The 144179-nt window shown below is 38.7% G+C and overlaps 1 protein-coding gene across 1 annotated transcript; it reads right to left on the bottom strand.

Annotated features, from left to right (window-relative positions):
- Positions 1-42691: 42691 nt before the first annotated feature.
- GNAI1 (G protein subunit alpha i1) lies at positions 42692-124702 on the bottom strand. Its single transcript, XM_004439329.3, has 8 exons — positions 124313-124702; positions 75127-75169; positions 74893-75034; positions 63140-63297; positions 59375-59503; positions 53330-53459; positions 51748-51901; positions 42692-44769 (listed from the first exon to the last, which is right to left on the bottom strand). Exons 1-8 carry the CDS (start codon positions 124428-124430, stop codon positions 44579-44581), a joined length of 1065 nt encoding a protein of 354 aa, XP_004439386.1. The 5' UTR covers positions 124431-124702; the 3' UTR covers positions 42692-44578.
- Positions 124703-144179: the final 19477 nt, after the last annotated feature.

Genomic DNA, 144179 nt, shown 5'->3' with positions numbered 1-144179 from the left:
TACAAGGTCAAAGTCAGGTTACATTTCCTGGGTGAAGGTTTATCTTGTGTTGGCAAACACTCTCGTGGACATAAGATTGTGTTATTCTTAAAATGTGTGTGATATTTTATTTCTATCTCACCACACAATTAGAATTTCATTTAGAATAAGGACTAGAAGATTGATAGGCCACCAAGGTGGAATATGGTAAATATTTGATTGACCCATCTGATATGAGCTGGTTGGACATATCTTCTTAAACTAATTTGACTCACGTTTAACAAAATATGAGACTATTCCAGTTTTATGTCAGTTATATACGTGTTGAAGCACTACTGCTAAAAACTATAGCTATTGCAATAACTCAGGAAGTAAAATTGAGAATTTTGAAAATTTATTTTTAGACAATATCAGCCCTTATAATGCACTGCTTCCAAAAGCAGACAGTATTCAATAAAAGAAGTGAGCAAGAGTGCATTCCATCTGTTCAAACACGTTCAGAAAAATCACATAACCCTAATAGGTAATAAGTAGGAAATTCTGCGTGGCTGTATTTGGCAAGATATTGAGCACAAGGAAGGAGAAAGTTCTGATTAGAAAAATATATCATAGATATGTAAGTCCTAATGCAAAGAGGAGCAGGGGCAAATTAAGAAGAGCTGGGAAAAGTGAGCTCTACCATCACTGGTCATTAAATTCAGCTGAACAGGATATAGGTGGACCAAATGACCACTCCAGTGGAGCTCATAGTAGAAATTTGACAATGTTTTCTGTTGTTGTTGTTGCCCAGCATCCAAGTTTCTACTTCTTATTTAGCACCTTATCTCCCAGTTGTCAAAGCCTGTGTTTTGTGTAGCCTTCATGGAAGGTAGTGCTAGCCCCATAGATAGGAAAGGGGTGATGTTTCTCACTCCATACCAGCGTAGCCAGGAGATAACACATAATTTGGGACTGGCCAGTTTGATTTTGGGGCTCCTGAGACTGTGAATTTTGGTGATCTCGTTTACTAGTTAGAGTTTACATTCTCTGAAGTGCAGTCTGGACCAGCCTCTTATGCTGCATGACCCTTGTCACACTGCCATTAACTAGCCTTCTAGAGCGCCCTTGGTCTTCGCCCATTTTCCAAATCAAATCCTCCAGGCTGTCATGAATTCCGTGAGCCTCCAATGTCCTTCCAATAAAATCCCTTTTTTGCTTAGGATAGCCAGAGTTTGGTTCTAACACTTGAAAGCAAGAAATGTGATTAATTCTGACACAGGCAATATTTAATCTTTTTTTCCACAGTGTCAGAACTCCCTCCAAGCCAACCCTGTCCAATCCTGTTTTCCTCTTCAGTGCAAGTCTCTTCCATGTCCCCATAGTGCACTGCTCCCCCAGCCACAGCCCTGAGCACTAAGATACCTTATGCTTCTTTTTCTTCCAACTCAGAACCTACCCTTAGGATACAAAAATTACCCTTAGAAGATTGAAGCCAAAGCCAGAGCAGCTATTCCTAAACTTAGTATCCTTGGAGTCTAAGTGCCTGTTGAAAGTGTATTTCCAGAGACCACACTTACTCAAAAGTAAAGCATGGGAGAGGCCCGGGAATTTGCATTTTTTACAAGGTAAATAGAGTCAAGGAACATACAGTTCTATTTGGTGAATGTGTCTGATCCATTTGTCTTTGAATGAAAAGAGCCACATTTGGATGGTTCATATATTTTATATTTCATTCATATTTACCTCACCAACTGATTTCTTGGGCAATATGTGATTTCCTTGGCCTTCAATGCACAGCTTGCTCTGATTTGTCTGTGCCTCCTTGTGGATTTCTTTTTACCATTTAAAGCTTCTTTATTTATTTTGCTGAAGTGTCTAGCTTCTTATAATCAACTTCAGGACATTTTGCAAAGGTCAGACTAGTCACTGCTGTACTGAGACAACTTAAATTCCGCTCCTCAAAGGAACCTTCCTTTGAGCTTGGGAATGGTAAACATTTGTCATTAGCAGCCACTTGTCGAGGAGCCCTGTCATAAGCTAAAAAATAAACTTTTACTGCCTCAGCATCTCAGAGAACACGTAAATGTGGGTTTCCTTTTACTTATCAAAAATATTGACTACTGAGAATGAAATATTTTCACAAAGAATTGAAATTAAATTAAAACTTCTCTCTTTTGAAAAAAATCATACATTTACTATTCTAAATAGAATTTCTGTGTAGAAGATGAAAAACAAAATGTTTTTTCTAAGATTCACATACTTTTCATTACGGCTGTAAAATGTAATAAAATATAATCCTAGTTGGAGGTTGAATATACAAATTTTAATTCACTTTTTTTAATCTTGTAACTTATATTTTCAATTTTTTCATCTATTAAATGGCTATAATTCCAGCTGGCCTGATTATATGACTACAAGACAGGATTAAGCTTTGTAAACTCTAAAAGCACGCCACAAACAGAAAGCACTTGTAAATACTACATGAATATTGCCACAGAATATGTCATTCAATTTAAATAGTGTTAAGAAATAACAACAACAACAATAGTGTATGTAGTTTCATGTGTTTGGCACTATTCTAAGCAGCGCGCGCGCGTGTGTGTGTGTGTAAGGAGAGAGTGAGAGACTCATTTAAGAGTCTCACTTCAAAGAGTGAAAGACTCATTCTATGAAATTGATATTATTATCCCCATTTTTCAGATGAGAAAGCTGAGGCACAGAGAAGTTAAATAACCTGTCAGAGATCCCATAGAGTTTCACAGGTATTTTGCATAAATGCAGCAAGAACAAAAGATTTTTTAAATGAACATACCAATATCTACAAATATTTTAGAATTGACCCTGGCATCTTGATAGTGCCATGACAGAAATATACATTTTTCTCTGTATGAAGCTCAAAAGAATAAATGCATTTTATTTATGAGGAGTTTGTACTAGTCTCACTTCCCTCCTAGATCCTATGACTCTAAGATGATTGCCTGCCTTTACGCAGATAGTAAAAATAGCCAACTGGAGTGCCATGTAATTGCTGGAATTTTAATTGGCTGGGAAAGAGGAGCATAAAATAGTATTACAGTCAGAGCCAGCCTAGATTTAAAGTCAGTGACTATTTAAGTTTGCAATTTATGAGGTTCCTCTGCAACATGTGCTCCTTCCTTGGAATCCTTCACCACAGAACCACAGACCTACATCTTTTCTTACCTAATCTAAAATTCCCACCACTCTATGTTGTATCATTTTTTATCAAATTTGTTCAGGTAAAAGACATAGAAGTCATTATGCTCATGTGTAGTACTATGAATTATTAATATTAACCATGTAATTGCAACACCAATGATTTTGTGCCAAAGTAGATACCATTGCTCACTAGATTATGACATATACTTAGTAAAGTATTAAGAAAAAGAATTAAAAGTATAAAATTTGATTTACCAGTTTTATTTGCTTCTTATTTATTTATTTATTTATTTATTTATTTATTCTTTGTGAGGAAGATCAGCCCTGAGCTAACATCCATGCTAATCCTCCTATTTTTGCTGAGGAAGACCGGCTCTGAGCTAACATCTATTGCCAATCCTCCTCCTTTTTTTTTCCCCAAAGCCCCAGTAGATAGTTGTATGTCATAGCTGCACATCCTTCTAGTTGCTGTATGTGGGATGGCCTCAGCATTGCCGGAGAAGCGGTGTGTCGGTGCGCACCCGGGATCCCAACCTGGGCCGCCAGTAGCGGAGCGCGCGCACTTAACCACTAAACCACCGGCCGGCCCTATTCGCTTCTTAAGATTAGAAAAAGCCTGCCACTGTTGCATTCATTCCAAGAATACTCAAGTTCAGTGGGAGATCTTTTGAGTTCCACGAGTGGATGTAGGCTATCTGGAATGAGAAGAGGAGAAAGTCCTATTATGTCTCTCTTTACTGGAAGCCCATCTACAGGGATTGCTTTACATATTTTGTAAGTTTACACTTGCAGAAGCATGGAGAATCTGGTCCCAAGATCATGAGATCCAACAGGCCAGTACAACAGGGTAACAGAACAGGAGATGAAGGGAGCTGGGCAGTTACATGAGGGTCTACAAGCAAGAGATGTTAGCCTCAGTTGGGCACCAAAACAAAAACCTCTGGGTCTTGATTCAGTGCAGAGAGGTCAACATGAAGGAGAAGGGCCAGATTCTGGAAAAAGAGCCACACTGCAATGGGATGTGTTAGGAAAGCCCAATAATTGCCACTTTTTGGTAACTATATATAAGACATTTATTTTGTGCCAGATTCTTTGCTAAGGATCTCATTCTCCTGAGCTGTCTTTCAATGTGGAAACATTTTAGATGGAATAGCCCTCCTAATCTCCTTCTACCCATTGAACAAGTATGCCTTGTGTGATTAATGAGTTTGTGATGAGGAAATAATCATGCTCACCCCAAAAGACGTGGGGTCTGTCTTTCAGTTTTGCCTACTTTGGGAGAGAGCTGCTCTCCACTCTCTTCTCAACTGTGTAGTAAGTGGTCTGCCCCTATAAAGGGGGGGCTAAGATCATTCGACTCAGTTGATGACTAAAAGTATGAATTTATTTCCTGAGTGAAGAGTGGGAAAGCCCATAGTGTCCACACGTTGAGATCACACCATCCAATTCAGCCTCTACCAGGAATAACACTAGTATCTCATTTTCCACTTGTCCTTTGTGTCTTGTTGCTCAGTTGAAAGATGAAATTTGAGAGATGAAAGGCATGTGATTTATTGACTCCCTAAAACCCCAATCCACATGTCAATTCCTTTAACTCTTGCAATAATATTAGTATTAGTATTAGTTTTCATTGTTGCTAGAACAAATTATCACAAATGCAGCACCTTTAAATAACACGAATTTATCATCTCAGAGTTTCTGTAGGTCAGAAGCGCAGCCCCGTGTGGCTGGGTTTTCTGCTCAGCTTCTCAGTGGGCTGAAATCAAAGTATTGGCGGGGGCTACGGTTCTCAACTGGGACTCCAGGTCCTCCTCAAAGATAACTGATCATTGCCACAATTCACTCCTTCTCTTGCTTTCCATGTGGTCCCTCCATCTTCAAGCCAGCAGCAGTACATCAAACCCTTCCCATCCCTCTGACTTGCTTCAAATCTCTCTGACTTGCTCTTCTGCATTTGTCTTTTGCTTTTAAGGCTTCATGTGAGGACCTTGGACCAATCTACACAATTCAGGATAATCTCCAAATCTTAAACTTAACATATTAGCAACCTTAATTATACCTACAAAGTCCCTTTTGCCATGTAAAGTAACATATTCATGGGTGTAACACCAGGTAGCAAAAATTATGGAAGCCAAATTTCTGCTTATCACAGATAATAACGTTCCCATTTTCTTATTCTTATTCATATTCGTATTCGTATTCTTATTCTTCTTATTATTTTTGGTGAGGAAGACTGGCCCTGAGCTAACATCTGTGCCAGTCTTCCTCTATCTTGTATGTGGGTCACCACCACTGCATGGCTTGATAAGCAGTGTGTGGGTCCATGCTCAGGATCTGAACCTGCAAACCCTGGGCAGCCAAAGTGGAGCGTGTGAAGTTAAACCACTATGCCACTGAGCTAGCCCCTAACTTTCACATTTTAGAAATAAGAAAGTTGAGATTTAGAAAGGATAAAGAACTTGTAGTGTCACGACAGACAGTACATGGCAATGCTAGAATGAAAGGCCAAGTGTGTTTGAGTTGAGGCTCACGGCTTCCCTTGACCCTGAAGCTCCTCAGTTCCTGCCCACTCTTCACCTTGGTCACATGATGCAGTTTATTTCTAATCAAACACAGCCTGTGGGGACATTTTCCTATTTAACAGGGAAGAGAAAGACATGCTCATCATGCTGCACTACCTTCTCCTTCCTTCATCTTGATTTTCTGTTTTAACTCCCATCTCACAAATGTTCCTCCTTCGTCACAAATGAGAAATGGTTAGGGAGAGAAAAATAAACAGGAGATAAAAAAAACAAGGAGATACAAGAGGCAGAGGTACAACAGAAAAGACAGAGCAGAAAAGTGAGAAGAAAAAGTTGAGAAAAGGAAAGGGAGGAACAGGCAGAAATGACACTGAAGTACTCAGAGTTAAATATACTCACCGTAATCTAGGATAACGGTTTATACACTGAGAGGTTAGTGAAAAATTTTACCCACTATTCTGTTTGTAGTCCTAAGCAAAGCCTGCACATTGCTGACTAGGCCCCAAACAAAGCATACAATCTAGCATTAAATGGCTCAAGAAAGTCTTTAAATGCTTTAATATGGAAAGAACTTGAGGCCAGAATTTCAGCTTGAGGTCACTTCAACCCGCTCTGCTTCTCCTCCTTGTCCTACTTAACAACTGTCTTCAATGCAGATCCCTCTGTCCCTCTCTCTACTCTGTGTTCTTGTTGCAACTTTGCTCCGTCCTTCATCCTCCCCTCCCCAGCCCCTACAGCTTACTTTTCTTATTACATCTTTTCCATTTTGTCTCCTGAAACCCCTATTTCACTAGAAATGTACCCTCAACATTTTTTTTTTTTTTAAAAGAAAATGTTCCCTTCGTAGGCAGGTCTCCCAAAAGATCAGTTCATTTTAGCACTTACTACGAAGAAGACACTGTTCCAGCATTGGGGACACAAAAATATTAAAGGTTGTGGTCATTGTCTTGTAGATTTTACAGCCTGGCTATTAAGTGGGACAGTAAATAAGTAGATAGTGTCAATGTAATATGGTTAAAGGCAATAATAGATGACACTAAGATTTTCTTGCCTTCCATTCCTATTTCAGAACATCATTCTTCCGCTCTCCAACAAAACCTCTTTCTTTAAGATGCATGCTATGCCAATATATTATGTCTACCCTCAATTCTACCCAGATATCATTCTAAATGTCCCCAATCCACTCATTTCTCTTCTCCCTTCAGGGTCTTTTCCAAGTTTTTACCTTCTCCATGAGAACCTTCACTCCGCTGCTGTCCACCTCATTCTCCCAGGTACTTCAACTTCCACTACCGCACATAAAAATAACTTTAATTTAATTCTTACTCTTCCTTCTTTGCTTCCCTCTCATCTTAATGGAAGAAGTGTCTCTCCGCTCCAGTTCAAGGCTAATTCTTCCTCCCTTTCTTCAGATTTTATTGCTTTGTGCTCATCAGAAACTGTGATTCATCATCAATCTCTGGTTTCCTCTTTGTACAACATTCAAACACTGACAAGTCCTGCCCATCTTAAACAAAAAGCTGGCCCTTGATCCTGTGTTACTCCTTGCTTAACCTCTTCTCTCTTTTCCGTATTTTGCCATACACCTTCTTAAAGAAGTAGTAGCCACTATTATCATTACTACCTCAACTTAAATTTAATCTAAAACCCAAGGCAACGTAGCTAATAATACTTCACTGAAACGCTGCAGCAGGTATGACTTCACACCTAGAGACACACACACGGAAAAAAAGGAACATTGCTTATTTTCTCTCAATCAGATTAAATACAATTCTAAGTCTCCATCCAGCCAAGAGTTTGGGAAACCCAATCTTTGCTTTCCAAGGGCCATCTACTTTCCAGGTTCACAGTGAATCAGGGAAGTTTACGGGGCCTGGAAACAAGGGCTCCGCTTGTGTAATCATCTGTTCACTACCAGTCTCCGCCTCATCCCCCACCACTGCCCTGCTCACCCTTTTGTAGCAGTTTCATTAACGACTTGCCATGCTACCGTTTACTGAGTCTGAGCCTTCACGATCCTGTCTTCTCTACAGGGGCTGCCCTTTTCTCCCTTCCTTGCTTGCATCTCTCCTGTTTATTCTTCAGAACTGAGCTCAGGTTTTCCTCCTTCATTCCCTGGACGATCCCTGACCCCTCAGAAAGATTTAGACATCCTCATATCATTGCCATTGCATCCTGTCCAAACTTTGTATAATTATTACTAGATTCTGTGATTAGAACAGAGGGTATATTAGGCTCCCAAGGAACTTATAATCTGGAGAAGAATGTAAGGAAAAAATAAGGGATTGTAATACTGTATGTCAAGTTTAGTAGGAGTAATTATAGAACTTAGGAAATTTTTTAAATCGTTAATATTTATTCAGTATTTTATGTGTCTCATATATTCTAAATATTTTATGTGTGTTATATCACTTAATTCTCACCACAAAGCTATGAAGAAGAAAACTTATACCCATTTTACAGGGGAGGAAACTGAAGTATAGAGAGATTTAGTAACTTGTCCGGGATTCACAGTCAATACACAGTGAAGACTTTCACCTAAGGGAGTCTGACTTCAGAACATACTCTATTAAACAATATCCTATATTATTTCACTATGTTTGATAGCATTTCCTTAACAGTGACTATCAACTAAGATCTCAGAGCTGAGAAGAGATTATTTAGTCAAAGGCCAGGGGCAAATAGAAAAGATAGAATTTGAGAAGTGGTGAGAAAGAGCCTGCAAAGGTAAGGAGCTGTCAGATGACAAAGAGACTGGTAAATTCCATAAGAAGTTTGGATTTCAGCATGATAGCAATGGGCAGCCAATTAGGAGGCTGTTGACATGCCCCAAAGATGAGGCAAATGAGGTAGAGAAAAGTAGATGGATTTGAGGTAAAAGCAACTGCTGTTGGTGACATCGAATATTAAGTGTGAGAAAGAGAGTGAGCAAAGGAGTCTCCCAGGTTCTGATTAAAGTAATTGTTGGAAGGTGATGTCTTTCACTGAGATAGGAAACCCGAGAGGAGAAGCCCATCCTTAAGAAGAGAACGTAGTTTCCATTTTTGACATGTTGAGCTTGGATATGGCCATTCCAAATGTCCAAAAAACAATATTCCTATTTAGGATAAAATCACTATAAAGATGTGAGCTATATACAGGAACCATCACTACATGGACTGGAATTGAATCTGCACAGTTTTGTGACATCAGTTGGGGAAGATAAGGGCCTTGGACGGAACCCTGAGGAAAACTAACATCTAAGAGATAGGCAGAGAAAGAGAAGCTACAGTAGAGACTGAGCAATGGCCAGATAGGGAAACCAAGAGATTCTAGCGTCAAGGGAATAATCTCAAGGAAGCCAGAGAAAGAGTGTTTCAAGAAGACAGTGATGACCAAAGAATCTAACGCTGGGATAAAGTCAAGTAAGATAAAGTCTAAAACGTGTTCACTGGTTTAGACAATAAGACAGGCATAGTTTTCATGGAGCAGTGGAGAGGAGTAAAGTTCTCCACCCAGATCTTTTCTCTGGAGTCCAAACATCCATCCCCTAGCTGCTCCAAATATCTGTGGCTGTTAGTTCCCAGCTGCACTCTCAATGGGAATTGCACCCAGCCGCAGGAACTGCCTTATCCAGAATTACACCCTCCCATCAGGGTGGCCCATGACCAAATCCTTCCTGAGGTGGGAACACAAAGACCTCTTGTCTCAATTTAGGATAGTTCTGAAGGGCCATCTCTCACAATTTTCAATGAGGTCAATAAATTTTCTGCTCACAACTCCTCGTATCAGAGTGCATTTCAGGAAATCCAATCTAAGACAGCTGGTACCAGAAGTGGTCCTAAAAAGTGGATTCTAAACTGGATTTTGGAGATAGATCTCTCACTCGCCAGCTGGCAATGAGGATGCTGTCACTGGTAGTAGTTGGGGTAGGGATAGCCCCCGGCAAGCTGTGATAGTACAATGGTTAAAACTTTCACTGATGTGAACTGGGATGGGACACCAGTGCAAAAGTATGCGCTGACTGATGGAATGTCTCTGTCTTGAGTGGCTATTGCTGATCAACACTGAAAAGAGATAACGATGGTCTCAAAGTAATAAATCACCAATTAAAGACAAAATGTGAGGGTCAGAGAGCCTCCATGGTGTTCTTATGAAAATCCTAACCTCCTGCAGCCAGAAGGCACAGAGACGAGAGGACCAGGTTCACAATTTATTTGTAAGAGTCAGGGAACTTCAAAGATGTTGAATTCTCAGCTCTGAAAGTTCTTCTGTACCACATGGAACCCTAATAGGAAAGGAGTGGGACTCAGAAGGGGTAGATGCTGTTGAGCACCTTGAACACCCAGAGTCTCACAAACCCACTGAGCCTGAAGAAGTGGTCCATTCTCTCTTATTAAGAGATAGTGGCAGGGCCAGCCCAGTGGCATAGTGGTTAGGTTTGCGTGCTCCGCTTCAGCGGCCTGGGGTTCGTAGGTTCGGATCCCAGGCGTTGACCTATGCACCACCCATCAAGCCATGCTCTGGCAGGCATCCCACATATAAAGTAGAGGAAGATGAGCACAGATGTTAGCCCAGGGTCAATCTTCCTCAGCAAAAAGAGGAGGATTGGCAAAGGATGTTAGCTCAGGGCCAAACATCCTTACCAAAAAAAAAAAAAAGAGACAGAGATAGTGGCTGTTCCCTTTGCTTAAAGATCACACAGAGGCCTCGAATGAGGCAAGTGCCTCACTACACAATGTTTGTCCTCTTTAGCCTCTACTCCAACTTCCCCTGTAGGCTACCATCCTAAGGGTCAAATCCAAGCACAGCTCAGTGGGTATGTGCCGGGCCTGCAGAGGGAGGAGAGGAACTATACACTAATGGAACTGCAAGATGGGAATAATGTGCTGGCAAAAGGCAGGACAGTGTATATAGACTGGACCCTGAGGACGCTAGATCAAAGGGGACCAGACATAAAGTTGGATGAAAAAGTTTATTGATATCGTGCAATCTCATATGACACAAGATTTAAATTCTAACAAGTACCCTAGAGATGATGTTACCATGTTACTAAGATGGCTCTTGGAAGCTTGAAGTGAAGTAGAAATGCCAGAACCGTCAGAGGAGGTGGTTGAGAAAGAGATTAATGTGTATAAATGGGATCCTAGGTGGCCAGGTGACAGTGCTTAACTGTCTGAGTAAGGTGGATGCAATTTATCACAGTGAGTGATAAGATCAGAATGAGAGCCAAGGGGTCCCAACCCATGGAAAGCTATGCAAATGGTTAATATAACACCATGTTCCTAGAGGCAACATCCAGGGTATTGCATAATTTATACAATAAAAATAGACAAATCAAGGATTGATGATCAGAAAGATGAGGGTTGTTGCCTCAATAGAAATTCAGTTTTCCAAACCTGAGCCAGTTTTCCAACCTAGAAACCATCGCCTGAAGGAGAAGCCACATCCCAATGAGGAAAGAACCTAGAAAACTGCCATTCTATTCAGTAAAGATTCCCTTAGAACTTCCCTAAAGGGGTCTATAACCATTTCCTTGGGTAACTAAGCATTGTGGAATGAGGATTATCAAGGTTTTTAAAGGTTATTGGACACAGGGTATGAATTGATTTTGAAACCTGGGGACACAAAGTACCAACATTCTCCCCTTCTGCCAGTTAGAGCAGATGTCTATAGGAAGAGAGGTAACAAATGAAGTCCTGGCCAGTTCTGGCTAACAGTCGGTCCACTGGGTCCACGGACCCACCTGGTGGTTATTTCCCTGGTCCCTGCCTTTATATTTTGAATGGATCTACTTGACTTTGGGCAGAATGCTCACATTGCTTCTTGACCTGCGAGTTAAGAACTATCCTGACAGGCTGCTCTGAACTGCCTTCATCCCTTCTCTCCAGACATGACAGTAAACGAAAAACAATATCTTATCTCTGGAGGAATGCAACCCTCAGAGGTTTAAAGAAGGCAGGAGTGGTTGTCCGCATCATATGGCCATTTAATTTTCAAAATTTAGATAGATTGTGGTGGTTGCTAGTGAACTGCCACAAATTTAACAGAATAGTAGTCTCGACTGCAGCTGCTGTGCCTGATATGGTATTTGCTGGGGAAGATTAACACAGCCTCTGGCACATGCTATGCAGCCATTAACCTGGCAAATGCCTTCTTTCCCATTCATGTGAGAAGGTCAGATCAGGAGCCATTTGTATTCACATGTGACGGACAACACTACACATTTATGGTCTTGCCCCAGGGCAATGTTAACTATCCTGCTGTCTGTCACAGTATAATCTGAAGGAATTCGAACTGTCTGGACATTTCAAGAGATGTCATTTTAATCTGATGAGACGCGCAAGCAGTAAACAGTATGTGAGAAGTTTAGTAAACACATGCACACTACAGGGTGGAAGATAAAGCCTACAATCTTTTAGCAAACTGCCATGTCAGAGCAGTGTGTAGGGATCCAGTAATCTTGGGTGTGTCAGGACATCCTTTCCAAAATAAAGGACAACTTCTTGCATCTTGCATCTCCCACAACGTAAAAAAAAATCACACTTGGTAGATCTTTTAGAGCTCTACAATTGGAAATATTGCTTGAACCCAGTTATCAGGTGACATGGAAAATTGCCGTCTTTGAGTGGAGACAAGAACAGGAAAGAGCTTTGCTGGAAAGTGCAAGCCTAGGCTATGGTGCAAGCAGCCCTGTCACTTGGGCCGCACCATCTGGGACTCTCTAGTACAAGCATTATCCCTAGTGAGAATGGACATTGTGGATTTTACAAGCCCAGTAGGAGAAAGCATCTGACCCTGGACCATCCAGAGACTGCGTGGCCAGAGTTTCCCTCAGGAGCTGTAATCACCAAGTCATAAGCAGTGGGGGAAGGCCCAGCTGCATCCATTGTAAGACGGAAGTGGTACGTCTGGAACTGAGCCTGAGCAGAGCCAGAAAGCACCAGCAAACTGCGTGAGCACCTGGCCCAGATCCCCAGTCACCTGCCACTGTTGTCTGGCCCTTCTCCCTCAGCTCACTCCTACTGCCTCACAGAAAGCCCGTAATGGCAGCTACAGAGAAGAAAAAAGGAGGAGCAGGGTTAGTGGGTGGGTCAGCTGGGATGGTAGGTACAAGCCAAAAATGGGTGTTTCTGCACTACAGGTAACTCAGGGCTGGTCCTGAAAGACATCAGTGAGGAGAAATCCTCCCAATGGGCGGAGCTCCCATTGGTGGACCTGCTCAGCCATGTTGTGTGGAAAGAGAAGTGGCCTGAGATAAGTGCCACAAGCCTGAGATGGATGCCTCCTTTCATGTCACACAACCCTGAGATCGATGCCTCCTTTCATGTCGCACCCTAAGTTCCCCACTGTCTTCAACTAGTTCCAGCCCTGCACAAGATCAAGGGATCCAATGGTCCCATCACATTACCATACAACTCATTCCAATCAGCCTGATAGAGATGGACTAGACTCAGGAGGAGGAGGCAGGACAGCTGCCACCCGATGCAGGCAGGGAGGAATGTGTCTGGCCCTCGGGTGATCCACCGGGCTGTCTGCGGGCACTGCCAGGCCCCGCTGCAATGGTGTATAGAGAAGTACGGCAGCCACAGCTTGGGAATGGCACAGTAACCGGGGGCTCCAACCCCTCAGGGATGACGGTGCGCCTCACCCAACCAGGCAAACTGCCTAGACCAGCAGAGGTGTGAGCTGAGGGGAAGGGGACTCTGGAAGGCGTGGCAGGGGAGGGAGAGGGTGAGGATCAGTTGCAGCTCCGAGATCAGGTGCAGCAACAGGGACTGTGGTTCATTCCACCGTCACCCACCCTCCTCTCATAATTTCCCCCAGGAAACCAGACCGACCAGAATCCTAGCAAAGCTTTTCCCTGATGGGGAGAAACTACTTCAAAGTGGTTGTGAGCCCCTCAAAGCATAGATGCAGTGGGTGCTGTCGTGCGCCGCCCGGATCCCCTCTGTGGGCCAAATACTCCATTCCTCAGCGGGGAACCACCACCTGCGGTAGGTTGCCCTCGGTTGCGGGGCGCTGCCACGCACACGGCAGCCCAGGCCCACGACTGTCTGACGTGGGGATTTAAGGGCCGGCCCCCCTGTTTCAACTGGGAGAATTCTGGTGCTCCCACAGGATCAGCGGAGGCCTCGGTAGGAACCACCCTGTGGGCCACCTTCTCCCCCTGCTGAATCCCGCCTTCCTCACTTCCTCACTAGCACATCTCCCGAGAGCATGCTCCCAACCCTGTCGTCCAGAATCCTCTGTGGCAGAATCTGTTTCCAGAGACCCGCTGTGCGGCATGGGCTCAGAAGGCGGCCGCTGTAATTGGAGGCGCAGAAGCAAGACAGCGACGGCGGGCAGCTCCAGAGAAAGCAATATGGTGGCAGCTCGGAGACGCAGCGGGGTTTGAGAGCTTTTCTTTTATTGTTATGAGCTGTTTGTTTCAGGTGGGAAAGACTTAAGCATGCTTAACTGTTGATGGAACAGAGGGGGAGAGGCGGGACGCACAGAGAAAGAGGAGGAAAGTGAATGGAATGAGGTCGTGAAGTGAAAGGAAGGATGGGAATCAAAGGCTCGAGGGGCAAGTTCAGCCTTCACCTGACTTTCCTGCACAGTATGGTTTATAAATCTGACTTAACGTCGTGCGAGTGGTCAGTCCCTCGTTTGAACGCTATTCTTGACGAGTTCATTCTTTTCCCACTTACATAAATTGCTCCTTTCATCACAAACTAAATTCAGATATTCCTAAGCCTGTTTCTAGACTCCTCTATCGCATAACCTTTTTATCTATTCCTCATTCAATATTAAATTGATAAAATTACTATAGTTGCATATAACGTTTTGATAACTGGTAGGACAAAACCTTCCTCATTGTCCCCCTTTTTTAAAATTTCAAAATTATTTCATGTATGTCACGTGCTTTACTTTACTTTTTAGGTTTATTTCCAGGATGTTTTATCTTTTTGTTGCTATTCAGAATTTTTCCATTATATTTTCAAATTTTTGTTGAGATGGGGAGGGCTGTAGATTTTATTGTATTGGTCTTGTATTGATCTGCTTATGGAATTTTTATGAGTTTTTCCATTTGCTCATTTTCTTTAGGGTTTTTTCAGATAATTTTCCTCTTTTCAATATTTTCTTCTTTTCAGTAATTTATATCTAAGTTATTTCTGGTTAACCTTATTAGCTAGACCCTACTGTCCTATCCTCTGCGATGGAGATCTGCATGCAGGCGGATTGGGGGGAGTGCTCCTGGAATGAACACTGTGGAGGGGAGACAGGGGGACGAGATGGGCAGATAGCGAAGCAGAACGTGATGCAATCAGAATCAAGTGCTGAGCAACCCCCGCGGACTCTAAAGCTTAGAGAAGCCTTCCGAGTTTTGGCAGGGGACCCCAGACGTCCAGTCCCTAGATGCTGGCCGCCCCTGAAGGGGGCATGGCCTCAGGCCGAGTGAATCACGTCCAGTGATGCAATTCCTGAGGAGAGCTGAGGGCTGCGGGCTGTTGACCAGGCGGCACCACCCCCCCCACCCCCGCAACCTTCCAGCAATAGGGAAGTGAGTGCGCCGTCTGAAGGGGGGTCTGGGTACCACATTACAGCATTCACTACACTCTTCAGTGGTGGGGGAAAGATGGGGACATTTTTGCATTTAAGTATCCTCCCATCTCTACTTTCTCATTTTGGGGGTACATTGCAGAATTTTTGTTTTGGTCTTTTACAGAGAAATTATTATTTTTCTTGTGCACCTTTTATTTCAAGAATTGCAACTTTTATGTTCTTTTCTGTATCATATTCCACATTATTTTGGCATTAATTCTGTGTTTCAATGGATCACATATTCGCAACTGGTCTTTTACACAGTGACTTCTGATTAATGAATTTATGCTTGTATGCATGGACGTACTTAGGAGTACCTGAATTATATATTTCTTGGGTACTTGTTCATTGGGGGATGTCTTTCTGACCCTCCAACTTAAATTAATATTACGTTTTTGTGACACAAATTTTTCCCTCACAACTCAGCAGATATCATTTCCTTGATTTCTGGAATAAAATGCTGCTGAGAAGATATCCAAGGTGAAGGAGTCATGAAAATGTGCAAATAATCAACTTTCCTAAATCCAGTATTTTAATATTTAAAGAATAAATCTATGTTTATAAAACAAAAGGCTCATTATAATATTTGAGTGGAAGTAAAGCATAGAAAGTAAAAAATATAATCCCTCTTTCTCTCTTTCCTGCCTCACACCACTTTACCAGTTTAATGTCTCTCTCTCCATATTCATTCTTCAGTTTTACGATATATGATTATAAGCACACATATAATGCTACACTTTTCTTAGTTCACCCAATAATCTATCAGAGGCACTCTTTCCTTCCAATATACATTTTTTTACATAAAGAGGTTTTAAATTTTAATTTAAATTAAATTGTGTTTAATTTAATCTGTTTATTATCTTTGTGATTTCTTCTAAGCATTTCTAAATGTTTAAATGGAGCCTAAAATGTGTTAAGATATTGCGGCAACATGGGGCATTTAATTTACTGAGAGCAAAGAATATTACTTTTTTGTCTCCCCAAAATATAACTAAAATAAGGATTCAAGAGAAAATTGAAAAGAACACAGTGTTTGAAAGTCTGGTTCTGTGCTAATGTGATTATCTGATTGTCTTGAGCTACCCAAATCAGTGACAGCTTCGATGTCCCTGTTTAACGTCGTTTTGTAAAACTGAATCTTTTATACCAGGGCTATTCTCTGTTTCAATGCCTAAGTTTCAAACAGTGCCTGTACAAGTGCAGACCTGGCAGAAGTCAGTCAAGCTGACTACAACCTTAATAACTTGCTTCTTTCCATTCACTGAACTCTAATTTTTTGCACAATGCTTCTTGCCTTCCCTGCTGCTTTCCCCTATGGTTAGACCTTTCACATTCATTTATTTCTCTGTCCCTGAAGTTTTTTTTCTTATTTTCATTTTTATCATTGCTTATTAGTGCATTCATTTGCCTGGTGAACGTGAGACTTACCTCTGTATATTTAGAACAGATTTAAGTCCTCTTTTCTTGTATTTTCATTTGAAGCATGCTTTACTCTGTGCAAGCCTCTTTTTTCCTCAGCACAGATTTGTGGCCCTTCTCCTGATCTCTTTGTTTTTGCTTCCAAAGCCTACTCTTTCTATTGATTACTAGCACATATAAGGATAGTTTTCCGACATCCACGTGGGACTCTACATTTGGGTGCATTGCCAAAAGAGCAATGACCTCCTTCATTGCTCACATTACCTTTAGGCCTGGCTAAGCCTCTTGATTGTATCTATAGTATGAGTCACATTGAGCCATCTGGTCTCATTCTGACCACCTCGACCTTCAATTTTTTTCCTCTCTTTTAGGTGTCTTAATTTTTTCTTTTCCTAGACCCTCAGATCCTACTAACCGCTTCATATTTTGAATATGATCAGGGATCAATTGACTTCCATAGTGAGACGCACTACTGCCAACACTTACCTGCACATTTGTGCTACCTTTTGTGTTGGCAATTAAACACAATTTCCCCTTTAAGCTTCTCACCTCTACCATCCCTCCATCCCCCGCCAACCCCGCCCCACGCTGCACCCACCCACTGTAACAGCTAGAAGCCTGGGAACTACATTTGCCAGAATCTCTACCAGGAGGTTCCAGTTTAGGTTCCTCTAATGAGAAGCACCTGCCTAGGGTTTGGAGGCGAGAAAAGCAGCAGAGGCCATTTTATTGTTCCTCGGGCAGCGGTAGGCAGATGCGTGGGTTTCGGCAGAGATATCGCAGCAGCCCCTGGCATCTTCCTGTGCATACTCTGCCTCAGTTTGCACAGCATCATCCAGCCCAGTGGTTTTCAAAGCACCATCAGCATCACCTGGGAACTTGCGACAATGCAAATTCTTGGACCGACTCCAGACCTACGCATCCAGGAGCTCTGGAGGTGAGTGTTTTATTGAGCCCCCTAGTTGACTCTACACGCGAAGCTGAGAACCGCTGACGCCTGCTTTAAAACAACAGATCAGGGCCGAGTTTGCAAACTGGGTAGGTTATCAGAATTAACGGGAGTGACTCTGAGAACTACAGATTCCTGGATCCCACCACCTGCCTTCCATAAACAAGACTCTCCAGGAAAACGGCCTCTGACTCTGTATTCTTACAAGTATCCCCAGGTGATTCTGATTGTTAGTCCAATGTGGGAAGTTGGTCCAGTATTGCTTGGCGGCCTCCCAGTTTCTTGTTGAAACAACATTCCCTTTTCCTTACAGTTACAAAGGAAGAGAAAAACAATTTTATTTTAGTGAAAAGACTGTGACTTGTTTGGAAAAGTGTGGACACTCAGCATAAAATCCCTTTTTAAAACTTTTACATTCTACAGTTCTGTATTTCTGAGCACGAGCCAAGGATGGTTTTCATCACAGTCACTGTTGAAATGGCAGAGACGTGGGCTCCGTTCAGACTTGTTGAACTGGATCTCTGGGCACGGGGCATGTTCAACACATACGTCAACACACAAAAATTCGAGAGCCACCAAGCAGTTTTTCCCTAGTCTATTCTATACCATACTGGAATGTGTCACCAGATGTGCCGTCTATACTACAGGGGCAAGTGATAAAGGGAGACCTACAAAGAGGACTGGAACTAGCTCTGGGCCTCAGTTTCTTCCTGGGTGAGTGAGGGTGTGGAAATAGATTATCTCTAATTTCTCCTCCTGATCTAAAGTGCTGTGATCAGATTGTGCATTTATCAACCTACACACACAGCCACTTCCAGGAACCATAAACAACGTTATATGGTTTTCCTGGGGCCTCCTGTTTGACCCCATCATTTATTGCATTGACTAGAGGCAAATATTTCAATTTTATCACCCTTGTTGGTGCAAAACAAAGGCGAAAGAGATTGGAGTGCTTTAAATATTTTGTTCATACTTTGATCCATTTCTTACAAATTTGTTATTTCTTTTTTACTCAAAATATTCAAAATGATAATCATATTCTTAGACAATATTAGAAGATGACTGAATTAGATTTGACTTCCAAATAAAAATATTAAGTACTTAAAAAGCATCAAAAAGTCAATAATATCCAAAAAATCCCATTTTACCTAAATGTCTAATTTTAGTCATAAATTTTCTTTACTGTAAAAATACAGTCTATATTAATATTCTGTTAATGGCTAACATGACTACATGTTTAACCATTGAGGCTTTTTATTGTTTTCAGTTAAGACGTGTCTTCTTAGCCTATGAATAAGTCATGATAAACCGTTTAGACACTGCAAGGGAAACTAAACCCATGTGGAGAAGCACCTGTCACCATGTCTTGCATTGGTATTCAGTAATGTTTCTTGAATGGTGATTAAGTACTCCACAAATTATTTCTGACACAAATAATGATTTTTAAAAACATCTTTTTCACGATTTGAATAATGAACAGTAACTCTTTTTATGGGCTTACAGAGGCTTCAGTTTTCTTTGTCTATAATTTTAATGTATCTTAAAATAATTTCCCATTGCCCTGAAATGCTTAAATTGCTCTGGATAAATTGAAAGTTCTTAAGAAGATTGCAGAAACCACATTATTTCTCTTGTAATGGAATTTTGGTGCATCTTATTAAAGAAAGGTGTATCAGGAAAAAATTGGGTAAAGATAAAATCCAGCAACCATCCAACATGGATTAAAAGTTTTCATGTTGTTTTGTGACTTAATCTGGAATGATAATTAAATAAAAAGTGTTTGTTTGTTGGCTTTTCTTGTCAGTTTTTAAGATGCTCCCAAAAGCTAATTTAATAGTCACCTTATGTCTGGACTATTCCAGTCTGGTGAAGTGTTATGAATTAATGGCAAGGAAAGGGCAAAGCCATGGCTAATAGTGATGGTCCAATAAAGACAAGTCTACTTGTCTTCAGGGATCAGTTCAGGATCCATCTGTTTAGTCAGAGTTTTTTCCTAATTGAGAAGTCAGCCAGTTCCATAATTTTAAAATTGCATCATTTCATTTTATTTTGATGGTTTTACTTTTATATTCATAATTCTGGTGATGTTGGATATTGGTCCATTGTTAGAAATAAAAGTCTGTAGTGATTATGTTTTTGGCCTTTGAGTAGATTTTGTTACTGCTAAAAATAATACTGGTGCAATAAAATGTACAGTTTGTGCAAAACGCCAAACTTATTTTAAAACGTATTTTTTGTAAATTATTCCATATGAGAATTCGTCGCTATCTGTAAGAATTTATTCATGAATTCGCATTAGAAATGTTAATGTGCTAAGCAGAAAGAGTCATATTAAGACGTTTGACGTTATGGGAGTCAAATTTTTTTTAAAGAACGAAAGTTATTTTATATTTAAAAGGAAAAAACATTAAATTCCTGACCTAAGTTATATTTGATATGATTAAACCATACACAGTTAAAGAAAAAGTAGATTTTATTTTTAGCAAGAACCTTGAAATGATTTGTGTGCATCTGAGAAATACAACAGCCTTGACTACAAAATCAAATGTTCCTTGGTAATATTTTGCTGAAAGAAAAAGGGTCTTTGTAAGCTATCAAGGTTCCTAGAAAATTGAAAGATCAGTGATACCACCTAAAGAATAATGAATTGGCATGATCAGAGTAAGATGTGCTTGATTCTGACGCTGAGTTATGAGACAGACAGACAGCCCCAAGAACTGGGTTTTGTCCTAAGTTTCAGACAGAAACATTGGTCAGACATACCACTCTAATGATTGTGGTGGACAAGCTTTTTCTAAATCAGGGAGAGTGGTGGACCATCAGATTATTGTATATGCCTCATTCTAAAAACATGGGTTTCCTCCATTCTTTGAATCAGAATTAAATTTTTAAAAAGCAGAAGGATCAGCATACAAAGTATTTGGAGGAAATTCTTCAAAGCTCTGTATTTACTTCTCACATCTATAATAAAATAAAAGCATACTGTAGTTTCTTAATCTTTGTTTCTATTTTGGTGTTTTTGCAGTATACAAGTTGTAAAACTAAAAAGACTCCACATATCTAAATTAATAAAAGAATAAAATAAGAAAAGTTAGTTCCTCCACCTAAAAAATAAATCATTTTTAAACATTCTCTTTCCAAAACGATTGCCTTAGACTGGTGGTTCAGAGTCTGGTCGCGGGACCAGCAGCAGCATCACCTTAGTGCTTGTTATAAATACAGATTCTCAGGTCCCACTCAGACCTACTGAATCAGAAACTGTCAGAGCGGAGCCCGTCAGTCTGAGTTGTGACAGGCTCCCATGTAATTCTGATGCCTACTGAAGTTCAAGAACAACTGCCTTAGACTGGGGAACATAAATTAACAGAGCTGAAATAGATAGGCCTGAATTTCCGGGGAGACTCATTGGTTCTCATTGGATCTCAGTCCCGCCTACTGATCCCACCTGGGGATGTTTTCAAGACCTCAACCCAGATCGATTGAATCAGAATCTCTGTCTTAGCGTCAGCATTTTGCAGAGCTCGCTCGTGGTTCTAATGAGCAGCAGGATCTGGAGACGCCGTTATGGGTTTCGAGAACTTGTTCTATAGGTCAGCCGCTTGCTGCGTCTTCAGCATCGACTAACGTGTGGTTATTCCTGTCGCCCTTTTCTGTTGCCCCCGCTTCCCTGCTTTTCCTCGTGACCCCGTTAGCTGAAGCTACAGAGAGCCAAAGACTCCCTTGGATTCCCAGGGACAAGATCAATGACAAATATTCCATAATTCACTGCAAGCAAATGTTGGAAATTTCTAGAAAAGAGAAGTTCTTACAAATACTGGAATTTCTGTAAGCATAGTTGGTGGAGGCTTGTAGCTATTGTAATTTAAGGTACAGTTTTAAGTGTAACCTCAGACTACTTATATCGAGAAAGAAGTGGGGAGAGGTCATTCCACAGAAAGGGAACTATTGACAATGGAACCTTGGCATATTCATAAGGCTTTGAGAAGACTAGACTGACAAGACAAGGTGAAATTTTGGAGGGGGTTGTGAGAAATAAGGCTGGCTAGTTATAAGAAGGCTGGTTAGGGTACAGCTTGTTAGAGAAGTTTAAATTGGGTTTAGTGTGAAACAGGAGGTAAGAGGAGGGTTTTTATATCACCAACTATGTGAATTTAGCATCACCTGTTTAACTTGCTTGCAATATACATACAATTACACTTCTTAATTTCCAGTTAGCTGTTTGAGGTTTCAAGTTTCCTTATGTAGCATAGGATCCTCTATCTCTCTTTTGAAGATGTCCCCCTACACTCCCTCCCCAACCCCACATGGAATTGTCCGAGAACCAAGGGGCTTACTCAATACAAAGGAGATTAGTTCTGCTTCCAAACACCAGACAGGAAGAGAGGACTGTAAACTCGGATTAGTCCACATCTTCCACAGGCATCTCTCACTGTAGAGGCTGTCTCTCCCCTCCTGCAGGCGTGCCCTTACTGGTCCAGACACCTGCACAGGCTGGAGTGGTGACCTTCATTCAGCTTCAGCGATACAGATCTTAGATTAATATTTATTATCTCAGACACTGTTTCCTAAAACAGGACACCATACCACAGTGGCTGGGTCTAAACTCGTGCTGACTCACAAGGAAGCAAGAGCACAGAGATGTTCTTAGAGGGTAAACTCAAAATTCCACAAGCTCTGCCTCCCGGCAGCTGACCACAGAGTAAACTTTACTCCTTTGCTGCAAATTAGCTACAAGTTTCACAAAACCAAGTGTTCTGGAGGATGTAAATAAACTGCAAGTTTTAGGGGCCAGCCCAGTGGCGTAGCAGTTAAGTGCACATGCTCTGCTGCGGCGGTCCGGGGTTTGGATCCCGAGCACGCACCACTGCACCGCTTGTCAAGCCATGCTGTGGCGGTGTCCCATATAAAGTGGAGGAAGATGGGCACGGATGTTAGCCCAGGGCCAGTCTTCCTCAGCAAAAAGAGGAGGATTGGCAGATGTTAGCTCAGGGCTGATCTTCCTCACAAAAAAATAAAAAAATTAAAAAAAAAAATAAACTGCAAGTTTTATAAATTGCTGGTAGGAGTACAAATTGCCACACCCAACTTGAACAACAATTTCACATCCGGCAATGTACAAGATGTGAATATGCTGGTACTCCATAATTCTACTCCCTAAGTATGTGCTCCAGATGAGCATGTTCCTGGTGGTACTGGAAAAAGAAGGTGAAATGACCGAAATGTCCAGCAAAGGAGAATGACTACATAAATTATGCTATGATCATATGATGGATTAAAATTCAGCAGTGAAAATAAGTGAACAAGGGCTACACATGTCAACACGGATAAATCTCACAAACAATATTGAACAACAACAAAAGCAAGTCTTAGAAGATCACGTGCAGTTTGAGGCCATATATTATTCCAAAGGTATAAAAAACTAACCAATATATATTTAAAGGATATGTACATGCGTGGTAAATTAATAAGGAAACAGGAAATGATAAACACACCTTCAGGATCCTGGCTAACTCTGGAGGGGATGCAGAGAGCTGTGACCAGAGACAGGCATATGGGGGCTCCAAAGAACTTTCTGCGTCATAGAGAACACAAGTGTTTGTTTTATTCTTCTTTAAACCACACATATATATATTATATGTTTTGTGCACACCCATCTACATACAAACACATCTGATTTTATAATTAAAATTTTCTAAAGAATCATTGAAGTGGGCCCTACAGTTAACGTAAGTGCAAGCCAGTCAGTAACTCTTCACGGCTCTCCCTTGACTCCCCGGCTTGCAAAACTCCAGGGAGGTGAAGAGCTGTTTGCATAAGAATCTCAGGGGCTTTCTGAGAGAGGAGAGACCAGAAGGCCAACTCCTTCCAGCTGTTCTCTGCGAACTACCACAGACGTTGGTGCGAACGTCGTTAGACACGGGGACAGCTTCCTCACGCGGAAGCCTTCCTGTGGGTGACCACCAGCCGCGTCTACTCCCAGTGGTTTCACCTCCCAGTCTCTCTCCATGGTGACCATGGCTCCAGAGTGTAGCCTCTCGTGTACCCGTCTTCTCTACACCATTGAGCGTGTCTACTCTTCCAACTTCTTTTCTCCTTCTCTCTTCCTTCCTTCGCCTACTTCTCGATTTTTTTACCTTTCTTCTCTACTTGCCAAATTCTGAAAGCTCAAAGTAATAGGGAAGAGATGGAGGGGGAAGAAGAGAAAAGAGAAGGAGGCACTTCCAAAAACTGTTCTAAACGTACTCATTGTGTCCCTCTGGGTGTTTGAGGGGGGTGCAGCCTCCTTTATTAAATAAGTATAGCAAATGTAAACATTGTCCTGTTTTGTAGCAAGATGTATCAGTCTTTAGAACTCTAAGAGGAGGATGTAGTCTGCTGTTTATTTCCAAATTTGTTTGACAAAATAATTTCCCCGTTTTCCAAATGCCTATCTTGGATAATACTATGTTCAGTGGAAAAATTATGGGAAATACTAAGTTTGAAATATGACCTAGAAGGTTCTCATAGTAAAAGGAGAAAGAATTAAATATTATACTTTTTCTACATTAAATATTGGTAATAAAATATTTTAATTGAATTCTCCTACTTTCTACAATGCATCCTTTGTTGATATGGATTTAACAAATTCTCTGTGGTAAACATTGCAGTTTAGTGAATGCTCTCTCAACATAATCACCTTTCAAAAAATTTTATATCATGCTTTCCCTCCCAACACTGAATGAGTCCCTACTCTGTATTAGATACTATCTTAGTGCTAGGGACAATAGTGAACAATACAGATATAATTCCTGCCTTCATGGATCTTATATGTAAGAAAAAAATCATTATAAATTAATCACCTCTCTGTTAAATGCACTTAATATAATAGTAAAATAAGGAATAAAATTTTAAGACAACTTTAATGTGATTTTTAGTTCCAAATATTTTTTTTCCAAATTAGTATAACTCTATTCAAGGAAAAGCCTGAATTGGTTACCTGAATATTCATTATTTGAGTTCCCCATAGTAAAAATATTGCATAAGGAAGAAAAAGTCATCATATGATGAAAATTCATTTAGAGCTTTGGATTCAGTAGCCCCTGCTCAGCCCGCACCACCACCCCCCCCCCCCGTCAGGGGGAGTACATTGTGTCTCCATGACAGAAACATTTTTGCCCATCCAGGCGTTTAATTATTGTATTTGCATGTTATGACCTGATGTTCTGTGCAAATATGACTCAAATCAAGCATGAAGTAAAATTACCGATGTCATTGAGAATATAAGATTTAATGCAATTGATGAAAATAATGTTGGAAAAATACTATAATCAAATCCCATAAAAAAATGAAGATCTGACAAAATAATAACAAATAAAGAAAAATATTTATAAGAATGATAACAAAATACATTATTCAGAGGTGAATCATTAAGAGAGGTGCTTGAGAAATTTTGTCAGCCCTCAAATATAGTTTCAGAAATACCTTCTTTTAAGATCAGTCCATACAAGCTAAATATGAAGGCAGTCATACTCTATCACTTTTTTTTAAATATTGCACCAAAAGAGTCAACTTGCTTTACTCTTTGTTCAACAAATTAGAGCCACAATTGAACTGTAATCTAAATTTTGTTAAACATAACATGTATATTTTTAGAATTTTAAATTTCATCTGTCAAGAAAATATCTAGTCAACCACGTTTATTATTACTTATTATGGATTTTTTCTTCCTATTTTAAAGGGATTCACTTTACAAGCCTTTCCATTGTCAATTATTCTCAGATAATGAAGATTTCCTACACTGGTATTCTCCTAGTTTAAATATATATCTAAAAGTCATACTGAAGTTTGGAGCCCTATTTTCTCAGTAAATGAGTTCGTGATTCTGGTTTGGGGAATCGGAATTAGCTGACTTAGCCGTGTGCCTGAGATTGTTAAAATATTGGAGCTTTCATCTTTAATAGGAGGGTGTTTGGCTCCGAGTACCATGCTCTTGACCCCAGAGCAATGAGAACAGCGAATCTCTGTGGTAGGCGGGCAGCATAACGGCTCCCCAAGGATGTCTGTGTTCCAATCCCTGGACCCAGGGGACACATTACTTTACATGGTAAAAGGAACTTTGCAGATGTGATTACATTAAGCATCTTAAAACGAGGGTGACTATCCTGGATTGTCCAGGTGGGCCCAGTGTAGTCACCAGGGTCCTTATAAGAGGGAGGCAGGAGGGTCAGGACATTTATGGAAAATGTAAGCATGGAAGCTGAGGGCAGAGAGAAGAGGTTAAGCTGCAGGTTCTGAAGATGGAGGAAGGGGTCGTGAGGCGAGGAGTGTAGGCAGCCTCCAGAAGCTGGAAAGGCAAGGAAATAGATTCTCCCCTAGAGCCTCCAGGTGACACACAGTCCTGTGGACCCATTTTGGTCTTCTGACCTCCAGAATTGTAAGGGAATATATCTGTATTGCTTGAAGCCACTAATTTGGTAGTAATTGCCACAGCAGCAAGAGGAAACCAATATAACCTTGTTTGGAATTTTTCTGTTTTCTGCTCTGCTGAAAACTCAAGAAAAACTTAGCCTTCTCCATCCAGTTCCCTTTTGGAAGGAGCTTGGCAAGGAACAGAGAAATGGCTGTCCTTTTCTAACTGTTTTTTCTAACAGTTCCTTTTACGAGTCAGTTCTATATATCACATTTTCTTTATCCATTCATCCATCAATGGACACTTAGATTGCTTCCATGTCTTGGCTATTGTAAATAATGGTGCTATGAACATGGGGGTGCAGATATCTCTTCCACATAGTATTTTCATTTCCTTCAGATATATTCCCAGAAGTAGAATTGCTGGATCATATGGTAGTTCAATTTTTAATTTTTTGAGGAACTTCTATACTGTTTTCCATAGTGGCTGCACCAATTTACATTCTCACCAACCATGCACAGGAGTTCTTTTCTCCACATCCTGGCCAGCATTTACCTCTCATCTTTTTGATGATAGCCATTCTGCCTAGCATGAGGTGATATATCTCATTGTGGTTTTGATTTGCATTTCCCTTATGATTAGTGATACTGAGCACATTTTCATGTACCTGTTGGTCATTCTTATATCTTCTTTGGAAAAATGTCCATTCAGGTCCTTTGCTCATTATTTTAATTGGGTTGTTTGGTTTTTTGCTATTGAGTTGTATGAGTTCTTTATATATTTTGGATATTAACCCATTATCGGTTATATGATTTGCAAATATTTTTTCACATTCTGTAGGTTGTGTTTTCATTTTGTTGATCATTTCTTTTGCTGTACAGAAAGTTTTTAGTTTGTTGTAGTCCCACTTGTTTATTTTTTATTTTGTTGCTTGCATTTTAGATGTCATATCCAAAAAAATTATTGCAAGACCGATGTCAAAGAGCTTACAGCCTATGTTTTCTTCTAGGAGTTTTATGGTTTCTGGTCTTACATTTAAGTCTTTAATCCATTTTGGGTTCATTTTTGTGAGTGGTGTAAGATAGGCAGTTTAGTTTCATTCTTTTACATATAAATATCCAATTTTTCCAGCACTATTTATTGAAAAGACTGTCTTTTCTCTACGAAATATTCTTGGCTCCCTTGTCAAATAACAGTTGACTATATACACCTGGACTTATTTCTGGGTTCTCTGTTCCGCTCCATTGATCTATGTGTCTGTTTTTACGCCAGTGCCATCCTGTTTTGATTACTATAGCTTTATAACATAGCTTGAAATCAGGAAGGGTGATGCTTCTCACTTTGTTCTTCTTTCTCAGCATTGCTTTGGCTATTCAGGGTCTTTTGTGTTCCCACATATATTTTAGGATTGTTTTATCTATTTCAGTAAAAAATAATATTCGAATCCTGATAGGGATTGCATTGAATCCATAGATGGGTTTGGGGAGTACGGACATTTTAACAATATTAATTCTTATTATCTGTGAGCATGGTATATCTTTCCATTTATTTGTGTCTTCTTTGATTTCTTTCATCAGTGTCATGTAGTTTTCAGTGTTGAGATCTTTCACCTCCTTGGTTAAATTTATTCCCAAGTATTTTTATTGTTTTTGATGCTATAATAAGTGGGATCACTTTTTTTTCCCCCCCGGATAATTCGTTGCTAGTGTATAGAAATGCTTCTGATTTTAGTATGTTAATTTTGTATCCTGTAACTCTACTGAATTTGTTGATTAGATCTATCAGTTTATTGGTGTGGTCTTTAGGATTTCTGTATATAAAATTATGTCATCTGAAAATAGAGACAATTTTACTTCTTCCTTTACAATTCTGATGCCTTTTTTTTTCTTGCCTAATTGCTCTCGCTAAAACTTCCAATACTATGTTGAGTAGGAGTGGTGATAGTGGGCAACTTTGTCTTGTTCCTGACCTTAGAGAAAAAGCTTTCAGCCTTTTACCATTGATTATGATGTTAGCTGTGGGCTTTTCATATATGGCCTTTATTGTGTTGAGGCATGTTCCTTCTATACCTAATTTGTTAAAATTTTTATCATGAATGGATATTGAGTTTTTCAAATGCTTTTTCTGCATCTATTGAGATGATCATATGATTTTTTTTTATTCTATTAATGTGATATAGCACATTTATTGATTTGCATATGTTGAACCATCCTTGCAACCCAGGGACAAATCCCAATTGATCTTTGTGAATGATCCTTTTAATGTGCTGCTGAATTCAGTTTGCCAGTATTTTATTGAGAATTTTTGCATCTATATTCATTAGGGATATTGGCCTGTAGTTTTCTTTTCTTATAGTGTCATTTTCTGGCTTTGGTAACAGGATGACACTGGCCTTGTAAAATGAATTTGGGAGTATTAATTCCTCTTCAAACTTTTGGAAAAATTTGAGAAGGATTGGTGTTAATTCTTTAAGTGTTTGGTAAAATTCACCAGTGAAGCCATCTGGTCCTTGGCTTTTCTTGACTGGGAGATTTTAGGTTATTGATTCAATCTTCCTACTAGTCATTTGTCTGTTCTGATTTTTCTATTTCTTCCTGATTCAGTGTTAGTAGAAGTTGTGTTTCTAGGAATTTTTACATTTCTTCTCGGTTGTCCAGTTTTTTGGCATATAGTTGTTCATAGAAGCCTCTTATGATCCTCTGTATTTCTGTGGTGTCATTATAATGTTCCTTGCTTGATTTATAATTTTGTTGATTTGGGTCCTCTCTCTTCTTTCCTTGGTTAGTATGGCTAAAGATTTGTCAGTTTTGTTTATCTTTTCAAAGAACCAACTCTTCATTTTGTTAATATTTTTATTGTTTTCCTGTTCTCTATTTCATTTATTTCTGCTCTAATCTTTATTATTTCCTTCATTCTGCTAACTTTGGGCTCAGTTTGTTCTTCTTTTTCTAGTTCCTTGAGGCATATATTTACATTGTTTATTTGAGATCTTCTTTATTTCTAAATGTAGGCGTTTATTGCTAAGAACTTCTCTCTTAGAACTACTTTCCCAGCATCACATAAGTTTTCTTTCCGTACATAATGATGTGTTTCAATTTTCATTTGTCTCAAGATACTTTTTTATTTCTCCTTTAATTTATTTGATCCATTGGTTGTTCAGGAGAATATTGTTTAATTTCCTTGTATTTGTGAGTTTTCCAGTATTCCTTCTGTTATTGATTTCTAGTTTCATACTATTGTAATCAGAGAAGATACTTGGGATGATTTCAATCTTCTTGAATTTACTAAGAATTATTTTGTGGTCTAACATATTGTCTATCACAGAAAATCTTCCATGTGCACTTGAGAAGGATGTGTTTTCTGCTGTTGTCAGATAGAATGTTCTGTATATGTCTGTTAGGTCCATTTGATCTTAGTTCAAATCCTCTTTTTCGTTATTTGTTCTCTGTCTGGATGATATATCCATTGTTGAGAGTCGGGTAATAAATCCCCAACTATTATTGTATTGCTCTTTATTTCCCCTTAGCTCTGTTTTTGTTTTATATATTTAAGTGCTTTGATATTGGGTGCATGAATATTTATAATTGTTATATCTTCTTGATGGATTGACACTTTTATCATTATATGATGACCTTGTTTGTCTCCGTTTATGATTTTTAGATTAAAGTCTATTTTGTCCGATATAAGTATAGCAACCCCTGCTTTTTTTGGTTGCCATTTCATTGAAACATCTTTTTCCATCCCTTCACTCTGTCTATATTTGTCTTTAAGGCTAAAGTGAGTCTCTTGTAAGCAACATATCATTGGATCTTGTTTTTTATCCATTCAGACATTCTGTGTCTTTTGATTGGAGAATTTAGTCCATTTACATTTAAAGTAATTATTGATAGGTAAGGACTTACTTGTGCCATTTTGTTAATTGTTTTCTGACTGCTTTGTAGATCCATTATTCCTTGCTTCTTATCCTGCTGGGTTTTTTTGTGTGTTTTCATGTCTTTTGGTATCAGTATGCTTTGAACACTTTATCATGTTCTTTTCTGTAGTTGCTATAGGTTTTTCCTTTGGGGTTACCACGAATCTTACATAAAATATCTTAAAATTATAACACCTTATTTTAAACTGATAACAACTTAACTTTGATAGCATTCCTAAACTTTACAATTTGATTTCTCCCCCTCCCCAACATTTTCAATTGTTGATGTTACAGTTTACATATTGTTTTATATTGTGTATCCAGTAATAAATTACTGTAGCTATGGTTATTTTTACTACATTTGTTTTTTAACTTTTAAACTAGAGTTGTAAGTGAATTACGCACCACCATTGCCATATTACAGAATATAACTTCGACTATATGTTTACTAGTACCATTGAATTTACACTACCTTCTTATGTTTTCATGATGTTAATTAATGTCCTTTTACTTCCACTCAAAGAACTCCCTTTAGCATTTCTTATAAGGCAGGTCCAGTGGTGATGAACTCTCTCAGCTTTTGTTTGTTCAAAAGTCTTTATCTCTCCTTCATTTCTGAAGGACATCTTTGCTGGGTATAGAATTCTTGGTTGACAGTTTTTTTCTTTCAGTATTTTGAATATATCATCCCATTCTCTTGTGGCCTAAAAAGTTTCTGCTGAGAAATCTGCCAATAGTCTTATGGAGGCTATCTTACATGTAATTTCTTTCTTTTCTCTTGCTTCTTTCAAAATTCTCTCTTTGACATCGACTTTTGACAATTTTATTATACTGTGTCTGGGTGCAACCCTATTCAGGTTTAATCTATTTGGGGTCCTTTGGACCTCATGAATCTGGATGTCCATTTTTCTCTCTAGGTTTGGAAAGTTTTCAGCAATTATTGCTTTAGATATACTTTCTGTCTCTCTCTCTTTTCCTTCAGGCATTCCCATAATGCAGATGTTGTTTCTTTTGATTGTGTCCTATAAGTCCCATAAGCTTTCTTTGCTCCGTTTCATTCTTTTTTCTTTTTGCTCTTCTGATTAGAGAATTTCAAATTTCCTGTCTTCAAGGTCACTGATTCTTTTTTCTGCATGGTCGTCTGCTTTTGAAGCTCTCACGTCAGTTTTTCAGTTCAGTAATTGTATTTTTCAGCTCTAAGATTTCTGTCTGATTTTTTTTTGATGGTTTCTACTTCTTGTTGAACTTCTCATTTTGTTCATGCATTGTGTTCCTAATTTTGTCTAGTCATCTGTCTGTATGTTCTTGTAGTTGACTAAACTTCTTTGCGAGGATTATTGTGAATTCTTTGTCTGACAGATCGTAGATCTCCATTTCCTTAGGGTTAGTCACTGGAACTTTATTAGTTTTCTTTGGTGGTGTCATGTTTACCTGATTTTTCATGATTCTTAATTCCTTACATTGGTATCAGCACATCTGAGTAATTGAGCTCCTCTTCCAGACTTTACAGGTTCACTTCACCAGTCAGCTCAGTTTGAGCTTCTGGATATGTCCACATGTAATGGCTTTGGGCGGGAGGAGCTTGCTCTCAGAGTCTATTTTTGGGTGAGGCCACTGCCCAAGCTCTGTGGTTGGGGTGGGGCGTGCCACTGAGAACAGTTGGATAGGACCACTGGCATGTTTCCCTGCCCAAGCAAGGCTATAGGATGGCCTCCGCAGTTGCCTATGTTCTCTGGTCAGGCTTATGAGACAGTCAGGACTGGGTACTCTACTCAGTAGTAGATGAGGCTATGAATTAGCTTCCCTGCCCTAGCTGGGCAGCAGAACAGACCCCAGGGCCTGCATGGCTCCCTGTTTGGAGGCCCAGACTAGGCAAGACTATGTACTGAATTCCCTAGTCAGACAGGGCTACTAGTTTTGCTCTGTATATGGGGAAAGCCCCAGGCTGTGCTCACTGTTCAAGAGCCTATGTAAGCAGGGATGTTGGGTGGGCTATGCAGCTTCTCGTGTGTTCTAGTTAGGTTCCCTGGTCCAGCTGGCTGAAGACTATATTTGACAATCAGCAGGGCTACGAATTAGTTTTCCTGCTGGGTGAAGTGGAAGAACTAGCTCCAAGGCCTGAGAGGCTCTTTGTTTGTGGTCTTAACTCAAGCCAAGCCATGCCCTGGCTGAACGGGACCACTGGCTTTGTTCTTCAGGCGATCAGCTCTGCCTGCTGGACTCTCCACTTGAGCAATGCTGGGCTACACAGCTGAATCACGCAGACCTGCACCCTGCCACGTTCTTTGGTCAGATGGCACCACCGTCTTGGCTGTGCAGGTGAGCAAAGATGCTGGTTGGGACTACTACTTGGGTGCTGCAGGTAGGAACTCAGTCTGTCAAGATCCAAGTGCTGGTTGTTGCAAGCCCCACTTCCTTCTCCATCACAATCAGATTCCCAGTGGTCAAGTCCTGCAGATTCCCCTGTAATCCTCATGGGGCGAGACCAGAGTGAGAGCTCCTGAGAAGAACCCATAACGATGGCAGAGCTGGATGTCTACCCATGCTTTCTTTCCCACTGGAAGAAGTGTAAGCTCAGAGGAGATCTCTCCATGTGGTGCTGCACTGGCCTGGGAAAAGGCAGTGCCGTCAGCGCATAGCCCCTCCTCTTACCCTACTAATATGGTCTGTCTCTGTCTCTGTGGTGCAGGGCGGGTGCTTCAGCACCACCCCTATGTCCTAGGATTTTCTTAGTAATGTCTTGTCCATGAATAGCTGTTAGTTGTTCTTTTTGTGAGGGGGAGCAAAGTCAGGAATGACCTATGTTGCCATCTTCGTGATGTCTCCCCTGCATTTTTAAGTTGATTTTTGACTAGAGCTTAGCCATAGTGTCTATAAGTGGAGCTGGCGGCTGTATTTTCCTTAATAGGTCAAATGCTTCCCCACTGTCCTTGACAATAACTAAACAGAAAGGGCATTTTTTTTGCCAAAGTTTCGAGGAAAAGAGGGATAACATTTAATTAGAAAATATGGACATTTATATGGCTTACTAGATGAACTCTTTTGCCAAAATTGAGACAAGTCATGTTGAGAAAGAGCCCTGGGCTGGGACCGCCAGCCAAGTGTGTGAAGTCTTCTGCTGCTTGGTAAACAGAATAACCATTGATTTTGATTTTCCACACATTTGTGCCAAGAAAAATCACAGGCCTAAAAGATAAAGTTGGACTGTAGGAAATTAGGTAGCAGGATTGATGCTGCTTCTTTTCCATGGAAAAGTACTGCTTCCAATGCAAACTATGATGTGTTTAAGTACAGGTAAGTGCATTCTACTGATTTAGTGATATGAGGAGTGGAAACAGGTGGAACTACCAGAATGAAGATAGAACTTGTATGAGTACCGTGATTTGATAAAAAAAATTTTGATTCTTTCTAACACTAGATTATTTGATATAAAAATACAGATAAATTTACTTGAATCTTAATGCTTTTATTGGATACATAATCATTTAATCAAATGATAATTAAGTTGATATAAAACCTAGTCATTTTCTTCTTCATAATTGTTAGAGTGACTTAAATTAGCTTTAATCATTTAGGCTCTTCCAAACTTAAAAAAAATAACTAGACATTTCTAAAATGTGTCTTAATAATTTCAACTAATTACAAATGAAATTATTCACATATTCCAATATAGTTAACTTTTATATGGTGCACATTGTGTCAAGTAGAAAATCATATTTCTCATGGAGTGATTTATTTATGTATACTCTAATGAGAAGTATAGCTAAAATATGCACATATGTATAATAACCTTTCTCAGATTGACACTATTGAACTAATGAACTCAAATCCTGAGGGAAGTTTGAGAATCTAGAAAGCTTCAATTATACAGATAAACAAATGTGATTTTATTGAAACTTAAGAACAGATGTGATTTTATGGCTGTCTTCTGTCTTTATCTAAAACAAAATATGCATCTAAGGCCTTGGAATAGTTGATATCTTATCCTAATTTAAGTCCTGCATAATATGAAATTCCTGTCCTCCTCCATAGCTCTGGGGAGCTACTCTTTCCGAAAAGAGTTCGGAAGCTTTTTTAATGCATGACTGTGCTCAGCCAGGTCCTGTGGGAGGTGTGGAGGAAGAAAGGAATTTGGCTGGGGGAATTGAAATATATTAAAAAACAAAACACAACACAATAACAACATTTTTAAAAACCCTAATCTTATGATTTGGCTAAATAACACTGAAGAGATGGGTTTGTAGACCAGGGCTTAGTAATTTTCCAGTCCCCAGAGGGGTCCTTTCCTACTCCATGTATTAGAACTAAAAATAAAGATACAGCTAATTTAAAAACTCATTTTAGAGTGTGGATTTGAAAATGTGTATTGCTGTCTTTTATCACAGCTGACATATTTGAAGCAGGAATGAGGTACCCCCTCCCCCACAGTAGAGGCCATATTACATCACCCCAAACCCTAGCATTTTAGAACTGAAATAGTCTTGTAATCTTACCTTTTTCTCCATGGTATCTGCTTCTCTAAAACTTGGGAACGTGCAAATAGAGTTGTTGTGGAAGAAAAAAAGAAGTATTTCCCTTTCCAAATGGAAATCTAATGCAAGACGCTTGAGTATTTTATATATTCTAGTAGCCACATTAACAATGTAAGAAGAAACAAGTGGAATTTTAAAGAAATATTTAATTGAACCCAATATATCCAAAATATTGTTTCAATATGTACATTCTTTTTTCATGTAGCTGTGCATTTTACACTCACAGCACATCTGCATTTCGACTAGCTGCATCTCACGTGCTCTGCAGTCACATGTGGGCTGTGGCTGCGGCGTGAGCCCAGCTTCAGTGTCTGTAAAACAGCGGTTAACACACATAGGCTTCTTCATGGCAGGACTTTCCACAGCTGTTCACATGCTACTGTGCACCGTGCATGCTTATTAACATCTTAGGCAACACCGTTTGGGACATGCTGCACTATACTATGTGGTACTCTTAGGAAAAATGTCTTTACGCCTTGGGCTTTGAAGACATGGCTAATAAATGACTTACAGCTCTGGATTTTACTCCCGCCTCTGCCACTTACAAGGTAGTTAACATTACACCAGACACTTAATTTAAGTTTTTTAAATTTGTCTCCTCATCTGAAAAATGGAACCTTTACCAATGACATGCAGGACTGCTCTGATGACTAAATGAGAGCACTAGTAAAGCAGCATGAGAAGTGCCTGGCACACAGTAGGCACACAGCTGATGTATTATGTCTACATATTCTATATGTATTTATGATATTAGAAGGAACGGACTATCTGTAATATATTTGAAACTATGTATGAGTTATGGTATTGAATGAATCCTGTCATATTAGTAAGATTTTTTGAGAGACTCAATTTAGAACTATGTTATTTTAAATCTGCACAGGACTTTTTTCTTTTACATGGCTGAGTAATAATCCATTGTGTGTATGTGTATGTGTGTGTATATAATATGTATACCTTACATATACGTATGTGTACATAACATATATGCATACCTTACATATACGTATGTGTACACATACGTATATGCATACCTTACATATACGTATGTGTACACATACGTATATGCATACCTTACATATACGTATGTGTACACATACGTATATGCATACCTTACATATACGTATGTGTACACATACGTATATGTATACCTTACATATGTGTATATGTACATAACATATACGTAATGTGATATATATATCACATTTTCTTTATTCATTCATCCATCAATGGACACTTAGGTTGCTTCCATATCTTGGCTATTGTAAATAATGCTGCTATGAAAATGGGGGTGCAGATATCTCTTCCACATAGTATTTTTGTTTCCTTCAGATATATTCCCAGAAGTGGAATTGCTGGATCATATGGTAGTTCTATTTTTAATTTTTTGAGGAGCCTCCATACTGTTTTGCAAGGTGGCTGCACCAATTTACATTCCCACCAACAGTGCACAAGGGTTCCCTTTTCTCCACATCCTCGCCAACACTTGTTATTCTTATCTTCTTGATAATAGCTATTCTAACAGGTGTGAGATGATAGCTCATTGTGGTTTTGATTTGCATTTCCTTGATGATTAGTGATGCTAACAACTTTTCACAGACCTGTTGGCCATCTATAGGTTTTCTTCAGCAAAATGTCTGTTCAGATCCTCTGCCCTTTTTTAAATCAGATTGTGTGCTTTTTTGCTATTGAGTTGTTTGAGTTCTTTATATATTTTTGATACATATTTTATATATTAACTCCTTATCAGATATATGGTTTGCAAATATTTTCCCCCATTCTGTACCTTGCCTTTTCATTTTGTTGATGGTTTCCTTTCCTGTGCAGCAACTTTTTAATTAGTAGTCTTACTCATCTATTTTTGCTTTCGTTGCCTTTGCTTTTGGTGTCAAATCCAAAAAACCATTGCCAAGACCAACGTCAAGTTGCTTATTGCCTATGTTTTCTTACAGTTTTATGGATTCAGTCTTATGTTCAAGTCTTTAATTCATTTTGAGTTAATTTTTGTGTATGGTGTAAGACAGTAGTCTAGTTTTATTCTTTTGCATGTGGCTGTCCGGTTTCCCAACACCATTTATTGAAGAGACTGTCCTTTCCCCGTTGTATATTCTTGGCTCCTTTTTTATAAATTAATTGACCATATACGCATGGGTTTATTTCTGGGCTCTGTATTCTGTTCCATTCATCTCTGTACCTGTTTTTATGCGAATACCATCCTGTTTTGATTACTATGGCTTTGTGACATAGTTTGAAATCAGGGAATGTGCTGCCTCCAGCTTTGTTCTTCTTTCTCAAAGTTGCTTTGGCTATTCAGGGTCTTTTGTGATTCCATATACATTTTAGGATTGTTTGTTCTATTTCTGTGAGAAATGCCATTGAAATTTTAGTAGAGATTGCATTGATTCTGTAGATTGCTTTGGGTGTATGGATATTTTAACAACATTAATTCGTCCAATCCATGTGCATGGAATATTTTTCCATTTGTTTCTTCAGTTTCTTTCATCAATGTCTTAGAGTTTTCAGCGTACAGGTCTTTCACCTCCCTGGTTAAATTTATTCCTAGGTATTTTATTCTTTTTGATGCAATTGTAAATGAGATTGTTTTCTTAATTTCTTTTTCTGATAGTGTATTAGCAGATAGAAAAAAAACCAGATTTTTGCATATTGATTTTGTATCCTGAGACTTTACTGAACTCACTTATTAGTTCTAACAGGTAGCAGATTTAAAGTATGACAGTATACATAGTCTTGTGGGACCGCAAGTTTAACTCTCACTGGCCTCCAGAGCCAGTGATCTAGAGTTATCCCTGGGCAGCAGCAGCCACCAAAACTGGGGCACCATATGTGTGCACAAGCCCCTCTCTAGGAGACACCAGACAGCTGGGCCAGGCAGAGGGAGGGGGCAAGATGGTGCCCACTGGCCTCATCCCAGACAGTATTTGAGGAGGCCCCTAGATGTGTGATAAATTAGATGCCTGCCCCTCAGGCCAATGCTTTAACATAAGCAAATGTGCCTCTCTCACAGCAAGTCTGTGTGCCTTTCCATCAGCTCCCTCTGCTCTGGGCTGACGGTGGGGGAGTCCATGTGCCTGAGCCCTTTCAGAGCTGTTTCTCAGTTAGCTATGGTCTTGGGGTCTCATGGGATGCAGGCCCCGTTTGCTTTCAAGCTAGATGTTTTGGGGGGCTCATCTCTTGGGTGCAGGCTTTAAAAGCTGGGGTGCCCAATGTGGGGTTCCAACCCTTTGCTCCTCAGGGAGAAGCTCCGGGTTTTGAGTGTGGGTTGCTGTCCCGGGGTGAGGTTTATGGTGAGATTGTGTCTCCGTCTCTCCTACCTGCCTCACTGTGGGTTTTTCCTCATTCGTCCTGATGTGTAGGAGTCTCTCAGCTAGTTTTTGGGTTATTTTCAGAGGAAACTGTTCCATATGTAGCTGTAAATTCCGTGTGTCTGTGAGAGGAGGTGCGTTCAGGATCTTCCTACATTGCCATATTGAACCAGAACAGTACTATTTAATAAAAATTAAAGACAGAGTTGTCTGGAAGTAGCTTTGACTTCACTCCTTTTTGATTTTCAAAAGTAAGAAAAGGATCAAAGCTGAAATTACTGTGTTTTCACAGAAAATAATTAAAATTCAAGAATGCATAACAAAAAAGTCCAGGTGATATCCAGTAAAATTCCAATAATAGTCATTATTTTTAAGACTAGCTTTTCACTGAAATTGTACAAACATCTGTCAATTCAGTAAGAATTAACCACAAAATTCTTGATCTAAGTTAATACAGAAAATCTTGGTAAGAGAGAACACATACAGAGTGTGTCTGTGCAGGAATAAAATTACTTTTAAGAATCCCTTCACAGAGGCTGCAGTTGGAAAAGGAATTTCTTTGGCCTTGATTCTTAGATTCTCAAGAGTCCTCCTCTGTGTACTTTCTTTTAGGTGAGGCATTATGCAGTTCAGGAGGAAACGGCACCTTCTTTTACTAAAAGTGGCAGTCTATCAGCTGCTAAAATAGTAGCTAAAATTGCATTGGTTGATCTTCTGTACATGCTTTGCCCAACACTATTGTCTCATTTTTAACCAATTATAATGCATTCTTAATTTAAAGAACCATCTTTTGGCAATGGCAGTGTTTCCATTCACTTTGTTGGAATGGAGACCCAGGAAAATGGCCAGTAAATCAAAGAAGCTGGAAATATGTGACCTTAAATACGGTGCTCGAGAGGATTTACTACATGGGAGGACTGTCCCAGTACAGGCCTCCTCAGCCCTGGCCTGTGATCACAGCAGATTCTTGCCTGTGCATATTGGGGTGTTTCTGGAATTGATGAAATGTGTTTCCTAACTTTTAAAGTAACTAAAAAATCCAAGTAAATAACAGAAATCACAACAGACACCAAAGCAAGCAGTTATTGGTTAAGGGAAAAATGACTGGGAAATGAGCCAGTGGAGTTGTGAAACATAAAACTTTTGATATACTGGCATTTTAACTATGAAGATAGGGTTTTGAAAGCAACTGCAACAGAAAATTTCCCAAACTAACTAACTTTAAAATAACATAAATCTCACATATTTTTGGTTACATTTAAATAAGAGAAGTGCCCTGAAATTGATTAGAGATGCATAATTTTCCCCCTTCCCATTTTCCAATACCAATATCAATGTGAGACACTCACCAGTTTTAACTATAAAGATAAATTATGATAGTAATTTTGTTTTTGAGGCATTTCATCCAAAGCTCATATCAACAACTATTGGTTATGCACTGATTATTATTATAAAGCACCCCAAAATTAGTCTTTATAATCAAGTAACAGTAAAACATTATTTACCACGTCAGGCTCACTTCTAAGTGCTTAACATGCATTGTGAACTTTATCATTAAATACAACAACCATTAAGATTAATGATCTGATAATTTAATCCGTATTTTTTCAGATGATAAAAAGGAGGCAGAGCAAGATTAAATAACTTGCCCAAGGTTACCCAGTTAACAAGAGAAAGAGCCAGGATTTGAAGCCGAACTGGACACCAGAGCCTAGGCTGCCACCACCACCAATTTCTACTTCTCTCTGAAATAACACGCTAAGCAATGACAGTATGGACATCTGTAATATTGATTACATTATTAACTTCATTTATTACACAAAGCACTGTGGGTGGTTCTGCAGACAATAAACAATGTAAAAATGTCCATAACTGTTTACCCCCTTAAGTAGCTTCAAATCTAATGGGTGTTAAGAATAACATAAATAGCTTTGATATAAGACATAATAGGTACCACATGTATTTTTTTTAAGTTTTTATTTTATATTTTTATTCAGATATATTTGACATATAACATATTAGTTTCAGGTGTACAACACAATGCTTCAATATTTGTATATATTGCAAAATGATCACAATAGGTCTAGTTAACATCTGTTACCGTACATCGTTAACAAAAACTTTTTCTTGTGATGAGAGATTTTAAGATTTACGCTCTTAGCAACTTTCAAATATGCAATACAGTATTATTAACTATAGTTACCACGCTGTACATTACATCCCTATGACTTATTTTATATCTTGAAGTTTGTACCTTTTGACCACGTTCAGCCATTTCATCTTCCACCCCCAACCTCGGGCAACCACCAACCTTTTATCTATGAGTTTTTTTTTTTTAGATTTACATATAAGTGAGATCATACAGTATTTGTCTGTCTGACTTATTTCATTTAACATAAGCCCTCAAGGTCTATCCATGTTGCCACAAACGGCAAGATTTTCTTCTTTTTATGGCTGAATAATAGTCTATCGTATATATATATATACCACATTCTTTATCCATCCATCCATCCAAGGATACTTAGCTTGTTTCCACATCTTAGCTATTGTAAATAATGCTATAATGAACATGGGGCTGCATATATCTTTTTGAATTAGTGTTTTTGCTTTCTTCAAATAAATACCCAGAAGTGGAATTGCTAGATCATATGGTAGCTTTTTAATTTTTTTTGCAGAATCTCCATACTGTTTTCCATCGTGGCTGCAACCATTTACATGCCCACCAACACTTCACAAAGGTTCCCTTTTCTTCACATCCTCACTCTGACAGGTGTAAGAAGATAGCTTATTGTGGTTTTCATTTGCATTTCCCTGATGATTAGTGACGTTAAACATCTTTTCAGAGACCTGTTGGCCATCTGTATATCTTCGTCGGAAAAATGTCTGTTCAGATCCTCTGTCCATTTTTTAACGGGGTTGTGTTGGTTTTTTTGCTATTGAGTTGCATGAGTTCTTTATATACTTTGGATATTAACCCTTTATCAGACATATGGTTTGCAAATATTCTCTACCATTCTATAGGGTGCCTTTTCAGTTTGTTGATGGCTTCCTTTGCTCTGCAGAAGAAGCTTTTTAGGTTGATGTAGTCCGATTTGTTTTTGCTTTTGTTGCCTTTGTTTTTCATGTCAAATCCAACAAATTGTCGTCAAGACTACTGTCCAGTTGCTTACTGCCTATGTTTTTCTTCTAGGAGTTTTATGGTTTCAGGTCTTACGTTCAAGTCTTTAATCCATTTAATTTTTGTGTATGGTGTAAGAGAGTGGTTCAGTTTCATTCTTTTGCATGTGGCTGTCCAGTTTTCCAAACACCATTTATTGAAGAGACTGTCCTTTCCCCATTCTTTATTCTTGGCTCCTTTTTTGTAAATTAATTGACCGTATATGTATGGGTTTATTTCTGGGCTCTGCATTCTGTTTCATTCACCTATGTGTCTTGTTTTTATGCCAATACCATACTGTTTTGATTACTGTAGCTTTGTAATATAGTTTGAAATCAGGGAGTGTGATACCTCCAGTTTTGTTCTATCTTATGTATTTTTAATCTAAAAAACTATTATGGTTCAGATAAACTGAGAAAGTGAGAGTGGGGGTAGTTAAAAAGACTACTTTTACATTTTATGGCAATAAGATAGCATTTTTTGGAGTTCTCTGACCAAGTCAGAAGTCATAGGTTTGAAACCATGATCTGATCTTGCTCAAGTTAACTAACCTCTCTGAGCCTTTTTTGATCTATCTCACAGTTACTGTTTGTTAGCATTCAGTAAGAACATATGCATTTACATCAGGACTTTTTCAGTAAGAGATTGAACCTGAATGAACTAGATCAAGCATAAAAGGAGTTTTATAGAAGGGTACTGAAATGAACAAAGGAAATCTTAGAAACCAGAACAGCTTTAGGAACCTTAGAAATGGAAACTGGGACTATGATTGGTTCAGTTTGGGTCACTTGCCCAGTGATGGGGGACTAGGACTGGTCAGGCCTGAGCCTATGGCCAGGGAGGTGTGAACTGTGATTGGCAGCCCTACCAGAACCATGTAGTTCCCAAAGCACAGACTGAAGAACAGAAGCCAGTTGAATCTAAAAAATATACCACAAACAAAAGTGCTAATGAATAAAAATAATAACATTAGCAGACATGAATGAACACTTCCCATGTTCTGGGCATTGTTTTAAGTATATCTCAGATGCTATGTAGTACAATGTTCAGAGGAAAACCCAGGCTATGCACAAAGCACTATTAGGATGCAGTGTGGGAGAGGAGTGGGGACGTAGTGAAGTGGGCCCAGATGATGAAGAGCCCTGATGGGACGCTAAGTTAGACTTGATTTTATTGACAAGTCAGAGCCAGTGCAGGTCAACACACAGAATATAACACAGCCACAGTTCTACATTAGAATAACTAACTAACTTGGATTAGAGAAAGGAGAAATGGGAGGTGAGGAATTTAATTAATAAGCCATTTCAAGTGGAAGTTAAGCAAAGATCTGAATTCAGTAGGTGGTAGTGGGAATAGAAAGAAAAAAATAAAACAAAAACACATGTGAGGCATTGGAAAAGTGGAATTGTGAGCAAATGGTGGCTTATTAGAGATGGAGATGAGGGCTAAGAAGGGTTCCAAATGGCTAAAAAGTTCCACACTGAGAATTAAATGACAGTACTGAGCAGCTATGATGGCCAAGTTGGGGGGTGGGAACTGGTTTAGAGGGAGAATATGATGAACCTGATTTTGGTCAGACTGAGTGGGGGCAGGCAATAAATTCTCAGAAAGGGATACCAAGGAGGCAATTCCAAATGTGGCAACATGTCTCATGAGAAAAGTTGGAGCAGGAAAAACTCAAGCTTCTGGAGTAGATGAAATTGCAAAAAGATCACATAGATAAAGAAGAAATGAGCATACTAAAGACTGATACTTAAATCCTAATGCAAAATGTGGTTAGCCAACAGGTTTGTAAAATTTTAAAAATTTAAATTTATTAGGATTTATTAGTAACACAATTACACAGAATAAAGTTCAGGAATTCATCAATGGTCACCAATATGTGCTTCTTTGTGGCTTTTTAAACTGTATTTCTCATGATTCAAATTTATTCATAGTATAGTTGAATTTCACACATAGCTTCACAATATGGATATTACAGGTCTTCCATCGGTAAAATTAATGAAAACATATCTTTCATGAAAGGCACATAAAGAATCTAAACTAACACATTTAAGCAATTTTAATAACTTTGAATTTCTTTACATTACAAAGAAGAAAAATCCACAAAATGAAACAAATATAAACGTGGTTTGTGGTTACCCAGAGACACATACACACACGTCAACAAATATATTTCAGAACGACAGCACAGGACTAAACTCAGAAACTACTTACCCACAAAGCTTACTCAAAGACTTTTTCAAGATGAGTATAAAAAAGAGAAGTAGGGTAGGGAATGCTGTTCATTTTGCTGAAACAAGGTCACAGGGGATACATTATGAATAATCAAAAGAAAAATGACTGTATCAAAGTTCACTATCTAGCCAATATGTAACACTTACGTGAGCATACATACAATCACTGACTTTATCAAGTACTATTACTCATTTCCTAAGTGTAATTGCCGATTTCATTCTCAGATAATAGCACAATTTAAAAAGAAATAATATAAACTCAAGCAAATGGAGGAAATTTGAAAAATCTAAGGGAAAAAAGTAATTTTAACACAGGGTGATAATTAAATTTGAAACTAGTTACATATATGAATTTAAAACTTGTATCATATCAGCAGCAGACTATTCAAAGATCTTTCTTGTTATCTTCCAAACATGGAGCTATCGTGTATGATCAGTACAAGGATTTCCCAAAGGAAATACACAAATAAATGTCTCCAAATTCATTATGCTGACTTATTTTACCCACAAAAATGCTCTCAAGTCCACCTAAACTTAGTTATAAATAAAAACGTAGTTATTTAAAGTGTATAAAAATTAATCTGGCATCACCTTTAAGGCAATGCATGAATACCATCCAAATATTAAAATTCAAAGTGAAAACAAACCAACTGAATAAAAATTAAGTGTTTATAATAAGTCTAAGATAGTATATCCTCTAAAATCTGAAATTTTAGGTTTTCAAACCAAATCTAATGTAGAATCAGATCAGCATGCACTCGCAAAAGAAAAATCAAAATGCATATAATGTTTAAATAACTGATCCAAAGCCAGATATATTTATCCTCTTTAAGAACGTTTCAATAAAACACATTAAATTTAAAGAACAAATCATGTTATTAAAATAGTCTGTGCAATGTTTGTACAAATAACATTTTTATGATTACAAGTATACATATAACCAAGATAAGGGGTGCACCATTTCCTAATATTAATTACTGTACTTAAAAATTTATAGGATACGAACATAAATAAAGCTGTTAAAACTGGCAAACATAGTAATAGTCTGTCATTCAGTACAAAGTACTTAATATTTCTGTCATTCCAAAGCCATCGCACTAAAATTCTAAGTTGCCACTCTTAAAACCTAAAAGTAACGTGAAAAAGTAAAGTAATTAGTCCATGTGTACATAGGTTTGCATATTTACACTTACGCAGAAATCATCCGTACGCTAGAGCCCAGTGTTAACACGGCCCTTAGGTCACACCAGGACCACCTTTCACATTTAAGGAAAGTCCTTCTGTTACTTTCAGTTAAAAAAACAAAACAACTTTGGTCAGGTCCCAGATGTGTCTGCCATATACTACATTCTGTGTTGCTGCAAGACTCTAGCCTAGAGAGATCCACATATAAGTACTCATTTGGTTTCAAAATGCATTTCACCAGTAACTGCAAAACTTAGAAGAGACCACAATCTTTTAGATTATTTTTTATGATGACATCTGTTACGGCATCAAAAACGAACTGCACATTCTTCGTATCTGTGGCACAAGTGAAGTGGGTGTATATTTCCTTTGTGTCCTTTCTTTTATTGAGGTCTTCAAACTGACACTGAATATATGCGGCTGCCTCTTCATACGTGTTTGAGCCTGAGATGGGAAAAGGAAAGAAACATATGGTGAAAAGTTAAAATGAGTATACAGCTAAGCAAAATGGACCCTAAAATATTGAAATCAGTTTCACACATACAAAATATGTGGACTCCATAAGTGTATTTTCCCTTCTAGAATGAGAGAAACTCTTCTAAATGAAAAATACCCATGTTAATTACCTTTTAATGACTATAAGTTACCCTTAAAAAAAACCCCAAACCCCAAAACATGGTATTCCATGTTCCCCATGATCTTTGTTCCTGCTTCAATCTCCAAATGCCAGAGCCCCCTTTTCTTCTTATCCTTTATACTCTACATCCTGACACCAAACCCTGCAGCCCCTGATAGTGGCATGCTACTTCAGCTCCAGCCTAAGGGCTGATCAAGAAAAACTGGCTAAATGCCCATCAGTATTTTTCATTCCCTTTCCTATACACACATTAATTAGCATTTCTCACTCATTTTTCTTCATTCAAAAATTGTACAAGAGTCTACAATGTGGTTCATGGCTATGAAGCTATAAAAAAGTGAATAACACGGTCCTGCTTTGAGGTGACTAAAGACTTCTGAGTACAAACACTCTGGGAATGGTTTGGCAGGATCTAAAAATAATCACACACCTACTCTGTTACCCAGCAATTCAGTTTCTAGGTGTGCCCCTGACAGAATTATACACAGGCATTCCTCAGAGATATCGTGGGTTCGGTTCCAGACCACTGCAATAAAGCAAATATCGCAATAAAGTGAATATCGCAATAAAGCGAGTCACAGGAATTTTTGGTTCCCAGTGCATGTAAGTTATGTTTATACTTTACTATCGTCTATTAAGTGTGCAATAGCATTATGTCTAAAAAAACAATGTACACACCTTAATTAAAATATACTAGGGGCTGGCCTGGTGGCGCAGTGGTTAAGTTCGCATGCTCCACTTCAGCAGCCTGGGGTTCACCAGTTTGGATCCTGGGCATGGACCTACACACTGCTCATCAAGCCATGCTGAGGCAGCGTCCCACAAAGACCAACTAGAAGGATGTACAACTATGACACCCAACTATCTACTGGGGCTTTGGGGAGAAAAAAGGAAAAAAGGAGGAAGACTGGCAACAGATGTTACCTCAGGGCCAATCTTACTCCAAAAAAAAAAGAAAGAAAAAAAAAAACTTTTGCCAGAAAATGCTAACCATTATCTCAGCCTTCAATGAGTCATAATCTTTTTGCTGGTGAAGGGTCTTGCAAAAAATGCAGTATCTGCGAAGTGCAATCAAGTGAAGTGCAATAAAACGAGGTGTGTTTGTACGTATGTTCACCAGAAGACATTTAAGGACTGTTAATAACAGAACTAATTTCTACTTTAGGAGGCAAAAGTTCATTAACTGTAGACTGGCTAATAAATTCTGGTATAGTCATGCAATGAGCTGCCACAGAGCAATGAGAAGTGAGAATAAAAGTTCTACTGCTACACACAATAACATGGATGAGTTACATAAAAATAAATCCTGACACAAAGAGTGTATACTGTAAGAGTGTATACTGTATGATTCGACTGATGTTTGGAAAACAACCAAAATTAATCAATGAGGACAAAAGTCACAATAATGGTTTCTCTGTGTGTGTGTGTGTGTGTGTGTGTGTGTGTGTGTGTGTGTGTGTGTGTAGGGGGTCTGATCAGGTAAGACTGGCAGGGGCATGATGGGGCTTCTGGGGACCTGGATTTTATTTCTTGACCTGAGTGATGGACATATCTCTATGTTCACTTCTTAAAATTCAATGAGCTTCACATTTGTGCTCAGTGTGTGTACGTATATATTTTACATATGTACAAATATAATACTTCAATAAAATATTCATTTGAAAAAACTGTTCAATCTCTCTTTTGCAGTAATAACACAGAATTATCTGCCTGGCTTTCAAGGTCCTGTGTTACCCAGCCTGCTTGGCAAAGCCATTCTGCAATTTCTATTCCACATCTGAGGCTGACGCCATGTCAGGAGGCCCCAATATGCAAACGGTCACCCTGTGATGGCAGTGCTTCCCTCCTCTGCACTTCACCAGGTGTTTCCAAGTCCTGGCCCCTGTAAATAACGCTGCAATGAACATGGAGGTGCAGATACCTTTTCAAGTAGGTAGTTTTGTTTTCTTAAGATAAATACCCAGAAGTGGAATTGCTGGATCATATGGTAGTTCTATTTCTAATTTTTTGAGGACCCTCCATACTGTTTTCCATAGTGGCTGCACCAACTTACATTCCCGCCAACAGAGTACAAGGGTCTCCTTTTCTCTACATCCTTGCCAACACTTGTTATTTCTTGTCTTTTTGATAGTAGCTATTCTGACAGGCGTGAGGTGACATCTTGTTGTAGTTTTGATTTGCATTTCCCTGATGATTAGTGATATTGAGCATCTTTTTCTAGATCTGTTAGTCATCTGTCTGTATGCTTTGGAAAAATGTCTAATCAGATCCTCTGTCCCTTTTTTAAAATCAGACTGCGTTTTTTTGCTACTGAGTTATATGAGTTCTTTATATATTTTAGATATTAACCCTTTATCAGATATATGGTTGGCAAATATTTTCTCCTTTTCCATAGGTTGCCTTTTCATTTTGTTGATGGTTTCCTTTGCTGTGCAGAAGCTTTTTAATTTGATATACTCCCACTTGTTTATTTTTGCTCCTGATGCCTTTGCCTTTAAGATGTCAAATCCAAAAAATCATCATCAAGACTGATGTCAAGGAGCTTACCACCTATGTTTCCTTCTAGGAGTTTTATGCTTTCAGTTCTTACATTCAAGTCTTTAATCCATTTTAAGTTAATTTTTGTGTACGCTGTAAGAAAGTGGTCCAGTTTCACTCTTTTGCATGTGGCTCTTCAGTTTTCCCAGCACCATCTATCGAAGAGACTAGCCTTTCCCCATTGTATATTCTTGGCTCCTTTGTCATAAACTAATTGACCAGATGAGCATAGGTTTATTTATGGGCTCTCATTCTTTTGCATTCATCTCTGTGTCTGTTTTTTATGCCAATACCATACTGTTTTGATTATTTGAGTTTTGTAATATAGTTTGAAATCAGGGAGCATGACGTCTCCAGCTTTGTTCTTGCTCAAGATTGCTTTTGCTATTTGGTATCTTTGTGGTTCTGTACAAATTTTAGGATTGTTTATTCTATTTCTGTGAAAAATGCCATTGAAATTTTGATAAGGATTGTACTGAATCTGTAGATTTCTTTGGGTAGTATGGACATTTTAACAATATTCTTCCAATCCAAAAGCATGTAATATCTTTCCATTTATTTGTCTCTTCAATTTCTTTCATCAATGTCTTATAGTTTTCAGAGTACAGGTCTTTCACCTCCTTGGTTAAATTTGTTCCTAGATATTTTGTTCTTTTTGATGCAATTTTAAGTGGGATGATTTTCTTAATTTCTCCTTCTGATAGTTTATTACCAGTGTATAGAAATGCAACAGAGTTTTGAATATTGGTTCTGTATCCTGCAACTTGACTGAATTCGTTGATTAAACAGTTTTTTGGTGGAATCTTTAGGGTTTTCTATATATAAATATCAGTCATCTGCAAATAGTGACAGTTTCACTTCTTCCTTTCCAATCTGCATGCCTTTCATTTCTTTTTCTTGCCTGACTGCTCTAGGTAGGACTTCCAATACTATGTTGAATGAAAGTGGTGAGAGTGAGCATCCTTGTCAAGTTCCTGACCTTAGAGGAAAAGCTTTCAGCTTCTCACCACTGAGTATCATGTCAGCTGTGAGCTTGTCATATATGGCCTTTATTACGTTGAGGTACTTTCCCTTTATACCCACTTTGTTCAGAGTTTTTATCATAAATGTATTCTGAATTTTGTCATGCTTTTTCTGCATCTACTGAGATGATCATATGATTTTTATTCTCCATTTTGTTATGGTGTTGTATCACACTGACTGATTTGCAGATGTCAAACCATCCTTGCATCCCTAGAATAAATCCCACTTGATCATGGTGTATGATCCTTTTATTGTGTTGTTGAATTCTGTTTGCTAATAGTTTGTTGAGGATTTTTGCATTTATGTTCACCAGAGATACTGGCTGTACTTTTCTTGTGGTGGCCTCGTCTGGTTTTGGTATCAGGGTAATGCTGGCCCTGTAAAATGAGTCTGGAAGTGTTCTCTCCTCTTCTATTTTTTGGAAGAGTTTGAGAAGGACTGGTGTTAATTCTTCTGTAAATGTTTGGTAGAATTCACCAGTGAAGCCATCTGGTCCTGGACTTCTGTTTATTTAAAGGTTTTTGATTAGTGATTCAATCTCTTTACTAGTAATCGGTTTGTTCAGATTTTCTATTTCTGCATGACTTCGCAGTCTAGGTAGGTGGGTTGTCAAAATAAGTTTACATTTTAACTCTTATTTTTTACAAATCAAATTTTAGTTTATTTTATTAAATCATAAGGTTGATTCTCTGAAATTCTAAAGCAATAAATAGTATCTTGTTGACTCACAGAAGCTTATGCAACCTCTAAATTAAAAATATGTTTTGGGAAAAGAGCTTGCATTAAGTGCATAGCTCATTGCAGTCTATATTCTGGGTAGCTAGTTAGATTACTGAATCCCAAGAGCTACAAGACACATGAATGAACTAATGAGCACATTCCTCAATATGATTTTAAATCTTAAGAAAAGAATGGCAAGGAATTGGGGGGAGGAATTGGATAGATCTTTTCTAATGTGACAGAACTGTCCTGAATAAAGGTAAATATGGATGATAACCTGGTTCAAGAATGGAGAATTGGGAGGTTGGTGATATAATTCAAAGGGAGATATAAGAGATTTGAGAAAAAAAATAACATGAGTTCAGTTGAGTTTCAGGTGCTAAAAAACATGTACATGTTCAACAAGCAGTTGGAAATGCAAGCCTGAGCCTCTAGAGAGAAATCAGAGTTGACAACAGAATTTAACACAGTGAGAATAAATATGACTATGAAAGGACAGAGTGCTAAAAGATTACAGGACTGCAGATGGAATGTGGTGAAATGCCAGATAAAAAGAAAAGAAGAAGACAAGAGCAGACAGAGGTAGGAGATAAACCAAGTGAGGAGTCTGGAGGCCACGTAGGGTTCTTCTACAGAAAGCAACAGCCACAGGAATTAACAGTTGAGGTTGCAGCAAGAGGCAACTGAATCAAAACTTGCGGCATGGAAGATTTTCAATTACAATTTTAACACTGGGAATGTGAAAGAACTACATAATACTCTCTTAGTTCGAAGATTCTGAGATTGGAGATTCTTACTAACTTGACAAAATAAGAAAAATCCTTGAACACATTGTATACCTGGCAAAGAAAAAGCTAAAAAGTATATTCTTGGTCGCCCTGAAATCCCTATAGATACGTGATATTTATGGATTCATTTGGGTACTCTGTACAAAATGTACAAAAGTACAGAATGGCTACTTCATAGGAAATGACCAAAATGAACTGAAAGACAGATGAAAGTAAGAGCAAAACTGACCCACTTTGATTCTGCAATTAGAAATAATTTTATTCCTAATAAGCACTAAAAATGTTTCTGAATTAGGTGACTTAAGATACTACGACTTTCAAACAGAAAACAAAAGTTTTAAAATAAGCAACTGTGTGAAATTATTTTGAAGTGAAGTATAACTTTGCAGTACACAAAAAGGGCTCCGTAATCATGAGCAGTGTGATGATATTTATGCAAGAACCTCCCCCTTTGGTTCCACTGAGAATTTAATTACACGCAGTCTGGTTGGTAATGGTCTGGGTCAGGAGCGCCACAGACCTGGGTCTGGATTGGACTCTGTTGTTTCACGAAGCGCCAGTGCTCTCCCCTGTAGGAGCAGCAGACGAGAGCACTCTATCACAGGGTTGTTTTAACATCGCCTGTGAAAGGCAGTAAATTCGCATTGTACAACTTAATACAAGACCGACTGAAATTTTGTGTATAATGAAACAAATTCTTGAGACTTCTTCTTTTTAAACAGGAAGGATGGAGTGAGGGTAAATAACCTCTATCAATTAGCTAAATTAACCAAAGTTCAGAATATTTAGGTTTAGAGATCATATAAACCAGTGGTAGTCAAAATCTTTTTTGGAGGAGCACAGAATTCTCGTCATTAAAATAAAATCTTATTCAGAAACCCAATAAATAAAAAGTGAAAGCTAAATTCCTCTGCTTTAGTGAGAGAAGCTGTACGTTTGGGGGAGGGCATGAGCACTTCTGTTCCCTGCACCCACTTCCCATAGCAGCCCAGGAGGTGTTCCAAGGAACTAAACTCTACTATAACCAATGTTTTAGTCCACTTTCTGATTTTACAGATGGGGTACAGACCCAGGTAAATTAACTGCCCTGTTCCAGAGCAAAGAGCTAATCAAGGAAAAGCCAGGACTGTATCTCAGGTCTCTTTTTCTCACTGGGGGCCATTTTCCACAGTAGTAAAATTAAAGGGCCATTAACAGGCTCATTACTAAAGTTTAGATTTCTTGTGAAACCCTCCCTGACTCCCCCGAGGAGTCAGTGAACTCATGGATGCCTTCTTCATCTCCTCCCCTCAAGATTACTCTCCGTCTTCCTTTGTAGGAGCGTGTTGTGTTGCTGTTTTTATTTGTTTGTTTATGAGTCTGTCTACCTCTAAGATGAGACAGTGAGAAGAGACACGTGTCATTCACTGTGTGTCACACAATACCTGACACAGATCTATAAACTGGATGGACAAACCAATATTTTAAATTTAGGAAAATTTGGAGCCATCATAGAAAATTACCTAACAGCTTTTCCATAAAATGAATATGTTATTTTCAGTAATCTTATCCACACCCCAAAGAACTACCTGTGCTTGAATGCAGTTTGATAAGTAACTTCTCTTAAAGGGAAGATTTACTAAACCAAGAAATTCAAACCAACAACTGAACTCTTGCCTTAGGGGAATTTGCATTTAGAAATAGATGACTTGACAGGCTAGCCACAAAATAAAATACCTGCATATTCCGGGTAGCATATGGTGAGAGGGCTCTTTTTGATTTTTTCTTCGAAGAGATCCTTCTTGTTTAGAAAAAGTATAATAGATGTGTCTGTAAACCATTTGTTGTTACATATGCTGTCAAACAACTTCATGCTTTCATGCATTCGATTCTGTAACAGAGAAGAATGCAACCAGTCTGTCATCATGGCAAGGATTTTAAGAAATATTACTTTTAAAAAATAACACGTGTTGGGGCCGGCCCCATGGCTTAGCGGTTAAGTGCTCGCACTCTGCTACTGGCGGCCCGGGTTGGGATCCGGGGCGCGCACCGACGCACCGCTTCTCCGGCCATGCTGAGGCCGTGTCCCACATACAGCAACTAGAAGGATGTGCAGCTACGACATACAACTATCTACTGGGGCACTGGGGAGAAAAAAAAAGGAGGAGGATTGGCAGTAGATGTTAGCTCAGAGCTGGTCTTCCTCAGCAAAAAGAGGAGGATTAGCATGGATGTTAGCTCAGGGCTGATCTTCCTCACACACTCAAAAAAATAACACGTGTTGTAACAAAATAGGGCTTAGTCAGCTGAAAAATAGATAACATGCCACAAAAATACATTTCTGCCATTTAAGAACAAGCACACTCTGATTTTAGGCGAGGTGAGTGTCTACATCACTCATCACTCTGCAGTCAACCAGCACTCGCTGAGCGCCCACCATGGTCACGGCACCTGGAACATCCTGATGCAGGCCCCTGCAGTCCAGGGGTGCCACGTGCGAACACCTGACAAGAGATCTCATCATTACAGAGTTAATTGAAGTTTCCCTTAAAAGCTGAGTAGAGGTTTTTAAAGATTAATAAATTAAACAGAACAAGTTGAAACACAATTAGCCCAACACCCTATATATAATGGTGTATTAGGGAAGGAAACCTCCAGTTTCTGTTTCCTGCCCTTCCAGGATCTGTGGTTTCCAGAAGGGCACTCACATTTTATAGTGAAAATGAGAGAACCGGACGCATGGTGGTGCACTGTGCCTACTGCACTATAACTGCACGTACCTGATTTTAAAAATATAAAACCGACATTTGTATCTCTTTTTTTCCTCCAGTCTGTACTAAAGTTAATTTAAAATGATAGAGCTTTAAATTTCTATTTAAAAATATTTCCCCCAGATTAATGGGACACTGAAACACATATGAAAATTACATGGCAGTAGCAAAGTGTAACATGGATCAAAGATGACTGAGTAATCTTTGCAGAAGTAACAAGTTAAGAAAAAATGAGCCTTGGGCTATTACAGACCTAACTTTATTTCCATTCAGTATGTAGATACCAGATACAGGAAATGCAGAGTTCAACACATAGAGTTGAGGTAAGATTAACTCTTAGTCTTTTCCTTGTCCTCAGGATCCATCTGTGCTTCTTTAGGATACTTCTCTTTTAGTATACCAACAGAGGAGTTAGAGAAATGAGCCTGAACTTTCAACTAATTTAGACATTTGCAAAAATGTCTCAAGAATTTTTCTCAGAAAAATTCTTGGCAACATCTCCAGCTCTTCAGATTTCACGCTCAATCTTTAAAAGTGGTTCTACTTGCCATTTCTTCATCTTCAGCCAGAACCAGGTCATAGTCACTCAGGGCCACACAGAAGATGATGGCAGTCACTCCTTCGAAGCAATGAATCCATTTTTTCCGCTCAGATCTCTGTCCTCCCACATCAAACATTCTGTAAGAGGAAAAATAATGAGTCTGACATCACATTAAATGTTCAAAAGCTCTGAGGAGATCTATAACATCAACAAAAAAGCTCCAAACTGCAAGAGGAATGTGGGATGGGAAGGAAGGACTTGATGGGAAGAAAATTTTAGTTAAAGGGCAGGGGTATTTCAAAACCAAACCAAACTAAAATATCCTCAAAAAACCAATACATTCACTAACAGATGAGAACACTTAGAACAGAACATGAAAACAAACAGAAATCAATGGACTGTACCATGTAAGCACTGAGGAGTCACATGAAGCAATTCGGGGAGGCAGAGATAACACAGTGTATTCAATTTGCCAAAGTCACGGCACGGCAGAGGCAGAGGACACAGTCCCCACTTCCCACTACGAAATGCCATTTTCTCTCAGAGGCAACAAGCAGGACTTTCATGTAAAGGAGAAACTATTCCAGGTAAGAAAAAGCTGAGCAAGCAAGTCAGACTCAGACAGGGGCAAACAGGTTGCCTAAATTAAAAAGTAAAACCATGGTATGGAAAAAAAATGAGATGAAATTTGAGATAAATGAGTGGCCCTACTGAATGGCCCTATTGAATAGTCTTAAAATTAAGAGTGAAAAACTCAATTTTTACATAATATCTAATAGTAGACCATCGTAGGTTAGTGTACAGGGTAGTAACAGAATTATTAAACAGCATAAACACAATGATCTTTTCCTTTTTCTTATAAGAGTTTAAGTTAAGCAAAAGTTGAACATACACATCATGTTATGCAACCTAGAAATAACCACTTACATAATGGAAACACTATGCAAACTGGTACATTTTTAAAGGCTCCATTTATCTAGATGGTGCACTAATTAAATAGTCCCTATTTAATCCTCAGGCAAAAAGAATTTTCCCTGCAGGGTAGTAATGGCCTATAAACCAATTCTGAGTACATCAACTAGTATTGTTACTTCTGTCATCATTTTAGTGGCTTTCATTCTATTGGTTTAGCTAGTAAATTGTTCATTAAATTTAAGTATGCTATATAACAAAATGATTCTACCACACAATAAGTTAAAATGGGTAAGATACAAAAAGGATAGCTGGTGATAAAGACCAAACAAAAAGAAAAGAAAATGATCACCCATTTGTTAATTTGCCAAGGAACACAATTTGAAAATAATTTTACCAAAAAGATAATATACTTTAAATACTCTGATCAAATGTCACATATTTCCCTACCACTCAATAGACAATAACAACCAAACCCACCTCAGCACACGTTTTTCCTCTGTGCTGGTTGGTTGTATGTTCGATTTGGCTGGGCTATCGTACACAGTTATTTAATCAGACACGAATCTAGGTGCTGCTGTGAAGGTATTTTATAGTCGTCATTAACATCTATAATTAGTTGACTTTCAGTAAAGGAGATTATCTTCGATAACGTGGGCAGATCTCACCCAATCAACTGAAAGGCCTTAAGAGCAAAAATTGAGGTTTCCGAAAGGAAAAAGAAATCCTGCCTCAAGACCTCGAGCATCCGTTTCTGTCCGAGCCTCTGTCCTGCCCTATAGACTTCGGACTTGCCAGCCCGTGCATGTAAGCCAACTCCTTGAAATAAACAGAACTTACTGGTTCTGTTTCCCTGGAGAACCTTAACTGATACAAATTTTAGTACCCAGAGTGGGATGAGGCTATAACATATACCTAAAAATGTGGAAGTGGCTTTGGAATTGGGTAATACACAGAGGCTGGAAGAATCTTGAGTTACTTGACAGAAAAAGCCCAGACTTTCTTGAAAAGATGGCTGGTTAGAAATATGGCCATTAAAGGTGATTCTGGTGAGACTTAGATGGAAGTGAAGAGGACGGTAGAAAGGCTTCTATCTCAGAGAACATACACGTCATCGTGAACACAGTGTTGGGAAATATATGAATGCTAAAAATGTTTTTGATGAGGTCTGAGAAGGAAATGAGAAACATGTTATTGGACACTGGAGAAAAGGCAACCCTTGTTCTAAAGTGGCTAAAACTGCTGGACTGTGTTCTAGTGTTGGGTATAAGGTAGGACTCAAAAGAGATGAACCTGGATATTTAGCTGAGGATGTTTCCAAGCCAACTGTGCAAAGCATGGCCTTGTTTCTCCCTTCCGCTACAGTAAAAAGCAAGAGCAAAGAGATAAACTGAGGAATGAACTATTAGGCAAAAAGGAACCGACACACCCAGGAAAGAAGGCCATGTGACGAAGGCTAAGGAGCATCAAAGATTGCCCATCACCACCAGAAGTAGGAAGAGGCAAGGAAGGATCCTTCCCTAAAGCTTCAGAAGGAGCACAGTCCTGCTGACATATTGATCTCAAACTTCCACCTCCAGAACTACGAAAGAAGAAATTCCTGTTGTTTTATGCCACCTAGTTTGTGGTAATTTGTTACAGCAGCCCCAGAGACTAAGACATGTCCTAGCTTGCTTTATTTTTCACTATAGCAATCATCAACCCCTGAATATTAAATATTTAATCTCCAAACGCCCATGCCCAACAATGTGAAGCCAAAGACGTTGTCTATTTTGGTCACTTTGCGTGTCCTACACTGGACACACACCAAGTGTACTTCATAAATATTTGTTGAATGAATGAAAGAACTGTCTACAGAATATTTTAAAACACTCTCAGGCAACAACAGACTAATGTTGTAAAGCTAAAGATCTAGATCTTCCAGTTATGCTGTGGAAATGTTAACTATAAAAGAGCTTTATCTTGATAATCAAGTAATTTGACTACAGAAGAAATCTCTTCCATTTATTTAATTTAGAGCCATTCATATATTGGTCACAAACAAAGAACCTTTCATCCAAGCCAGTGCTTCTCAAACTTGAGTGTGCATCAAAATCACCAGGTGGATGAAGTTGACATTGCTGATCTGGGGACCATACTTTGAGAATCACTGGTCTAATTCATAAACCAAGGAGCAAAAATGACTAAGAACTGATAATACAAATGGTCAGACTGTGCATAGAGCGTTATGCATTGTTTCACACATACATCAGAATTATCCTCAAACTCTGAACTTCTATTTTTTTAAAAATTATCCAAAAACAGAACAAAATTGTAAAGTGTTTTCCTTCACATGAAAAGATGGGACTTCAGACTAGCATCAAATAGGGAGTAAATTTGAGTTTTCTTAGGTTGCTTTTTTTAGGGGGAGCGGGGAAAGGTGGAAGGGGATACTGGAGATCCTGAGATGTGTTGACTTATCCTCAGACTATCATATAACGCCAACATGACCAAGACTGACTGGTACAAAGCCAGCTGACCATACACAGGTATCAACTCCATAAACGTGACACTGCACTCCAAAACCTATGATACATTTATATTACTACAGAAAAGCAACAGAAATTGGTCTTATATTATGATGATAATTTTATAATAGAAGGATATTTAATTCTATATTTTATTAATTAATTTTGATTAAGTATTAATCAAATACTTTTAATTCTATATTCGGCAAAAACATCATAGTAAAATAAGACCGTTGATTCTTTAAAGCAAAATAATCCACGTAGACACCTTCCACAAATGCCTAGTCATGGAGGTGATAATATATATTCTTAACTTATAATGCCTTATTGCTTCATTTTGAATTTGTTAATTCCAATCATACAACAAAATAAGTGAAACTGAAATTTCACATCAGCAGTTAAAATCAGACAATGAATTACAACACAAAACACACAAATGATAAACACACTGAAGAGTTCCCAGTAGAATTACTCTGAGTACATTTCTATCCTTATTTTTCTGAGACTTCTTTAATATAAAAAAAGGAAAGTTGGAATCATATGTTAGCAATGATAGTAATTTAACAGAATTCAAATCCAAAATAAGACAAAGTTTATCTGAAGTTCCTGACAAACCTATGTTTATCTTGAAGTCAGCAGGTGAAAACAGTAACTAAATACATCCTGTGAAATTCTACCATGCCCAAGGAGACTAAACAGAGCAAGAGAAATGGACTTCCTGGAAGGATCACGGTGAGGGACAACTTGACTGAATCACTGCTTGCTAGATGTTGAAATGACAACTTAGAGAAACTCAGGCTGGAAGTGAAAAGTATGGTCTGGAAGTGAATGTTTAAGGGGAATCTAACCAAGACTGAGTGAATTTACACCGTTAGACTGCTTGAAGTACCAAATGATTGACTTAACATTTACCACTGCCACTTCCCACCATTTATAGGGCTCTCAGCTCTACCGTGCACTCTTTATAGACAGTAACTCATTTTACGTTTAAACCTCTGACAATAGGCAAGATTGCAATACTCTCGGTAAGAATCTTAACCAAGTTTGCCCACTTACCTAATAGGGGCCTAGGTCTAGAACCCTTACTTGCTAACCCCAACCCCATGCATTTTCTCCTTGGACTACATGGTTAAAATAAAGCCATTATCTGAACATAACAATTTAAGTTTGCTATAGAATATGGTCTTTAAAGCAAGGTAAATAAAAAGCAAAAAATCAGAATCTAAGGTACATTAGGTTTAAAAACAAAAAACCTTAAAGCCTCATTCTAACAGTGAGCTTCCTTATAACTAAAATCACTTCATAATTTTTAGATAAATATGACCATAGTTCTCAGATAAGACATATCAGATTATTTAAAATAAGAATATTTTAATATTCCTGAGTTTGGCCATTTAATATCCTAGAAGTAGTAAGCAGACTAAAAGAAGGCAAATGATTTCAATGAGAGACAATCCCAGAAGCAAAAAAATGCCCACTGACAGCTTAAAAAACAGTGAAAACAGAAAAAAATTAAAAGCAGATGCAAAACCGTACCACGTATTAAAACACAAAGTTGCATGGTCAGATAAACTAATTATGAGCTGTGTCTCTGTTTAAGAAAGCAGGGCAATGTTTGTTCTTTTGGAGGGAAGCTGCCATGGAAAATTAACATTAAATTTTAGTTTTCTGGAAAATTCAATTACATGAACCAATGAATGTAGGATAACAGTGACAAATGATAGTACAAATGTATTATATTTAAAATACTCAGGGAACCAGAGGTATAAATGTACATATTTAACTGTGCTTCACACAGTCTGTAACAGTGAGCTTCTTTCTGAGGTGAGCTGATGAATATTTGTTTATCTCTGACTAGGAACCTTTTGTTAAGATGCTTTCAGAAATTCTGCTTTATTATCATTACTGTTTCAGGGCATTAGAGTTAACTGAAGCAAGGCTAGCAGTTTTTCTCATACTTTGAAAATCGTTATTTATTGGAAGAAGAAAAGCATAGTTCTGTAAATTTGAACATAATGTTTAACTGAACTTCCCCAAGCCAGGTTGGTTATAAAATGAGCGGACTGAACAAGATGAACTCCAGTATCCCTCTCATTTCTAAAGGCTACAATCCTTAGCTTCAGTAAGTTAATACTCAGTACACTCTAAATTAAAGGAACATTTTTCATCACCAAATAGTGCAAGCATCAGTTTGCATGAATAAAAATTTTCATGAAAAATATTTAAAAAGTACCCTTCTTTTTAAATATTTCCAAAAATAAGCATATACTCTATCAGTAAAATTGTCTTTTTTTACCTAAAAATAGATGGCAACACTTCCCCAAAATACACAATATTAGAGAAGTATTTTCTATTTAGAAATGAAAGCCAAAAACTATTTTTATTTAAATCCCTGCAAAAAGATATAGGCAAAGAGAATTCGTGCGGCTATTTTTCATAAATAAAAATATAAATATTCCTCCTAAGAAGTTTCTTGCCCTCTTTCACCCAAAATTCTTTTGTCCAATCATCTGAGCAAAGTTTTTTATAATTTCCAACTCTAAATGTTTTTAAACTTTTATTATTATACCTTTTTTCCTAAACAATGTGTTTTATATCTAAATTTATAAATTATATGCTTTGAAGCTACTCACTTAAAATGAAGATCTTTGAAAGTAAAATGTGTTTCAACAATTCCTGTAGTTTTCACTCTAGTTCTGAGAACATCTTGTTGGGTTGGGATATAGTTTGGTTGTGCTATTCTGTCCAAGTCATTCAAATAGCTGAAAAAATAAACAACAAAACAATATGCTAATAGTTAATGCAGCCAATAAAGATCATCTAAACAAAGAGTAAAACGTGTCGATGCATGCAATATTCCAAATTACTGGATGTTTTTACATTTCTGTGTAATGATGTAATATAACTAGTTTAAGTTTATATCTCACACAACTCCCACTGAAGCGAAAATGTTCATACTTCTCCAGCCACACAGCTCTTTTAACATTTTTTAACTGTTGTGTACTTTGTTTCTTAAGGACAGTAATTAGTAATTCTCCTTGTTGGGAAAGAAAACAGAATAATAACTTCTTAAAAAAACACCCAAACTAACTGCACACCATGAGTTTGTTTCTTAAAATTCTCTATTATACTTTTTTGATGTAGCACTGTGTTTATGTTCCAGACAGTACTCTTCTGTTGAGGATTTAGAATCTTCGTTTTTGAGAAAGTGGGCAGGAAACCCCTGGCCAAAGGTTAAACTGGATACTGTTCCTTTACAACCAGCCTCAAGCTACATACAGGGAAACAAGACAAATGTTCCCTTAGTTTGCATCTTACTGGCTCCCTAAATCAATACTCATATTTTACTTCTCACTGATTTTAGTCACTTATTCAACATTCTCGGCCAATGACGCCAAACATGTTGTGATATAAAAACGTAATGGTGTCATACCATGCAATTATTTTGTGTAAATTATTTTGTGTCAAATTATACAGTCAATAATGTTATAGGAAGTCTAGGTATGGAGAGATTAATGTGAACCTGAGTGGTTAAAGAAGGATTCGTGGAGAGTGAGGGGTGTAAGCTGAAATCTAAACAATGGGACGGATAAAAGGGAATGTCTTTCACACCAGGATAAGCAGTGAAACAACATGGAGGCAGAAGAGTCACCTCTTGTTTCTCAGCAAGTAAAGCCACTAGCAGGCTACGCATAAGCTGAACTGAGAAGTCTGGAAGTAATCCTAAGGTCAGCTGAAGGTGGGGAGTGTCGCTGCAGTGTGTCCTAATGCTAGAGTGGAACGGTCAAGGATAATTGAGAAGATACATTTCGGCTTATTATAGAGAGGCACCAACTACTGCAACTTTAATTGACGTTATCCTCTGAAATCCTTAGCCATTTAGAACAGGGTTTTGCAAACACAAGGAGCTCAATAAATATTTGATTTGTGGAGATGGAGCTGGAAAGCTATCCAAACACTGAATATGTGATCAAAAATGTTTCAGACAGTTAAGTATATGTATATGGTGTTGATACTAGAATACATAGAGAGATGATAGCTGGAGTTATCTATATTGTATTTACTGAATTTAAAAGAATCTTATTATTGCACTGGTGATAATCTCCCAGCACTTTATCTGTTTTTAATTCCACATATATAATGTTATACCTTATTTTAGAAAATCTGATTTAATAAACAAACAAAACAGGCCATGGCAAAATGTTACTAATTGTCTCTTTGAAACAGTGACCTACTCTTATTTAAAATGTGCTCTGACTACTTATCTAATAGATACATTTCTTTGCTTAAAAACTGCTATGCTTCTAATAGTATCTAAAAATAATGCATATTTATATTTCAACAAAACAAAAACGAAAAATAGTCATTGTGAAAAACTCCAATTGTTTTAAAGGATCACAAATTTAAAGTGTAAATTGGTGGTTAAAGAGTCTTAATGGGCCACTTGGCAGCATGTCCCCATTTCCAGTCAAGAACTCAGAAATCATGACCACTGTGGAGAAAACGATTTCTATGACATCCTTCACTCTTAAAGAATGGCTCCATTATTGCCACCTTAAGGTCAGGAATACTACTAATAAAATAATGGGGAGCCAAAGTGACATGTTTTTCTCAATGCACGTCCAAGCACTGTGCAACGAGAGAGGGTCTTGGTCAACAGACTGAGGGATCCAGGAAGTCCCCCCATAGGGAGAAACAGACTTCAATATACTGTCCCTGAAAAGCACCCCTTAATTACTGAAATAGCCCCCCATGCTGGGCTCGGCTCAGAGCAACCTTCTCACCAGAACAGTGATTCCCATTCAGATCTTTCTGTAGGTGCTGGTGGTACCAAAACAAGTATTATGGTCTTAGAGTCGTGTTCTCGCTCTAAGTAATTTTTTCTAATTTCTCTTCTAGCCTCTGTAAAGTGTGGTTTATTAATTCATTCATTAGTAATCAAGGGCATATTGAGTGACAACCATGTGTCAGGCAATGAAGACAGAACGCTGGGCAAAAACAGACCTCACTGAATTTACAGAGTAGCAGCAAAGACAGAAAATAATCAAATAGTCTCAATATAAGTATAAATCAAATTACCTCAAAATAAATATAAATCCGTGAGTGCTATGAAAGAAAATGCATTGTATTACGAGTACATAAAACAGAGAGGCAACGGCCTACTCAGTGAATCAAGGAATATTTCCTAGTAGAAGTGATGACACCAGTTGGCAAGATGGGCTACATATTCAATAAGAAGATGTTACATGTACATATATATATATATATATATATATAAACTACATATGTAATAATATATTTGGAAACAATAATATTATCTGAAAACAATAATATAGACTAAGAAATAGTATTACAAAAATTGGTATGGGTTATAGAATAGCATGCATCATTTATTCACTCACACTAAATCATTCATGTAATACACATGGAGTACTCTGACATGTGACAAATGACATGTTATATGATAATAATGGGGTATAGGGGGCCATACCCCATATGTTTGTTTTGCATTGTGGCAAAGTATGTGTATTTACTTAGACCTTCTAATACGTGTCATCTTCTATCCAATACTCACTTGTGTCCCTAAAAGCCAACAGCTTTGTCAAGAGAATGGAACACTCTTGGAATGTAAAATGAGTGCACAGCACATGTTTCAAGACCAATTATTCCTACTCATATGTTTGCCATATTATGGAAACAAATACTCGATTTTTTAAATTCTATGTAGATCACCAAGCAGAAAGCTCCCTGATTAGGTTGTATCACAACTTGCTTTACGAACTGTCTGGGCCACCACTTGGAAAATCAGGGCAGATTTTTCTTGCAAAAAACTGTACTTAGATATCTGTAAACAATGTCTAACGCGACAAGGCACATACAACTGACAATTTTCAAGTGTAGAGCTATTTTACTCAGTGAGAAAACATCTTGGGATCACCACGCACCTCTTCAAAAAGGATGCGTGTCACTCAAGGTGCCCGTGACTGGACAAGTAGCTCCTCTCAGGCACCGTGAGTACAACGACAAGAACCCAAATCAGTGACCCTCCCCATTGGCTAGTCCCAGGCAAACCAGAGATACACTCAAATTCAGAGTGACCTTTGAAAAGTTCCAGTGACTTTCTTTGAAATATACTGGAAAGTCCCATCCTGCATGTTTCAATTAGTGTTACGTAAACATGAGTCTCAAGACACGTTTGAACACAAAGGAAGTAACAGCACTGGTATCTACAAACACACACACAAAAGGCTGAGAAAGTTTTCAAATACCGTCATCCTGAATATCCTGAGTTGTACAAGAATATATCAGCCAATTCTGCAATAAAAGTGACTCGGAGGTATATTTGACTTGCACGTAATTATTCATGATAGTTTAGTTCTGAAGTTATGATTACTTACTATGCTGCAGAATCATTAAGCTGGTACTCTCGGGATCTGCTGAAACAGGCTTGTACACCACTGTCTTTCCACAATCTCTTTATAACTCCAGCAAGCTCTGCAGTCATAAAGCCTTCTTCGGCAGCACCGGCAAGCACAAAGAGTTGGCGAGCATCATCCTGAACATTCGAGGACCGTTTTGTAAAAAAGTAAAAAGGGAGACATTACAGCTAAAAAGTACAGAGGGGGACGTTATGGGTTGCAAAAAGTGCAATAGTGAATTTCCCTTATGTTTTTTATTGGTATCGTAACTTTTATTTCTCTAAAGCACCACTTAAAAAAATTGGCTTAATCAAAAAGGCATAATCTTAAATCATGAGTCTGTGTTTTGTGGTATTAGTAAGAGCTATCACAGTGCTAGGAAGCTGGAAGAATGACTACACGTACAGGTCATGAGGGGACATATTAACCCACTATCCACGACAATACGTGGAACACTGAAGATGACCACTTTTGAGAAAACAGAAGAATGTATGCCTTGCCCCTCCCTCCCAAAAATGTTTCTAATCTAAGAAACAGATTAACACTGTTAGAGATCACTTTAAAACAGAATCTAATTAAACGTTAGCTTTCTGATACACTTTGTACATGCAAAATAAGTTCAGGGAAGGGAGAAATCAATGTGGAATAAGCAAGAACAGTTTCACAGAATAGTCTTCGACTTTCCAGAAGAACTTCAAGTGTATATACGTTAAAATCAATGGAGGTGGGGCCAGTGTTTGCTGACCCAGGCACAGGAAACAAAACAGGCACAGCTCTGGAGCAGAAATACTCAGGATGCATAGAGAAGACAGCGCGCCGAAGTTTTTAAGTGAAGGAATACTGTATACAAAGTTAATTAAATTTTCCGTAGGTTTTGAGGCTACAAATATGTAGTTATTCTGATCCGCAGGTAATCCACCACATTAGGTCAGTGCTGTCCAAAAGAAATACAACGTGAGCCACTGATGTAATTCTGAATTTTCTAATAACCACATTTTAAAAAGTAAAAAAAAAAAAAAAGGTGAAACATTTTAATGATTTTATTTAACCTATATATAAAATATTATCATTTCAACATGTAATATAAAATTAATAAGATGATTCACATTCTTGTTTATATGTATTTGGTCTTCGGGATCTGGTGTTTTTTATACGGACAGCACATCTCAACTCAGACTAGACACATTTCAAATACACTCGTGTGTAGCAGCTACAGTCCTGGATAACACGACTCGAGTCTTTAGGTAATAACAGCTAATTCTCTTTAGCCTGAGACTTAACAGTTTTATGTTAACTGAGTAGACAATCCCTAATTGTTCTCAAAAATATTGTGGCTGTTTATAAAGTGATGGTGCACACGACAATAAGGTGTACAGAAGAGAAGCATTTGGTGGCACAGGCTACAGAGGGTACCCGCTGACAATGTAGATTCATTCTGCTGCCAATTTGAGAAACATTTTCTTTTCAGATGGAACCCATTGTGAAAAATAATTAAGTCTCTCAGCTGGGGAACATACTATTCAAGCATATGTTCCCCTTTTTAGTAAATCACAAGAGAAAGACATGCAAGCAACCAACACGTGTACAATATCCTTAATAAACCCCAACACAACATGGTTCCAAGTCATTCTTAGCACATTTACCTAATTCCAGTAAACAATTATTCAGTTTTCCAAATAATTACCTATATATCAGAAATTTCTAAATTTGGTCATATTTATTAATTAATTGACATGAAACAATTGTCTCCATTCACTTTAGAAAAGTACTTTTCACTTAAGTGGGCTACTAAATGAGCTTTCATTGTACCTTTTTTCAATTTTAATAAAATATCTTGACAGAAAAGACTAATGCCCTCCAGTATGCATCATAAGATCACATTCTCTTTGGGGCTGGCCCGGTGGCGCAGTGGTTAAGTTCTCGTGCTTCGCTTCAGCGACCCAGGGTTCACAGGTTTGGATCCCAGGAGAGCACCAATGCACCTCTTGTCGGGCCATGCTGTGGCACATCCCATATAAAGTAGAGAAAGATGCGCACAGATGTTAGCCCAGGGCCAATCTTCCTCAGCAAAAAAGAGGAGGACTGGCATCAGATGTTCGTTCAAGGCTGGTCTTCCTCACAGAAAAAAAAAAAAAGATCACATTGTCTTCAAACCTTCTAGGAAGAAGCCTGAAGAAAAGACATGAGAAACTTTGGAAGCTGTATTTATGAACTGTACTCTCTGTGGCATTCAAAAATATCTCTTCTTTACGAAGTGTAAAATAGTTTCTTTTCCCTGAAAAACTAATTGGAACGCTCATTTCCATGTCATTAGCAGGACATTCAGATGTCTGTAGATGAGCTTTAAGGTAATGAATTTAAGCAGGAAGGTACTTTAGAAGTTAGTCTAATTTTCTGTTTGGTATTTAAAAAATCTGAGGCACAGAGAGGTTAAGCAACTTATTTAAAGTTCCACAGCTAATGAGTCACCCAATCATACATATTAGTCAGTCAACAACTAGTAAGTAGCCATTGCCTAAAACAGGATATATTTAAAAACTGCAGAATGATGACAACGATCTTTTCTTGCCGTGGAATGACGTCTTTTCAAGATTCGTGGAAAATTATGTTACTTAAGAACACTTAGAAAGATACACTTAGAAAGATAAACGTGAGGGTACCAAAAACAAAGTGACATGGGGTAGAACGAGAACAGGGATTACAGAAAGAAACACTGGAGCCTAGTCAGAGGGCGACAGGCTGTAAAGCAGTTCACGGGAACTCTGGTGGTGTTAAAAAGAAAGGAACGTTATTTGCCAGGCAATTATCTGTGAGCAGCAAGGAAAAATCCTTGGATGTAGCCAAGTTAATATGTTTTCAAGATTACTAAGAACTAGATGAAAATAAGATGGTTTGGAGGATGTAAGCAACAAACTGCGTACTCTGGAAACTCAGAAAGGAGATCTGAAATGGTAGGGTTGTCGAGAGACACATAACAGGGCCTTTTTCTACTGACGGTCAGGGAACACCTGTATTTACTTAGCGACAGCACACCGAATTTGAGGCTGTCACCCACTTCGTGAGAATTCAGAAGAGTCCTCCCAGGATGGGAAGAGGAGACTTTGAGGGACCATGACAGCTGTCTTCTGGCATATTAAAGATCATTAAAGGTAAGAAAGAGTAGACTTTGTGTTTAGAAACAGAGCAGAAAAAGAAGAATTCTTAGGGAGAAGATATCATATTTCAATTCAATATGAAGAACACTTTTAACAATCAAAGCCATCCAAAAAAAGGGGAGTGGGAGCAAGAGACTGAAGTTTTTAAGCAAGGGCTAGATGATTACTTACTGTGATAGCAGACAGAATTTATGAATGAGATTAAGAGTTTAAACAGAAAACATCAGAAAGCTCTTCTACAATAGAGGCTAAATAATATGATAAAAGAGTGTTAAAAAATAGTGACACCTCTGAATTTTTGGCCAGAAGGATAATATATTGATGTCATGATTGTTATATGTATGGAAATCTTTTGTTTCAATGGTTTTGCTCAACTATTGCACTAACATTAGCCAAGAACACTGAACACCACATATGAGAACTGCTCATTTAATCCACCACATTTCTGTAGCATATAATCACTCCTATAAATTTAAGACAGCTATACTGCTTATATCAAAGTCAGCATACCCTTGAGGAAATCCTGAGAAATTTAGCGAAGTCACCACTCCACAGCTCATGGTGCCAATCCCAGACATTAAAGAAATGCTTTGATTAAGAAATACATAAATGTACAACTTTTTTTTCGCTAAAAACACAAATGTAACCCAAGTAAAAATGACTGAGGCAAGGAAATAAGAAATCAGTTGTTTTTCCCATAACACTGCTTAAAAGGCAGAAAAAGCCTAAAAATAAAACATTCTATGTTAATTTTAACTAAATTGCAGACAGCAAAAATTTTGACTAAACTGCAGTGAGCATGAGTTCATTATGTCAAGATAAAAAATTACAATAAATGCATTACAAATATAAATTTTATGCATACATTTATGAATCTTATATATAATTTTATTTTCAAGTTAACAAAATAAAAAATAGTTAAGTGTTCTTTGTATGGACAATAGAACTTGTTGTCCAAAGAGATATCCAAATATGTGATAATCGATACATGAATGGAGGGAAATAGAAAATACTGTGCTGGAGGCACATCTTACATTTCAAATGAAGGTTAGTATCACTTTGCTATATATATATAAATCTGTATTTCTCAGAATCAAAACAATATAATCCTGTAACATCATCTTAGTTTGCAAACATAAGCCAGAATACAAAACCCATTTGAACATTCATCTCGAAAAAGAACAAGTAGAAATAACTAGGTACATTTTGAAAAAGAGTACTGGGGAAGGAGGGCTAAAATTATTAGATATTAAAAGCCTACAATATGTAGACTGTTTAGTATTATTGCAGCTCAATAGGAAAAAAACCCACAAACCTGAACCTATTATATGATGAAGGTAAATTAGTAGGAAAGCATATGAATATTCAACAAACACTAATAGATAATTAGCCACCTGAAGAGGAAAAAAATAATGTAGATCCTTACTCCTCATATATAACAAAATAAGTTTCAGAGGGACTAAAGAATAAACATAGGAAACTGTTAAAATTCACTCCCCTAAAAAACTTAAAATAGCATGAATATTTGGTAAATCTTTGCTTGAGAGATTTTCTAAATTTAAACATAATGGAAGAAATAATAGGGGAAAATTTAAAAATCAAAAACCATAAGATTAAAGGCAATACGCAAAATGTGAGGGAACATTTACATTAGTGGACAAAGCGTTAATACATATGTACGTATGAACAAGCCAACAGATAATCAAACACCAAGACCCCAACAGGTGAGGGAATAAGGGATAAAACAGGCCACTGACATAAAGAAATAAAAACATAGTCAACAAAGATAGGGAAAACTGTACAATTACACTAAAAATTGAAAATATAAATTAAAGTGAAATAAGATTTACTAATAAATTAGCCAATATTTTTATTTTTAATTGCAATTTTATTTATTATTTTTTTTAATTTTTTGTTTATTGCAGTAACATTGGTTTATAACATTGTAAAAATTTCAGGTGTACATCACTGTACTTCTATTTCTGCATAGATTACATCATGTTCACCACCAAAATACTAATTACAACCCATCACCACACACATGTCCGAATTATCCCTTTCACCCTCCTCCCTCCCCGCTTCCCCTCTGGTAACCACCAATCCCATCTCGGTCCCTATGTGTTTGTTTATTGTTGTTATTATCTACTACTTAATGAAGGAAATCATACCGTATTTGACCTTCTCCCTCTGACTTATTTCACTTTGCATTATACCCTCAATGTCCATCCATGTTGTCACAAATCGCTGGATTTCGTCGTTTCTTATGGCTGAGTAGTATTCCGTTGTGTATATACACCACAGCTTCTTTATCCATTCGTCCCTTGATGGGCACTTAGGTTGCTTCCAAGTCTTGGCTATTGTGAATAACGCTGCAATGAACACAGGGGTGCATGTACCTTTGCAAATTGGTGTTTTCAAGTTCTTTGGATAAGTACCCAACAGTGGAATAGCTGGATCATATGGTAGTTCTATCCTTGATTTTTTGAGGAATCTCCATACTGTTTTCCATAGTGGCTGCACCAGTTTGCACTCCCACCAGCAGTGTATGAGAGTTCCCTTCTCTCCACATCCTCTCCAACACATGTTGTTTCCTGTCTTGTTAATTATAGCCATTCTGATGGGCGTGAGGTGATATCTCATTGTAGTTTTGATTTGCATTTCCCTGATAGTTAGTGATTTTGAACATCTTTTCATGTGTCTGTTGGCCATCTGTATATCTTCTTTGGAGAAATGTCTGTTTAGGTCTTTTGCCCATTTTTTAATTGGGTTGGTAGTTTTTTTGTTGTTGAGATGCATGAGTTCTTTATATATTTTGGAGATTAAGCCCTTATCAGAAGTATGGTTTGCAAATATCTTCTCCCAATTGTTAGGTTGTCTTTTCGTTTTGTTGATGGTTTCCTTTGCTGTGCAGAAGCTTTTTAGTTTGATGTAGTCCCATTTGTTTATTTTTTCTATTGTTTCTCTTGCCCGGTCAGACGTGGTGTTTGAAAAGATGTTGCTAAGACCAATGTCAAAGAGCGTACTGCCTATGTTTTCTTCTAGAAGTTTCACAGTTTCAGGTCTTACATTCAAGTCTTTAATCCATTTGGAGTTAATTTTTGTGTATGGTGTAAGGTAAGGGTCTACTTTCATTTTTTTGCATATGGCTATCCAGTTTTCCCAACACCATTTGTTGAAGAGACTTTCTTTTCCCCATTGTATGTTCTTGGCTCCTTTGTCAAAGATTAGCTGTCCATACATGTGTGGGTTTATTTCTGGGCTTTCGATTCTATTCCATTGATCTGTGTGTCTGTTTTTGTGCCAGTACCATGCTGTTTTGGTTACTATAGCTTTGTAGTATAATTTGAAATCAGTGAGTGTGATACCTCCAGCTTTGTTCTTTTTTCTCAGGATTCCTTTAGCTATTCGGGGTCTTTTGTTGTTCCATATAAATTTTAGGATTCTTTGTTCTATTTCTGTGAAAAATGTTGTTGGAACTTTGATAGGGATTGCATTGAATATTTTTAAATGTAAGATTCCTAAAATCTGGCTATTAGAGCGTTAAGATAAGGCACTCTTGTAAACCGCTGCTAGGAAGGTAAACTGATACAACCTTTCTCAAAAGTGATCTGGGCAAATATGGCAGACAGATATAAACTAACTAATGAAATAAATTACAGAATTAGAAGGAAGGAAGTGGCCATGACGCAGGAGCATGCTGAGGCTGGGGGAGAAAAGGAGCTTCTTTAAGTCAACTCAAGGCAAGCTTTTCTGCTCCTTACAGCCTGGGTTATTCCAAGTAAGTGCTTCTCACACTACCTGTGACGAAGGGCCAGTCTTGTGTTTTATTTTCTTTTGTTTCCAATCTATTTCAGAACTAATACCATTAGAAAAATAAAATTTAGGGGCCGGCCTGGTGGCATAGTGGTAAAGTTTGCACGCTCCGCTTCGGCGGCCCGGGGTTCGCAGGTTCGGATCCCGGGGGTGGACCTATGCACCGCTCATCAAGCCATGATGTGGCAGTGTCCCATATACAAAATAGAGGAAGACTGGCACAGACGTTAGCTCAGGGCCAATCTTCCTCAGCAAAAAGAGGAAGATTGGCAACAGATGTTAGCTCATGGACAAACTCTCTCACCAACAAAAAAAGAAAAAGGAAATTTAGATGGCATAAAATATAAATCCATGTTCTTAAACTATCAGAGTCAACATATAAATTACCCTGTCGATTGCTATAAATCTCTCTAAATGCTTACCTTAATTTCTGTCTTCCTCCTGTGCACGTGCTTGTGGACTGACACAGGTCCACAGACCATACTTTGAGCAGCACTGCTTTAAGTGATGTGGTGCTTAAGACATACTAATAGGCCCCTGCACAATACTTTCCTAACTTCACATTATTAGAAACAATGATCTAATTTATCAATATATCAGCATTCACAGATTGACTACACTCATTCTGAGCAAGTTTTGGAAGGATATTAGGCACAAAACTTGATTGCTCTGCAACAGCCTTAAAAACAATTTTGTTTCCTTCCATCTCAAATAAGTGATGTATAATCTGCTTTGCAAATCTGGTAACTGCCAAATATGAAGGAAACCACAGCAAATTAGTTACCATCTCTTAAAATTTTACATCTTTTTAGACAATTCTCACCAAATTAACCTAGATATTAAGATGTAATTCCAATCAAGATACCAACAGGCTTTTTTTGCTTGTTTCGTTTCAACAGGGATGCAGGGAATTAAGTTGATTCTCAAGTTCATCTAGAAGAGAAATGCATAACAGGCTTGATATTTGGTAAAAGAAGAACAATGGGATGGGTGCTCTTACTCTGCCAAATACCAATTAATCGTATGAAGCAACAGAAACTAAAACAATGTGATTGTGACAATAGTAATAACAACAACAGCAGCAACAACACTTATTGATCATCTATTATGACCAAGGCATGAGGTAAACACTTGATGTTCATTATGTCATTACTCCCCACAACCGTCCAAGGTAGATGTTACTATTACTTCCACCTTATTATGATGAAACAAACTCAGAGAGGATAATTTAATAAGTGACTGATCTGGGGGAAAAAAAGAATATATCAATGGGAAGAAAAATGGGGTCCAGAAACACACCCAATTTAATGCTACAGGGAGCATTTTCAAGTCACTGAGAAATGGAGTATTTAACAAATAGTTATAAGGCAAGAAATGATCAGATTATGAAATATACTTAGATCCCACCTACCACGAGAGAAAAACAACATTTACAGGTGAGAGAAGAGATAAATGTAAACAATAAAACTATAAACATTCTGGAAAACTAAGAATAATTTCAAAAATAATTGTAAGTTGAAGAATATCTTTCTAACAAGACGCAAACATACGAGTCAGAATTGAACGCAAAAAATTTAAGACCTCTATAACAAGAAAAATACTATTTCAAAAAAGTAAAATGAATTGAGCAAAAATATATGCAAAACATAAAGAAGAGTTAATATCTCTAATATTTAAAGAGAATTAATGTGAAAAGACAAGTAATTTAACAGAATTGAGTGAAGAATACTAAGAGGAGTTCACAGAAGACAAAAAGATACTCCACCTCACTAAAAAACAGGAAAATAAAAACTAAAAAAGAAGACAATATTTTCACTCATGAGATATTAAAAATTAAAATGCTGATAATATCTAGGCAGGTGAAACTCTGGTAAAGCAGACACTGATGCATGGTTGCTAGAAAAGATTACTCACATCGCTTTTCTTCTGAAAGCAAATCTGTGGTACCTATCAAAATTAAATATCTGGTTATCCCTCAACTCAGTGATATTACTTCCAGGAATTGATAGTTTAGAAATGGAAATATATTCAGCCTTTGAAGATACTGCTTCTTACTTGTAGAATGCTTTTTTGTTGTTTTGTCTAGAAAACTCTTCTATGTGTTTCAATACCAAGCTCCAATGGCCGTTCCTCGTGTCCAGGCCATGTTTAATCCACCTTTGATTCCTCAGCACAGTTCCAAGAGCCTCGGAGTATTTAAAGCTTATGTAGAGGCGAGGTAACATAAGACACGGAGGAGACCAATCAAAACCAACGTGAGAGCGTGAAGACATCTGTGTGAAGGAGTCAGTAACAACGGCTAGTGCAAACAGAAGTAACAGTCTGAAGGCAGAAGAAAGCAGTTACTGGGTTACAGCCAGAGGGAGTGTAAAAAGAGTGGGTCAAACCAGCTCCAGCAAAACGAGGATGAGCACAGCAGGCCCACATGTCGACTTCAAAGCATCAGAAAATCAGTGTGGAAAAAAAAAAAGGCTTGTGGTGAGAGAGTAGTTATTCCCAGTCAGTCCTGAAACTAAGTTCAAGTTATGTTAAAAAAAATAAAATTAAGGGCCCGGCCTGATAGCATAGTGGTTAAGTTTGCACGCTCCACTTTGGCAGCCCAGGGTTTGCAGGTTTGGGTCCTGGGGGAGGACCTACGCACCGCTCATCAAGCCATGCTGTGGCAGGCATCCCCCATATAAAGTAGAGGAAGATGAGCACAGATGTTAGCTCAGGACCAATCTTCCTCAGCAAAAAGAGAAAGACTGGCAACAGATATTAGCTCAGGGCTAATCTTCCTTACCAAAAAAAAAAAAAGAAAAAGAAAAATTAAAAAAGCAGAAAATGGCAACATTTCTTGAGAGAAAAATATGAAAATAAATAGACTTAATAAAACACTGCCTGCATTGATCTTTCATTACCTCCTAAAATGGAGGCTACAAAATCTCTAATAATCACATATAAGAGCTGAATGCAGAAATACTGTAATGCATGAATTTGACCAAAGGTTTAAATTACCATAATTGGAATTGGTATAAAGTATAATTTATGTCAATCTAAGGGTGGTTTATCTTTTTTTTTCTTTTTTTGGTGAGGAAGACTGGCCCTGAGCTAAGATCCGTGCCCATCTTCCTCTATTTTGTACGTGGGTCGCCACCACAGCACAGCTGAGGAGTGGTGTAGTTCCGTGTCCAGGATCTGAAACCATTAACCCCAGGCCGCCAAAGTAGAGCGCGCAAATTTAACCACTACGCCACTGGGCCAGGCCCAGGGGGTGGTTTATCTTTATCTAAGGGTGGTTAGACTAAGAGCTGTGTAAGACTAAGAGCTCAAAAAGCATTTGTTGAATGAATAAAAGATAAATGAATAAATTACAGACTGAGCAGATAGTAAGTAGATAAGGCAAAAAATGTCTGGATCTGATTGAATCTTGTTTCAGAAAAGACAATTTAGAAGAATGTTATGAATTATTATTAAAAATGATCTTGAAATCTACTTGGAAATTGTAATTCATTATACTAAGCTTTTTAGTCTTTGTTTAAAAGGAAAAGCTTAGTAAATTAATAAGGCTCAGTAACTTATGAAGAAATTTTAGAGTAACTTCTAAAGAATTAACCAGGTTTATTTTACAGATTTCTCCAATGTATATTTCCTAATGTCGCTTTCATTCATTTTTTTCCATCCAGCATGAATTGAGCCTATATGTTAAAAACAAATCTAACAGAAACAAAGAAGACAAAAACAAAAAGTTAGTCTCTGTACACAAAAATCTTCATAGTATTAGGAGGGAGAGAGTACACGCACATATGGAACACACAAAAATACAAAGGAATTATAAAAAGTAGTAGTAGTAGAAGTAGTAGTAATACACCTACTTTGTACAATAAAAATTAAAAATTAAGCTAGAGATTCAGCTAAGGGTTTCTGGGAAGGTCAAGTTTTACATTAGTTACCAGAAAAAGAATCAGTGAAGAAAAAATTACACACATATAATAAAACTTGAAATAAACAGATTAAGCAAGCAAACTGGCTGGGTGAAAAGAAGAAAAAGAAAGTGTGGTATGGACTGGACCAGGGCTGCTTCCAATCAAAATAAAAACAAGTTACTGGGCCAAATAAGTGGGCAGAGGCCCAGTGCCGGGGTTACCACTAACTGTGCGATACTCCTTCTATCACGCATCTCCCGGGTTCCAGCTTGTTTACTGATAACATAAAGGGGTGGAACCAGCTTTTCTCCTAAGGTCCTTGTTCCTTTAGCTCTGAAATTCTGATACCTGTTTTCTAATAGCCAAGACTTTCCTATTCCAAAGACAGACAACCTTTTATACTGTTCTCATCATATGATATTAGACTGCTTTTTAGTCTGGGCATGAATACAAGTAATTAGATCATTTCAGCATTCCAAATTATAAAAATGAATCTTGAAGACTGCCAGTGTGGGCAGTTTACTAAACTCAGTAGTAACTTCTAAAAATTGTTATGGAGACACAACGTACCAAATATCACATGTTATACAGAAAATACTGCAATGGGTATTGAGTTGTCCAAACCACCTGATGGATAAGGGAAGTATTCCAGCTATCAAGGGCAGATGATGAGATCTTGTGTATTCTTATTTCACTCACTTCTGAAGCTTCTGACCCACTTCACTCACTACTGTGCTTCTGAATCCTTTTACAAAACGGTCCTGAGATGGTTGACAAATCTATGTTATGTGGTATGGTATTACCATGCAAGTTATTCTTTCTACTCATCACACCTGTTCCAACTAATTTAAGAACTCACCGCCCGAGCTGAGTCACCGAAGTCTATCTTCAGCCTCCCCATGGCCCTGATGATGGCGATAATTGACTGGATGGTGTTACTGTAGACCACCGCTCTGTACTGTTTACACTCTTCTTCCGAATAACCGGCTTCGTGGATAATTCTGAGACAAAGGAAACAGAGAACACTCACTTCCTCTGACGGAAGGGCACACTTACACACAAAACACAAATTGAATGTCTTAAATCTACTTACTTCATCTGCTTCACAATTGTACTTTTCCCAGATTCACCAGCACCTAAAAAAAGGAAAATAAAATAAGGGATTTCTAACTTAATCACTTATGTATATACAACTCCCAACACACATGCACACACATTCTCTCTCTCTCTCTCTTTCTGCCTCTAACAGTTGAATTTTGTTTTATGACAAAATGATTTTTATTGGTTTCCAAACATATAGAAAAGTTCTCAAAAGTAAGTCCCACCTGTTTATTATTTCTTAGTACTTAAATTCAATAAACTCAACTGAAAAAAATGCTTTCATTGGTATTTGTGTGTGTTCCCTAAAGCATTAAAAAATTCAATTTTCTATAACTTAAATTGACACACTATAAGTAGTTTTATTTAGGATTTTGCTCCCTCGAAGATGTTTTAATCGTTTGGCCAATTATCATAATTTTAGCCTTTGGCTCTCGTGAAGTAGATGGTAGTGGTGCCAAGAAGCCACAGGAAAAATAATTCAAGAATATATGTTAAAATAGCTGTCTCATGCAATATGTTCAACCACCACTATTAAACAACTGACAAACAGCCAACACAATCTGCTGCACTGAGGATGCGACGGTGTGCAGGACAGAAATGTCTTCATCTTCCCTGTCACCCACGCCATAAGCCCATTCTCAAAACTCTCCTCCACTCTAATACGCAGGGTCTCCTCACAATCTGAGTCCCCAGCATTATGCCATGGTAACATGAAAATATTACCGATGAAATGGCCTTTATAAAATGAGAGCCCTCTTATCCTTCACACTTAGAGTAGCTGCTATCTTTATGTCAAATTAGATCAATTACTTGTCCGGCTCCTCTTGATTGCCAGATACTGAAAACATCTGAGTGCAGAACACAAAACAAGGAAGATACAACAATATCTTCTGGCTTCACGTTGTCCTTGGTCAGGGCTACATAGCGTGGAGGTGTTTATTACGGTTTGAGAGAGAGGGCTCAGGATTTTCACTGTCTGGGCCCCACATTCCCACTTTCCCAGGGAGATTCCTACAGTGCTTTACGCTCCAGCATCACTGAACAACTTACAGTTCCAAGAACACCTACCACTGATCACGCCCAAAGCTTCACACTGTTTCCCCTGCCAAAACGCAATCTGCTCTGCTTCCTCTTGCGGCTCTGGTGATCCTCTATCAACCACGAAACTCACCTCCTTCATCACGGCCTGACCCACTCCCCAGGTGATCCCTGCCTCTCACTCTGCACTTGTTTCTACTTGAATTCTCAGCAGCCTGTGCCAGATACAGAGTCCATCAACCAGAAATGTACTTGGACTTATTTACACTATTTGTAAGGGATACAATTAGATGGCAACCTTCTGGGCTCCATTCCCTTCGCCCCTTTCTCCCTCTAGCTACACACAGACACGCACACCCAAACCATCAGAGGCATCTGAGAACAGGTCATAGGTAAACGGCCTATTTGAAAATCTGGGGGGGGGAGGGGGTGGAGTGCTTAAATTTTACTTGTGATTTGATATTCAAAAAATTTTCCTCAAGATACCAGCACATTAAGTGGAAAAGCAGGAGCTGAATAAACAACGAGGGCATTCTTCATGTACAGACAGCCTTCCAATCTTTCAGGGCATCTGCCAATAAAAACAATTCCAAGATAAACAACCCATTATTTATTAATCAACAACAGTGTGCTTGGCTCTGTGGAAAGCACAATTGTAGGCATTACAGCCTCACACATTTCTCTAACTCGAGAGGTCTGCCCAAGGAACATGTCTGAGGTAGTTTCCAGGCGATCTGGAAGGGGGCCCTCGGGTTTCTAGAGCACTGCAAGTCAATCAGCAGCTGCCAGGCTGTGGGGACGGGACATTCTAGATCCCAGCATCCATACACAGAGGTGGTGATTCCACAGGCATAGTGAGCTTTGATGAACAGCCACCCATGGCCCATTCTGTTAGCCAAAGAACTCAACAACTCAAAGACCCTGAGAAAGGCTCACATGAGCCAACCTGGTGAGGTCTGAGAGCCACACGAGGGGACACAGAAACAGTAAAGAGTAAGATTGTTTACCAGTTGAACTATGTGTACACATATGAGAATTTTTAAATCTTAACAAGGAAAAAGCAAATTTTCCAGATGTTAGGCGTTATCTTTAAATTCTAATTTACTTATCTCTTAAAATAATTGGTGATAGTTAACACTTAGCTTACTTTGCAATGAACATCTAGTCAATGGCTTACGGTTCAAAAAATCCTGAAATCTGTTTAACATTAAAGAGCAGGGATAGTAGTGTTATTAATTGAATTGCTACCTAATTTCTTTGCTAGTCACAAGGTACTCTGGGTGGAACAGATATCCTACAGGCAGAAATGCTGAAAAAAATCTTTCAAAGCTTAGCAATTTATGTCATTAGTTTTCAATTCTCACTTTCACGCAGACAGACTCCTAATAGGAACATGAGAAATGCCACATGGTTATGGTTCCAACCCTCTGAGTACTGGTATTCTTTCCACATAGTGTACAGGAAAGGGTTAAAGGATGCTCTCTACAGAGTTCAGTCAGCCCAGTCACGTTTGAAGATCAGCAGGAAGCAATATTGTAAAAAAACGCAGAGGTAGTGGAGGGGCAGGGGAAGGGAGAAAAGGGTAAATTTCCCTAAAAGTATCAGCGAGGCAGCTACTGCTTTTCACGTTAAGTCCAGAGGTGGGATTAAAGGGGTGGAAAGACCCTTCTTTCAAGAAGAAACAAGTAATATATAACATGTATTGGTCAGCAAAGATCAAAGCATGTGACCACTGCGGTCACAAGGCCAGGCTAGTCAAGGTGACTAAGTGGTCTGTAAAGTAAGCATCAACAAGCTGGGCACTGTGAAATGAGTGGGACTTCAGAGTTGTGGGAAGGACCAAGAATGTGTGCAGTGGTCATGGCAGGCCCATAACTGCAAAGCCAAAGGCAGGGTCACTGAGGGGGTCCTTCAGGCCCCTCTTCAAGGAGGAAGTGGCTGATAGAAAACTGCATCTCTGAGAGCAAATCCTGCGCCCAGCAGGAGTATGACTCCGAACTCAGCATCTGATGATAACGCACCACACAGAAGGTATAGGGCAAGGGAGCATCGACACAGAACCACGGCCAGGGAACTCATCTGCAGGTCACAGGAACACACCTATAGCCCCTACTAACAGAACTTGGAAAAGGAAATGCTTCAAGTTAGGACAAGGAGAGGGAGGGGGAGGGGGAAACTCCAAACAAACCAAGATATATGTAAAGTAACCCTTGGCTAGATTCTAAGTCCTTGAATAGAATTAACGTAATTGACATTATAGAAATGACGATCAAACAGTGTCTGCCCCTGATCTTGGGGGGAGCTGGGCAGTATAGGAAATCTCAAGTTTTAACTGCTGGCAAAGTTTGAAAGAAAAAAAAAGGCTCTACTCTCAAAAAACAAATACTTTTTTTTTTTTTTTCCCAAGAAGATTCTTTGTCTAATCCTCTACTTAAGGTCACATTTATAACATTTATTTCCTGGTTTCAGGGTTGTAAGCTGCCCAATATCACAGGCTGTTCAGCAATTAAAATAGTGATTTAGTCAAGTTATGCTGAATTCCTGACACCACCACTCAACGTTCATGAAATCCTAATTTTTATGTAGAACAATTTAAAACTTTTACATTGAATAAAGCTACATCATAATTTAGTCTAAATTACAAGTGCATTTAAAGTCACTTCTGTTTATCATAGTGCTACTAAAGATCAGCAAGATCAAGGTCCCCCCTTTTAAGATAGAAGCAAATAAAGACTGTATAAGGGCAAATAGAAATTAAAAATAATTCCAGTTGAAAGGAAGGGAAAAGATTTCCTTCCCCTCCTTTTTCTTAGAGCATCTACTTTAGAAAAATTGTAACTGTACGTACTTTCTCCTTTCTTTGAAATATGTATGTGTATGTGTGTGTGTGTGTGTGTGTGTGTGTGTGTGTGTATCCCTTTGAAAACTAAATATGCCTTTTTTGTCAGCGTTATGACCTAGAATGTCTTTCTCAAGGGTGTGGAAGCCATTTCTCTGCAACGTAAACATCAAGGGAGATAGCACCCCCATCTCCCAGTTTCTGTGGGAGAGTAGGAGCCTAACTTGGGTGGGCGCCTTGCTACAAGTTGCAAAAAGCTGTCATAAAAACAGGAGAAGTTTGTTCCTCCTCTGGATAAGGCCAATTAGCTAACACAGACAGTTCCCCAGTTAGCAGGTAAAGTTAGGACGAACTATGTGAGCCATGAGGTGTTGTCAAGCCTCTTACTTAAGGACTAGTTATTGTGCCTCTTGAAAATGTGTATGTAATACGTTGTATCATCCCCATATCAGGGGATGAGGTTCCTGTCTCTGCACTCTCCTAGCAGACTGCCTGCGAGGCACACCACACTCTGGTTCAATGCTTATTCAATAAAAAAAGTGTTTTCTTTCTCTACTACCTTTGCGAAGAAGATTTCTGGGTTGGGAGAAGATTTTGTTTCTCATTATAATTCCCCAACATGGGTAATAATCTAAAAATCTTTTTTATTTAGCTATAAGAAGCTCTGAACTTATATTTAAATAAATATACACACATTTATGGAATATATCTGACATTTTGGGATATTAAAATAATTTGATAATGACTGTAAACATCAGAATCTAGGTCCCCTAGATGACCCACTTTAATGGGTCAATGTTAACTTAAAAACTTTAAAATCCATGTTAACTCCCCATAAACCTACTCCCTGAGCCACTCAAGCCTGAGATAGGTATCATACTATTACACAGAGCAAGAATGATTGCACACACGAGACTACTCTAGAAAAGCAGGACAAAAGGAAGGAAGATTGTGGGCAACCCAGTCAGAGACCATGTTAAGTCAGCTACACTAACTGAGAGATCAACATTTCTACACATCAAGTCTACAGACTCACAAAGTGAGGGGTAGGAAGGATGAAGGACTGGAGGCCACAAGCATATTCTTGGGACTCTACAAGTTTTCTGAAGAATTTTTAATTCAGTGTTTTTACTTGCATAACAAATAATTTAAGAAATTCTCAGTCACTTGAATGACTCCATGTGACTGAACAGAGCCGGACAATTTCAGGGTCTACATTTGAGTTTGTGTTTATAGATGCCTAAGATACTCAAGCAAGTGTCAAACATTTACCTTGCTTGGGAACCTGTCTTTCCACCACTCTATCTGGTTTGGCTGTCAATCACTTGACCCTTTACCCAAAGAAGGGGTCATGTGTTCCTAGCTGGCCAATCAGAGCTGTGTGACTGGGAATAAAAATACTTATGCTTATAGGTCTTATACAAACCATCAAACAAAACCTTTTATAAATTAATATATGTAGACACATTTGTATATAATATATATAAAACTTAACAAATAGTAACTTTGGATACAGTGATTTTTTTTTCTCTCCAAGAAAGAAATGAGATCTAGGTGCCAATCGGAGGTCTTCCCTGGCTTTTTATGTGAAAGCTATCAGAAAAATCCCAGCACTGAAAGGATAATGTGAAATTTGGCCCACAGAAGCCATTTTCCATGATCACATCATGGAAGACACTTAAAGGATGGAGCCAAACACAGGGAAGTAGCACCGAGAGACTGAGAGAAAGTGAAGTCAAGAGGAGCCTGACAACACTACTTGAACCTTTAGATGAAGTCTCACTTAGAGAGATGAGTGCAATTTACCATCCAAAGTGGGATACTGCTGAGAGTTTGGGGCAGCATAAACCAGGACTGACCGGGGAAAAGCAGGAAATATATCACTCTAGTCATAATTGAAGACAATTCCACCTTGACTTCCAAGCTATGAGAGCCAGTTGTGAGTTTGCTTTCTGTCACACGGACCCAAAAGAGCTTGGACTAACCCTGTGCCAAACAGTATTACTTTAATTATCTTTAGCTAATGAGGGAAAAACTAAGGAGGTTAATGATCCATTTACACCAAGTGAAGGTCAAATGATAATTACTGCATGCTTTACAAAAGAAAGTTACAGAAGTTTAGATGGAGAAAAGATGTGGGAAAAGTAGTCATTATACAGCCCACTGCAGAAGAGGTATGTTAATTTCAAAAGAATCATATTGCAAGTACAATTTATTGCAGCTAATATATCATTATTTGTCATATTAAGTTAATATTAATTTTACTTTTTAAATATATTAATTTATAAAATTGTTTTTATAGTTCACATAAGACCTACAAGCATAAGGAATTTTGCTCCCAATGATAGTGATACATATTTATGAAAATAATTTAGGACCACACAGGGGGAGAATGTTTTCCTTTATCAGGGAACCATACGTTGCTTTGTCTAAAACTCAAGTCTAATTGTGCTCATGTTTTTGCTCAGCTGTTTACTATTAAGGATCAGTAAATAATTAACACATACAAACTTTCTCAACTTGTCCTATGTTGACCTACAATTCTCCACGGGTTTCTCTGGCATTTCTGAACACGTATGGGCAGAGGCACCAACTGCCTTTGTTCTCTCTACCATCTTTTCAAGGATGTTTATATGGAGAACAGTCTTCGAAGACAGAAATAACATCTCCCTCTGGAGAAGAGAGCAGGTCTGTTTACGTCCAGTACAAAGCAGATAATGTTATCTTCAGGAACAAAGGCTTACTGCACATTATGAAAAAAAAAAATTGGGGATCCCTAAGTTCAGAGTTCTCCTACTGCTACTAGAAGACCAGAATAAAGCAAGAAAAAGTGTGGTGGAAGCTAGTGATTGCCCATTAACAGGTTCTCTCCTTCTGCTCTAATGAGAGCAGTGGCTGGACACACGGCGGCTAGAGACCACATTTCTCAGGCTCCCTGCTGCTAGGTATAAACCACATTTCTCCCCAAAGCACATGTGTGTAAAAGGAAAATGCAGCCTTGGACTCTCTCTCTCCTGTTCCTTTGGATGAGCCAGAGAAAGAGTATGCCTACAGTCTTGTTCCAACCATGTGGATTAAGACAACACCCAGGGAAGGTGGGGGCAATGAGAAGGCAGGAAATTGGGTCCCTGAACGCCCACGTGAGGCAGAGCGCTCCAGCACTATTTCACCCCAGATTTGTTACACGAGAGAAATAAGCATCTATCTTCTCTAGGCCACGGCCAGGTTAGGTTTCTTTGATACAGAGCTTGGCCTTTACGCTGAGAAATTTTTTAAAAATTGTCTAGGTTTAAATATATAAAGATATATAAACAAAACAAAGAAGTCCTCAAATCTACAATGTTTAAAAAAAATCACCATAAATAAAGTGGAAAGGCAAACTACAGATAGGGAAAGATATTAGTAATTGATGAGTATCAAAGTACAGATTTCTTTAATTCATAATAAATTAACACTAATGGACAAGAAAAATACCAATATTCCAAATAGCAAAAGACACAAACACAATTTAGAGGAAAAACATACATATATAATATTTTTAAACTATATACATATATTTATGCAAAAAAAAACTACATTGAAAGAAATACACTGAAGTGTTTATATCTCCGTAACGCAATTTTATTCTTCAAACATTTCTGTAATTTCCAAATTTTTACATTGTACTTAAGATTGAATCAAAACCACGCAATTTACTTAGAAAAATTTGGTCATATCTCTTGCATGATTAAAGTTGAAAAAAATCATCTTCTTTAATCTCATTTGCTTCAACCCACGTTCTCATCTCATCACTCATGCACATAAATCTCACATTCAAATCACAGCAAATTACTTTTACTTCCAAAAGTTTCACGATCATCCCTGCCTCTGATCCTCCCCCCTACTTTCTCCCATGTGGAGCCCGTTATCAACACGGGCACTAAAAAAGACCACACCATATTTAGGCAGAGGAGCATCTAGGGTTGATGCGAAGGCACATCCAATTTTCAGGGAGTGTGGAAACTGGGTTGGCAGACACTGGGCCTGCTACATGGCCCATTATGGCAGATGGGATGGGCACCAAGAACAGAGCCCTGCAGAGACTTAGGTAAGAGATTCCGAGGCCTGCACTTAGAGGCAGCTCAGGCAGGTAGGCTCCATGCAACCATGAGTTACAGCGCCAGAAACTTCAATGGTGATGCCAGGAGCACCTAGGTGAGAACATCACCTCCAAGACCAGAGGAGGAGGAGCACGTCACATCTAAGGGACCAGACTCTGTCCCTGCACAATGAATTCAAGCAAGCCACTCTTCTCTCCCCCCCCCCACTGTCCCCACACCAATTAGGGGAAACAGCAGGAGGGAGGACGGCAAGTGAGGAAACATTTTTACCTGAACACTGCAAAAATGGACTGTTTAAATGGTCAGATCGGACCAAGCCTTAAACAACAATGAACAATTTGTAATTTTCCCACTGATCAGCAGCTAGAGGCTCAGCAGGAGGTAGGTTGATTTTAGGCTAAATTAAAATAAAAACAGTGTGAATTAACTCTTGTAACCCTCACTATTAATATATAAGCAATGGTTTCTAAGCATCTTTAGAAAGAGACATGGATACTGTACTTTCCCCTATCAGACAACCCAAATCTCACAGATGACCTCCACAGCCTCCTCTGAGCAACCACCAACCGGACCTGGACAACCACGTGTTTCACACCTGGTGTGAGCTGACATCATTCTCTCTCCACCGTAAACACTTCCCTTCAGTAGGTAACCAAGGTATATATACATCCCCTTCTTCTACTTTCACCAACTCAGATTAAATCAATTCTGTGTGACACCACGCTCTTGGAATGTATACATGTACCTTAAAGTTTTAATTAGGATTCTGGTCCAGGCCACAGAAGTGATTTAAATGAGAGAAAGAATGCCACCTCTCTTTCCCACAGCAGTCTAAGGGCAAGCAGTCCCGGGGTCACAGTCAGCTGGACAGTGTTAGGGATCCAAGTGCCCTTTTCATATTGCCCTGCCATCTTCATGACACAGCTTCCCACTCAGGGGTAGACATCTGTCTGTGATCCCACCTGTACATGAACCCTGCAGTCAGCAGGAGGCAGAACAAGTAGGGGAAGTGGAGGAAATGCACTTTCCCTCTTAGGGTACAACCCAAAACTGTACCCATCATTTCCACCCACATCCCCATGACCAGAACCTAACCTCCTGGCCTTACTTGGCTACCAGTAAGGCTGGAAAATACAGTCCCTAGCTGTGTGGCTACGTGTCCAGAAAACAGATCCCAGGGGCTACTGGGGGATGAGCAGAAGTCTCTGCTGTACTCCATAAGCCTATTCTCTTCTTTCCTTCACTGTCTGTTCCACCTTTAAGCTAAAACACCAAGTTAAAGTTGAATAAGACCTGGGTCCTGATTCTAGAAAGTTGTATCCAGAATAAAAGAAGACAATCAAGGAAACAGACAATCATAACATTTTCTCTTCCATTCAAAGAATATGTATGGAGTACCCACACAATATGGCAGGCACAACACTGGACACTGAGGACAGATTGAGTGGGAATAGAGCTGTGGTCCCTGGTCTCATGAGGGGGAGGAACAGGTGTCAGGAAACACTTCAGACTGTGGGTAAGGAAAGGCCACTCAGAGGAAGTGATTAATACATGCAGTTTACTTAAAATATCAACACCTGTTATTCATGTATCTTAAATTAATGTATCCAGTAATTCACTGGAAGAACTAAATTAAGGAAAAGTAAGAAAATGATGGTAGAAGGTTAAGGAAAAGTTCATACAACAAAACTTGTACAGGTACATATAATTCCAAAAAACAAGAACTATAGCCCATTTATCCTTTTCACAGGCCCACTAATGTGTGAAATACCCTCTTCAAGCACTCTTCTAGGAAAGACACTGATAAATGGAATTATATCCAGAGAGGAGGCATAGAGGACTATAAACTACTTCATCTGAAGAAAGGCTGAAGGAGGGGGGAATGTTTAGGAAAGAAAAAGACTAGGGGAAAATAGGATGTCTGACAAATAGCTGAAGAGCCCTCACATGGGAAGAGAAGTTATACCGTGTGACACTCAAGAAGGCTGAATTAAGATCAATAACAGAAATTACACAGAAGCAAATTTGGCTCAATAAAAGGAATAATCTATTTATAATCTGATGCCAGAATCTATAAAACAATATCATCTGTCAATAGGATTGTCATTCCCCCCTGTTCTCTACTGTAGGAGGCATACATATAGTTTCACCAGATGCCATTTTACATTACTAAGATATAAGTTAAAAAGAAATGGGGCAACTCCCCATTTCCCATAGTTAACAATACTGTATTGTACACTCAGCATTTTGTTACGAGGGTAGGTCTCACGTTAGGTGTTCTTAACACGGTAAAAGAGTGGGGGACAGAGGGAGGGAATGAGGCAATACAAAACTCTAGATTACACTATTGGAAATCATTAAAATCATTTGTACTATCCTGATTCATGCAGTTGTGTTAAAACGTAGGTTTCATATAAACAATAATAAAAGACTATGTTGAATTCATACATTGTGGCCATAGCCAGTTTCTGCATAGGGCCAAAGTCCCATGGAAATCAGTAAAAGACAAGCCTTCACTGCTTGTTCTCATCAGCTCTTCCCACCACACAAGAGAGAGTCTAAAACTGATAAATGATGGGGCAGCTTTAACTAAATCCCTGTTCTCCCTTATGCAAACTGACACACAGGGACTTCAAGTCTATAAAGAAGGAAATAGGAAAAAATTCTTGAGTAAATATCCAATAAATTAATTTTTACAAAGAAATAGGAAATTATTTCTTATTAAAAAATGAGGATAAATAATACATCATATCCCTCAGGATTGTCTAGGACATGATAAAATAGTTTGGCAAGTACTGACACTAATCAGAAAAGGTTTATGTAAGCAAAGAGGCGTCACATCCTGAGTCATTTAAAAATTTAATCGGATGAACTGTAAGAGAAGGAACTATTTGGCCCTAATTTGAGAACACTTTAGTTTCTAGTTGAACCAGCTGCTCTAGGACTAAGCAACCAGAAATGGTAAACTTCTTAAATGCCAACTGGATTTTCTTTTTTCAAATTGTCTCTATTAAAGCCATATTATGTTTACTATAAGATATGCTGATTTCAGTGATGTTAAATGTGAAAAATGTGTAGCTTAGAATTAATGAAATATATGTTCCCCTGATTCATCCTCACTAATGGATCTAAATGCCAGGTTAGAGCTTCCATTAGGGATTTAGTATATTTAAGTTTTAAGAGTTATTAAGAGTTTATAAACATGAAAAGATACTCAACATCAATAGTCATCAGGGAAATGCAAATCAAAACCACAGTAAGATACTTACTTCACACCTACTGAATAGCTAGAATCAAGAAGTCAGACATTAACAAGTGTCAGTAAGGTGTCGAGGAACTGGAACCCTCATACACTGGTGGTGGGAATGTAAAATGATGTAGCCACTTTTGAAAATACTCTGACAGTTGAAAAAGTTAAACAAAGAGTTACCATTTGATCCAACATTTCCACTCTTAGGCATATACCCAAGAGAAATGAAACACAAGCCCATGCAAAATCTGTACATGAATATTCACAGCAGCATTGTTCATAGTAGCCAAAGAGGTGGAAACAACTCAAATACGAGTTGACAGATTCAACCAACTGCAGATCAAAAGGCCTAGGATGGTTGCGTCTATACTGAAGAAATACAGACATTTTTTTCTTGTCATAATTTCCTAAACAATACAGTATAACAACTATTTACATAGTACTTACAATGTGTTAGGCATTTTAAGTAATCTAGAGATGATTTAAAGTACATGGGAGGATGTGTGTAGGTTATATGCAAATACTACACCATTTTATATAAAAGACTTCAGCATCCTCAGGTTTTGGTATGCGCAGGGGGGTCCTGTAACCAACCCCCCATGGATACTGAGGGTGACTGTATGATCAGTAAACAAAATGTGGCATATCTATACAATGGAATATTATTTGGCCATAAAAATGAATGAAGTACTGATAGATGCTACAACATGGATGAACCCTACAAATTATGCTAAGTGAAAGAGGTCAAACAAAAAGACCACATATTGTCGTCTGATTCTACTTATATGAAATGTCCAGAAATGTCAACTCTATAGAGACAGAAAGTAGATTAGTGGCTGCTTAAGACTGGAGGTGGGGGTGGGGTTTAGGGGAAATGGGAGGTACCTGCTAAAGGATACAGGTTTCCTTTGGGGGTAATGAAAATGTTCTGAAATTGATATGGTAATAACTGCACAACAATGTGAATACACTAAAAATACTGAATTGTATACTTTAAATTGGCAAATTGTATGGTTGGTGAATTATATCTCAATAAAGATGTTTTTAAAAATTAATAAAAAATTGGTAATCAATAATTATCATTAAAAAGATAATTTAAGAATGATATTTTTTAAAACCTGATTACAGACACTGTACTTACCTCCTTCCCCTGAAATCATCCTGAAACCTTGACTAACACTTGGTTCCCTGCTCAGAAAAGACTAAACTCTTTCTAAATGGAACCTTCCTTCTGCATCTTCTTCTACTGTGTAGCATTTCTGACTGCACAGTTTGCTGAAGGAGTAGTGATTTTATCTATTGCTGAAGGAGTAGTGATTTTATCTATTGCTGAAGGAGTAGTGATTTTATCTAAAGCAGAAGTCCCAAAGATTTTATACCTAGCAGATAGGTGGTGTGTGTTATAAGAGCATGATGTACTTCTACTGATTCTAGTACAAATAATCCCTCAGGAGGAAATTTTAGCCTGTAGGTCTCTAGACTCCAGACTTGCAGAAGTTAAAAGCTTTTAGGCCATTCAACACAGGCATTTCAGAGCTTCATTCAAGAGGGCCAGAAGGGCTCCCGCAGTGGCAAGTGGAAGGAAAAGGCCACCCCAAGTGCCCGATGCAGGACGTGGGATCTTCCTAAAATTGCCATCTCTTGAGGCATTATTCTTGCTCCTTATTTTAAATCCAGGAATACTTTAAAAGAGAAAAGTTATTTTTTTTAATTCTGACAAAATAGTGAAAACAAAATTGAGAGAATCAAGAAAAGAACTACAGAAAGACTGTAATGAGAAAACAATTATTTAAAATATTTAAAATAGGGCCGGCCCTGTGGCTTAGCGGTTAACTGCACTTGCTCCGCTGCTGGCGGCCCGGGTTTGGATCCCGGGCGGGCACCGATGCACCGCTTCTCCGGCCATGCTGAGGCCGCGTCCCACATACAGCAACTAGAAGGATGTGCAACTATGACATGCAACTGTCTACTGGGGCTTTGGGGAGAAAAAAAGGAGGAGGATTGGCAATAGATGTTAGTTCAGAGCTGGTCTTCCTCAGCAAAAAGAGGAAGATTAGCACGGATGTTAGCTCAGGGCTGATCTTCCTCACACACACAAAGAAAAAATAAAATAAAATATTTAAAATAGATAAGATGAAACCAATAAACCAATATAGAATAAAGTCAGAACAAGCAACAACAAACAAATAAAAAATAAAGCACAAGAACTGGCAACACAGGAAACATACAAGCCCTGTAAACACAGGAAGATAGTCAATCTCACTAGTCATCAAAAAAAATAAAATATTTAAAAATATTTGTAGAAACGGTGTGGGGGTCTGAGTACACTCACATACCGTTAGGAGAGTAGAGCTGTTATAACCTTTCAGAAGGCAACAGAAAATGTGTTTCAGAAGCCTTCAAAAATACCCTAAATCCACACACCACAATCCTTTTTAGAGATTTGTCCTAAACACATCTATACATTTTAACAATATGAAAAGAGTATAGTTAACCTGGATGTCCAGGATTAGGGAGTTCATTAAACCAATTATGAAATAGCCATATGAATATACTTTTATCTAAGCATTAAAAATGTGATAGCTCTGAGGCGACATAGAAAAATGTGCAGGACACATGATGTGAAAAAGCAGGGTATGAACATGTATGGATAGATTAAATATGTATGTATGGATATACACATATACAACCAATCAGTATCTGGAAGGATATAGACCAAACTGTTCTTATCCCTCCAGACTAAGATTATGAATGTTTTTCATTTTCTAATTTATATATCTTTTTTGGTAAATTTTTAAAATAATAATCACACCGCTTTATAATAAAAATAATCTTACAATAGAAAAATAGCACTCAAATCAAGTAAATAATATATCAAGTGGGCAAGTACAAAAAAGAGATGGTTAAAAATAAGAAAGATTCAGAGAGGACAAAGCTAAAATAATTGAAAAAAATTTTAAAAAATAAAATGTGCACATATTTAAGAATAAAAATAACTGCATAATGCAAATGAGAAAAGTAGAACATTTTAAAAATTAAGTAGAAAAAAGTTACACAGGGAAGGAAATTAAGACATAACGGTAAGATAGCTAAGAATGTAATAATTTTGAAAGTGAAAAGTTAAAAATCTAGTAAGTTAGATATGCACATGCAAAAGAATGAAGTTGGACCCTTAACTTACACCACATACAAAAATTAACTCAAAATGGATCAAAGGCCTAAACATAAAGGATAAAACTATAAAACTCTTAGAAGAAAACACAGGAGGAAAGCCTCAAGCATTGGATTTGGCAATGATTTCTTGGATTTGACAAAAGAAAAAATAGCTAAATTGAATATCAACAAAATTTAAAACTTGTACATCAAAAGACACTAAAAAGAAAATGAAAAGACAACCCACAGAGTGGGAGAAAATATTGTGAAATTCTATATCTGAGAAGGGACTAATATCTAGAATACAGTCATGCATTGCTTGACAACGGGGATATGTTCTCAGAAATGTGTCGTTAAGCAATGTCGTTGTTGCACGAACATCATAGAGTGCACTTACACAAACCTAGATGGTATACACAAAACTAGCCTACTACACACCTAGGCTGTATGGTACTAATCTTACAGGACCACTGTCGTATATGCATTCTGTCGTTGACTGAAACATCATTATGTGGCACATGACTATATAAATATATAGAACTCCTACAACTCAATAACAAAAAGACAACTCAACTAGAAAATGGACAAAGGACTTGAATAGACATTTCTCCAAAGAAGATACACAAATGGCCAATAAGCACATGAAAAGATGCTCAACATCACTCATCATTAGAGAAATGCAAATCACAACTGCCATGAGATACCCACCTCACACCCATTAGGATGGCTACATCAAAAAAACAGTAAACAACAAGTGTTGGGAAGGTTATGGAGAACTAGAACCTTCGTGCCCTGTTGATGGGAATGTGAAATGGTGCAGCCACTATGGAAAACAGCATGGCAGTTTAAAATAAAAAACAGATTTTTCTAAAAAATAAAAATAAAATATAGAATTACTGTAGGATACAGTGTTCCACTTCTGGGTATACACCCAAAAGAATTGAAAGCAGAGTCTCAAAGAGATATTTATACACCCATGTTCACAGCATTATTCACAACAGCCAAAAGATACAACTAAAATGTGTATCAATGGATGACTGGATAAACAAACAAATGGTATATACCTACAACAGAATATTATTCAGCTTGAAAAAGGAAAGAAGTTTTGACACATGCAAAAAACATGGATGAACCTTGAAGACATTATGCTAAGTGAAATAAACCAGACACAAAAGAAAAATATTGCATGATTCCACTCATATGAGGAATACCGAATAGTCAAGTTCATAGAGACAGGAAGTAGAATGGTGGTTGTCAGTGGCTGGGAATGGGGAGTTATTATTTAACGGGTACAGAGTTTCAGTTTGCGATGATGTAAAAGTTCCAAAGATGGGTAGTGCAGATGGGTGAACAACAGTGTGACTATACTTAATGCCAGTGATTTGCACACTTAAAACAGGCTGAAATGGCAAATTTTATGTTAAGGACATTTTACCATAATGGAAAAAAAAAAAAGTGTATCTGGTGTTTTAGATGTGGCTTTTGTATGCATGGGGGCTTGTTTCTAACAAATTTCACAGCATCTTAAAATCTACTAAGTTAGTGAAAAGGGGTTCAATACACGACTAGAGATTTCTAGAGCACTTTCACATGCGCAGGTTCATGTTAAGCTTTTTGACCTGAGGTAGCAGGGTTTCAAGTTGCTGGTGAAGTTCTACTGGAGTCAGCACAGGGCAGTGACTCCCAAAGAGGACGGTGCAGACCCACGGGCAGTGTAATGGAAATTTATGAGAGCATTTTTGGTTGTTGGAATGGTTAGGTATATTACTGCAATATACAAAACAATCCTATCAATGAAGTATTGTCCTGTGTTCTGCACAGTTTTCTAATGACCTTCTGAACATCTTTGTTGGTTAAAAAAAAAAAAAAAAAAGTTCATCATCTGAGTCTAGAAACTAACCCCATTTCCCATATAAACAGAAAGACCTGTTTGCACGGCTTTAACGCATGCTGAATTTTTCCAGGAATGCAGCTACTGCATAAGTGGAAAGAAGAACGTTATCATTATCATTTAGAAATTTCAGAGGAGTTGAACTCCAGCTCTAACACTCACATTCTCAATGGCATACTATTGCAGTCTGCACGTGCAGCAAACCACAAATGACTCTCCCTACAGAAACAAGTCTCTGACTTTTGTAATGATACCTTGTAGTTGTGGCTGAGCATTTACAAACTGAAAAACATATTACAAATCACTTTCTTTTATTTCTCTTAAAACATTTCAGTTAGGGTGTTCTACTGACTGTTTTTAATAAGTATATAAAGATAGGTCATTATTATCTACAAATTTTGTTTCAGGTTATCGTGGGGCACATTAAAATTATTTGCAACAAAAAGTGGCACTGGATCTGACAATTATGGGAACCACTGCTCTAGGGCAAGTAAAATATGGACCTCCTTTCCTCTGCCAGACACCTGCCTCCATCTTCACTTCAGCAACACTGACCTCCATCTCAAGTACAGAAAAGAGAAGCTAACTCCATATGCCTCTTGCCATACATGACTCTGTTTTCCACAGAATGCCAAGCATCTCAAGAAGCACTTCATTCTCTCCCTTCCATCCCTCTGTGTGCAGTGCTCAGACAGGATGCCCACCATTTAGAGAGGCAGAATGACAAAGCTCATTCTTACATTAGCTGTAAGGCTAGACAAGGGTCAACTCCAAGATTCTCTCCAACTCCAAGAAGTCTATGAAACTACCAGTGTTTCTCAGCTGACTTTAGGTTATAGAGCACTCCAGCAAACAGCAATCCATTAACCACTCACTCTCACTGGTTGTTGTCTATAATGATGCCATCCACCTCAGCAGCTCTCACAGCAACATGATGCCCTAGGTGGTATACCCCAATGATGACAATAAAGCTGTCAGGACAACCTTCACAGACCTCGTCAACTTATAAACCTGAAGACTACAAAGGAAAAAGCACCTGGAACCTGCTTGGGGAACTATAGCAAATCATTTTTAAGAACCACAGGAATATATAGAGCACGTGTAGAAGATGATCCACTTCCATCCCCAACCAAGGACATTAGGAACAGTAGGGGGGAATGAAACTGAACATAAATTTATAAATATACATATTATCAAAACTCCCAGTAGTTTGAAAGGACTAAAATTAAATTATAATACGTAAAGAAACAAAATTAGAATGAAAATTCAATATGAGTGATCAAGTCAAACTAGAATACTAAATTACTACCAATATGCAAATATTCACAATTAAATTATCTGTGAGACTTCTCACTTCCCCCAGCAGTGCTCTACACACAATCACTTATAGTCAAGCAAATGTGAAACGTATTTCTACTATTAACTTTATGATTATTTATGTTTATAAGAACAACGTATCAATCTACTTTTCACAAAGAAAAATGATCTCAATAGCACCCAGCCTTTTTAAAAATAACTTGGAAGTTGTTTTTCCCAGGGAGCAAGTTACTATCCAATTCCACTTTCTGAAAGACTGCATTTCTATGATCACTCCTGTATCCAAATTACTTGTTTCTACCTAATGTTTCCCATCCAAGCAGGAGAGCTGCCCCAGAGCAAGAGCTGAATTTTCATTGTTGCCTGCTCACTGCCTAGCAAAACGCCCCATGAACAGGGGCGTTCATGGTAATAAGCAAATGTACCTGCTTTCTTAAAGCATAAAAACAGCTACCTTTCTATTCTTACTATGTGACACGCACTATGCTAAGCATTTTACATTCTTTTTTTTTTTCATCAATCTTAATAAGCACTGCATCGTTACCATGTTATATAAATAGTAAAACTGACGCCTAACAAAGATTAAACAAATTGCCCAAGGTCACATCACTTGCAAGTAGAGATCCAGGAGTCAAAGGTTTTGTATTAATTTACCTTCTGGTCTTTAACTCTCAAAGAAGTACAAAGTAAGGAAGGTCAAACCAGATGACACTGTCCAAATATGGTAGTAATTGTTATGGAAATATTTTACATATTTACTTTAACATTTTGATTATATCTATGATTTATTTTAATTCCAAATCAGAAAAAAATTAGGGATGATATTTCCAAATAGTATTTGTTCTTTTGGAACAGATAATATGACCTGCTTTATAGTAATCTAGTTTTTAAAAAGTACTATAGGGGCCGGCCCAGTGGCGCAAGCAGTTAAGTGTGCGCGCTCCCCTGTGGCGGCCTGGAGTTCGCCGGTTCGGATCCTGGGCGCACACCAACGCACCACTTGTCAAGCCATGCTGTGGCAGAGTCCCATGTAAAGTGGAAGAAGATTGGCAGATGTTAGCTCAGGCCGATCTTCCTCACAAAAATAAATAAATAAAAAAAAAATAAATAAAAAGTACTATAATGAAAAATACTTCTGGTTATAGAATAATTTAGCTGAAAGAACTAACTAGTAATGAACTATTAAGAGAAAGTAAAAACAAATGCATGGCATCTTCAATTTCACAAAAGACAGCAAAAAAATGCTCTGCCAAAACTCTTAAGGTAAACTGAAAAACAAAGATGTCATTAAAAATAATTCATCAAGTATCTTCTGCCATTTAAATTACTGAAATATTATATGAAGTATTTACATTTTATATAAACATATGAAGTATTTATTTTTATAAGGAATAGCACACTAAACTGCACAGTCACTTCTCCATTAGCAGATTTCTGATGGAATGTTAACAGCACTTTAAATGACAAAAAGGGAAAGAATAAGAGTGACTCTAACGGAACAGACCTCTAGATGTGAGGTGAGATTTGTGAAAAGACAGAATCACTGAGCAAGAAAGGACTTGTAAAGGTCATCCAGCATCTCTGTTAGTCTTTGGGAGCACTACAAGACTACACCACTGCTGGGAGATGAAAATCCGTTATTTTTAGAGACTTTAGAGGGGAGGAAAAAAAATCCAACTTCCTCTAAAAAGTCACTCCAGAGATGAACAATATTTAGAATCATAAAATTCCTATTTATAGTCAATATAAATCCTTGAATAGCCCAGCTTAAATCCATTTCCTTTTGTTCGGGCGTTGTGGAATGTGCAAAATAGTTGGCCATTACAATACATCCTCACATATAAAGTCGTCAGTTTTCTCTTTTTGAGGGACAAATATGACATCTTTGGCTTTATTTTCTAATCTGTTACACAGCCTTTCCTGATGCCTCTCCATGACTCTCAAAAGGCCAAGTGATCAAGTAGGTGGTACTCCAATGCTCTGAAATGTCAATTGCCTATTACTAAGTCATCATTCTTGCTTCTCCAATTGCTGGTATCTTTGTAAGGTCATCCGACGAAAACTGAGAAATCATGGAGGATGTTAGAGAAGAGAAGAGATGGGCGAAGAGGAGTGGGAAAATTAGGTCATCAATTCCTGACAATTCTGAAGACAACTCATTAAAAGGTAAATAGTGAGCACTCAGAAAAGAAATCACCAGCATGAGGAAGTGGCATAGGCTCACTAAAAAAGGTCAGGCCCGTCTTGATAAGATTATTAGACAGAGAAAAAAGCATGACTAGACTGAGACCTAGAGTAGCTTAATTTCAGCAAGGCTTTAACAGTATGTCCCATAATACTCTTATGCTCAACACAAGAATACACAATGCTAGACGCTAGTTCATTTAGGTGGTCTTGTATCTGGTATCTACTTAAAGAATGTTGATTAATGAATTACTATCAGCGTGTGAATAATGTGTTACAAAATTCATACTTTAATCATGAGGTGGGCAAAAAAAGATAGAAGGAAAACCAGTATCTCTAAAATATCTCAAAATTCAGTAATTAATAGGCTGGAACAAGTTATCTTCACATATGTTAAAATGGATGTAAAACACAGAACTTAGACTCAAAACATCCAATTTCTCAAATATGTGTTACTGGTTTGAGCTAAGTAGCCATATAACGATTTTCAGTGGAACAGAATTAATGTGCCAATTAAGCGAAAGGTTTGCTTACCACTGAGTGATGGAGAATCTACCCTACACAGCCCATATCACTAGAGGACATGTATCAATCGAGAAAGGTCTATGTACTCGCTACTGTTCACGTAAACCTGGGTTTTGCAAATAGGTATGGGCGCACACACAGAAGGGCTACTAGGATGCGAAGGTGTCTAGGGGGTAATGTGATAGAGATGATTGCAGAACTAAAATTATTTAGCTTAAATAAAAGATTAAGGGGTTCTAGGGTAGGGACTATTTTCTACTTCAAACATCTAACACCCTTTCAGATGCTATATAAAAGAGAACCAACACATACATTTTGAGAGCAAAACAAACACAAGGACCATAGAGACAAATGCAACCTACATGGGTCATCCTCCTTTGGGTGGTCTCAGCAAGTCAGCTCTGAGACTCCCTTGAAGCTGTCGTCAGCACTTGGCCACAGTCCCTAAAACAAATCCAGCTTCACAAATTATTTAAAAAATAAAAGTTTAATACAGATTTTTTGGGGAGATAAGGAATAAGATTTACATCACACCTTGCATACCAGAAACCTAACAATATTACTCACACACATCCATCCTACCTTCCTCTGGTTCTCTTCACTGAAAGTCACCCCAACTCTCTTGCACTCTCCTCTAACGTGGCGTCTCAAACACCACCCACCATGCTCGGCCACACCAGATCCTAGTACGTGGCTCAATAAGGACCATTGATTACTTCTCTCAGGTATCTTAAATATCTCTCTGCCAACCTCAAGGAGCTGTTCAAAGTATTCCTTCAACCCAAGAAGGGTTTCTTTCTAGGTGGAGAGATTTCCCATTGCTGCTGAAATGGTAGCTGCAAGAGCAAAATCTCTTTGAAAACATGAAACTGAAGAGAAGAGAATTCCGCTCATTTTACTTGTGCATCAACAAAGCCAGCTCGGGAAGATGTAGCATAGTTCTTTTCCTGCTGTTTGCCTTAACCTCGGCACACAGGTGCGTACTCTCAGTTTGAGATGCATGAGAAGAGCATCTGTTTCCTCATCTATAAAATGAACATAATAACACAAACTTTCTCAGTGAGTTGCTGTAGGATTTAATAAAACACCTTAAAGAGCCAGACAAACTACCTGGCACATCAGCAGACACTCAATAACTATTAATGAAATAACCTGATGGTTACAGATCCCTTAGGACGCTGCCTGGCAAATGGTAAGCATGGTAATAAGGATCTGTTTATAAACAGAACGGAGCACCTTTCCAGGGACTTTCAATCTTGCTAGACAATTCCATGATCCAGTAGCAATGTTGCAGAGATATTTCAGCTTTTTAAAAAGGAGGATGGACTAGGGAACACCAAAAATCTCTTTGAACTCAACTTCCTATCAAGTCTATGATGGAGAGTATTTTGGATTGTGGAGCTCACATTTCAGAAACAGACACAGCCTGCCTTAATAAACAATAACATCATAGATTAACTTGTATTTTTACATTTAATTTAAGAAGAACCCTGAGAATTTATATAGCAGAGCCATAATGAACTTCTAAAAACATACGACATTTAAGAAATTCTTTCTTGTTGGCACAAACATAATTACGGAGTGGAAAACTGCACCAGCACGCCCAGTCATAAATAGTTGACATTCTTAAACTCTCATTCTGTAAATCAATGTCTTCTAACAGATTGCTCTTTAATCACCAAAGCTGTACTCAATTACCTTCTCAAATATTTCTCAAAACAACATGATGTTGCTGATTTAAGATCTAATTTCCTTCTCAACATAAACTAATCTCCAACTGAGTGATCATGTGCCTCCATGTGTAGCCACAGTTTCTCCAATGCCCATGTACCTGACCAGCAAAACACCTAACAGGGTTGTGAGAATCAAATGAGGTAATGGTGCAAGCATACTTTATAAACTGCAAAGTATGGTATATGAATGAGATCTCATAAACTCTATCCTTGGAACACTAGTATTATGAAGAAGGTCAGTAGGTTTTCTGTGAATACCAGGCCATATAGCATAATACGGTGTGTACTATACTTTCTCTCTGAGGATACACAATGCACATTAGCATATTAAAGATTCAAAAGTGTCCTACATTAAAAAGTCCGTTAGCTTTAATTCAGCACTTCTTAGATGTAATTAACTGGGAAGCCATTTTACTTGACTTATGGAAAGTCAGTGTTCTGGAGGAAACTGTATGGAAGACATCATACTATACACAATATCAACTATTATGTTGGCTATCAAAATATTTTTCCCTGAAAAATAGTATTACTATGTGGAAAGAATATAAAAAACATATATACTTCCTGCCTTCCTTAGGAAATACTCAAATTGTTTTACCAAAATATCCTCTTTAGTAGATTTTCACACTGCTCTCAAGAATATAATGTACTATAACAATTTGAGGTAATATTCTTCTTAAAAGTGTTAACTTGTGGGGCTGGCCCTGTGGCCTAGTGGTTAAGTTCGGTGCACTCCATTTCGGTTACCCACGCTCAGATCCCGGGTGCAGACCTACACCACTCATTGGTGTGGCAGCGACCCACATACAAAACAGAGGAAGACTGGCACAAATGTTACCTCAGGATGAATCCTCCTCAAGCAAAAAAGAGGAAGACTGGCAATAGATGTTAGCTCAGGGCAAATCTTCCTCAAGCAAAAAGAAGAAGGTTGGCAACAGATGTTAGCTCAGGGTGAATCTTCCTCAGGAAAAAAAAAAAAAGTATTAACTGGTAAAATCACTCAAGATATTACATTGGCAAATAACTTGAAATGAAGCCTTTGATTTGCTAATGGATACCACAAGTATTCATTTTTAAAATGTAATGAAAATCTTTGAAGGTCACAACCAAAAGTGGCTGGAAGCTGTCTAATCAATTTCCAAACTCTGACTTGGACTGAGTTTCTCCTGGACACTCACTCATTCCATGATGGGAATACCAGAATACATCCTTCTTATGTGCAAACCACCTATCTAACATACAAAGTTGAGCACAGCAGACCTTATCTTATAGAATAACAGATTTTTTTTTTTAACGTGGAAAAGTTCTCAAAAGACCACCTGGTTCATTCCTCTCATTTTTCTTAATAATCAAACTGAGGTTCTGAGAACTACAGAGAAGCTGGGCTCTGGGAGCTGTTGTGTTTTAATCTATGCTCTGCTGACTGTCACATGCTCACATCCTGTGCAAACAGTTCTAATGTGTTCCTTCACATTTTAAAGGAAAATTGTCTGCAGTGAGCTAGCCTAAAAGAGAGGCTGCCTATAACATACGTGAATGTCCCTTGTGGGGTGGTGGTGGGATCATTTAAAAAAGAAGCAGTCATTTCTAGAGGGGCTTCGGGGAATTGATTTGCAACAGAGCTGCCTCTAAGCACAGATCCATGAAGCAAAGTAACAGAAGGGATTCATTTATTTACTGATGGTTAATGAGTGACCCAACCAACTCGGGGAGGTCAACATTAGCTACCACATAATGAGCATCCGGCGTGTGCCTAGCACTTGACACATCTCCAATCCCTATGAGACAGATGTCTTCTGCCATTTTCACGGGTGAGGAGATTGAGTTTCCCAGAAATTGAGAAATGTGTCGTGATCATCCCACCAGTTAAAGTTGAGATTCAAACTGAATTCTGCCTGCTTGAAGACTAGGATCTTTTAGCACAGAAGAGTGAAATGGAGAAAATTTACCTGGGGATAACCACAACTAAAGATTCTTGGCCACCCAAACAGGAAACAAAGCATATTTCAAAATGTTTACTGAAAAAGAAGGCAGTAAATAGAAATGTCTCAGGTGTCTGCTATGGGCCACCCACTGAGTGTATTGCTTGAACTTGAGCTGTGGTCATCTGGGATTTAGGCTTTTCTAGAACTAAAAGACACTATTGCAAAAGAAATAGGGGGGTGAGGAGGAGTCAGTCCACAGGATCTGGCTCAAAAACAAAGGACCAGCCTGTCGCTCAGCCAAGTCCATTTGGACTAGGGCTGGAACAGGGCACAAGGGCACTGCAAGAAACAAGCATGTAAAACCTAAAAAGAACTGTTTCACAAAAGTCTCTGTGGGACTGTGAGAGCACAAGGCACCAGAACTTGTCCCAGCAGCTATGGCCAAGGACAGTGCTCTTCACTTGACATGGGAAATATCACAAGAGCCTTCGTGAGGCCAAGAGACAGACACAGCAAACTCAAGGCTGGGCAGCAGCAGTCCCAGCATATCTGGGGTGGGCAGTGGCAGAAGCCAGGCCACGTCTGACCTCAACAACTTTAGAAGACATCACCACTGTGAGACACAGTAAGAGCAGAGGAAAACGATGCAGTCCATGTGGAAGCCAAGAGCAAAGACAGAGCTGAGAGATTCTCCCTGACAAATCCCAGGATGGACTGGGAGGAATCTGAAAGGGATGGATTTCTTGAGGCTGGCAAGAGGAGCTTGGTGCATATTGAGAAAATAATGTTTCGCCATTTGCACTGTGACTTTTTATTTAAAGGTCCCTGTTTGGAAAAGAAAAATTTAATTAAATGTCTAGAAACGTTGTTAAATATCAGCATACTGGTTAAGCATGCAAACATCTCATTAAGAGTTTTGGAATCAGAAATAAATAATTTCATTTCCGTACTCAAAAGACCCCCTTCAGAATAAGTGTACCTGTAACACATACTTGGGGGTTTGTTTCACATGACAGAAGGACACCCTAACTCTCTTACTCGCCACTAGATCGGGGTACAAGAACCTTATCTTTCTTGTTTTCTTTTGCTTCTTCCAACAGGATGCTTCGCACAGGATAAGCACACAGTAAGTGCTTATTGAATACAACATATTTATTTAAGACAAGGGAAAAGTGTTTGGAAGAATTATGCAAATGAACATGGCATCCTTGACACCTAAGGCTGCTCTGACAGCTCTCTGTTATGCCACCAGGAGGACAGGCAAACTTGCCTGCTCATATGTACATACCTTTCTAATAGTCTGCTCAGTGACACACGGAATTTTTTTTTCTTAAACATCTAACTGCATAACTCTGTTATCATTCTTTCTGGAATGCCATTGCTACTTAAAATTTCAAAACCTCAATTATAATCACTGATCTTTAATAATAAAGACACCAGCCTACTCACTGACTTTGACACCTTAATGACTAAGAGTGCAAAGTCTTGAAAACTAGACTACATAAAATATATTAAAAGAAGGTAAGCACACGGGAGTTGTTTAATCTTGATGAAACCATGTGATTTCAGAATAAAAACAATACCCCTAACAACCAAATTCTGAAATCACTAAAACCTTTAACTATTATAGACCTGGCACATACCAAAAAAAGAAATCGTTTCTATGCTTTATACATCTATTGCCTGAAAGAAATATAGAATTAGAAATTATTTGAAATTGACAATACTATCAAAGAAAATTTTGTTTCCTTTTTTATATAAGAAAAAATAATTCAATTATGATTCAAATATCCAAAAAACAAAATAATTCATGTGTTTGATTAATACCAACTCTGAAGAGTTTGTCTTATTCATGTACGGAGACTTTATTAAAAGCAATAAACTTTTCCTTCTACCAAGAAAAGCTCAATAATTCAAAAGTTGCATAATCCTACTTACTGAGTCAATAATTTTGAAAAATCTCTGTACTCGAGTTAGAAATACAACATTTATAGACAATCCATTTAAAAATGAGCTGGCTAAAATGGAATAAAGAATAACCAACGTATTATTTTATTTTTTCCATAATATGTAATAGGTATTTTTGCTGCAGTAATATTTCTCATTAAAGATGAAACTATATTTTATAAAAAATAACCTAGTTTAGAAAATATTATATCCATAACGCAATAAATTTTAAATCCAAATCTTTCACAAGTAGAATCACATATTCTCGAGCACAGCCCAGAAAGCTATCACTGAGGCCAAAGCTCTCATTACAATAATCGAAATCTTTCTAAGTTCTTCCAACTCAGAGAAAATACAATTTTCAAGAGATATTTTATAGTTTTCCCTCAAATGTAAAATGTACGCATCATTTGCTTCACTGTAAGGAAGGAAATAACCCTAAAAAATGATGTAATAATTAAACTGTTATTTATCAACCATAAACCTTAATAAATTTACTCTAGTAAAGAATATAAATTATGGTAGAAGCTTGTTTATCTAAGAAGTAACCAAATAAAAAACAAAAGCCCCAGACAGCTTCAGTATGGAAATTAACATATACACACGAGTTCACAGAATCAGTTTCTGTCACCCCATCCCCGCCACTCTTTTCAGAGCAAAAGCTCAAGAGTCTGGGGAAGATCAGGGCTTTATTCTAAAGTCCCTGTACACCAAGTTCAATCCTAGTTTATCATAACTGCACCAAATACAAAATTCACCATATTTGCACAGAGGTTTAAAAAATACACCCTTAACAAAACACTTACAATCCAGAACTCAAACACAAGACATTATAGCAATAAAAATAACAATTAAAGATGCACCTCTCTATTTCTTTCCTAAAAAAATTAGTTTAGTGAGTATACAAACGTGATTTACACAGAGAATTATGTAAGTTAATTGCCTGAAATATTTCTAGGAATTGTACTAAAGGAAACAAAATAGAAGTCACCAAAGATTAAGATCAAGAAAACTAGACAATCTTCTAAATGCAAGAAAAAAAGTATTACTTTCAGTTCAATAAAAATCTTTTCCTTTCCTTCTTGGCCATAGCACAAAGGATGTATCTCTTTTTGATGACCTCTGGAATAAACTTTCTAGGGCCATATTTCAGAATGTTAAGGCCATTAACTAACACGACCCCTCAAAATAAGCTGACCAGAAACACTCCTTTGCATACTTGGGATATTTCAGCATTTTGGATGGCACAAGCACGCTATCCTAAGCACTCCTGACTTGTTTATTAATCATTTCACTCTTTTTCTCATATAGTATCAGAGCAAAAATACCCCCAACATATTCCTGGTTAACTAGTAGAAATGGAAATGGTTTTAATTCTAATTTGATAATTAGACATATCAGTGTTCAATACACTTACAAAGTTATTAAAAAAACATGCATTAACTACAGCTTACCAATTTTTAAGATATATATTTTATAACCAAACCTTAAACCAGGGATGTAAAACCATGTATTAGGCCTTAATCAAAGAAAAAAAGAATGCAAAGCTAAACGAATACTTCGATTCTTCTTGAAGAGTACATTAGACATGACAAGGTTGATTAATTTAATCTGCCCTCCTAGAGTCTCCATCATCATCGTGGAGGGGCCAGGCTGTCTATGACAGGGATATTTTTACATTACGGCATATTCTTAAAAATTTAGTATTTTAGTTACCTTGGTTAAAGGGAAAGTCATTGATGCAGAAAAAGTCTTTCTAAAATATAAAAGTCCACATTTTTTCTTCCGTAACTACAGTGTAATAAGTATAATTAACTCTTTCTTCAGAGATTCAGGAATTTAATTGAATCAGTTTTTTTTAATAATAAATTTCATTTTTCATTTGAAATACTTCAGCCCTAGATACAGAAGATGTATCTTCTGTACAAGAGATGAGACTGAATCCATACTAACCCCAGATTACATCCTGAGGTTGGTTTCTCTTGCTCATTTTTTAAAAAACAAAACACTGACACTATTTTAATGTACATTATGATTTAGTCTCCCCTTTAAAAATCCAGTTAAAACACCTAATTATGTATACCAGTTAATACTGGTGGTTTAAGTTGTAGTTACTAATTCTTTCAACTAAGATATAATTGTTTATTAATTTATTCAACTGATATTTACTGAATGTCTACTCTTTACCAGGCCCTTTCCCCCTAATGGGAGAAAAATACCCTTTAATTTCACAAATGCAAAAGCCCACATGAAATAACATAAGGAAGGAAGCTTCCTTTAGATCCAAGCCTAAGAAAGTGCTGACAAGCAATACACCAAGAGCGTTAGGAAGCTGGAATCCGATGAGGAGATACACAAGACCCAGCCGGGCACTTACTAGTTACGTATCCTTGGGCAAACTATGTACCTGTGTAAGCCTCAATTTCTTACTTTGTAACAGGAGATTATTACTATCCACCTTAGTTTAGGAAATTGGAGGAAACAGGGTCCATGAGGAAGAAATGAGAAGAGGCAATGAAGGAATGAAGAACATAAATATAAAAATAGAGAAATCAACTCAAAATAAACATATCTACCTAATATCCCTGCTTGTGCCCTTTCATAGCTGAAGGGCTGAAGAGTTAACAGCTCTGAATCTGAAATTCCAGTGCCTCCTTGTATAAGTTCAAATCCCAACCCCAGTATTTATCCCTCCCATAAATAAGGTTTTCTTTTGTTTTACTTTGCCACTAAACTCCCTGAGGGCAGGATCCATGTTTTTGGTGCATCTTTGGATCCACACACTTGACACAGCCCAGAGCAGACAGTATCTCATTTAATATCTATTGAATGCTATCTGCATTTAGGTCCAGATATTTTATTCATGTTATAAAAGCAGGCTCCTTGGTGGGAACACTACAGAGCCTTACGGTGCATGACATCACAGATGACACCTCAGTGAGGCACTTATCCCAGGGAAGGTGGCAGCACCGCAGGAATGAGGGTTGTGCAATAACCCAACAGGAGAAAGTGGTGGAGAGAACGGAGACATCCTGTGGCTCAGTCCAGGCTCACCAAATGCAATCGCAGTCTACACCTGATTTATGTCACAACCAGCACAGAACAAGCAATGTGAATGAGAACTGTATAGTTTGTACTTTTGTTTGTAATTTTTTTGGCTTTGTGGTTGCTTAGGAGTAATAAACATATAATTTTTATACCTAGTTATGTGTTTGCATAATTATATATTGAAGTGATATTGCAATACATTTAAATCAATACTAGAAATCTATAAGAGTTGTTTCCTCTTTATTAAAGATCCAGATATTATTCAATTTTGATAAAAATTGTCCCAAACTCTGCTCATGAACATACATGGGCAGGACTGGAAATAGATAAGGATGGAAGGAGATTCCTGGAGAGAGGAATAGCATGAGCAAGATGGAAAAGCACGGGACGTGCTCAGAGGTGTCAAGGGATAGTCATGGGAGATATGGAAAGATACGGACGCCAAACCACAGAGCCTCTTGAATACCATACTAATAAACAGGGTGCCATTCTGTAAATAACCAGAGCTACTGAGGACTCCTGGGCAGTTACTGATAAGATCAACGCCGTCATTCAGGAGGATTAATTTAGAATGAAGGGCGGAAAGTGTGTAGGTAGGAAGACCAGGTAGGAGAGTACTAAATTAACTTACATGAAAATGGGAAAAAGAGGATGATGGGCAAGGCAGTGGAAATGAGTAAACAGGGCTTGGGAAATAACCAGATGTGACAGCACAGAAAGAGAAGACGCCAAAATCGACATGAATTAGCCTACAGTAACAAAACTTCTGTTTACTTACAAAATATTTCCGTCATACAAAAATATCTAGAAAATAAGAGAATAAACATCTGTGCGTCTAGTTCCTCGCTTAAGAATGAAAACATCACAGCACCCTGGCTACCTCTCCCTCATCCACTGCCCTCTCTCCCTTCTCAGAAAGAACCAGCACTCTGCACCTGAGGTTTATCCTTCCCAGGCATCTCTTTATATTTTTGCTATATACGTTTGTACCTAAAAACATATGGTACAGTTTTGAAGATTTTTTTAACTTTATATGAATGTGTCATAGAGCATATCATTTTGCAAACTGCATATTTAACTTAACATTGTCACTGACATTTATCATATGTTCACTTTCTCTGTAGAGGATTTCATTTGTACAGCTGTATATAGTATTTCATTTTTAATATACACTCTCATTTATTTATTCATTCCTGTTCATTTATTCACTCCTGACGAGTAATTTAGGTATTTCCAACTTTTGCTATTACTAGCAATATTGCAGGAAACATTTTTCTTGGTACAAGTGCAATACTTTCTCTGGAGTCCGTACCTATGACTGGGATTATTGGGTCCAAGGGATGTGTATTTTTACTAGCTATTGACAAAACATTACTCCAAATGGTTCTACCAACTGATGCTCCCACCAACAGTGTATCAAAGTCGTCCAAGTCAACATCTGGTACTGTCTGATTCTGACAGGTGTAAAATGGTATCTTATTTTAGTTTGCACTTCCATGGTAACAGGTGGTACTGTAGATAGTATGCCTTTGGCCCGACTTTGTTTATGGTGCATAAGTCATCAATGTTAACATGAATGAATTAATCCATCTTGTCTATGATAGTTTGCATTTTTTTCTTCCGAAGAAAGTCTTCTCTACTTCTCATGAAAAAGTTCTTAGGCTGTGTATCCTAAAGGCATGTATAATTAAGTGAATATAAAAACATCATTTTGTTAAATCACTCAAGGCATAGTCACATGGGCCAACCATGTAAACAATTCTAAATCTTCTTATTTAACCTGAAGGAAAACAAGCAATGTATATCAAAAAGTAACAAAGTCAATAAGCACACAAGTGGGGAAAAATATATGCAATAAATATGCAAAGTATTACAGGACAGGTTCTGATGAATCTCAAAATGGACCAGATTCACTTCTTGAGAAAGTCCTTCTACCACTCCTTAGCAAATCCAAGAGTACAGATTAAAGTAACAATGTGAAGCCATTTTTACTCATCTACTTAGCGCAGATAATCACAAGAACACTCGATGCTGATGAGAGTGAGGTGACAGCAGCCTCACTACCACCTGCAGGGTTGGAAACCAGAACATCTGGGGAAAAAAATTATCCTGTTAACAAATCATGAGCCTTAAAACAAGTCACACCTTTTAACCCTGTAATTTAAGGAAATAATCAGGAATATAAGCAACGATATATGCGTAAAATATAATCATCACAGCATAATATCTGATTATAAAACTGGAAGACCTCAATTTTATGAGTGTGATTAAATAAACTACGGCAGATCTGTAAAAAGGATTATTATGTAGCCACGAAATTTGAGATTTACAAAAAATGTTTAATGATAGCTAAATACATAAGCTAAAAAAAAAGTGCAGTTACATTCACATACAGTATCATGTCAGCTATTCAAAATGCATAGAGAAAAGAAACTTACTCAAAAACTGACTTTCCCAAATGCCCAAAGTACATACATATTAATCTTTATAATTTGAAAATCAGCATTTGAAAATAATTAGATATCAGAACAAAAGAGAGCAATGCCTATATTTTCTTCCTACAATAAAATAATGTTGCATATAACAAGGTTATTCAAGTGACATTGAGACATTAGTTGATAATATCCCATATCAGACTCAAGAGTGAACAACCCAAAACACGTGAGACAAGAACATACATGTCATCACTGATGGAGTAGCTTAATAAAAAGCTATTGCTTTGTTGTTTAAAAGGCAACAAATAAACTATTTTCTGATACTGACTATATAAAGGATTTGGCAGCAGCACCACACTCCTTTTTTTTTTTTTTTTTTAAGAGTCTTACGCCCTTTCCTTGGCATTCCTGAGGAGGGGGCTCCGTGACCCTGCACTGCTCTCCCACCACAGCTGCCTGGACCAGAAAGCAGTGAGCATTTGACCCTAATGGAGCCCACTCTTCACCTGCCAAAGGCCTAGGACTCCATAGTTTGGGGCAAAACCTGAGGTGGGCAGATCAGATTTGTCTGCTTTTGGAAAACTAATGAAGGGTTTGAGACAGTGAGTGGTATGGACTGAGCTTAAAGCTCAAGAAGTGAGGAAACGAGAGGGCGAGATGGAAGGTACCACAGCAATGCGTCCAGCTCCAGAGCCCAAGGCACCAGTCTGGGTTCCTGACCCACCAGCTTGAAGAGTTTCAGCCTTGGTTTCCTCTGAGCCTTCTGTGTAATAACGCCCTCTTTGCTAGAGCTAATTCAAGGAGCATCTCTTCTCAGCACGTAAAGAGCCTTGTCTAAACACAGAAGGGTTCTTCACACATTTACCATGCCAAATATTTACCGTATCTACCAGCACAGATGCCAATTTATTTTTATAAGAGAATGATATATAAACATTAAATACAAAATTAGAGAAACAGAGATAGCTAGAAAGGAAGAAAAACACTTTGTGAATATTTTATGCCCAAGAAAGTGACAGAATGTGTCTTTTATAAAGTCTCTACACTGAAGTTATAACAGTAGACTGCATTAAAGCATGAAACAATCTCGAATCTATATCACATCATCCATTATTAGCAGAAGAAGCGTATTCAGAAGATTACTATAATAATAGAAACGCTCCAGCTGAATGCTTCAACTTAAGGCACACACATATCAAGTTACAGAACCTTAATTACAGTAAACTAAACCTTGAAAGTGCAGCAAATGTAAATGATACACAAATTATTAAAAACCAACCTTTCCTCAATCACAGACTATGTATATGGGAAATACACCATAAGTAAGTTACACCTGTATATTTTTACTCAAAATGTTCCATCAAATAAGCTGGCTATCTTGGTTGCAAATGTATCCACATACTATTTAACAATTAAAGCTATCATAAATCTAAATACCTAATCTTAACTTTCAGAAATCCAGACAAACCATTACGCCAAATGATTTCTAGAATTCTATACAAGTCTAAAAATATTAAAGTTCAGCTCTCAACTTACTCCCCCATGTATATGGATCCATTCTAGAAATTCTCATGGCATTTTCTACTTTTATTCAGAAAAATTAAGTTCCTTATCTGACAGTTCTGATGCTTGAATTTTCTGACATTTTTTTGTTTTTTAAAATAACATTTGCTCACCGATAAACAAAAACATCCACACACACCCAAATATAATTCAAAATCTACACAAGTCTATGAATTATAAAGCGTAAGTCCCACTGACAGATTTTCCAAAGGCAGCCACTATTAAGAGCCTGCTAAGAGTTTTCTACTTTTCAGAATCACTCTCTTTACACTGGTGCTTTTTATACTAGAGTTTAAGTTATTTCAGATGTGACTGCTAAAACTACAACGGGCTGCATTGTTGGTTGGTAACTCTTCAGGAAATTAGTTCTGAAATTCTAAGCATCACCATGTGCTCAGCATACGTTACTGGGAGCTCATTACTTGTTCTTTGCTCTGAAAGGTTTTGAATAGCTTTTGGCAAAAAGCAATAAAATTCAACCTGATGCATAAAAGGCAATCATGCAAAACAGAGCTAAAATGATCTTCTACAAAGGCATACTAAGACAAATGGGAGAAGAAACCCAGAACCCATTTTTTATACTTAAAACTTATAACTAAACAAGCCAAAACAACCATATTGTTTTTATCTAATGGTAAAACGCTTAAAGAATGTTTTGTCTACTTTAATCAATATCAGCTTCCCAAAAATTGTTCCATTTCCAGATACCAAGATAATGCAGGCCACAGAGCTGGCATTCTAGAAATATTTGTCAAATGAATTTACATATGTTTCATAAGAACCAGATGTCATAACTAACAAAGTTAAGCCTAACCAGCAAACGATACTATGATAAAAGCATAAGTTATAGATCATTTATGCTATATTTAAACACAAAATGTTTCATATTTTGTAGGTACTTGTCAGTAAATATTAATGTGAAAGATAGTCTTTAAAGATCGGAATTCCCTTTCAAAGGCAATAGCAATTATGTTGTATGCGCACAGAGATTAGGAGGGCTAAGCTGATATAAAAATAGCACGATCATTTATTTCAAGACCAATGACTATAAACTTTCTCAGATTTGCAACCATCCTTTATTTACTTCTGACAAAGGAATTTCATCTTGAAGATTACCAGATGACAACATTCATAAAACATTATTATAAGGTCACATTCAACCTGACCTGAATAACTATCTCATCAAAAGAAGAAATTCACTCTAAAAGTTCTTGCTAAATACACAGAAGATTCATTATCACTAATTATAGTTTTTGATCACTCTCCAGGAAGCGCACGTTTCCATGCAAGATTATATCAGTTTTTCTCAAAATGCACTACTAAAAAAAGGTTTCAGATCAACAATAGAAGAAGTTTAACTATTAAGTATGACGGGCATTGTATATATTTGTGTAATATATGTGAATGTATAAAACATAATGAGTGCTTACTTTGTGCAAGGCATTGTTTAAAACTTTATTAACAAGGTTAGGAGAGGCTTCATGAATGTGGCGACAATGGACTAAGTCTTGAAAAATGCTTATGAAATGGATAAATGGAAACGATCCAGGAGGATCACCTGCTCTAGGACTCTGCTTCTCCAAGTATGGACTGGACTGTGGCTCAGAAGCAAAGGCATCCCCTAAGAGCTTGTGAGGAATGCAGAATCTCAGGCCCTACCCCAGACCTACTAAACGAGAATCTGCATTTTAAAAGATTCCAACTTATTTCTGTGCATATTAAAGTTGAAGTTTAAGAAGAGCTAATTGAGGAAAATAAGGTGAGCACATGTGGAGCAGCAAGATCGGTGGCCTAGTAGCAACTGCAGAAGGCAGATGGGGATAAGGGAGGCCGGGAGTCACTTCTATCTTGAGCACATCTTTGGGCCAGTTTCAGAGGCGAATGGTAAGTGAGAGAAAATGAAGAGACTGCTAACAGCAGACGGGCCTATTTGGGATCCTGGGAGGATCAAGTCGCCTAGGCAGGAACACATCCAAGCAGCCTGGTAGAGAAGAGTGGTTAAGCAGAGGGAACACCTGAGCCCATCTCTCCCCAGCACCTTGCCACCACCGCAGAATGGATGCAACATACGATTTGCCACATGCTTGAGGTAACCAGAGAAGGGAGAGCACTCAAGATAGCCAAGAGCCTGGCTACCATGTACTGGCTCTGCAGCAGAGGGCTGCCCAGGGAAAACAGAGACTGGGAGGTCCACAACATCCATGAGAGATGAAGGAGGGCCAAGACAGGAAGAGAGATGGTCCTGGCTGTGACCAAAATGAGACATAACGGACCAACAGGATATTCACACTTGAGCAGTGGATGCCAGCAGACAAGAAATAAGCTGGATGCAAGGGACCGTGGCCTGATGGACGTCAGTGAGGACCCCAGAGCAGAAATGGGAGACCCTCCCCACCACACACACACACACACACACACGCACATGCACACTCATAAACCTCTCATCCCAAGCAGAGACCATATGAGCACAGGGTGGAGGTAGGCAAAAAAGAGCACAAGAATGAGGGAAATCATAAATTCAGTGTTGCAGGATGATAAAAAGCGAGGCAGAAACATAAGTAAACTATTTAGAAAATAAAGTCAATGGAGCTTTGACTGAGTGTAAAGGCAAATGAGAAGTCAAGGATTGGTGGTGCCACCAACTCAGAGAGAAAAAACAGGAAGAGGGAGAAAGTGGTTGACTATATTGGGGAGAGTCTGGAAGCTGCCTTCAGTTTGGGAGTAATGTGTTCTGGTAAATCAGAAATAAGCCTGCCCTCCACCCTCAACCCACCAGACTGAAAGGAAAACTGCCGGCACCCAGGGTGCACAGGATTCACAGGCCACGTGCCGGTTAATACATGCTCACAAAAAAATTACAGGAGAACACAATCTACTGTGAGATACAGTCAAGACAATACAAGCAGCTGAACCCCAAGAACTTCAAACAATAAATTTTTCACAAAGAGACTTTGAAATAAGTATGGTATAATGAAAATGACTTTTTAAAAAGTTAGAAAATAGAAGAATAGAAATAATAAACTATTTTTAACAGAAAGATTAGAAATAGTTTCTGGAAATAAAAATGTCACCATTAAAATTAAAAATTCAATACACTAAAAGGCAGATTAGGTTATTACTGAATAGAGAAAGTGAACTAGAAAATGTATAAGTAGCACAAAAAGATAAAGAGATAAAAAACCGCAGAGAGGTTAAGAGCTATAGAAGATAGAATGAGAAGCCCAATCTAATTGTAAGAGAAACTCCAGAAGGAAAGAAGAAAGAGAATGGCCACAAGATGCTAGCTCTTTAAAAAAAATATGTAGGTGTGGGTTACATGAGTGTCTGTTATATTTCTCAATACCTCTACATCATTGAAAAAGTCCACAATTTTAAAATAAAAAGCAATCTAAAAAGCGAATGGAGGGGCCGGCCTCGTGGTGTAGTGGTTAAGTTTGCATGCTCTGCTTCAGCAGCCCAGGTTCTCAGGTTCGGATCCCGGGCACAAACCTACATACCACTCATCGAGCCATGCTGTGGTGGCGTCCCATACACAAAATGGAGGAAGAGGGACGCAGACGTTAGCTCAGGGCTAATCTTCCTCAGCCAAAAAAGAACAAGTGAATGGAAAATGAAAAAGTAACAACAGGAATGCAGCCTAATATTTTGAAAAGTTGAGACGAACAAATGAGAGATTAAAAATTACCTAAGGCAGGTATGAACAGTTTTGTTTGGATTTTATTACTTTTAATGGTGACTTGAGAATGTTTATGGACCAGGACACAGGAGTCTGTTAAGAAGTGTGAAGATGGCAGAGGGAGTCCGGGTGGATGAGGAGGGCCGGGAGGCAGGAGAGGATGCTGGAGTGGGAGCAAGTGCAGATCGCTGGCCTGGAACTAGGGGAGCATCACCTCACCACCTCCGCCAACTTCACTGAGCAGCCTCACGACTTTTTACAGGCCCAGGACACCCCTGCAGACATTTCTTGATCTAGCTGCTGGCTACACTGATGTGCTCAGTTGGTGAAACCTCCGTGAGCAACCATTCATGGATCAATTTTAAACTGTATAGATACAAATGTAATTCCTGAAATTAGATTAACTTCAGAGCTATATCTAAGAGGGCAGTTTCCTTCTAACTCCTGTTACGTTATATTGATCTTATGTGTGGTTTATTTACAGGTTCCATGCCTCTTAAATACCATGAAAGGCTGTCAAATAAAAGGCAAGTGCCCAAAGAAGAAAAAATGTAATATAGATAAGTAAATTACAGGAAAAAAAATCTGGACTGTACCTCAGACAGGCAAAGTAAACAGAAGGAATTCCAGGTAACTCAGGGCTAAGTCCTAAGGGATTCCTTTGAAAAACTATTAAAAGGCATAAATACTACACGTTCAATGCTTCGTTGTTTCTATATCAAGATTACTGCTACTTTTCAAGATATGCTGCTTGTCTCTTAAAAGTAAATTCATGGTAATTCTGGAGTTTTATTAGGAATCTTTTTGAGTCATCAGTACAGGGAGTTTCAAAGAGGTTTTAAAATTTGCGGGAAGGAATCACAAACTCTCCTGAGAAATGGTACATTCATTTGAATCAACTCAAATTATGAAATTATACATAGAACAAAATAGCTTTGTTTTATTTTCAAGAAAGATAAAAGGAAAGTTTGCAGGAAATCATTTCATTTATTCTAAAACTGGGTAATAAAATGGAGAGAAAACCACTTTTAAATCATTTGTAAAGTTTTCCAGTTACTTAAAATTCACTCTACAGAATTCTTCACATAGCACAGGTATTTACCTAGTCTATTCCCAGTGGGGAGACTGGTCACAGAAATCCCAGTCCCACAAGGAAGCTATGGTGGGATCAAAAACTAGTAATTAAGGTTGATTTTATACTTCTTGAAGTCTTTCTTATGAACACCCCCTTTGCTCACAAGAGCCAACAGAAGGATTTAACATCTATCACCACAAATGGATCAAACTGCAAGGAGGCAGGGAGGAAGGGCTGAACCCAAGGAGTCTCTAAAGTATTCATAATATCAGCTTATATTCATTAAGAACTTATGTCCCATGTACTGTTCCAAATACTTTAGATGCACTAGATTACTCTGTCCCCCAGCCCTATGAGGTAGGTACATTTACCATCTGCCATTTATAGAAAAGAAAACTGAAGCTTACAGAACTGGGATAACCTGCGCAAGGTCTCAAGGAAAACATCTTACTGCTGGAGTTCTGGGTCAACCGCCTTTCCCTATCTGGACAGTCTCCCTACAGAGCTAAATAAACTTTGGAGGGATAAAATTCCTTGTATGTGGAGAATATAAGAAAACTAAATTATAGATAGGAAAGTCTCTTTTAGATTGTAGGTTTCTATACAATACAGAGCTCACAGCCAATCAGGATTGGAAAGCAAACTCAGAAATACACGAAGAAAATGGACAGATTTATTACCACAGTAATTTCTAAGAGGCATGCTCCCTCCACCCTCATCCCACAAGATCTATAATGAAGACCCCAATACTGAAGCTCACCTCCCCTGCTCTCTCTTATACTACCTTCCTCCCCACTTGCCATTATGAGGAATTATTTATATGTATATATTGTATTTCCCTAAGTAGACTACAAATGATCTTAAGGATCTGGTACACCTCAGGCATAATTCCACACCAAAAACAGAACGCACTTTACAAATCCCCTCAGAGATAATTCTCAACACATGAAGACAGGTAAGACATAAAGAAGAGACTGTGGTGAGTTTCTGAGCACCCTGCTGGCTCCTGAATGCCACAGTTATTCACAATCCCATCATCCTGTGTGACAAACATGGTTGTGAGACTATACTGAATGCCTCATTGTATTACCGTACACATTTTAAGAAAGCAGTCAAATAACACGTGAGGTAGCAATGTAACAATCATGTTGAAAACGAAGTGTCCAGAATATTCAAATATAAATATCACATTTCACTCTACCACTTAATTTACCAACAGTCAAACAGTATTTTTCTGATCATGCAACAAGAATTAGGTCTCCCACTTCCAACTCATGTTATGAGGCCAACATTACTCTGATACCAAAACCAGATAAGAAGGACACACAAAAAAGAAAATTACAGGCCAATATCACTGAAGAACGTTGATGCAAAAATCCTCGACAAAATACTTGCAAACTGAATATGAGAATACGTTAAAAGGATCACACACCACGATCAAATAGGATTTATTCCAGGGATGCAAGGATGGTTCAATATTTGCAAATCAATCAACATGATACACCACATTAATAAAATGAAGAATAAAAATCACATGATCATCTCAGATGCAGAGAAAGCATTTGACAAGATTCAGCATCCATTTACAATAAAAATTTTCAAAACATGCGTATAAAAGTAAAATACCTCAACATAATAAAGGCCATGTACGACAAACTCACAGCTAACATCATACTCAATGGTGAAAACTGAAAGCTATCCCTCTAAGAACAAGAATAAGACAAGGGTGCCCACTCTTGCCACTCTTCAACATAGTATTGGAAGTCTAAGCCAGAGCAATTAGGCAAGAGAAAGAAATAAAAGGAATCCAAATTGGAAAGGAAGAAGTAAAACTGTCACTATCACGGATGACATGATTTTATATACAGAAAACCCTAAAGAATCCACTAAAAAACTATGAGAAATAATAAATGAAGACAGTAAAGTTGCAGAGCACAAAATCAACATACAAAACTCAGTTGTGGGGCCAGCCCAGTGGCGTAGTGGTTAAGTTGGCGCACTACCGCTTCAGTGGCCCAGAGTTCGAGGGTTTGGGTCCTGGGCATGGACCTATACACTGCTCATCAAGCCATGCTGCAGTGGCATCCCACGTACAAAATAGAGGAAGACTAGCACAGATGTTAGCTCAGCGGCAATCTTCCTCAAGTAAAAAAGAGGAAGGTTAGAAACAGGTGTTAGCTCAGGGCCAATCTTCCTCACACAACACTCAAAAATCAGTTGCATTTCTACACACTAATAACGAACTAGCAGAAAGAGAAATCAAGAATACAATCCCATTTACAATCCCAACAAAAAGAATAAAATACCTAGGAATAAACTTAACCAATGAGGTGAAAGACCTGTACATTGAAAACTATAAGACACTGTTGAAAAGAAACTGAAGACGACAGGAAGAAATGGAAAGATATTCTGTGCTTATGGACTGGAAGAATTAACATAGTTACAATGTCCCTATTACCTAAAGCAATCTACAGATTCAAAGCAATCCCTATCAAAATCCCAATGACATTTTTCATGGAAAGGGAACAAAGAATTCTAAAATTTATATGGAATAACAAAAGACCCCAAATAGCCAAAGCAATCCTGAGGGGAGAAAAAACAAAAACAAAGCTGGAGATATCACACTTCCTGATTTCAAAATATACTACAAAGCTATAATAATCAAAACAGCATGGTACTGGCAGAAAAACAGACACACAGATCAATGGAACAGAACTGAGAGCCCAGAAATAAACTCACACATTTATGGACAGCTAATCTTTGACAAAGGAGCCAAGAACATAGAATGGAGAAAGGAAAGACTCTTCAACAAATGGTGCTGGGAAAACTGGACAGCCACATGCGAAAAAATGAAAGTAGACCACTATCTTACACCATACACAAAAATTAACTCAAAATGGATTAAAGACTTCAATGTAAGACCTGAAACCATAAAACTCCTAAAGAAAACATAGGCAGTACACTTTTCAACACCAACCTACATAGATCTTCGCAGCATCTTTCTGAATATGTCTGCTCAGGCACAGGAAACAAAAGAAAAAATAGACAAGGGACTTCATCAAACTAAAAAGCTTCTGCACAGCAAAGGAAACCACTAACAAATTAAAAGACAACCTACCAAATGGGAGCAGATATTGCAAATCATATATCAGATAAGGGGTTAATATCCAAAATACATAGAGAACCATACAACTCAACAACAACAAAAAAAACAAACAACTTGATTAAAAAATGGACAGATGATCTGAACAGACATTTTTCCAAAGATATAGAGACGGCCAACAGGCACATGAAAAGATGCTCAACATCACTAATTATTAGGGAAATGCAAATCAAAACCACAATGAGATATCACCTCATGCCCTTCAAAATGGATGTTATTAAAAAGACAAGAAATAACAGGTGTTGGAGAGGATGTGGAGAAAAAGGAATCCTTGTACACTGCTGATGGGAACGTAAATTGGTATAGCCACCACGGAAAACAGTGTGGAGTTTTCTCAAAAAATTAAAACAGGGGCCGGCCGGGTGGCACAAGTGGTTAAGTGCGCGTGCTCTGCTGCGGTGGCCCAGGATTCGCCGGTTCGGACCCCGGGCGCTCACGGACACACCGCCTGTCAGGCCATGCTGTGGCGGCGTCCCATATAAAGTGGAAGAAGATGGGCACAGATGTTAGTCCAGGGCCAGACTTCCTCAGCAAAAAAAAAAAAAAAAGAGGAGGATTGGCAGATGTTAGCTCAGGGCTGATCTTCCTCACACACACAAAAAAAAAAAAAAAAGAAAGAAAGAAAAAATTTAAAACAGAACCACCATATGATCCAGCCATTCCACTTCTGGGTATTTATCCAAAGAAAACGAAAACACTAATTTGAAAAGATATATGCACCCTCATGTTCACTGCAGCATAAATCACAATAGCCAAGACTTGGAAACAACCTAAGTGCCCATCAATGAAGGAATGGATAAACAAGATGTGGTATATATAAAATACACACTGGAATAGTACTCAGACATAAAAAAAAGATGAAATCTTGCCATTTGCAACAACATGAAGAGACCTTGAGGGTATTATGCTAAGCGAAGTGAGTCAGACAAAGAAAGAGAAATATTGGATGATTTCACTCTTAAGTGGAAGATAAACAAACAAACAGAGAACAGATTGGTGGTTAGGGGGAGGGGAGTGCAAAAGAGGTAAAGCGGCACGTGTATGGCAACTAGACTTTCGGTGGGGAACACACGTAGTCTAGACAGAAGTTGAAATATAATGCTGTACAACTGAAATTTAAATAAATAAAATGAATAAACTAAAAAGAAAGGAATTAGGTCCTCCAAATTAATTTCATTTTTTAGAACTATGTGAGAAATAACGTAGTAGGGTCTTGGTTACTCTAACCAGCAAGATATAAAAGAGATAAATGGGGATACACTGGGCCAAAATTTACTAAAATTACCCAAGGCACAAGGAAAATGTATCAACTTTTTCCATTTAAAGACTATTAGTCAGAATTAATGTTCAATAATTTATCTAGTCATTCATTTAATCAACATTTATCAAACGACTACTATATCACCCCACTAGGTGATAAACAAGTTGAACAGGATTCATGCTCTGATGGAGCCAAACCCATAGAGAGATGCAACAGACAGTAAAAAAGTAAATGCAGAAGATGATTTCAAAATGGTGTAATTAGGAAGGGAGAGGAAGGAAGACTGGATGGTCAGGAAAAAGTTCACTGAAGAGAAGGCAAAGAAAACTCTTATTCTTTTTCACACCATGTCTCAAATGAAATACCATGGGTTGAATATGAAGCACCAAAAACTGGTGATTTTGCTGTTACCATGATAGTTACATAAATTACAAAGGATTGAAGAATGTAAAATTACAATCATTACACATTCCCTAAAGTTATACACGAGATATCAATGAGGATATCTGGAAGTGGGTGCTGCTGTAACAAATACCAAAAATGTGGAAATGGCTTTGGAATTAGGCAACGGGCAGAGGCTGAAAGAATTCTGAGGAGCATGATAGAAAAAGCCTAGACTGCCTTGACACACTGTTAGAAATACAGATGTTAAGGTCTCTCCTAGTGAGGGTTCAGATGGAAGTAAGGAACACGGCAGAGAAAACATATATGATCTTAGAAAATACCTCAACTGTCCTGAACAGACTGTTGATAGACATACAGACTTTAAATGTGCTGCTGGAGAGGACTCAGATGGAAAAGAGCAACAAGTTACTAGAAACTAGAGGAAAGGGGATCCTTGTCATACAGTGATGGAAAGCCTAAGTGAATGACGTCCTGCAGGTATCTGGAAAGCAGAACATGTAAGCTATGAACTGGATATTTAGATGAGGAGATTTCCAAGCAAACTGTTGAAAGTGCAAGGTGTTTTTTTTTCTTGCTGGTTATAGTAAAGTGGGAGAGGAAAAAGATAAATTAAGAGAGTACAAAATGAAAGAATGCTCTCAGATCACCGTAATTCTACAGGCAAGAAACAGGGTGATAAAAGTACTCAGCTGCAAACATGTGCCACCTTTCATTAAAAAGGAAGGATGACTCCGAGGGCAGCCCAGTGCCCAGAGGATTACTGTTAGGCCTTGAAACCTAACGCAGCTTGGAAAGTGCATGTGACTGATGACTCCTTTTTTCTTCCCACTTCTTCCCTTTTTGAAAGGGAATGTCTGTAACTGATATCCCAGGCCTGTCTCACCATTATATTCTAGGAGCAGATACTGTGTTTTCTAGGTGCACAGAGAAGAATTTTATTCCAGTATGGATTATACCCAGCATCTCACCCATACTGGGTTAGATTATGAGATTTGGATCAGATTTTGGACGTTGAGTTGATGCTGTAACAGGTTGAGACTTCCGGAGATGTTGGGACAGGGTAAGTGCATTTTGCATGTGAGATGGACATGAATCTTTGGGGGCCAGAGGGCAGACTGTGGTAGGAAGAATAACAGCCCCCAAAGATACCCATGTGCCAGTCTCTGGAACCTGTGAACATGTTACCCCACAGGGCAAAAGGAACTATGCAGATGCGATTAAGATAAAGATTTTGAGATGATCTGTTATCCTGGATTATCTGGGTGGGCCCAGTGTAATCACGAGGGTCCTTATAAGTGGAAGAGGGAGGCAGGAAAGCCATGCTCCATGAGAAAAACTCCACCAGCCATCTCTGGCTTTGAAGATAAAGGTGCCATGAGCCAATAAAAAGAGGCAGCCTCTAGACACAGGCTGGAAAAGGCGAAGGAATGGATTCTTCTCCAAGACCTCTAGAGGACAATAAGCCCTGCTGACATCTTGATTTTAGCCTGGGGAAACCCATTTTGGACTTCTGACCTTCAGAAATGTAAAATTAATAAATTCTGCATTGTATTAAAGCCACAAAGTGTATGGTAATAAACATTCATTTTAAAATTATTTTGCCCTCTTTCTGTTAAGGTTTTTAATTAGTAGTTAAGAAATTACGACAGAAAGCAGCCTAAGCACGACATTGATTAGGTGCCACTGACCTCAGTTCATATGGATCACATGCCATCTGGGATCTGCGCTTCACCAATGTCACACTCTGGGAAGTCACACACTAGGTAACTGCATGTCGGAACATGTGACCAAGAAATATGTGACCTAGAAATGGGACAAGTACATTCAGGTCCTCCCATGTGAGTTTGTGGTACCCCGAATTTTCCAAGAAGAGAGATGCATGACAAAATAAAAATTAAGATTTTGGTTGGAAATTCAATTTTTGTTTAAGAAATTATAGTAATCTTTTTCAGATTTAAATAAATCTTCCACTAAATCCTATAAGATAGGTATTATATTTCCTATCATCGATAAATTTAACAAGATTTATGCTCTTTATTTATGGTTGAAAGAAGCCAAAAATGAGATCTATTCTTACCAAAAAAACATGTTTTAAGGAATAACATAACTGCACAACCAGAGCAGACCCTCTCCTCCAATGACTATCCATTGTCATTTTCTCTAATTTATCAAATAATATAATGACTGTGAAAAGTTCTTATACATACGGAAAAAAATTCTTAAACCAAACAATTTGCTTTGAGATACTATACACTTATTTTGGTTATCACATACTATTACTATTCCTTTTTGTTTGGCTGGGTAGTTATTTATTCCCATCGATACTGAAAATGGCAAAGCATAAAGTTTATATTCTAGGTAAGTCCTAATCCTACACAAGATATTAACACAATTAAGAACTAATTATGCGCATGGCAAAGTAAATGGGATGTTAGTGACATGAAGGATGGCTTACAAAGATTCTGCCGGTAAAGTGCTTGCGCCCGTGGGGAAAAAGGCAGGGCATAAGGCTAAACAACACGGGAAGCCGGAGTGCAAATATGCTTCCCCATATGTCAGCTGTTCCTGTCTAGAGGAGGAGGGTGCCCTGAGGAAGAGTATAAAGACAGAGGGAAGCCAGGTGTAGAAGAAGCTTTTATTCTGCAGGCAATGGAGAAGCCAGCAAAAGTTGAGTGAGGAATGAGCATGACATCTACATAGGAAGAACAGGCTAGGGGCAAAGACGGGAAGCAGGAAAGCCTATTGGAATTAGGCTGCCAGAGGCAGAGCAGAACCTCAACTATAGAGGTGAGAATGAAAAACAGGATACTTTGGGGCCTGCCCAGTGGCACAGCGGTTAAGTTCTCGCGCTCCACTTCAGTGGCCCAGGGTTCGCAGGTTCTGATCCCGGGAACAGACCGACGCACCTCTTGTCTAGCCATGCTGTGGCGGCCTCCCCATATAAAGGGGAGGAGGATGGCCACAGATGTTAGCCCAGGGCCAATCTTCCTCAGAGGAGGAGGACTGGCATTAGATGTTAGCTCCGGGCTAATCTTCTTCAGGAAAAAAAAGAAACAAACAAAGAGAGGATACAGAAAAATCAGCCGTTTCAGAACATGCTGCAATACCACCTGTGGCTTCTATCAAAGTACTTGCCAATATGTGGAAGAGACAGAGAGAAGCAGACAACCCATGAAATACCAGGTCCATTTATTCAAGTAGTCTTTCTGACATCTAAGATCCTGAGCCAGTTCTAAGAAATAGCTAAATCAACGCAAAATCCAAAGTCCTGCAATGCCAGAATTTTTCAACTAAGAAGTCATAAGGCAAATTCACAGGGAACAGAAAAGATTAACGATGGAGGTTGTCACACAGCCGGTTGCGGTAGCAACGGAAAAAACACTCACCAAGCAGAAGAGATCTAATCCCTCTCCTCATTTTCACTCGACCTAGAACATTTAAACCAAGCTCCAGGAGGAGATGAGGCTGTGGACTTTTACCTGCGAGGAGGAGTGGAGTGGATGGAAGGATAATGAGGTAGAGTGAAGAAGAATAAAAACTCAAAGCTTTGGAGTGAAGTGATTTATGAAGAATTAATTCATGAACATTTTACTTTTATTTAATCCAACTCCTCAGATATTTGAAAATTATAATAAAGTACCCGTATGTACAAGAACATCTCCCTGAAACAATGGTCCAGGCCTAATGATACTGCCCTTAAAAGGATGACAAATTGTAACATGGTCAAAGATATAACAATAAAAAATGTATTCCCCTGAGACAATTAGCCATATACAATGGAAAGAAAACTTTCATTATTAAACTAAGTTTCTCTACTTAGGATTATTATTCTAATGCTAAAGCCTGAAAACTAATACTAATACCTAAGACCTAATCTAATACTAAAACCTGAAGACCTGAACCACCCAAAGGCTGAGCTAATTTCTTTAGGCCAATGATTAGACTAGGTCTTCTCTTTTCTAAGACCTAATTCACTGCTCCTAACAAAGATAGTGAAATACCTCTGATTTAAAAAAAAAAATTATAATAGATACCCACTACCCAAAGCTTTTTACTAATAATGTGTGTTTCATACCTGAATCTTTCAACCCAGATGTCTAAAAAGACAATACAGGCCGTAAGGAAAAATGCAATATATTTGAGACATATATTAAATAGTTCATTATATTTTAGAGGCTTTTTGCCTTAAATGAAAAAAAAATCATGTGATGAGAAAACACAAAATAATAGAAGAGGTAGAAGACCTGATGTAAATGGAAGTGACCCTCGTTACAGATTACCTGGAAACCATTTTATATTCCTAGTTGATTTGGTTGCCGTGTTTTATATGGAACGATTCCACTGACTTCCTTATATATATGACGTTAAACATCCAGAAAAGAACCAAAGGTCAACACTTCCCGCTAAAGTCAAATCAGGGGAAAAAGAAATGTTTTCAAACATTTCAAGAATTATGATTTACTAAATAAGTAAGCCAGTATTCTGTTTATAGGAACTAGGGTGCTAGAATTCTGGGCAAAAGGGTAGAGTTCAGTGGGAGTAAGACAGACACTGAGGGGAAGGAGGAGGCGTGCTGGGCCCACAAGCCAGGAATGCGGCAGAATCTCCACACAGAGAAGAGATGCAGGGAAAAGACTCAAGCCAGAGAAGACAGCAGAAGGAACTCAGTTACCTAAAGATTTCAAAAACCATTTAGAAATCTTTCTGACATTACTGGCACAGAGAAACAAAAATTCCACAATTTCTTCTGAAAATCACGACTCTGCTACACTTTCTCATAACTCTCTCTTATAGTTGGCTATAGAGATGCAACTTTTGGTTCTTCATTACACATTCAACTATATTTACTTATTAATCTAGAACAGTGGTTCTCGCAGAGGTTAATTTTTGCCCCCACAGGACATCTGGGGATATATGAAGACATTTTCAAGGGTCACAGGTTGAGGGGGCTACAATGGGTATCTAATGGGTAGAGGCCAAAGACATGCTCCCATCCTACAATGCACAAGACAGCCTGCACGACAAAGAAGCATCCTACCCAAAATGCCAACAGTGCTAAGACTGAGAAACACCGATCTCTTCTGAGTATAAGCAAAACCCAACTTCCTGGACCTTTATCCCAGTCCATCTCTCTCTAACAGACATCTAGTTAAAGCATAAAATAACACCAGAGGGTTCATTTTTCAACTGCTTTAAACATGGTGGACGGCTGGCTCAAACTAAGAGTCACACTACAATACACTGAAATAATATATCAGAGCAGGAGTGCAGAAACTGCAGGAAAATAACTTTTTAATCATTTTTTTTGCATTTTTGCCTCAAGTACATTCAATTCATAAGAGGAGCATCTACATGTTTCCATACCAAGGTGTGTCTCTTTTATGCTCAATACACTAAAAATACACTCCCCTCGTCAAAATAGGGTATTTCTTATTAATGTAAAAACTTAAGTAAACAGTATTAACTGAGAAAGATTAATGTTGGGGGTGGGGGTGAAGAAAGCCAGCCAGGTCTTTAAAATGCAAAGTTATTTCACAGTTCGCTCGAAAAATGACTCAGATCATTATTACTTTTAGTCACGCCAAGTTTCTGCTTCTAAGCCTACTAGTAACGGAGGAAAAAAACCACCATTTTTCCTGCAGTCATTAAACTAATGAAACAGAAGCTTGTGCAATATTTGTCTTTTATTATAACTGTTATAAAATTAAAAGCAACCGCTGAGAGTGCAAATTAAGATTGTAAGAAACCTTTCATCTACTTAAATACTATAGGGTGTGGGGGGAAACAAGCAAACAAAAGAAAACCCTAACTCATACAACTACAAATCTTAGGCTGTGAATATTTCCTAATGTATCCCTCAGTCAAAACCCTGGCTCACTCTTTTTATGTTCTCTCCTTTCAAACAACTGGAAAAGACCTTCACACAGCGTTTCACTAAGAGAACAATGCTAAGAACAAATGAAAGCCTTGGCGAGTACCTGGCCAACCTCATCCATCCGAAAGTGAGGCGGCCAGGAGTGCCGTCTTCGGCGTGACCCTCTCGCACCTTTCCCATCGGCTTTCTCCGCTCGAGCATCTCACTAGAGCAAATGTTACCAACTCTGGTGGTTTCCGGGACCCCACAGTAACAGAAATGGAGCACCCAGCATAGCCTACTTTCTCACGGGGGGTCAATGCAATCAGTGCTCCCTTCACACTGACCGAGTCGCCGGTGGAGACACGCTGCAAGCCACGGAGGCCCCGCAGAAGGTGCGCTGACTTCACAAAGCCTGGCGCTCCTGCCCGTGGGGAAACACAACCGCGAGAGCGCACCTTGTAGGAAGGATGGGGGGGCTCTTACTGTGCGGGTGCCCTTCATCCTCACACGGCGGAGCTAACTCCAAAGAAAAGGGCTGTCTCGAGATCCACTCCTCGGCCCTCGGGGGTCCACACCAGCGCGAGCGAGGGAAGCGAAGCTCCAGCCCACCGCGGGGAGTCCTCCCCGGCCGAGGAGGGGGGGACGAGGACCGGACACGCTCCCTCGGACACCATCTCGGGCACTACCACACGCGCCATCGGCGGCCGGGACACGTCCCCCGGGTTTCCGCACGCCCCGGAGTCCGCGCCCGCCCCCGCCGCCCCCCGGGCCCCGGGCCGGCGCCGGCCCTTACCGAGCAGCAGCAGCTTGACCTCGCGCGCCGCCTTCTCGCCGTCCTCGCGCAGATTGCGGTCGATCATCTTACTGCGCTCCACCGCCGCCTTGTCCTCGGCGCTCAGCGTGCAGCCCATCGTGCCCGAGCGAGAGCGCGGCGCCCTCCGGCCGTGCAGTCCCCAACGCAGGTGAGCGCTTCCTCTCCGGACGCGGGCGATCCACCCTCCCGGCGCCGGCCACCTCCGCCGCCCCTCCTGACCGGCTGGGAAGGCGCTGTCCACAAAGGGGCCGCACACCGCGCTGCTCCCCACGCCCGCTCCGCTCCCGGTGCCCCTCGGTGCCCCACAAGTCCGGGTGTCGGGGTTCTGGCAACAGCTACCGCCGCCTCCTGCCGCTGGCCGCGCCGCAGCCTCCAGAAGCCCAGGGAGCTGGCGTCCGCGCGCCGCCGCCGCCCCGCCCCGCGACCACTCCCGGAGCGCGCTCCCGCCCCCTGTGGCCCCGCCCCGCTCCGCCCCGCCCCCTGGCCCCCACCGAGGCCTCGCCCCTCCCACCACCCTCGCCCCGCCCGCCCGCCCCCGGCGACCACTCCCACAGCGCGCTCCCGCCCCCCGCGGCCCCGCCCGCCCCCTCCGCCGGTCCCACCACCCCGGCCCCGCGACCACTCCCGGAGCGCGCTCCCGCGCACGTGTCCTCGGACAGCGGCCCTTTCAACGGGCGCGCGCCCCCGCGCGGAGGGCGGCCACCCGGGCGTCGCGCGCCCCTTGGAAGCGCCCTCGAAACCCGGAGCTGCCCAACGAGCTCCCCCATCTCGCTGCCTCCGCGGGCGCGGATAATTTCTCCGGGTTTGCTCGCACCGAGGGACCTGTGCGGACCTGCCCCTTCGGGCTGCGGGTGGGAGAGCTGCCAAAGTTGGAAGGGGAAAAAAGCCCGTCCTGGGCGTCTGAGCATGCCCAGCGCCGGCAGCAGCGCGAGGGTTTCCGAAACGCAAAGCCCTGTCGGCCGGCCTCCTGGGCTGTGGGAAATAGAGGGAGCTGGGGAGGGAACGGAGCCGTGGCGAAAGCAGAGCTGGGGATACGGGGGAATAGAAAAGTCTGCGGAGGAGGATAGGAGGTCAGCTTCCTCCCTTCCATGTTCCTTTCCTTCCTTTCCTCCTTCCATCCATTCTCACGTTTCTTTTCACAAGCAGAGCACATTTGGAAGGATTTCCTCACGACCTGAGGAAATGTGAGACAAAGAATCAACGAGTGTATTTTAAAATGACAAGAGCCATAAAACACACCCACACAAACAAATCTGCTCTCCTCTGGGGCGGCATGTAAGCTTCCGAGCCGAGTTTGAACCGATATTTATGACCATGTGAGTAAATCATAAGCCACTGGGCACGTCATTCCTTCTTGCAGGCCTTAGCTTCCTTGCCCAGAAAATGAGGAGTTGATCCACACCATCACTCCATCCTCCCAGCTGTAATGGTCTGGGGGAGATCAGCTCCTGGGGCCTACTGAGGCATTCTGCTCAGCATCCAATTAGTGAGCATAGGTTTAAGTTCTGGTCTGTTCCTGCCATTGTCACTGCGCACTGCACCTTTCCCTTACATACATCTCAGGAAATGTTTGCGTAGAAGATGGGCTTGGTAGCAAAGAAAAATATCTTCTTTGATGTATTAAAATTTAGGAAATTGGTCTTTGGTTTGCATCTGGAAGTCTTATTTTCTAAAAGCCATTGGTAAAAACTGGGCTTGAGTTTTCCAATGTGAGGCTGAGCTGATGCTACAGTCAGAATAGCTTTAGAGCGGGTCACGTAGGCCAGGCCTGTGGGCAAGCAGAGACTGTCAGTGTCCTCCCTACTGGACGTGCCCTTTCCTGTTCTACAAAGCTGCTGGGCTCAAGGGATGCCATTTCAAGAACTGCCTCAACTGTTCATAATATAACAACAAGAAGGAGCAAGCCTTAAAGTGTACTTAGTCACCTTCTACCCTCTTTGTATTTCTTGGCACTCTAAATGATAATGTTCCTCAGAAACTCTGGAATTAAACTTGATGGAGTGAACTTTCAACATAGTGTTTGCGTATTTGCCATTTTGGATTATCTGTTATTGTCTTTCCTATAAGCTTCAGGCCATATAGAGTGTGGGACCTACAATGGCAGGAAAAGAGGAAGCAATCATAACTGAGTACTGGTGGAAATGATAAAAAATTTGTGTTTTGAAGAAAAGAAGTTATAACAGAATTATACACATTACCCCTCTCATTTGAGAAGCTTATCAAGTAGGTGAGGAGGCAAAATATAATACATGGATGAATAAGAACTGAAAAGAGTTCTGTGAATAAGAACATAGCTTTATATGAAGCTAAACTTCTGAGAGGAGGCATAGGAATGGAGCGATCAGTATGAGGGGAAATTCGGAGAGAAGAAAGTTTTGAAAAAACTTTTGAAGGAAGAAGAAAGCCATGACTGGGGATCGGTGTGGAATTCCAAGGGGTATGTATTGGTCAGCTTGGGCTGCTGTAACAAAATACCATAGACTGTTTGGCTTAAACAACAGGAATTTATTTCTCACAGTTTTGGAGGCTGGGAAGTCCAACATCAAAATACCAGCCAATTCATTTCCCCAGTGAATACTCTCCTCCTGGTTTTCAGATGGCCACCTTCTTGCTGTGCCCTCACGTGTGGAGAGAAAGTGCTCTAGTCTCATTTCCTCTTCTTATAAGGACACTAATCCCATCATGGGGGCCCCACCCCCATAATGTTATCCAAACCTAATTACCTCCCAAAGGCCGCACCTCAAAATACCCTTATATTGGAGTTAGGGCTTCAACATATGAATTTGGGGGGGACACAAGCATTCAGTCCATAATAGGATATATTTTGTTTGAGAGGAATAACCAGCTAAAAGGATTAATGTGTAAAGTACATGTTAGAGAAAGCAGTTGTTTTGTCATTGAAATGTAGTTTGGCTGTGAAGAATGATAGGAAGTGTGGGACAGAGTTGGAAGAGAGCTTTAAATATTAAGGTGAAGAGTTGGACTTTATACAATGGGTACTAAGTGTTCCTTACGTTCTCCTGAATTGGGTAATAGGTATTTAAAAAAAAAATCTCTTACCCAACAAAACAAGTGAGTTACCAGCAAGTAGATTGTCTTAGTAATATCGTATGAGGTGGCAAGAGTCATTCAAATTAATAATTTACATAATTATGATGTTGCAAAATGTGATTCAACAATCTTGTCAAGGAGGTAGAGCAGATATATTAACTCATCAATGTTGTAGAGAATGAAATTGAAATACAGAGGTTAAAGCAATCTACTTCAAAGTACTGTTTTCCCTTCTGGACATCATATTTTTTAAACAACTATATTGAGATGTAATTCACACACCATATAATTTATCCATTTAAAGTGTACAATTCAGTGGCTTTTAGTATATTCACAGAGTTGTACAACCATCATGACACTCAATTCTAGAACATTTTCATCACCCCAAAAAGAAACCCTGTACTCCATAGCCATTATCCTCCAATCTTTCGACCCCCCCCCCCATCTCCTCAAGTCCTGGTCAACTACGAATCTGCTTGCTGTCTCTATAGATTTGCCCATTCTGGACATTTTATATAAAAGGAACCATATAGTATGTGGTCTTTTGTGACTGGATTCTTTCACTTAGCATAAGGTTTTCAAGGTTCATCCATGCTGTAGCATGTATCAGTACTTCACTTCTTTTTATTGCTGAATTATACTGAGCATCATATGTTAAGAAAATTAGAGACATGTTAAAAGACAAATTGGGACACATTCAGCTGAGAGCATCTAAGTCTTAAAGTAACTCCAAACTGTGTCATAAGAAATAATTGAAGAAACTGGGGATACGAATGAGAAGGTACAAAGAGACATGATAGCTATTTCCAAATGACTGAAGAGATATTGTAAATCAGAGGGAATAGACATTTTCTGTGTGGATTCAAGTGGTAGATTTAGAAGTAGTGGAAGAAAGCTATAGCAAGAAATTTTATCGTGATGTGAGAAAAAATAGTGTACAATTCCCCACAAAGGAAATAGCGCACCTCAGAAACTCACACATTCTTAACTAAGATGTAACAATCTAGACTAGATGGTCGCATATTGGGAAAGATTTAGATATAGAAGAACTTTTAGGATCCCTTCCAACCGTGAGATTCTGTATTATTCAGAAGTCAAATGGGATTAGTGTAAGAACTGAGATTAAAATTAAGAAACTGCTGGCCTCCAACCTTTTCCCCACTCATCCTGCCATCAGAAAAACAAGCAAAAGTGGGAAAGGAGAGTTTATCTGAGATGTGTTGGCTTGGTATGTTGATGGATTAGTGTGGGGAGAAGAGGGAACCATAGAAGAAGACAGAGTCAGGACAACCTGACATGTATACACACACAGAAAGAGAGAGATCAGAGGGCAGTGTGTATCTTTGGCTGGATAAGTTGGGAGCAGATGTGGCATGTGGACACCTCTCCATTGTCTACATTGAGGTTTCTGCTTTCTAAATAAGAAGGAGAGAGTGTGGTTTAGGGAGAGGCTAGGAATAATTAGGAGAATAGAGGGGCTAGCATGGCAATTGTACCCTTCTATCATTACAGACATAAGGGCCCCAAACCCAAACCATTTTTATTAGAGATGTTGTGAGATTCTGGGCAAATTTGAAAAACAAAAGCCCTTGAATTATTACTGAGAGGCTTTATAAGACAAGCAGCACTCTTTGAGTGTGCAGGCTACAACATTGTGGGACAGAGATAATGTAGAGGCCATTGTCTCTGCATGGAACGTACCACCAGTCAGGCACCAGAGCACTGATGGACTGAAAGCCTCTAGAGACAGTGCTTTTGGTATGGACATTTGCTGATGGGCATTGCACCATCGGCAATACTCAGTCTTTCTCAAGCAGCTTCACAGACAGTGGTCATGACAAAAGGGAACTGGAAAAGAAGAGGAAAAACATGAAGGATATTAGGCAGTGACTTCAACCAACAGATTGGTTTGTGAGCACATGTGATTATGATACCACCTTAGTGGGCTCTCAGAAATATTTGGGGAACATTTTTAGGAAGCTTAATTTCCTGCTGATGCAGGTAAGTCTTGAAGTCATTGCTGATGAGGCCAAGGGGCATCGAGGAATATAATAGTGCATAAGTAAAGGAGGGAGAGATTTAAGAAGAAAAGGGTAATATATGATTCAAATGCATCAAAAAATATCCCCAGGGACAAGTATAAAGAAAAAGAGAATTGGCAATAGTCTGTGAGAGAAGAAGCTTTAGATAGGTAATCAAATAACCTTAGAGCCATGCAAAGCTGTGTTCAACTGTGTATCTGTCTTTGAAAGTCCCTTACCCTCTATAAATTGCAGTATCCCTATCTGTAAAAGTGAGTGTGTTGAATTAGATCATCTGCAAGATCCCAATCATTCTGAATTTCTATGAGTCTATCATTTCAGCAGGAGATGGTTGGCAAATATACCAAAGCACTTAGATGTACTGTTGTGAATGGAAGCCATAACAGGTACAATTAAGAAGTAGGTAAAGGCTGAGAATGCAGAACTTAATGAGGAAATTTTCAAGAACGTTAGCCATGAAGAGTGGTAGACACATGCGTTGGTAGTTGGAGAGGTGGGTTTGGGACTTGTTTCATTTCAGTCATGACTCTTCTTCTCAAGTATTATGCAGAGATGGAAAAGGAAATTGTTATGGTACAAAAGAACATGGCTGCCCCACTTTCTGACCTCTACCTCTAATTTCTCCATCTCACTCCCTCTGATACCTCATTGCCGTTAATTCTTCAATCCCACATAGACCTTCTGCCCATTGACCATATGCCTTTTCCCTGTCCCTCACCCCTGTGGTGTGCTAATTTCTCTCTTTATGCAACTTACGTTCCATCTTCCACCAGGATAATCAATCCTTTGTATATACTGCCAAAACATCCACCACTGTATTCAACAGGAAAAAGCCCAAATGTGGTTAAATCAACTCTTTGCCCCTCTGTGTCTGCACCCGTACAGCTGAGCTTGACTGGAGGAAAACACAGTAATCAGCAACTCTATCCATCCTTCCATTTGCTCAGGCCCAAAACCTGGAGTCATCTTTGACTCCTCCCTTTCCCTCAAACCCTATATATCCAATCCGTCAGGAAATCCTGTTAACTCTGCCTTCAAATATATCCAGAATTTGGCCAAATATCACCATCCACTGATATACTCTAGTTCGAGATATCTATGGAATATTACGATAGCCTGATTTCTAATCTATGGAATATTACGATAGCCTGATTTCTAGTCACTCTGCTCCACCATTAGCCCCTGCTCTTTTCTACCTACCAACCAGAGTCATCCTTTTAACATGTCAATCAGATGTTGTCACTCCTCTATTCAGAACTATCCATTCACTTTCTATCTTACCTAGAGAAAAACGCCATCTAAAGTTCTTATGATGACATACAAGGACTTACCTGATTTATCAAGTTTACCTCTTTCACCCGGATATTATTTCCTGTCTTTCACCCTGATATTATTTCCTATCATTCTCCTCTTGCTCTCTGTGGTCCAGCCTCTCTGACCTCCAGGCTATCCCTTGAACTTGCCAAACACACTCTGTCATTGGGTCTTTGCACTTATGTTCCCCCTGCCTGGAACATTCTTCTACCAGAAGTCTGCTTGGCTCATTCCCTTATTTCATTCAAATCACTATTCACATGTCACCTTATCAGGGAGATATATTCCCTAACCACCTGTCTGTCACTCTTCATTCCCTTACTATGCACTACCATTTCTTTATAACTCTTATCACATATTTTTGTGATTATTTGTTTATCGCCTATCTTTCCTCTCTTGAATATAAATTCAAAAGAGCAGAAACTTTGTCTCTTTTGTTTACTGTTTAATCTCCAATTTCTAGAACAGTAAATATCCATAGTAAATGAATAAAGGGGAGGAGCTGGGTTTAGAGTATAAATCTAATCTTCTAAACTATTCATTAATTCATTCAACAATGTTAATTGAAGACCTATCGTGAGCTAGGCAATGCTCTTAGCACTGGGAATAGGTGGTGAATAAGACCTGTTACAATAGAGTGGGGTTGGGGGCAGTGGTAGGAACAATGTTAAATAAATATGTAAGTGGATCAATTAAACAGGATATACTTAAAAATAGTTGTAAGTGCTATGAAGATAATTAAACAGAGTGTTTTACAAGAGAATTAAACAAGAGTGAATGAAACAAGAGTGTTTTACACCAATTCAGGTCTTCTGAGAAGCAGACACTAAGACAGAATTAGACAGGCAAGAGATTTGGTGGGGGAGGTGCCTGTGAAGGACAAAGGAGAGAGGGGAGCAGGAGGAGATGGGGAGAGCCCTCAAATGGGATGCAGCTCTGACACGTGGGAAGGAGAGAAGGAATGAGGAAGGATTGAGTAGGAAGAGCCTCAGTCTATGGTGCAACTCTGAGAAAACCTTGGCCAGGCCAATGGGGATCCCTTCCCTCAACACCTAGTAAATATTGCTTGTTAGAGAACTCCTGCCTTGGGCAGAAGTGGTCTGGATCTAGTTCCCCTACCTTGCTCAGTCATGGACTTGGGCAGCCTCAGAAGAGTAAGGCCTCAGGTCTACGTGTGAACTCTGCAGTGGATCTAAAGGTGGGGCAGTTGGAGGCGGTTAGCCAACTACACCCCCCTAAAGAGTGATCTGAGTGATACAGCTCCATGGCCACACCAGGGACTTACTCTGAGGGAAGAATTAGGTACTTTCAACTGAATGTTCAGGGAGAGCATTCTGAGGAGGTGACACTTTTGAACTGAGAATTGGAAGATAAGAAGGAATCAGATTGAGGGAAGAGGATTCCAGTCACTGTCATTGGCAAAGTGCAAGTGCAAAGTCCCAAGGGTGGAACTGAGGTTGACCTAATCAAGGAACCCAAAGGCCATTTGATTGAAGTGAAATAGTGAAGATGAGAGAGGCAGGGGATAAGAGAGTGAGGGCTGCAAGGTAGGCAGGGGCCATATTCTATGGAGCTGTGCAGACCATTCTAGGATGGTCAGAATTTATTCTAACTTTATCCTAAATTGGAATTTGTAACCCTCAGTTTACTCTTCAAAACTGGATATATCAGGGGCTGGCCCCATGTCGTAGTGGTTGAGCTCTGCCTGGTCCGCTTTGGCAGCCCAGGGTTTGCAGGTTCGGATCCCAGGTCCTACACCACTCGTCAGCCATGCTGTGGTGGTGACCCACATATAAAGTGGAGGAAGGCTGGCACTGATGTTAGCTCACGACTAATCTTCCTCAAGCAAAAAAAGAGGAAGATTGGCAACAGATGTTAGCTCAGGGCGAATCTTCCTCAGCTAAAATAAACCTGCATATATTAGCAGAAGTGTTGTGATGATTAAATAACATAATGCATAGCACAGTTCCTGGCACATCATGTGCTCATAATGATGGTAGTTTTTCTTTCTGCTTTGTCAGATCCAGGAGTTTAAGTGTTTTACTCTTTTGCAAAATAGAGGAGAGAAGAGATTAAGGTGGAGAGGACAACTGGAGGCTTTGAGGGCAAGATGAGGAATTTGGATAAGATCCAAAGAGGAGAAATTAGGTTATAGTCAATTTCATGATCTAGTATCCATTTGTATCTGGATGGATAATGCTAAAATTTTGAATGTATTTTTGTAATTCTTTTTTTTTTTAAACACTTGCTTTTATTTATTTATTTTTTTAATTTTTTTGTGAGGAAGATCAACCCTGAGCTAACATCCGTGCCAATCCTCCTCTTTTTGCTGAGGAAGACCGGCTCTGAGCTAACATCTATTGCCAATCCTCCTCCTTTTTCTTGCCCCCAAAGCCCCAGTAGATAGCCGGACGTCATAGTTGCACATCCTTCTAGTTGCTGTATGTGGGACGCGGCCTCAGCATGGCTGGAGAAGCGGTGTGTCGGTGCGCACCCGGGTCCGAACCCGGGCTGCCAGTAGCAGAGCGTGCACTTAACCTCTTAGCCACGGGGCCGGCCCTGTAATTCTTATCTGCCTTGTCTTTTCACGGTTCTCAAGCTTCCTACTTTTCTTTTTAAAAATAAGCCTGAGAATGAAGACATATCTTTTTTTCCCTGTATTTGTTTGACTTTACCAAAATTTCAAAAATGCTGTTCTAATAAAAGATCGAGTAAACTTTGGGCCAACTTGAAGCATAGGCTAGTATCTCAAGGGAAGAGCTACTTGGCTTTATTAAAGTCTGTGTGTTTGTTTACTATGTTGGATTAAAAAATAGCTATATTAACACCTCCCCCTCAGTGTATGCTTCCTGCTGGCTCAGCTGTTTTTCCTTCACTGTAGCTCTCTGTCTACGCTGTGAAACTGACATGTGTGTCTCTTGTTCAGCTCAGCAGGAACTGCAACAGAAGGACTGATGGACGACTGGGAGCAGGAGCCAGGCCAGAGGGATTCAGGGAAACACTGAGAGCTTTTTGTCTTAACTACAGTTATTGGCAATATTATTCCAAATAATGGTAGTAAGGATTTTAGCCAGCATTTGTTGAATATCAACACCTTATTAGGCTGTATGTGGATTAGGGGATAAAATGGGCAAAATATATTTTATATTAAGTTATTAAGAAATGAGTTGTTTGTAAGAGGTCAGGGTCATTGAATGGGGGGAAAAATCACATATGAAGGGCTTTAAGACATGAAATTATACAGATTTTCCATATACCCAACCACAGCAGCATGTAAAGTGGAGAGTTAGTTAGTCAGAAGCTGAAGATCAGATCCTAAACCTCCCATGAGAAGTGATGGGGTAAAATATATGTAGTGTTGGCAGAGCATCTTTGATCACCTCTCGCTGTGCCTGGCCTACCCTGGCCTTTGATTCCCAGCCCCCTGTTACTCTACCCCTAACACCCAGGAAGATAAATTAAATAACTCGGCAGTCCAGACCCAGACAAGGAGGGGTCCCAGTGCACTGATTTCCTCTCAAAGGCGGGCTCCCGGAATCCATGCTCTCCTTGAACACCCTGTTTCTAATTTCTGCAGGGTAGGCAGATGCAGGCAGGGCCTTGGCAGAGCCTCTCTCTTCCCTGGATGCACCTGGGTGGTAAATGGGCTCACGGCCTGCCTGGGGTACACCATTTTTCACAAGCAAGCCTGAGCATGTTGGCCCACAAATTTTTAATATGTGCTGACTGGGAGCTGCTGCTTAGCCCACAAGCTTCAGCCACCAGTTCAACCACATCCTTTCACAAAGCTCTACTTGGCTATCTGCGGCTGCACAGCTATTGACAGGGTGGTGGTTTGCTTCACAAAGTGCTCCTGTCCCTTTTCCAAACAGCTCTTTGGGAACTCCTGGATGAGGAACAGTGTTTAGATTGGCAGGGCACTTTCCAAGCATTCATTGGTCCTAGAAAGTAAAGTTTAAAATAATTACCAAGGCTTTACCCTAACCTCTAACAATTCTCAAGCAGAGATGGACAACTGACCTATACTAGGTTGAGCCACTAACATTGCTTTTTCAACAACAACAAAAAGTTTACCCTGAGATGGAGCCAGAATATTGAGAAAGGTAAGGTAAAGTAGGGCATTGGCTCCTTCCTAGAGTTCAACGTCTGCAAGATTATTGAGACTCCTCTGTAACATAAAGTGGCTGACTGAAGGACATTTGGACAGCACAGGAAAACACTGAAAAGAAAATGTAGCATAGCAATGGAAGTCCTGTGATTGCGGTGTGGCTAGTGTTCATTTTGATGCTGATATTATTGTCCTGAATTTGTACATAAGTAGAATTGTGGTTAGTTTTTTTTAATTGGGATATAATCCACATATAAAATTCACCATATTAAAGTGTAAAATTCAATAGTTTATAATATATTCACAAGATTGTGCAACCATGACTACTAATTACAGGACATTTTCATCACTCCGACCAAGAAAACTTATACTTGTAGCAGTCATTCCTAATTCCCTGCTCATCCCAGTGCTTGGCAACTACTAATCTACTCTCTGTCTTTATGGATTTGCCTATTCTTGGCACTTCATATAAATGCAATCATACAACACTTGGCCTTTTGTGTCTGGCTTCTTTCACTTAGCCTAATAGTTTCAAGGTTCATACATGCTGTTGAAGGTATGAGTACTTCATTCCTTTTTACTGTTGAATAATATTATTCCGTTGTATGGAAATGCCACATTTTTGTTTTTCCGTTCATCAGCTGGTGGACATTTGGGTTGTTTCTACTTTGGGCTATTGTAAATAGTGCTGATATGAACATTCGTGTACAAGAATTTGTTTGAATAACCTGTTTTTGTTTCTCTTGGGCATATACCTAGGAGTGGAATTGCTGGGTCAGATGATAACTCTTATGTTGAACTTTTTGAGGACCTGCTAAGCTGTTTCCAAAGCTGCTGCACCATTGCATTCCCAGCAGCAGTGTATGAAGGTTGAAGCGGTGAGTTTCTGCTGCTGAAACCAGATCAGACTTTGTGTGATACTGCAATTTCAAAGAGTACCAAAAGAAAAAAAAAAAAAATCAAGAACATTGTGAATTGCATGGTCCTCCATTACTATTTAGCCATTTTCTTTCACAATTTTAAGATTCATTTTGGTCAAACTAGTCTTACTCATAAGCAAGGGGCTGGTCACAGAGTGGGAATTCAACAAATATATATTAAATGAATGGATAAATGAATAAAACGTATCTTAGTGATTTCATTAAAAGCATTTCATCAAAAAAAAAGTCTTCTTGATTCTTGCCACTAAGGTGTGCTACCACTGTTGTGTCGTTGTCCTAACAGTTGAAGGAAATAAAGTGGATTCAATGCAGTAACACGAGCCCAGGAGTGAGGAGACATACAGGCTTTAGTTCTGCTCTGAGACTAATTTGCTGCAACTTCAGTTTCCTCATCTGTTCAACAGTAATGATATATGTTTTAATTACTTGACAAGTTATCGGGCAGCTCATAGGAAATAATGCATTTATAACCCTGAGTCAGCCCCTGCTGCCCTGCCCTTGAAATCCTGGGTGATGTGTGCTCTGCCTCTGCTTCTGCTTCTGCACACATTTCCTCTGATCTGTACTGATTTGGTCCAGACATACTTAATTTACACACACACACACACACACACACAAACTCTTAGCTCACTCACGTAATGTCCACAGAGCAGACATATAACCCCAATTACACAGCAACAACCACAAATCACATATTGGTTATTTTTCTTCTTAACTGTTTTTGGGGGAAGGGAGTGCTGGGGGTATCCTACCACCAGGGAGATTTTTACAAATTCTTTGCTCCATGCAGCTTTGATGCAGAGCATTTCTTGGTCTCTTTACCTCCCAGTCTCCTCTTTTCTTTTTCCTCGCCAATCCTCTTAGGAGCAAAACCCAATGCCTTTCATTTTTTGGAGCAGAGCACCCTTAAGCACTCTTTTGTGCTTGGGACTCAGCTGGTCTCACTTCTCTTTCAAATAGCTTGCCAAGGCATTTTTTTCTCCTCAACAAAAACAGTTCCATCCCTCAGAGAAATTCTGTTTCTATCTGTTAAGATAATACTTTTTTTTTTTCATTTTATTCACATGTTAAAGTGCTTTGGAAGTCAAGAAGAGTAGTGGTTATCTACAGGATTTTATGTTCAACCATCCCTTTTCTTGGGAGGGAAAAAGGGTCTCTCTTCCAGTCTACTGGAGAATAGCAGTGTTCACCAAACAGCCGTTCTGTTGATCTTGTCCTTGGTCAGTCATCACAGTACAGGACTATGGGTGGGCACATAAGTCAGGCATCACCAGATTCTCTGTGAACTTGTAGTTGGAAAGGAAAGAGATAAAAGTGTCTTTAGGTTGCTGGATCTGTAAAAACACACTGGGGATTGTGGGTAGCCACATTTTCATTCAAGGAGAAGCAGAAGAAATCTATCTTTGGATATTTAAAAAAATGCTTCAGACAACAAATAGAAGAGAAAATAGAAGTAACTGGTTCCAGTTCTTTCCTGAGACCTTGATATGCTCCTGGTTTCAGATACCAGGAGATGCTTTTGTATCCTTATGATACAATCCTCTCTCCGCCTTTTGTCTCCCTTAAGCTACTTTGGATTGATTTCTATCGCTTGCAATCATAAGATTCCTAATAAAAGAAAATATTTACAAAATGAGAACTTGTTATTGCTATTACTATTAAAATTTTTCTAAGCTTCCAGGAATAATATCTCCTTTTGTTTTCAAAATATATTTATATGTTTTACCTCATTTGATTCTCATGACAACCCCGTCATATAGGTTACATAAGATTTATTGTCCCAATATTATAAATGAGGAAATTGACTTCCAGAGAGATTAATTTTCAGAGAGATTACCCTTGGTTAAATAATCAGTAACTGGCAGAGCCAGAAAGAGAAGACAGAGCTTCTGAGTGCTTCTGTGGTACTACAGAAATGATGTAGAGAGAAGCGGTTTCTAACTGAATTTCCAACATATTTATAAAAAAGGTGTAACTGTTAGTAATTTAACAATGGTAAGATCCCACTTATTATCTATTTAAATTGAATGAAATTGTATTAAAATTCCAATGTAGGGCATAGGAGGCAAAACCCTTATTGATGAAACAAACAAACAATTGAAAAAGGCTCAACTGTACTGCTCTGAACCAAGAAAGTCCTATGATTTTATTTATAGGTTAAATAGCATAACTGGTTCAAATTTTAAGACTTTCTAGCAATGCTAAATATGCTATTTATATTTTATTTCCATATAATAGCATAAAATATTTCCTCTTCTGTATCTGTTATTTTCTCTATATTAAACGTGAATCTTTTTCTGTCTAGGAACCTGACAATGGCCTGAGAACACTGGAATATGTGAGTCACATGATACTCAAACACTGAGCATTTAGTGTGCTCAAAACACTTGGAAAATCGAGACATTCTTGCTATATTTATTTCCCCCAATGTGTAGCATGTTATAAATTCTTTAGAGACGACACTGTTATAGATTCTGGACACCTGGAGTAGATCTAACAGATTGGAGCCCAGAGGGTGAGGCCTCCCTGAACTGGTCTGAGAACTGTTCCATTCCACAACACTTTGCAAACCCCTGGGGCTGGCCCAGGTAGGTAAACATCAGAATAGAGATAACACACACTTTCTCAGGAGGGCTGGTCTGGGTACCTGTCCATGCAGACTCTTTGTCTTCTGAGGCTGTACTCGGTATCTCCTCAGAGACAGGCCAAAATGACAGACAGAGGCCAGAGCTTTCAGCCCTTAGATCCATGAACTTGTATTCTATTGTTAAATATAGAAGTATTTCATTTATCTAAAATTATAAGAAGTTGTTCTCAGAGAGGTGAAATCATCATATAACATATTTTTCCAGAAAAGTAGAACTGTCTTCAACAGAATTGTTTTTAAAAATTTAACTGTTGTTGATGATAGAAATCTTCATAATATTATTCTCTCTTTTCTGTCTTAATAAACAGAAGGTATGAAGCATATCAAATCTTGTTTATTATCCTGAGGAGCATCCTTCTATTATAGCAATATGTATAGGAGTTGGGGAAGGTCATTTGGACCAACTCTCTTCAAACAGCCCTGGCGTCCCTGATTTTAGCCCCTTCTGTGTCTTCTGTTCGTTGGTGCTCCCACTGCCACTGACAACTCTTCCTGCCACCACTTGTGCTCCTCCTGAAGCCACTGTGGCTGATTCTCCATCCCATTCTTTTACCTTTACATACGGTCATCCTCTATTGTTTTTGCTTTCCATTATTCTCATTACTTTAATGATTTTCTAAAAATTTCCCTTGGCCTTCTCCAATTCCTTTAAAATTTAGTGTAGAAGGTACTTGGCCTTTATAACCATCTCTCATTAATAAAAATATCCCTTAAGGTGTTTCCCCTAGTACTGGATATAAAAATGAAAATTTAGAAACCATCTAAATGTTCAGTAATAAAGAATATATCTAACATTCCACATAGTGAAATACTAAAAAATCATTCAAAAAGGCTAAAAATAGATCAACGTTTATTGACTTCAAAGGATGTTTGTACGATATCACCAAGTCAAGGAAGTAGTTTATAAAAAAATATATTTTATAAAAAACCTATAGGTGCTGGCCCCATGGTGCAGTGAAGTTTGGCACGTTCCACTTCAGCGGCCTGGGTTTGCGGATTTGGATCCTGGGCACAGACTTACACCACTCATCAGCCACTCTGTGACAGCGACCCACATATAAAAAGTAGAGGAAGATTGGCAACAGATATTAGCTCAGGGCTAATATTCCTCAGGAAAAAAAAAAAAACCTATATATGTGAATGTATATTTATGTAAATGCATATGTATACATATAGAAGTGCAATTCAATACAAATATAATGTAAACCACATATGTGATAATTTAAATTTTCTGGTAGCCACTTTAGAAAAAATAAAAATAAATAGATTAAATTTAAAAATATACTTTAGTTAATCCATTATATTCAAAATATTATCATTTCAACATGTAATCCATACAATATTTATTACTAAGATCTTTTGCATTCTTTCTTTTTATATCAAGTCTTTAAAATCCAGCATATATTGTACATTTACAGCACACCTCAATTCAGACATATTTTCAATAAAGCGAAATGTAGTCATACCAAACAATAAAGTAATATTTGTTAGAAAAAATATTTTTTACTGCTTCAGGTTTAATTTTGATTTTACTAAAGATAACTAAGTAAACTAAAAATTCAGTTCCTCATTTGCACTAGTCACATTTCAAGTGCTCAATAGCCATATGTAGATCTGCATGGGAAAAATCTGAAAATTATGTAATAAAATATTAATTGAGGTTTTAACCAGTTGATGGAATAGCAGGTAATCTAAGATCATCTTTCCTTATATATAATTTCTAAGATTTCTGCAATTATATATACATTTCTTTGTAACTTTTCAAAAAACTAAGAAAAAAAGTGTCCCTCTAAACGTATATATTTGTTTCACTTTTATTCTCTCAGCTGTGCTGTTGCTCCATGTCTTCTTGGATTATTTATATTTTCTGAATTTTCTAGACAATTAAAGGTGTTGGACCACTTAGTTTGGGTTAAATTGTGATGCCATCCAATTTCACAATCTTGATCCTTTTCATATGACAGATATGCTTTATAAACAGTCTATTCATTTAGCCATACATTTATTCAACAATTACCTATCAAGTGCTGTACGGGGCAGACACTGGCCTAGGCCTAAATTAAGAAGTTTTTGCAATATTTTAAGAAACACCAGAAGATAACTTAGAACAGGGCAGGTGCAGTTCAGAATTAGAACTGACATCTTTTAGATAAATTCAAGACATATTTTAGGATTAGACCAACAGGACTTGAAGATCAATTGAATGTCAGAGATGATGGTGTGGAACAGAGAGGAATCAAGTATGATTTTTAGTTTTTTGCTTGAATAACTAGCAGAGCTATTGCATAAGATGGGAAAACACAGAGAGATAGGTTACTGGAGAGAGTCATCAGCTACTTTTTGAACATTTCCACCCAATTAGGCATCTAAGGGAAGATGTCAGATAGGCAGGGGACTACATGAATCCAGAATTCATAAGCTAGAATTCAGACCTAGGGGATAAATCTGACATGGAGAAATAGATTTGGGATGTGGAAGCACAGGAATGTTGTCCAAAGCTATAAGAGAGAAAAGATAACCTAGGAAGAAGATGTGGATAATAGAGAGGATAAAGCAAGCTAAATCTTGGGTTGGAAGTACCAGGAAGACCTAAATTGGAGACTGAGTTTGAGGAGATAGTGAGATAGGAGGAAGAGCCTGAAACTGTTAGGTCAAGGAATCCCGGAGGGAAGGTGTCCATAAGAACAGCATTGCCAACCTGTTGAGTATTGTCAAGAGTCCGTGTAGATTAAACACAGAGAAGTTCCTGTTGGCATGGGCAACTCTGAGGTAGTTGGGGACCTTGAAAAGAATAGAGTCAGTGGAAAGGGGAATAAAGTCAAATGTGTGTAGTTTGATGGATGAGTTGGAGAGGTGGAGTTGGAGCAACTAATAAAGCAACTAAATAAAAAACGTTTGCTGGGAAGAGGAGTAGAAAAATAGGACAATAACTAGAGGAAATGAGAGTTAGGGAGAGATTTTAAAATGGAAATAGTGGAGAATCTCTGTATAATGATGGAATTATTCCAGTAGAGAGGAAGAGACTCATGATAGAGAGATGAAGAGATTGAGGAGGTAGGAGAGAGGAGGCATGACTGAGGAAGTGAAGTCCTTGAGAAGGCAAGAGGGGATGGAATCCAGTGCATACAAGAATAAACTTGGGAGGACAATTAGTTCCTTTGCATAAGTAGGAGTGCAGAGGAACTGAATAGATTTGCTCCTGGGAATGTGAGGGAGTTTCCCTGTAGTAACTTTTCTCTGAACGATGAGGTATGGTGTGCATCAGCAGAGAGTTAAAGACTAGAGAGAGGAGGACGAGTATAAAGTAAATGAACAACAAGGGCATCAGTTAACGGGGTGGAGGAGGGATGTTTCTGTTGTATTTTAATGTCATAACGAATGGGTTACTTTTCAAAACGTGAAAGATGAGTGCATCGAGTAATACGACTGACATATTTTTAAAGATTCAGGAAGATAAGTCTCCACGTAAATTTTAGAATTACCTTTCTAATAATCATCAGAATCTGATTGATTCTGTTTCCATTTAGTTCATTTACTTTCTGTTCTGTTTTTAGCAATCTGGGAAGCGCTTGATTATCTACATTTACTGATACCTAGCCAGATGAAATGCCTAACTGTCTTCAATAAAGAGTAATGTTTAAATAGACTCCCTCAGATATAGAGAGGTCTTAGAACTACCACTTACTGGCCTGTAAATTCAGACATTATGTTATTAGAGGATTCTACATATTTTTCACAAGGTTTTCCAAAATATACACATATGCACACACGTGACAATGTCTTCTCAAAATATTCAAATAAATGAATAAGATAAATTAAACTAAAAAATAATTTGAGATTTTGAAGGCTAGAAATCACAAAAACATGGATTTTAGTAACCAAAATAAGATTATATAAATAAAGAACCTCATATGTACTAAAGCAATATCTGGTGTCTTAGTAAATATATCATATGAATAAAATTAAAAAGGTTACAATTTAAAATAGTCTTTTTTTAACCCTTTAAAATGCCAAATTGCTTCAGCTTTATATGTTGTATCTGCACATTTTCAACTGGGACATTATACAGGCTATGATTTCAGTATACATATGTATGTGTATGTTTGTACACAAGAAAACAAAGAGGTTTTTTTCCATGAGTAATAAAATAAATCAATAGAGAATGCAAATATATTAATTTTTAATTTCCTTAGTGTACTTAATTCCAATAGATTTATTATTTAGTTGAATTATGCATTATGTTTACTGGGCAAATGGAATTATAACATTACCTCTCTCTATATTATCTTACTGGACTTTTAATTGATTTGCCTATGTCGCACACACAATTAATATATAAAGATAGTATTTTTTCTTTCTTGTTTATTAACTTGTTACTAGTCTGTCACACCAACATAAATATAGAAAATGTTATGTTTCCTAATATTGTTTCAAAACACCTAAAATAACTACATTCAGAGGTTTCAAATGAACAAAACTCTGTACACTTGATAGGAGAAATGCCTTTGATATGATCATTTAGGGAAGTAGCTGTTCCTTCAATTTACAGCCGTGTGTCACTTAATAATGGGGACGTATTCTGAGAAATGCATCATTAGGTGATTTTGTCGTGTGAACATCGTGGAGTGTACTGAACAGGAACAAGATTTGCCATCCCGAAATGTATCTCTTTAACATGAGGATTATTTTAGGCAGATTATTTTTAAGAAACAAAGTTTTTCTTGTTACCTCCTCCTTAACTGCCTAAAAGAATTCAGATTAAAAAACCTGTCTCAGGAAGCGAGCTATGACCTTAGCATGACACGAACTAGGTGGTGGACGGGGAGGAACCTAGAAAAGCCTGTTTGTTGGGCTCCCCTCTGTGTTCTTCTGTTTCTGTGTGGCCAAACACTTGTTTTCCAAATGTTTGCTCCTTTTCACCTACCTATGAATTGCCTCCCTTCCCTTTGAAGTCCCTGACTCTCCCCACTCCCAACATCTTCTTTTGTCTTTAGCGGAGGATGGTATTTAAGGTGAAGGCTTTGGCCGTTTTGGTGAGTTACTCAGTTTTCCTGTATTTTTCCCATGTATACATGTTATTAAACTTTTGTTTGTTTTCCTCCTGTTAATCTGTCTTATGTCAATTTAATTCTTAACCAGCCAGAAGAATTTAGAAGGGTAGAAGAAATTTTCTTCCTCCCCTACAGTATTTATGCAAACCTAGACTGTATAGCCTACTACACACCTAGGCTATATGGTACTAATCTCATGAGACCACCATCGTATAAGCCATACGTCACTGACAGAAATGTCGTTATGTGGTGCATGATGTATATCAAAACCTTATCTCTGAGGCTTCGGATCTCCATCAAGAAACCCAGTGTCACCCAAAGTCTCTTGATCCTCCCCACTTGAAAACTGCTCTGCCAAACTGTATCTCTTTCTGCTTTTTCCTTTTTTTTTAATCCCAAGAAGGCCAACACCATCTATCAGCTGATGAGTTCTGCTAACCAACTAGTTCTACTAATCAAAATGTAAAACCTAAAGGTGTCTACTTTACCTCCTATTGATCTTACTTTTTAAATATAATTAAACTCTGTCTACATTTCTTTCTGACAACCATCATCTACCTGGTTCAGACTACTATCATGTCATGCCTATACTGCTGAAATATAGGTTTGGCCATTTATTTTAAATCTCAGTCTGGGATAATTTTGAGAATGAAAGAGAGTGTCAAAATAAATTACATAGTTTCTTGAAATGT

This window comes from Ceratotherium simum, chromosome 1 (assembly GCF_057802395.1).
Source record: "Ceratotherium simum simum isolate JZ-2026a chromosome 1, ASM5780239v1, whole genome shotgun sequence".
Taxonomy (NCBI): Eukaryota; Metazoa; Chordata; class Mammalia; order Perissodactyla; family Rhinocerotidae; genus Ceratotherium; species Ceratotherium simum.
The sequence above is the reverse complement of the archived record's forward strand: the minus strand, read 5'-3'. Positions and strand labels throughout refer to the sequence as shown.

What these genes read in the sequence shown, in the direction of transcription:
- GNAI1 (XM_004439329.3), bottom strand. Translation starts at nt 124,430, where the DNA reads ATGGGCTGCACGCTGAGCGCCGAGGACAAGGCGGCGGTGGAGCGCAGT. An exon ending in TTCAAAGATCTTCATTTTAA is followed by an intron (nt 53,460 to 59,374) that starts GTGAGTAGCTTC and finishes TTCCTCTTACAG; the next exon opens with AATGTTTGATGTGGGAGGAC. An exon ending in TGGCTGAAGATGAAGAAATG is followed by an intron (nt 51,902 to 53,329) that starts GCAAGTAGAACC and finishes TCTCTGTTACAG; the next exon opens with AATCGAATGCATGAAAGCAT.